General features: G+C 38.3%; 4 protein-coding genes and 2 non-coding genes across 11 annotated transcripts; 5 read left to right on the plus strand and 1 right to left on the minus strand.

The window, feature by feature from the left end:
• Positions 1 to 13,739: 13,739 nt before the first annotated feature.
• On the plus strand, positions 13,740 to 36,470 carry Plin2 (perilipin 2). Of its 3 annotated transcripts, none has more exons than XM_047524990.1 (9): positions 13,740 to 13,842; positions 15,331 to 15,389; positions 15,476 to 15,671; positions 17,275 to 17,357; positions 22,099 to 22,384; positions 23,474 to 23,655; positions 24,613 to 24,747; positions 25,602 to 25,892; positions 36,091 to 36,470. In XM_047524990.1, exons 2-9 carry the CDS (start codon positions 15,360 to 15,362, stop codon positions 36,217 to 36,219), a joined length of 1,332 nt encoding a protein of 443 aa, XP_047380946.1. In that variant the 5' UTR covers positions 13,740 to 13,842; positions 15,331 to 15,359; the 3' UTR covers positions 36,220 to 36,470. The 3 variants fall into 3 exon arrangements, with proteins under 3 accessions (XP_047380946.1, XP_047380948.1, XP_047380947.1); XM_047524991.1 differs by having other exon boundaries at positions 13,798 to 13,846; XM_047524992.1 differs by lacking the exon at positions 36,091 to 36,470 and having other exon boundaries at positions 25,602 to 27,394.
• A 2,158-nt stretch (positions 36,471 to 38,628) lies between these two features.
• Positions 38,629 to 83,086, plus strand: Haus6 (HAUS augmin like complex subunit 6). 4 transcript variants are annotated; one of them, XR_007105010.1, is made up of 18 exons: positions 38,629 to 39,001; positions 42,343 to 42,438; positions 44,414 to 44,492; positions 45,487 to 45,619; positions 51,655 to 51,802; positions 52,978 to 53,043; positions 53,381 to 53,429; positions 56,124 to 56,294; positions 58,219 to 58,412; positions 59,572 to 59,698; positions 60,826 to 60,928; positions 65,079 to 65,160; positions 71,643 to 71,709; positions 72,058 to 72,243; positions 74,712 to 74,847; positions 76,170 to 77,189; positions 79,200 to 80,514; positions 81,281 to 83,086. XR_007105010.1 is itself a non-coding variant. In XM_047525147.1 (17 exons), exons 1-17 carry the CDS (start codon positions 38,874 to 38,876, stop codon positions 81,310 to 81,312), a joined length of 2,817 nt encoding a protein of 938 aa, XP_047381103.1. In that variant the 5' UTR covers positions 38,629 to 38,873; the 3' UTR covers positions 81,313 to 83,086. The 4 variants fall into 4 exon arrangements, 2 of the variants coding, with proteins under 2 accessions (XP_047381103.1, XP_047381102.1); XR_007105011.1 differs by having other exon boundaries at positions 79,200 to 80,510; XM_047525147.1 differs by lacking the exon at positions 79,200 to 80,514.
• Positions 43,849 to 43,921, plus strand: Trnad-guc (transfer RNA aspartic acid (anticodon GUC)). The gene has a single exon. It is a non-coding gene; the product is annotated as a tRNA-Asp (tRNA).
• Positions 71,434 to 71,564, plus strand: LOC124965051 (small Cajal body-specific RNA 8). The gene has a single exon (XR_007105064.1). It is a non-coding gene; the product is annotated as a small Cajal body-specific RNA 8 (non-coding RNA).
• Positions 83,087 to 84,639: 1,553 nt separating the features above from the next.
• On the minus strand, positions 84,640 to 86,226 carry Rraga (Ras related GTP binding A). Its single transcript, XM_047524839.1, has one exon. It carries the CDS (start codon positions 85,950 to 85,952, stop codon positions 85,011 to 85,013), a length of 942 nt encoding a protein of 313 aa, XP_047380795.1. The 5' UTR covers positions 85,953 to 86,226; the 3' UTR covers positions 84,640 to 85,010.
• Positions 86,227 to 112,277: 26,051 nt separating this feature from the next.
• Positions 112,278 to 112,760, plus strand: LOC124964119 (60S ribosomal protein L29-like). The gene has a single exon (XM_047524013.1). It carries the CDS (start codon positions 112,278 to 112,280, stop codon positions 112,758 to 112,760), a length of 483 nt encoding a protein of 160 aa, XP_047379969.1.
• The last annotated feature ends 1,168 nt before the right edge of the window (positions 112,761 to 113,928 follow it).

Raw genomic sequence — 113,928 nt, forward strand, 5'->3', positions numbered from 1 at the left:
GGTATAGGGCTGCATATGGTCCGTACTGGGCACTGCTAATATTGATCTCCCCCTTAAAGGAGAGGTTTTGGAAACCTATAGGGTCACTATAAGCCTATGGGGGAAACTTCAATACCCCAGATCCACACTGCTAGAGGGGAATATACATGAACAACATAAAAAATCAAGGGAAGAAAATAATCCAAACAAACCTAGATTCTATATTAATAGAATCCAGTGACAGAATGGTAGAAGAAATGTCAGAAAAGGACTTCAGATTATACATGATTAAAATGATTCGAGAAGTAAAGAATGAGATAAGAGAGCAAATGCAGGTAATGAATGATCACTCCAATAAGCAGTTGAAAGAGCAACTGCAGAAGCAAAAGATCATTTCTACAAAGAGATAGAGAGTCTCAAACAAAAACTAAATGGAAATCCTTGAAATGAACGAAACAGTAAACCAAATAAAAAACTCAATGGAAAGCATCCACAACAGACTAGATCACTTGGAGACAGAACCTCAGACAATGAAGACAAAATATTTAATCTTGAAAACAGAGTTGCCCAAACAGAGAAGATGGTAAGAAATCATGAAGAGAATCTCCAAGAACTATGGGACATCATGAAAAGACCAAATTTAAGAATTATTAGGGTTGAGGAAGGGACAGAGACACAAACCAAAGGAATAAACAACCTATTCAATGCAATAAGATCAGAAAATTTCCCAAGCCTGAAGAATGAAATGGAAAATCAAATACAAAAGGCTCAAAGAACACCAAATGCACAGAATCACAACAGATCCACACCAAGGCACATTATAATAAAAATGCCTAACATACAAAATAAAGATAGGATTTTGAAGACTGCGAGAGAAAAGCATCAGATTACATATAGGGGGAAGTCAATACGTAACGTATATCAGCAGATTTCTCAACCCAGACTCTAAAAGCTAGAAGGGCCTGGAATAACATATTTCAGACTCTGAAAGAACATGGTTTCCAAGCAAGAATCCTATACCCAGCAAAACTAACTTTGAGATTTGAAGATGAAATAAAATCCTTCCATGATAAACAAAAGTCATAGGAATTTACAAATAGAAAGCCTGTGCTACAGAATATTCTCAACAAAATATTCCATGAGGAGGAAATGAAAAACAACAATGGAGGTCAGCAAAGGGAGAAACTACCTTAAAGGAAAAACCAATCTAAGGAGAAACCAAGTCAAGTTTAAATAAAAAATAAGTCCAAATGACTGGGAATACAAATCATATCTCAATAATAACCCTGAATGTTAATGGCCTAAACTCATCAATCAAAAGACACAGACTGGCAGATTGCATTAAAAAGAAAGACCCAACAATATGCTGCCTTCAAGAGACTCATCTCATAGAAAAAGACATCCACAGACTAAAGGTAAAAGGATAGGAAAAAACCTGCCATGCTCTCAGACTCAGTAAAAAAGCCATGCTCTCAGACTTAGTAAAAAAGTGGGGATTTCCATTCTTATTTCAGATAAAGTGGACTTCAAGCCAAAGTTAGTCAGAAGGGATAAAGAAGGACATTTCATACTGCTTAAGGGAACCATAAATCAGGAAGACATAACCATCATAAATATTTATGCCCCAAACAGTGCATCCCTGTACATCAAACAAATCCTTCTCAATTTCAGGAATTAAATAGACCACAACACAATAATTCTGGATGACTTTAACACACCACTGTCACCACTGAATACATCTGCCAAACAAAAACTAAACAAAGAAACCATACAACTCAATAACACAATCAATAACTTAGACTTAACAGACATACATAGAATATTCCATCCATCAACAAGCAAATTCACTTTTTTGAAAGGGTAATGAGAAAAACAACTCCATTCACAATAGCCTCAAAAAAAAAAAAAAAAAAAAATTCTTGGGAATCAATCTAACCAAAGAGGTGAAAGATCTCTACAATGAAAACTACAGACTATTAAAGAAAGAAATTGAAGAAAACTTAGAAGATGGAAAGATCTCCCATGTTCTTGGATAGGAAGAATTAATATTATCAAAATGGCCATACTTCCAAAGGTGCTATATAGATTTAACACAATTTCAATTAAAATCCCTATGACATTTCTCATAAAAACAGAAAAAGAAATCATGAAATTCATCTGGAAGAACAAAAGATGCAGAATAGCCAAGGCAATCCTGCGCAGGAAAAGTGATGCAGAAGGTATCACAATACCAGACCTTAAACTCTACTATAGAGAAATAGTAACAAAAACGGCATGGTAATGGCACCAAAATAGACAGGTAGATCAATGGTACAGCATAGAAGACACAGAGACATACCCACATAAGTACAGTAACCTCATACTAGACCAAGGTGCCAAAAACTTAGAATGGAGAAAAGATAGCCTCTTCAACAAATGGTGCTGGGAAAACTGGAAATCATATGCAGTAAAATGAAATTAAACCCCTCTCTCTCACACTGTACAAAACTCAACTCAAAATGGATCAAGGATCTAGGAATTAGACCCAAGACCCTTCACGGAACAGAAGAAAAAGTAGACCCAACTCTCCATCACATTGGCTTAGGACCCAGACTTCCTTAACAAGACCCACATAATGCAAGAAATAAAAGCAAGAATCAATAAATGGGATAGATTCAAACTAAAAAGTTTTTTCTCAGCACAGGAAACAATCAATAATGTGGAAAGAGAGCCTACAGAGTGGGAGAAAATCTTTTCCACCCACACTTCAGACAGAGCACTCATCTCCAAAGTTTATAAAGAACTTAAAAAACTTTACACCAAAAGTGCAAAGAACCCAATCAATAAATGGGCTAAGGAAATGGGCAGACACTTCACAGAAGAAGATATACAGGTGATCAACAAATATAAGAAAAAGTGCTCATCATCCCTGGTAATTAGAGAAATGCAAATTAAAACCACCCTAAGATTTCATCTAACTCCAATTAGAATGGCTGTTATCAAGAACACAAGCAATAATAAGTGTTGGTGTGGATGTGGGGAAAAAAAGGCACACTCATACAATGTTGGTGGAGTTGCAAATTGGTACAGCCACTCTGGAAAGCAGTATGGTGATTCCTCAGAAAGCTTGGAATGGACCCACCATTTGACCCAGCTATCCCACTCCTCCGTTTATACCCAAAGGACTTAAAATCAGCATACTACAGTGATGCAGCCACATCAATGTTCATAGCGGCTCAATTCACAATAGCTAGATTGTGGAATCAACCTAGATGCCCTTCAATTGACGAATGGATAAAGAAACTGTGGTATATATACACAATGGAATATTACTCAACCATAAAGAAGAATAAAATTATAGCATTTGCTGGTAAATGGATGAAGTTGGAAAATAACATGCTAAGTGAAATAAACCAAGCCCAAAAAACCAAAAAACCAAATGCGGGGTTTTCACATGGGAGAAACATTTCTTATATGAAATGGAGTCTCAGGGTAAAATGGAGTTTGTTTGGTCAAGGCACATATAGTTTGGTCCATAACAAAAGTAATCCTTCAGTATAAGCTTCCTGAGAAGCTGGAACTACAGGCACATACCACCACATCCAGCTTTATTATTTATATGTTCTCTTTTTCCTTTGAGGTCAAGAAAGTTCTCTAAATTCTTCGTTCTTGTAACCCATCACACACAAGATGGCAATACGAAACAGGTGTTCAATAAATGGTAGTTGAATTAAATTTAAGTTTGCGCATGATCAATATTTCATTAATACCATTCTATTATTTCTTAGAAGTTACTTTTTTTTTTTCCTTTGCAGTGCTGGGGATTGAACCCAAGGCCTTGCTCATGCTAGGAAGGCGCTCTACCACTGAACTATACTCCCACCCCCGAAAGTCACTCTGAACCAAAAATTTTATGGATTATCAAGATGGACAGTAGTACTCATACTTAACATTTGTAAATGCTTTTCATCTGTGGTTCTCAAAGTGGGGTTCCTGATGACCGGTGTTAGCATTACAAAGGAATTTTTCAGATCCCACCCTAAGTCTAGTAAATCAGAAATTCTGGGAATAACCCTAGCATAATAATCGGTGGTTTAAGAAATCATCCAGGTAATTCTCTAGTTAGTCTCTAAAATTTGAGAACCATTTTTTTTTTTTTAAGAAAAAGTGATTTCTCATGGTGTGATCTGGAGACTGACTGGTGCATCAGAATCACTGACAGTGTGAGAGATTGTCTCCCATCCCAGACCTACTGAATCTACCTGGGGTGTTGTTTTGTTTGGAGGGAATTTTTTTTTTTTTTTTTTTGGTACTCGGGATTAAACCCAGGAGTACTTTACTTTACCACTGAACCACGTTCCCAGCCCTTTTTATTTTGAGAGGGCCTCCCTAAATTGCTGAGGCTTATGAGAAATAGAAAGCGGTCCACTTTCAGAATACAGTATTTAGCTTTAAATGTAAAATGACTTGGGATGTAAGAAAAGAAGCTGGAGGGAGAACAAAATGAAAAGTTAGAAGCAGTTAACATTAGAGTGTAAAAATTCAAAGCCCTTTGCTAAACAGAAGGTGAGAAGGAAGGGCCTCCCCACCCCATACCTAACCAACAGAGTTAAACTGCATATGCCAAAAGGCACTCAGTCCAAGGGGATGTTCCCACCAGAAGAGGAGAAAGGGAGGTGGGGACAACAAAAGGTATACTTCTTTAAATAACCCATTAAGAGCCCATAAAACCTAGGTAACCTTTGGGAAGATTGTGCACCTCAGAGCACTCAGCCATTGAGGAACCCGGAGGTGGGATCTTGCACTCTAGAGGATTAAAATGTGGTTGCATTCAATCTGTGTGTCCTAACCACCAGGCACCCAATCTTGCAAGACCGTCATTCAAGTAAAGTCTTGCATTTTGCTGGACCTTGTGTCTCATAGTCCATTCTTTGGGCTTGGACAGGTGAGTGTGTTGATCACAGGCTTGACTTGAACTTGCAATCCTTCTGCCTCAGTCTCCTGAGTCACCAGGATTACAGGAATGTACCACCTTGCCCAGCCCTTTTTTGGTTTTGTTTTGTTTTTTGAGTCAGATTTGGCAGACAAATGCTTCCCCCAGCATTTCTTCTCCTTCCCCTATTAGCACCATGTACATCAGTTCCATTCCAGAATCTTCTTCAAATCTCTTCCTTTGTGCAGATTGCCCTCCCTCTATTCCACAATCTTTGGACATACTGTTCCTTCTGTCTGGAACAACCTACCCCTTTGGCAAACTCTATTTTGCATGACTCAACTCTTTACCTCTTCGAGATGTCTCCTGAAAGCACCCAGAAACCAATCCAGATGCGGGAACTCACGCAAGAGATTTTATTAAGTGGACAGGCAGAGTGTCTGCCTGCGGGGAGGGAGAGAGGGAGAGAGAGAGAGAAAATGTGGAATTTCAGGGGCTAATAGCAATTGAACCAATGACTCGTGAGGAAGTTCACAGGCTAACAATGTGAACAAATGACTGACTAGGAAGTTCGTGGGCTAGCGATCTAGGTTATGAAATGGTGCTGGGGGGGCAGAATACTGGTGGCAATAAAATGGCAGATCTGATGCCAATTTCCCCCAAACCTAAGACATAAACTAGTAAGAGGCAGCACTGGGCTTCAAACAGGGTATGCCTGACTTTCCAATGTACACTGCTTAGTTCGAATTAGTGTGTGTTCTTGAACAATAAATACTTTTGACCAGTATAGTCCTCAGTAAGATAAAGAAATTAGATGAGATTACACCTACAGTTCCTTTCAGTTGTATTATCTCTTTTTAAAAATTTTTTAGTTGTAGATAGACACAATACCTTTATTTATTTATGTTTATGTGGTACTGAGGATCAAACCCAGAGCCTCACACGTGCTAGGCAAGCACTCTACCACTGAGCCACATCCCCAGCCCCCAGCTGTATTATCTCATTCGAAGCAGGAACAACAACATTTTTAAAAAATAACGTTTATTTAATCATTTATTATCTTTCTACCCCACTACGATATAATCTGTGTATGGTGTCCTGGGGTTTGAACTCAGGGCCTTATGCGTACTGGAGAATGCTCTACCACTGAGCCACACCCCCAGGCCAACAACAAAAATGTACCTTACATTGTATGTGACTTTATAGTGTCCATTCCTCAAAGATTATCTCACGTCAGACAGGTAACTTTTTAAAAATTTCCCTTATCCTAAGGCAGTTCTATTCAAATACAGGGGAGATAATCCTCTATTCGTTTCTTCTTTTCATCTGCGTTAGATGAAACTGCCTTTCTCAGGGATCAGAGAACAAAATAATGTCACAAGTAAGAAGTCATGAGGCCAGATGATTTCTGTCTTAACCAATTCCAACTGCATACAGCTTGGTCACCAGGAGAAACAGCTTCTTGCATAAACCAGTTACTCTATATTTCTAGTCATTCCTGAACTTGATCTTCTTTTCTCCTTCTTTTGTTCCCACTCCAAATACCATGGAGAGCCAGGCACAGTGGTGTAGGTCTGTAATCCCAGCAGCGTGGGAGGCTAGGCAGGAGGATTGAGTTCAAAGCCAGCCTCCGGAATTTAGCAAAGTCCTAAGCAACTTAGTAAGACCCTGTTTCCTGGGGATATGGTTCAGTGGTTAAGTGCCCGTGTTTCAATCCCTAGTACCAATAAATAAATAAATAAATAATTAATTAATTAAAATTGATTATGTTATTGCTGTCTGTCTCTCTCAATCACTCTGGGGGAAGACTGCTTATGCAGCATGGATATGCTGGGCAAAGAGATGACTCATATCTAGGATGGGACAGAGCAACAGGACAGAGAGTTCATCTTGTACAACTTTAAACTTAAAAGTTATTTTTTTCTGGAATTTTTCTTTAGCATTTTCATATCACAGTTGACTGTGGGTAACTGAAACCAAAGAAAACAAAAGGCTGGGTACAGGGGAACTACTGTAAGCAGATAAGATGCTACACTGGAGCTTATCAATTGCTATAAGCTCTTTTGCAGTTTATGGAGCATCAGTACAGAGGGAAAATCATTACCTTTGAAATCAGAGCTCCATCTTTGAATATGTATACCTCCAAGAATAAGAAAATGTATACAGGGGTCCAAACAGTGCCAGGCAAACAGTAGGATCTTAACCTTTCTTATTTTCTTTCTTGCTTGGATCACACAAAAATAGAGTTAACTAAATTTGGATTATGATAATTACAGAATTTCAAGTAGGAAGAGAACCTGGGGGGTCCTCATCAGGGAGTCTCTGTGTACTTGTGTGTGCTTGACAGTGCCCACAGCGTGTGCTGAAAAATGCAGATTCTGGGGTTCATTTTCAGAGGTTCTGATTCACTTGACTTACGACAAATCCAGAAATGCTTAAAGGTTGCCCAGGTCATTCTGATGCAATATTTCCACATTGAGAAACACTGCACTCAAGCCAGACTCTTCCTTTACAGAGAGAAAAAGCAGTTATTTGTCTACGGCACCACAGCTGGCAGAATCTGAGTTGCCTAACTCACAGCCTTTCCACAATGTTGCATTGTTTCTACAGTGCTACAAAAAATAGCTCACACTATTTTGTACACTATTTTGTGTACAAAAATTCAGCTCAACACTCAGTCTCTATTTCATTCACACCCGGCAGATTAGTGAGAAATCTTTAGAGTAGGGGTGAAGTGATAATAGATAGGTTGACTATTTGCTTAGAGTGTTATCTGATTTTACTATTATCACAGGAAAGCAGGGAACTGAAACTCCAACCTTGGTTCTTATGCTCTAATGAAAGAAAATTTAAAGTCAAGACACCAAAAATCATGCAAGTGAATTTTATTAAAAGTGACAGAAGAGTGGAAGTGAGGTGAAAATAAAGTAAAAGTGAAGTCAGGCTCAAGCAGAGAGCACATTCAAGAGGGAGTAGGTCTTTCCCAAGCAGATAACAACAAAGGAAACAATGCTGTCTCCAAATTTATTGCTGTTTGATGTTTACCAGGAGAACCGAGGACCACCTTCTGTACTCTTTGCCAGTTAGGTCTTTAACTCCTCCTTCACATCTGGAAGTGGAGTTTTTGACCTTGGCTGGTCCTCTCCAGAACTGTCATGGTGGCCATCCTATCTCTAAGGGGGCTTCCTCTGCAAGTCAATCCCATGTTAATGGGGGCATTGGGCTCAGTAGCTAGTCAGAGGTTATCTTACTGCCTCTGTGACACTAAAGAAACCCCATTCTGAGCTAGCAGTATAACAGTGGTCCACTTTATACTTTGAATAAAACCCTTGCTGCTGGCCACTGCAACTTAATTTTTAAAATGGACATGTTTCTTTCTCTTCCTCTCTCCCAGCTGCTCCCTAATCTCAGGGGAAACAGGATTACCTTTTGTAATGTATAAAGCTGCTCTCCCGCCCATCAGGTACAACTATTTCCTCCACCTCCCAACCACTTGTCAATCTGTGAACATCCTGGCAAGCTGTTCATCAGTCAGCTTGCAAGTATCCCTCTCCGATATTGGTACCCTGTTAGCCCTGCAGAATTCAACTGTTTTACTGTAGCTTCCCCACCATCTTTTCCCTTCCTTCTGTCTGTCCTACACACTTTTCTCTATCCTCCTGGCTTTCCACTCTCTCTAGCGCGCCCTTTCTTTTCCTTTCTCTTTTCCTCTCATTTTCTCTCTTACCCTGCAGGGAGACACTGTTTGCTTAATAAATTCCCTTATGTGATTTCCCATGTCTGGCGTGGTTCCGTGGAAATTCCTTACATTGGTGCCGAAACCCGGGAAGGGATCTTCCACTGTCTCTTAAGGGAGTGGAACCCCATCTAACGACCCGGGCCCCGGATACGGCTCCACCTTCCATTCTGCCCGGTCGCTCTGCTCTGCATTTATCACCAGACTTCAGGTTGGTGAGTATGCCGGTTTATCTGCTGGGTGGAGATGTGAATTTCCGATTTTATGGTGGAGATGTGAATTTCCCGTGTCTGGCATGGTTTCGTGGGATTTCCTTACACCTTTCTTCCCTATCCTGGGCAGAGTTATCTGTCCTTGAGTACACCCTCACCACAGGAACAAAGTAATCCAGACTTTGGGGATGGCACCAGAAGATCTCAGAAATGACTGTCTCCCAAATTAACAAATGAATTATGACCCCAACAGAGAATGCATGGAGTGTAGCCTTTGAGTCGTCTCTTTAAAAGCCCCTGATGCTGCTGATGGGCAGAATCACAACCTTGCCATACATTTCACTGCTCATTGCCAGCTACTTCCTACCTAAAACCCGACAGATTACTGAGAAATATTTATAGAGTAAGGGTAGAGTGATAATAGAATATTACTTGGAGTGTTACTGTAACAGTGGTCCATTTTAGCCCCTACTGCTGTGTCACTGTGATTTATTTTCAAAAGGGACCATGTTTCTTTCTCTTCCTTCTCCTCCTTAATCTCAGGAGAAACAGGATTGCCTTTCCTCCCCATCCTAGGCAGAGTTATCTGTCCTTGAGCACACACCCACCACAGGAACAAAGTAATTCAGACTTGGGGATGGCACCAGAAGATCCAGAAATGACTATCTTCCAAATTAACAAGTGAATTACAACTCTGACAGAGAACATGTGGAATGCAGTCTTTGATTCACTTCTTTAAAAGTCTCCTTTTCCCCCCTGAAGGGCCGAATCACAGCCTCTGGGACAGGAGTCCCCTGTGCTTCTTCATTGCTAGCACAGCAATAAAACTTCTTTTTCCTTTTTCTCAAAACTGTGTCCTCATTATTGGATTGGCATCAGGAACAAGAACCGAGCTTTCAGTAACATTATCTAATGATGCTATTGCTGCTTGGAGAGGCTAGGCTACACCTCTCGTTATTTCACAAATATTCAGAGTCAAGTTAGCAGGAAAATAGATTTTATTCAAAGTCAACTTGAGGAAAATTTTTGTTTCAAAATTTCCATTTTGTCTGGGTGTGGTGGCATATGACTGCAATCCTAGTCACTCAGGAGGCTGAGGCAGGAGGATCACAAGTTCAAGGCCAGTCTCAGCAATTAGGGAGGTCTTAAGCAATTTAGCAAGACCCAGTCTCAAAAAAACAAAGGATTGTCTTGGGGATATGACTCAATGGTAAAAAGCCTCTGGGTTCAATTCCTGGTACCAAAAACAAACAAAACACAAGAATCAGTTTCCACCTTTGTTGGCTGTGTGGCTCTATTAAGAAAACTTTTAATAGAGAAGAGGTGGCAATTGGAGAAAAAATGCAGGAAATAAACATGCAGATTTAGTTAACCTGTGCTGGACAGGTGAGGCAGGGGGAAATCTCCACTCTTAGTCTCCTTGGTGCTCCTCAGGATGGGTGGTGCCCCGCCCTCTTAGCTCTTTTGTCTTTACTTTCAGCTTGAGGAAGTTGTCCTCAATTTCAAAAATACCAAAAAATCATTCCATTTTTCAGTAAATTTCAAAAATACCAAAAAATCTAGAATGCTGAAAAGGGGTTCTAGATATTAATTCAATTCAATTAAATAGAAATTTGGGGGGGTATTGAGGATTTAACCCAGGGGTGCTTACGCACTGAGTTACATCCCCAGCCTTTTTAATTTTTTGAGACAGGGTGTTGCTAAATTGCTGAGGTTGGCTTTGAACTTGTGATCCTCCTGTTCCCCAGCTGTTAGGATTACAGGGGTGCACCACTGAGTCTGGCTAAATAAAGGGATTTTTATTTTATTTTTATTTTTTGAGACAGGGCCCTTGCTATGTTGCCAGGCTGGTCCCAAATTCCTGGACTCAAGGACTCTACCCACTTCAGCCTCCCTGGGTGGTAGGACTACAGGTGAACCCCATCACATCCAGTTAGGGATATATTTTATGGGTCAATCTGGAGCTTTGAATATGATAAACAGTATTCATTTGCATACCACGTTGCTTAAGTAATTGATGTGAATGCCTTTTAGGCTTCTCACAGTTTAAGACCCATTAGATATTAGACCCATTAGACAAACAGCTTGTCACTGGAGTTCCAGCAGCTATCGCCTCTCCTCTTGCCTCTACTCTAAAGGTGGGAAAGTAGCTGGTACCTTCCAACTACTCTCCCCAAGTGGCTGGAGGCCAAAGCCAGTGGCAATCTCACCTGGAGATCCCTTTCCTCTTTCCAGGGAAGAAATCCATTGAACCTACACTTGGCCTCAGGTGGCTGTGAAGCCAGAATTAAGGACAGGCAGTTAGTGTAAAAATAGGGGATCAGGTCAAACCCAGGAAATGAAGCCATGAAGCCATCTGCCTCTGGAAGAATGGAATGTCAAGGATCTCCGGGGTTCACTGATTACCAAATTTACCTGCCTTTATCAAGGACTACAAGCATGGAGCTGCTAATTAATGCCCCTGGGCCCTCCCCCTGCCCATGGCTTTTCACTTTATGCAAAACTAGGCCTAGTCAAGTAGGCAGGAAGGAGAGATAGTGGGGAGAGAACTGGAGAACAAAAGAGACCTTAACCTATAAAAGATGTAGGGTGCGCTCACTTCTGGGGACTTTAGAACATCAGCCATGGCCCTCTTCTCCCTCCCAGGAAAAGTCTGTATTATTACTTTTAAATAAAACCTGCTTAATATGCCTGCCTTGGCGTGCTTCTCTAGTGTTCAATCTTCAACATTATAGGGAGCAGAACTCGTCACCGGTCAACGGCTGTATCAGCTGCAAAACTTGTGTGCTAAAATAAACTGATTCAAGCCCCTGAATTTTATACAAAAAAAAAAAAAAAAAAAGCTGAGACTCAGAAATTGACAATTTAGATTTCTTACCAAAAAAAAAAAAAAAAAAAAAAAAAAAAAAAAGCAGTACTGGCCATGGTGGTTCAAACCTGTAATTCTTCTGGGAAGACTGAGGTAGGAGTTTCACAAGTTCAAGGCTAGCCTGGGCAATTAAGGGATACCCTGTTTCAAAATCAAATTTAAGAAGGACTGGAGGCTGGATGTGGTGGTGCACACCTGTAATCTCAGAAGCTTGGGAGGCTGAGACCGGAGGATCGCAAGTTCAAGTCCAGCCTCAGCAACTTCACAAGGCCCTAAGCAACTTAGTGAGACCCTGTCTCTCACACACACAAAAAAAGCCTGAGGGTGTGACTCAGTTGTTAAAGTGCCTCAGGTTAAATCTCCAGGAGGGGTTGGGGCGGGGGAGAAGAAATAAAAAGACTGGGGAATGTAGTTCAGTGGCAAAGACAAATGAGAATAGTGGGAACATGAGGTTAAGAGAATAATTCTATAAAATGGGCCCATGTGCCGACCCCCACATGCTTCTTTACCAGGAAGCAATTTACCTGCAGCCCTGCCTAGCCTAAATGGATGGAATATGTCACAGTATTCCCGCAAACTACCTGTTAACTGCAGGAGAAAGGAAGGCCCAAAATAATATTGGTAAGTTACTCTGAAGGGAGAGACTTTTGTGAGCACATCCTGAAAGTCTGGGAGATACAGATGGTTCCAACTAACCATAAAATCTGTAAGACTGTATGGTTAAGAATCCAATTAGAATGGATCAGCATAGGCCATGGTGACTTAGAGTTGCCATGGCAGTGGGTACTTGGAAGTCTGTCATCTTGCTGTCAGTCAAAAGCAAAGACTGGGCAGGACTTTTGGGAAATGTCTCTGGGATATCCAATAAAACTGGAGTGCAGGAGAGGCACACTGTTCCTCTGTTCTCTGAGAGAGTGTCTCCTTTCTCTTTTCTCTATCTCTTCAATAAATTCATTCCTGTTACTCTGAATGGCATGTATGAAATCTGACTTCATCACAAAAATGCAGGTTTGAAGGGTGGGTTTTCACACTGCCTCACTTTCTCAGAAGGCCCCAGCTCTGTAACAGTACCAGGAGAAAAAAAAAAAATTAAAACTATGAATTTAAAAAAAAAGTTGGCCATCTTGCATAAGTACAGGACATATCATTCCATAGTGATTTGGAATTAAGTTTTTTGGGAAAAAGGAAGACGAGGAAGAGGAGGAAAGACAACAGAAGGCGACCCAAGGCCCTTTTGGAAAATTCCTACTCACCTTTAATTTAGAAAAATGTTTGACAAATTTTCTTAATAATCAAAAGAGCAGAGAAAGAACTTTCCACAAGTACATGGTTGGTTAGAATTTCATACAACTTTATAAGTTACTTGTTTGCTAAAAATATCGGCCAAAAAGCAGCCAAGGATGCCATTTTTTAAGAAGTCTATTCTGAGGATTCACGCTAATCAAGTAAGTGTTAATTATCCTCCTGGGCTGGGGATTGAACCCAGGGCCTAGCGCGTGCGTGCTCTATCACTTAGTGTTCATTTGCGTTTTTCCAAAACCATCTGGCACCTTCCGCCATTCCACTTGCCACTGACTTCTCAGAACCTCTAATCCAGGCAAACGCCTGCCCCAAACCGACCGAGAGACCTCGGCAAAGAGGGAGGAGACCGGGGAGCCCAGAGACCGTACAGTACAGCAACCCCGACTTGCTCACAGTGGGGCGCCACTATATACACACCCTCTTCGTTCTCCCCTCCACAGTCCCGCACCAGGTTGAGATCCCTTAACCCAGGCAGGTGTCCCCGCCCCTCCCGGCAGGCCCCTCTCCTCCAGGCAGGGCCCTTGAACCTGGTGGAGGTCCCTACCCACTGGCAGTCCTTCTCACCCCTCTCTCAGATTGGAACCCCCACTCCTCTTGGCTGGCCTGCGGCGGACGGGGAGGCGCCGGGGCGCAACCGAGGGCGACACTCGATCTTTGACCCGAGGTGTTCCGTGTCCCAGGCCGCCGTCACGTGTTGCGAAGGCGCGGGGAGGGGCGGGCGAGGTGTGGCATATATAGCGGGGGCGCCTGGGAGCCGCGCTGTGAGCGTGTCGAGGTTGCCGTGCGGCCTGTGGGACTCGCCTGCTTCGCCCCTCTTCGCTGCGGTCTGTAGGTCGGTCCGTGCGCGCCCCCTCCTCGGGTTGCACCCGCGAGCTGCCCCGAGCGCCCCTCAGCGCCGAGATAGGGGCGCTCCTTGGGTGTGGGGGGCCGCTGTAGTGCTCCGATTGGAGCTCTGAGCTGGACCGCTGGGGATGGTGGTCCCCGGGCCTGGCTGGGAAGGGGCGGGCTCTGGGACCCATGCTCTGCGCGACCCGTGCTCTCCCCCTGCGCTTTTGTTGATAGAGCCTTTTCTCCTAGTAGTTTCTGTGTGATTATCAAGTAGCCCTTGGTCTGCATGGATGGTTGTTGGGAAACAACTTCCATTTGTTCTGAAGGGACATTATTTAACAGAGAAACGCATTAGGAGTTGTAAGGCAAGAGTTTTATGGGGTACACAGTGACAGTAGGGCTATCGAAACTGCTCCAGGCTTCTGCTTTTCTTTCTCTTTTTCTTTTTTGGTACCAGGGATTGACCCGGGGGCGCTTTACCGCTGAACCCTTTTTTATATTTTATTTAGAAACAGGGTCTCACTGAGTTGCTTAGGGTCTCGTTAAATGTGTAAATCTGGCCTTGAACTCACGATCTTCCTCCTGCAGCCTCCCAAGCCCCTGGGATTATAGTGGTGCGCCACCGTGCCTGACGTTTTTTCTTGTAGAGTTGGGACCTTTGGTGGTGGGAGGCTGGGCTGACTCGTCCGGAAGTGTGGGCAGCCGGCCGGGCTGGTTCTTTGCTTCTAGGTCTGCTGATGGTCAGAGAGCCAGTTTTGTGTGGGTATGGGTCACTGGGGATGCGAAAATACACACGTAACACATCCTGACGTGTTTCTCAATTCCTCAGAGCACCTCCTTCCTCTTCAGCTTGGTTGCTCATAAAGTAGTTTCAGGCTTTTTACAAGGGAGTTAAAATAAGTCCCCATAAAATGCTTCAACTTGATTGTCCTGATTATGTGGTTCCCAAAAGAGTGCTGACTAAAATATCTTCTTTTGAATCTTTTCTTTAGTCTCAACATGGATTTTAATCTGGTTAGCAATTTGTGAGCAGAAAAAGGCATTTGTGAAATTGGGCATGGTGGGTCTCACCTGTAATCCCAGGGATTCAGGAGGTTGAGGCAGGAGGATAGCAAGTTTGGGGCCAGCCTCAACAATTTAGGGAGACCCTGCCTCAAAAAGGTTTGTGGTGTACCTTGGTAGATCTTAGTGTAATATGTGGAACCCCTTCAATCTGCAGTTAAGGAGAGGCATTTCTAGCTTGTTGGTGGAGAAACAAGACAACTGTGTCAACAACTTTGCCTTTTCCTGCTGAGCCTCTTTTCTGTTGAAAGTTTACACATAAGCTCCCAAACCTTTCTTGTCCAGGGGAGGACTCAGAGGATGGGAAGAGGTGTGGGAGACCACACTGAGTGCCTCTTGAATTTTCTTCTCTTGAAACAAGCTTTTGCTTGGGTTGAGGAACCAATGTGGGAGTCATCCCAGCGTCCTGAAATAAGTTTCTCTTCCACAGGTTTTTTTTCCCCCTCCTCCAGGAAGAAAATGGCATCTGTTGCAGTTGATCCTCAACCGGTATGAATTTTAAATAGCCATTTTCTTGATTCCTTCCTCTCCTGACATGTTTCTATAACTTAATATCCACCCCTCTTTGGTTGCAGAGTGTGGTGACTAGGGTGGCCAACCTGCCCTTGGTGAGCTCCACATATGACCTGGTGTCCTCGGCTTATGTCAGTACAAAGGATCAGTATCCCTACTTGAAGTCTGTGTGTGAGATGGCAGAGAAGGGTGTGAAGACCATGACCTCTGTAGCGGTGACAGGTGCTCTGCCCATCATCCAGAAGCTAGAACCACAGAGTGAGTTCTGATTGACTTTATTTTCCCTCAAGATTAAACTCATGGAACCACACACCTGGGGCATGCCTATAATCCCAGTGACTCAGGAGGCTGAGGTAGGAGGATCCTGAGTTTAAAACCAGCCTGGATAATTTAGTGAGACCCTGTCTTCAAAATAAAAATATAGAAAGGGCCCAGTGGTAAAATGCCCCAGGGTTTAATCACCAGAACTGGAAAAACAAAATCAAAATGTTGGTCACCTAGCATATTTTTTTTTTTCCTCATGGTACTGGGGATTAAACCCAGAGGTGCTTTATGACTGAACCACATCCCCAGTCATTATTATTATTATTATTATTATTTTGTTTGTTTGTTTGTTTGTTTTGAGACAGTGTCTTACTAAATTGCTGTGAGGCTGACCTTGAGTTTGTGATTTTCCTCATCCTCCTGAGTTGCTGGGATATCAGGTATGCGCCACCATGCCTGGCTAACTGTGTATGTTTTCACAGTTTATCCATTTTATTGGATCATATCAGCCCTTTTTATTGTGGAAAAATACTCCATTGTGTAGTTAGACTTAATTTTGTTTATTCATTCATCAGTTGATGGACACTTGGGTTACTTCTACATTTTGGAGATGATATTTCTGTGAACATCTGTGTACAAGTTTTTGTATGGACCTGTTTTCAGTTTTCTTGGATACATACTTAAGAGTGGAATTCCTGAATCATATAATAATTGTATTTAAGCTTTTTGTGTGTGTGATGCTGGGGATTGAATTCAGGACCTTGTACATGCAAGGCAAGCACTCTCCCAACTAAGCTATGTCCCCAGCCCTGTGTTTAAGCTTTTGAGGAACAACCAGAATGTTTTCCAAAGTGGCCATACCACTTTACATTCCCACCATCAGGGTGGGAGGTTTTCTGTTTTCTCCACAGCATGCATGAATTTCTTTTAATAAAAATTTAAATCATTCTCCCAAAGGGGGTTAAGTCATGAATTTGCAGGATTGTAAGGAACCTTTAAATGCCAGTTTCCAAATGAATTTGATATGAGTACTTGGCTCAGTCATCCTTAGGGGGAGCCTTGGACTGAAATCTGAACCTTGTTAGAGAACTCCAAGGTGCTGTTAGCATACTGTTTCCTGGTGAGAACCCAAAATGTACTGCCATGTACTAAAGTAGGTATATGAATTAAATAGGGATTAAACTAAAATGGAAACACTTAATTTTGAGAGAGTTTCTGCACACTTTATTCCTTGAATGAGAATTCAGGGAAAGCCTTGCTACTCTTAGGATTAACATTAGGGGGTCAGTTGATGAGGAAGAAGCTTCTTAGCCAACTTCCTGCCTGACCTGTTGCTGCTTTTGCCTACTCCTCTTTCACACCCTCTTATTTCCCTGCTGGTGGAAAAAAAGCTGCTAGCACCCTGCCAAGCCTCTTCCTGTCTGATCTAGAGCAGCTGATAACGCATATTGTGGTGAAACTTTAAATATTTTGGCTGTCTTGTAAAAAGGCTAAAGGTATAAGATACAGTAGTGTGTTCATTCTGTAACATTGTTACATTGACATTGTTTGGTTTCACTATATATAATCTCAGCAACATTTCTTGTGATTTTTCCAGTTGCAGTTGCCAATACCTATGCCTGCAAGGGGCTGGACAGGATTGAGGAGAAATTGCCTATTTTGAATCAGCCAACAGCGCAGGTGAGCTTGGGACAAAAGTGATGAGGTCTGCCACCTCGAGTGTTTTCATGTTTAGCACAGGCTGTTCATGCCATAAACAGGAAAATACTTATTTGTTCCCTTACTCTGGAACTAGATCTATTTTTGAAAGACAGTGGCCACTCCCTTGCTTTCTGAACTTTTGTCTGGTTGTGTTCAGGAAGCAGAGAACTAGCCACCTTTGGGTAGAATACTTTTAGTCTATTGGTTTGTGACTTTGCCCCTGCAGATGATGAAATGAGTCTCAGATAACTGATTCCAATGTGGTGCTGGATACATTCAGAAGTGGTACATGGAAGATTTTCTTGGTGTATGGAAGACTGGCTTGGTGCATTGCTGTTAGAGACTTCCATGCATAAGGGACAGCTAGCCCATGTTGACAGAAATGATAGGCTTATCCATCCCAGTGATACTTTGGTTCAGATAAGGTGCTGCAGCTTTCTTTCAGATTAAGAATACAGCATGGCACAATGATACCAATTAAGGAAAATTTGGCTCTGTGTCTTTCATGATTAATTCCCCGCCCCCCCATGCTATAGGCCAGTGCTGTACCACTGAGCTAAATCTCCAGCCCTTATCTTTCATGATTTAAGTACATAAGTTTAGTGTACAACCTTTAGAATTATGTGTGTGTATCTGTTTAAAAATTTCAATTATGTTGCTTTGTACTCTTCTGTCAATGAATTATTTTCCATTTTGGGTATTTAAATATTGGCGATTTGTGTATATTAGAAATCAATTGACCTTATTTAAAAGAAGTTAGATTGGATTATTAGAAGCCCAAAGCTCTAGTAAATCAAGATATTCCCCTGATGACTGGAGATGTATCTCAGTGGTGGATCACTTGCCTTGCACGTATGAGGCCCTGGGTTCCATCTGCAGCACTGGGGAAAAAATAAATTAAAAAATAAAAATAAAATTAAAAAGACCTTCCCCTGAGATAGTAACAAGTAACAAATAATTTAGGGAAGGTTTTCATGCCAGTTTTCCTGTGGCTGTATACCCACTCTCCATCTCTCCTGTATCTTTCCATGTGTCTTCTTAAATTAGTCAGGTCTGTATGCTAGTACCTTGAGTGTCAAGTTTAACTTGATATTTAGTTTCCTTGCTGGATTTATGTGACTTGAGCTATATAACCTCACCAACAGGTAACAAGTTACAACCTTCACTCTGTGGCCTTTTTTCCCCTGTCACTATATTCCTCTTGCAGAAGTGACATTTGAAGCGTGAACTGGATGTTTAGTGTGTTTGGTTTTGTTTGGGGGGGTAGATTGTTAGCGATTGAACCCAGGTCCTTGCACATGCAAACCACATGCGCTACCATAGAACTACATCTCCAGCCCTGTGGATGTCTAGTTTTTTGTTTGCTTTTTGTCATGCTGGGGATTAGACTCAGGGTCTCAAACATGGCTAGGCAAGCATACGGCCACTGAGTAAAACCCCCCAGTCAAAGGCACCTAGTTTTTTTTTTTTTTTTTTTTTTTTTAATGATAAACTGTTAGTGGATGAATCTTCTAAAGATTCTAAAAGATTTATAAATCTTTTGAAATTATTGAATTTGATGAGTAACTACAGACTTTTTTCTTTTTGTGTGCTTTGATTAAAAGAGATATTTGTGTGCGTTTTACTTAAAAGAGATATTTTGCACATCTCAATAAGTTTGCACTAAAATGGGCAAAGCAGTAGAATCAATGGGGTTAGTTATTTCTAGTATAATTATTAGAGCAGATAACTACTGTTTATAGAACTAGGAGTTCACACTTATCTTGGGTAGGGACCCTTAATAGCAAGCCCATGTAATTAAGTTCCAAGTGGACTTACTAGTGAAATCTATCTTATTTTAACTTCTAAATTTTTAAATTTTTTTGTGGTACTGGGAATGGGACACAGAGCCTTGTGCAGACCAGACAAGTGCTCTATTACTGAGCTATATCCCTAGCCCTATTTTTTTAAAAAAATGCATGTTTTTATTTTATTTATCTTATTTTTTAAGAGATGAAGTCAGGAGTGGGAGTTGTGGCTCAGTGGTAGAGCACTTGCCTGGCATGTGTGAGGCCTTGGGTTCAACACTCAGCACCACATATAAATAAATAAAAGATTCATTGACAACTGAAAATAAAAATGTTAAAAAGAAAAAAAGAGATGAAGTCAGGCTGTGTTTCCCAGGTTAATCTCACACTCCTCAAGTGATCCTCCTGCCTCAGCCTGTGGCCTAATTAGGACTATAGGTGTGTACTAGTGTACCCAGCTAAATCCAATGTATCTCAAATTACCATATCTGTTCTATTGTGTATATAATACAGATGCCCCTTGACTTTCAACAGTTACATCATAATAAATTCATTATAAGTGGAAAATATCTTAAAATCAAATAGTATATTTAAAGACCTGGAATGTAACTCAGAGTTAGAATGTTTGCTTTAGCATGCTTGAAGCCCAGTTTTGAGAAAATAAAGTTTTGTTTCCTCCCATTTAGTCACATAACTATAATTATAGAGCTACAAATATTCTTATAATTCTATTTTCAGGTGGAAGGGTTGTGGTGCTGTGATCTCTGCCTCAATTATAGCCTTTCCCACTTTCATGATATTTCTCATATTTAACCCTTCTCACATTAAAAGTCTCCCTGGGGGCTGGGGAGATAGCTCAGTCGGTAGAGTGCTTGCCTTGCAAGCACAAGGCCCTGGGTTCGATCCCCAGCACTCAAAAAAAAAAAAAAAAAAAGTCACCCTGGAGTTGGGTATGGTGACACATGTCTGTAATCCCAGCAACTCAGAAGACTGAGGCAGAAGGATTGCAAGTTAAAGACCAATGTCTGCAACTTAGTGTCTCAAATTAAAAAAATAAAAAGGACTTGGGAAATAACTCAGTGTGGTAAAGCACCCCTGGGTTCAATCCCCAGTTTAAAAAAAGAAAAAAAAGTGGCACTGGACTAAGCCAGGATCTAGATTTTTAGTCCACCTTTTTTGTATGATCATGAACAAGTCTCGAGTTTATGAAATGACTTTGGAACTTTATGTTCTATGCCTGGGATATGCCTGAGGAAATCTTTTCTGTTCACTCCCTTTCCTCCCCCAACTCCAACTTAGAAAGCTACATTAGTAGAGTTGGATTGGGAGTCTGGACCCTTCTCTCCCAATCAACTTCTGCTTTGTTTTCCTTGTAGCAACTCAGAACTCACTAATAGTTGGCTTATTTCTCTAGTCTATACCTGTCTTCAGTGTAAAAATACTCATGTAGTATTTGAAGGGAGCTCAATCCAATCACCTATGCAAATGTTATGGCAAGATTGCAATAAATCACCTAGTCGATATTAAAGCAGGAGACGGAACCATCTTTATTCACCAGTGGGCAGAACAGAGGGGTAGGTTGCAAGTCTTTACCCTTCAACTGACTTCAAGTGTTAGAGTACACCTTTTATATCATAAGTAAAGCATGTCAGTACATTAATCATAAGGGGCTGTTGCTATGCTTCAGAACTAACAAACATGATGAGATCTAAAGTCATGAGCAGAAGGGAAAGTAGGTCAAAACGACCCTAGTTAAGTACAAGTTAAAGACCGGTTACTAATGTCTAGACAATCATTCTCTGATAGAGTACATTGTCCAAGAAAAATGGGAACAAAAAGAGAACAATTTTACATTGTATAAGAAGAACAGAAACATTTGCCTTTCTAAGCAAGGTGTGCTGAGCAGGATGAGTATTGGTTGAGACGGAGTTTTCTCATGGGAGAAGCATTTCTTACATGATGAGTCTCAGGGTAAAATGGAGTCTGTTTGGTCATTGCCTGGCCCATAACATAAAGATAAAATTGTGTTGTTGCTTAGGCACAAAGAAAAGAATCCTATGTTCTTGTATGCATCTTTTTTTTTTTTTTTTTTTCTCTCAGTACCAGGAATTGAACCCAGTGGCTTAACCACTGAGCCACACCCCCAGCCCTTTTTATATTATTATTTAGAGATGGGGTCTCTCTGAGTTGCTTAGGGCCATACTAAGCTGCTGAGGCTGGCTTTGACTTTTGATTCTTCTGCCTTAGCCTCCCAAGCCACTGGGAGGCCTGCACCACCACACCTGGCTGTATCTTCTTCACAGTTAAACAAAATGAGATAGTGAGTCAGCCTTTCCCATGGGTTACCTTTAGGTATCATGAGTGGAGCATAGGAAGGCTGGTGATTTAGAGGAGCCTGTATGAATGATAGCTATCTGAAAGCACTGTTAGCAGGATGGAGAACTGCCGTGTTGTGTATTGGCCTTCTGGGACTGTGTGCAAAGGGCTGTGTGTGCATGGTACATATTGCTATGTACCATGTATGAGCATGAGCTGCTCTCAGTGTAAGCATACCATTGTGGGAAGTGCCAGTCTTCTCTAGAGTAGTCCTTGTACTAAAGGTTTATCTAGTTAAAAACAGAAACAACTCTCCCCGCCGAAATAAAACAGAAAGACCCCCACAACAACTTGCCTTGACAAATTGACAACTTTCATATTTTTTCCCTCATTTGCACCTATAACAATCCTTGAGGAGTGGCACAGGTAGGGCAAGTGGACCTGACAAAGAAATGAAGGCTCATTAAATGTTAGTGACTTAGCCAAGACTTAAAATTAGACAGTGAAAGGGCCAGAATCCTTTTTAACTCTTCAGTGATGCTTCCTTTGCAAGACCTTAAATGTTTAATTATGCCCATATTCCTTGTTTGCCAATTTATCTGCTTTTCCATGGGTAGGTTGTTGCCAGTGCCAAAGGGGCTGTGACTGGGGCGAGAGATGCTGTGACAACTACCGTGACTGGGGCCAAGGATTCTGTAGCCAGCACGATCACAGGGGTGATGGACAAGACCAAAGGAGCGGTGACTGGCGGCGTGGAGAAGACCAAGTCTGTGGTCAATGGCGGCATCAACACGGTTTTGGGAAGTCGGATGGCGCAGTTTGTGAGCAGTGGAGTAGAAAATGCCATCAGCAAATCCGAGCTGCTGGTGGACCAGTACCTTCCTCTCACTGAGGAAGAAATAGGTAATGGGAATTTTGTCTTGAAATGTTTTACATCTTAAACTAGTCTTTTAAAAAGGATTAAAAAGATTATCTTCATTGAGGTAGACTTTATATACCAAAAACGTTCACCTGTTTCCAGTCTAAATTTAGAGTTGTACAGCCGTCATCACTGTCCAGTTTAAGAACTTTTTTTGTTTGTTTGTTTTATTTCTGGGGATTGAACCCAGGTGGCTTTACTACAGAGCTAAATCTCCAGTGCTTTTTATGTCTTTATTTTGAGACAGGATCTCACTCAGTTTCTTAGAACAGACTTATGTCCCCAAAAGATACTTCATGCCTATTTGTGGTCAGTTCTCACTCCCTTCCCAGAACCACTAATCTTTCTTTATAAATTTCCTACTTAAAGCAATCTGAAGTTTCATATTAAATTCTACATAGTAAGGATCTTTAAAAAATTTTTTTAATGATAATCGTCCCCCTCCCCTCCAAACATAGTAAGTTTTAAAGCTCAGGAGAAATTTGCCTTGAAAAAAATTTTCTGTAAATGGGTTGTCTTTTTTTTTTTTTTTTGGTACTGGGGTTTAACCCAGGGGCAATTTACCACTGAGCTATATCCCTGGTTCTTTTTAAATTTTTTATTTTGAGACAGGGTCTCACTAATTTGCTTAGGTCCTTGCTAAGTTGCTGAGGCTACCATTGAACTTGGGATCCTCTTGCCTCAGTCTCCCAAGGCACTGGGATTACTGGCACGCACCACTGTGTCTGTCTTAAATGGGTTGTCTTTAGTGGGCTGCTTTACAGAATCATTATTAGAATGAATCATCACTAATGTAGGCACATTAGTACCTATGGTGTGCCAGATACTTTGTTACTCAAGTTCTCTCTGGTGGGAGGAAGCATGTGTAGATACGTAACATGTTTCAGATACAGTGATAGGTTCAGGCAGTCAAGCCCAGCTGGAGGCTTGAGCAGTTTTGGGAAAATGAAGAGTATACTTGCTAGGTGGGTGGGTGAGCAGAATCAACAAAATGAAGAGCCAGGTTAGAGCTTAGGCATTAGCACTAATACCTGTGATCTCATAAGTTGTTTTTTATTCCTTTCTAACTTTAGAAAAAGAAGCAAAAAAAGTTGAAGGATTTGATATAGTTCAGAAACCCAGTTATTATGTGAGACTGGGATCCCTGTCTACTAAGCTCCGCTCTCGTGCCTACCAGCAGGCGCTCAGCAGGGTTAAAGAAGCTAAGCAAATGAGCCAAGAGACCATTTCTCAGCTCCATTCTACTGTTCACCTGGTGAGTAAAGCTTCATTTGTGATATCTCAAGGGATAAGAGTAGATATAGTCATGAAATTCAAGAATTTTAATCTTACCTTGCGAAAAACTAATTTTAAAAAGTGGGCAAAAGGGTGTACAGACAATTCACAGAAAAGGAAATATAAATAATTGAAAATATAAAATGGTAATTTTACCCAGATGTCAAGTATCCTTCTTGATATCCTTCTTGGTTGTGATGTAGAGAAATAACAATAGTGTGCACTTCTGGAACATTCAAGAATGGGATGGATTCAAAGAATTGTTAAGGAAAAGTTCTAAATGCACCTGTACCAGTATTAGGAATTTATCTTCAGATAAATCCTATATATATTTGTTTAGAGTTGTAAGAGATTGTAACAGTAACATCAAGCATAGGGGACTAACTAAATTAGTACTCCATAATAGACTGTTGTGTAACTATTAAGGACTGCCGGGCTGGGGATATAGCTCAGTTGGTAGAGTGCTTGCCTTGCAAGCACAAGGCCCTGGGTTCAATCCCCAGCACCGCAAAAAAAAAAAAAAAAAAAAAAAGGACTGCCAAATTACAGGACATTATGTACTGTATAGTTGTAAAAAAAATTTTCTTCTTAGAAGAGGAAGTAGGTAGCTGGCAAAAGAGGAGAGGAAGGTTGGTTTTCTTTTTACAGTTCTAACTTAGCCTTAACACATACAAATTAGTTTAGTTGTCTTACGTGTACTAAACTAGAGGTGTATTTGGAGTCAGTGGTTTAGTAGTTAATAGGGGCAGTAAAGAGCTACTTCTGCTTGGTTGACTAACACACATTAATAATAAATAACAGTGATATCAGGATAGCTCTCATTAGAGTCGAATGGTTCTTGGTTTATATGTTGCCAGATTTACATCACGGAGCTGCAAACAGACTGACAGGAATGTTTAACCAGTATGTTCACTTGTCTTATTTTGTTGTATTCCAGATTGAATTAGCCAGAAAGAATGTGCATAGTGCCAACCAGAAAATTCAGGATGCTCAAGATAAACTCTATCTCTCATGGGTAGACTGGAAGAGGAGCATCGGCTACGATGATACGGATGAATCCCACTGTGCTGAGGTAAGTGGACCCAGATAGAGTTATTTACTACTGTTTGTGAAGTTCTTATCAGACTTCTCATTTCAGTGTTCCCATAACTCCTCTTAGAATACTCTTTTTTGTCAAAAGTTTGAACAATATTGTATACGTAGGTTGTTGGTTTTGTGACAGAAAAACTAAACTGGGGAGGCAGTGACTTTATCTTACAACCTGCAGATTGACATGTTACCCCAAATGAGAAACATGGGTGCAGAATGCTGGGGAATACAGGCATAGTGGTTTTTGGCAGGATAAACAGGTGTTATGAAAGTATATAGGAAGACTTCCTAAACACAGTGCTCTGGAGTGGGGTGGGTGAGTCAGAGATGAATGCAAAGCTGAGAGCTAAAGGTTGAATAAACTAGGTAAAAGGCTGGAAAGGGGACTGATGTTCCAGACAGAAGAAATAGCATGTTGTAGTCCTAGAAAGTGGTTCTTTGTATCTCAAAAGCTAGTGTGTATTTGCCTTGAAATCAGTATTGACGGTTCATATCATGTCATCTTATTTGAGGAGGGCTATTTAAATTACACTACTAGCATGGAATTTGTTTTTACTATCTGGTCTCCCCTGCCTGTTATATTTCTTCAGTTAAAGATGATGAGGTTTGGAGACTCAGGCACTAGTTCCAATGCCCCACTCAACTATTTTCTAGCTGTTAACTAGGCAAGTTACCTAAACCCTAAGTTGATGTTCATAGCTATTATTACAAGGATTTTTAAAATGTCAAGTTGTCTGCATTTATGGTGGAAACATAACTAGCTTACTGTGATTGAACTAGTTTCACACATACCACTGTTGGATTCACTGCTAATTCTTAAGTTTGTCTTATTTTTAGCACATCGAGTCACGTACTCTTGCTGTTGCCCGAAACCTGACCCAGCAGCTCCAGACCACGTGCCACACCCTCCTGTCCAACGTCCAAGGGTTACCACAGAACATTCAAGATCAGGCCAAGCACTTGGGGGTGATGGCAGGTGACATCTATTCAGTGTTCCGCAGTGCTGCCTCCTTTAAAGAAGTGTCTGATGGCTTCCTCACTTCTAGCAAGGGGCAATTGCAGAAAATGAAGGAATCTTTAGATGATGTGATGGATTATCTTGTTAACAACACACCCCTCAACTGGCTGGTAGGTCCCTTTTATCCTCAGCTGACTGAGTCTCAGAATGCTCAGGACCAAAGTGCAGATATGGACAAGTCCAGCCAGGAGGTCTTGCATTCTCAGCACAAAATTAATTAAACCTTGCTTGTCACCAGTGCATGTTGTAGCCATCCAGATGACATCATTTGTCATGTTGAAATTAACCTGCTAGATGACTCTAAACTGGAAAAGCAGCCAACTAGGAAAAAGGCCTTCAGCTGTAATCATTTCCAGCTGGTAAGAGCCTTAAGATTTCTGGCATTAGCAGATGAGTTCTGTTTACCTGGCTGGTAAGAAAAGAATGATAGACATGACAGAGCTTCACCAGAACTCAGAAAGTTTATGTGCACTTAGGGTCTCATACTATGGCCATTGTGTCGCTACTGTTAATGTCTGTCTGTATTGCATGAAAACACCTTCGTGTGGGCTCTGGTATAAACTGGTGTCTGCTCCAGTGTAGTCTGAGCAGGCCTTATCATTGCTTTAACTCTCGTGCTTGTACAACTTGATTTTTTTTTTTTTTTAATTAAAGGAATGCCACCTTTGAATTCAATAAAATTCATAGCAGATTAGATCAGTGTTTTGCTGTTTGTTCCATGTGCTTTGTGTGTTGCTTTCATAGAGCTGCTCGATCTGCATGACAGTGTTAGTAACATACATACAGGAATTCCAATTGGCCTGTTTGGGAATTTGGTAGGGTGATAGCATATTACAAATGGAATTTGATAACAGACTTCAAACAAATTAAAAGCTAATGTGAGGCCAATCACACAGAGGTACCCCTGTAGTCCCAACTGCTAGGGAGGCTGAGGTGGGATCATTTGAGACCAGCCTAGGCAACATAGTGAAACCCCATTTCCAAGAAAGAAATGAAGTAAAAAACTGATATGCACATTAGAATTTTTCTAGGTGATAGTTGTTCCCTTCATTTGCCAATTAACTGGACTCCTGAGAGTATATTTTTAAGCTAGTAGAAAGACCTAGTCATGCTGGGCATGTTGGTGCACCTGTAATCCCAAAAGCTCAGGAGGCTGAGGCAGGAGGATCGTGAATTCAAAGCCAGTTGCTCAGCAACTCAGCAAGACCCTGTCTCTAAATAAAATATAAAAGGTCTGGGGACATGGTTCAGAGGTTAAGCAACCTTGGGTTCAGTTCCTTGTATCAAAAAACAAATCATTCATGACTGCCTTGCTGAAAAGGAATCAAAACTGAAAAAATACGAGTGACTGTATTTGCAAAAGTTTTACAAAAACAGGTTTTTCTTGCTGAGGGTCCAAAGTGTGAGCCATAAAGTGTGGTAGTTTAAGTGTCCAATCTCAGATTTAATTTACTGTGTTCTAACTTTGAGAGAATGTCACTAACTGCAGTTGTTGGTGAGTTGCCTGTAGAAAATCATGTGACAGGGGGCTGGGGAGATAGCTCAGTCAGTAGAGTGCTTGCCTTGTAAGCTCAAGGTCCTGGGTTCGATCCCCAGCACCCCCCCCCCCCCCGCAAAAAAAAATCATGTGACAATAATTAGAAGTAAAAAGACTTTGGACTCGATGGAGAAAGGAATCTTTTTAAAAATTTATTTATAAAATATATTTTATTTTTATTTTTTTGGGGGGTACAACTTTTTATTTCTATGGTTGGAGAAAGGAATCTTAATGACACTTTTTTGGTGGTGGTGGGGGTTTACTGCAGATTGAACTCAGGGGCACTTGGCGACTGAGCCACATCCTCAGCCCTATTTTCTATTTTATTTAAAGACAAGGTCTCACTAAGTTGCTTAGCACCTTGCTTTTGCTGAGGCTGGTTTTGAACTCGAGATCATCCTGCCTCAGCCTCCCTAGCTGGGATTGTAGGCATGCGCCACCACATCTGGCTAGAGAAAGGAATCTTTATACCTCCTGACTAGGGTTTCCAAACTTCTAGCCCTTTAGTGCTGGTTAGTGATTTAGGACCAATCGTGAATCTCCTAACACAAAAGATCACATAAGCAAAATTATGGAACTTGTGAAACAAAGTCCCTGCTAAAAGCTGAGTGGAGCTGACTTTCAGTAGAACTGAGTTTAAGTCAAATTTATCTCATTTTTACCTTGGCTTACCTGTTTCTTCCCATGGAAGCAAGGAAGAAGCTATAATTTATAAGTTGCTTTGTTAATGAGTCTATCAAAACTTTTTTTTAATATATTTTTTAGTTGTTGATGGACCTTTATTTTATTTATTTCTATATATGCTGTGCTGAAAATCAAACCCAGTGCCTCATATATGCCAGGCAAGCACTTTACCACTGAGCTATTTATACTTGGGCCTATCAAAGCTTTTTATCCAGTTACAAATGTTTTCTCCACATAACTCCAGGAATCAATAAATAGGTGAGTTGAGATGGAGAGCAGGGACTCTTTCTTTTTCTTTTTTTTCCTAGCACTGGGGATTGAGGCCGGGGGTGTTGTTCCACTGAGCTATACCCTAACCCATTTTAATTTTTATTTTGAATGCCCAGATGGGCCTCAAACTTTCCATCCTCCTGCTTTAGCCTATGTATGTACCACCACACCCTGCTACTTTCATCTTTCAAAACACCAAGAGTCCCTGCTTTTACCATGAGCTATGCGTAGGTTGTGGCTCTGTCTTTGTATCTCAAGTTTGTGTAAGCATGCACTTCATTCACTTGTCACTGTGTGTTGCAAAATGTGTGGTGTCCTTGAGTCTTGAAGCTTCATTGTTGCATAAAGTAGCCGAAAATTTAGTTTAACAATTTGTCCAAGGAGGCCAACTCTTGGGGAAAAAAACTGACAAAGGCTAGCACAGTATCTAACGATGGGGTTAATAAATCCTTGGCTACATGAAGTCTGGCATGGTGTGCCTGAATGTGGATGGTTTTTTTCCTTTGTATGCAATAATGATGTGGCAAAAACTCAGGAATATGGTGTACTGTTAACCTTAGTCTTATTTTTTACAGGTTTTACTTTAGATAAGATTAATGATTTCTCCATGATTGGAAGTGAAATGTTAAGGATAGAGTGTTTTTTTTTTTTTTTTTTTAGTATATTTTTAGTTGTTGATGGACAACAACTGTTGTTATTTTACTTATTTATTTATATGTGGTGCTGAGAATCGAACCCAGTGCTTCACACACGTGAGGCAAGTGCTCTACCACTGAGCCACAACTCCAGCCCAAGGATAAAGTGTGTGTTTTTTTTTCTTCTTTTCTTTTCTTTTTTTTTTTTTTTTTTTGTCTTTTTGGTATTGGGGACTGTCCTGTGCTTAACCGCTGAGCCACATCCCCAGCCCTTTTTATTTTTATTTTGAGACAGGATCCTGCTAAGTTGCTGAGGCTGGCTTTGAACTTGCAATCCTCCTGCCTTAGCCTCTTGAGTCACTGGGAATACAGGCATTTACCACTGGGCCTGGCTTCTTTTTGTTTTTAAGAGTCAGGGTCTTGTTATGTTGCCCAGGTTGACCTCAAACTCTTGGCTCAAGCAGTCTTCCAGCCTCACCCTCTCAAGTAGCTGGGACTATAGGTATGTGCCTCCACACCCAGCTCTAAGATATCTTTCTGTTTTGTGCTAGAGGGTGCAAATCATTTGTAGGACAGTGATATATAGTACCTTTAACTTGCCAGTTCAGGTGTGAGTACATAATACCCAGGTCATGTTAGGAAAATAAGTCTTTTTTTTTTTTTTTTTTTTTTTTTTGCGGTGCTGGGGATTGAACCCAGGGCCTTGTACCTTGCAAGGCAAGCACTCTACAAACTGAGCTATCTCCCCAGCCCGGAAAATATGTCTTTGATAAAGCATTGAAAGTGTCAAAGAACCAATGAAATAAAAAGGAAAAAAGTCAGGCTGGGTTTGTGGTTCAGTGGTAGAGCACTTGCCTAGCATGGGTGAGGCATTGGGTTCGATTCTCAGCACCACATATAAATAAGTAAATGAAATAAAAGTCCATTAACAACTGCTAAAAATATTTTTTAAGAAAAGGAAAAAAGTCGGGTATGGTGGCACATCACTTTTATCCCATTATCCCAGGGACTCTGGAGGTTGAGACAGGAGGATCAAAGTTCGAGGCCAGTCTCAGCAACTTGTTAGGCCCTAAGCAATTTACTGAGACCCTGCCTCAAAAATACAAAAAGAAGGACTGGAGATGTGGCTCAGTGGTAAAGCACCACTGGATTAAATCCTTGGTACCAAAACAATAACAACAACAAAAGTTTTATCAAAGATACCTCTACTCTTCTGGAGTAGCACTTAGCTCAAAAAGGAAAAAGCCAGAGGACAGGTATAGGTACAAATCTTTAAGAAACTGGGTCTGATGCTTTGGGAGAGCAAGATTAGAAGGAGGGAAAAGAGGGCTTCTTGCTAGCCTGAATGTTCCTGGCTCTTGTGGGTTTGGGATCAGGCCAGTTAGGCCTCTGATCTAATTGAGCTGCAGGGGTTAGCCAGCCTTGAGGCTTGCATGTGTGATGGTCCTGTGAGACATCCTTGTCCTGGAAGTTAAGTTATTTATTTGTATCTTAAGGTATAATACCTTTGTGCTGTATGTGTCCCACCTGTCCAACAGGTATCCTATACTAAAGGGTATCCTATTTTATATATCTATACACACACATACACATTGTTACCAGGGATTGAACTCAGGGGGGCTTAACCACTGAGCCACGTCCCCAGCACTTTTTAAAATATTTTATTTAGAGAGGGTCTCACTAAGTTGCTGAGGCTGGCTTTGAGTTCATGATCCTCCTGCCTCAGCCTCCTGAGCTGCTGGGATTGCAGGTGGGCACCACCATGCCCAGCTCTCACCTTGTACTTTTGAAGTTACTGACTGAACCCTCACTGGGGTGGACCCAGGCCATATCTTAAGTGGGTTGAGGCCTTTTAATTCACTGTCCACTCTGAGCTAAGTTGGCAGAAAGGGGCAAGAGATAGAAGGAAAAGGCTGAACTGGAAAAATCTCACCCTCAGTTGGTGATGGCGTGTTGAGAGGCAGGCAGACTATATGCCCTGTTAAATTTATCAGATGAGATTGATGATTCACACAATGCATCTTTTGTTAAGGTTGGCCATGAGATGACAATGTGGTGACCTGAAGGTAGAGTGAAAGGAAAGCGGTTGGGAACAGGGCGGACTGAATTACCTGAGAGTCTGCTCACAAGCTTAGTTTGCTTAAACTGAGTCTTTTTCATTGTCTACACAACCTAGGACACAGGAACACTTGACTAAGGAGATAACTAATATATCTGTCGGTCTAACACCCTTGTGTAAAATGGCCCAAATTAGAGCTCAGTATGTATAAAACAACTTCATCTGTCAGCAAGTCTTCCCCTGCCCTCTCTGCATATGCCAGGGATTATCAACTGGGGAGACCGCAGATTCCTGGATCCTGCCCTCTGAGAATCTGGTTAGTAGGTCTGGAGGTAGAACCAAGTTTCTGCACTTTTTTTTTTCTTTTTCCTGGCATCTTCTGGGCAGGGGATTTGAACCGCGGTCCTTTGGCATGCTAGGTGAGCGCTCTCCACAAGGAGCCATTTCTTCAGCTCCAAGCTTCTGCACTTTTAAAAAGCATCCTGAGCTAGGTATGGTGGCACTTGCCTATAATCCCAGCAACTCTGGAGGCTGAGGCAGGAGGATTACAAGTTTGAGGTCAACCTCAGCAATTTAGTGAGGCCCTCAACTTGGTAAGACGCTCTTTCAAAGTAAAAAGTAAAAAGGGTTGGGATGTAGCTCGGTGGTAAAGCACTTTTGCCGTGCATGTGTGAGGTTCTGGGTTCCATGTCCAGCACTACCAAAAAAAAAAACCCCAAACAAACCCTGCTCAAATGAATCAAATACACAGAGATTAATGTTGATTAGTTGAACCTGTACAATAGGTAATTTTGTTATCAGTGCTAACTTGTACCTAGTCTGAGTTTGAATTATCCTCAGACTCATTAGACAAAATCTAAACATTTATGTACAAAGCATCCTACTTTAGGACAGGAGATGTGCACCAGCCCACTCAGTTCTTCCAAATTGTTCTGTAAAGGGTAAATAGAGTTGAGCAGAACTAAGATGCTCCTGCCTCTAACTTGCAAGTATACAATCAAGCTGCATAAACAGTTTTATGATGGTAAGAGGTTTCTGTAAAAATGGAGCTCTGAATGAGGTTAGTCTTCACATATTTGGGGTTACATAGCTCACCATTGCCGCTTGCTCAATCCTTTTTTAGCCTAAAACATTAAAATTAGTTTTCTATAACAAAGTGAAATTTAGGGCCTTTCCCAATTTATTATTTGTATTTCAAAATAAATTATATATCCTGATCCTGTCCTGTGGCACATTTATCAGCATTGTATGCATCCCTACCTTTACCTGCAAGTTAAATCCCTAGAGGTGGTGATTCTATTCCTGTAGTCTCACCTATCCAGGGCCACCACTAGCCCAGCTTCATGAAAATTAGAAAAAAGTCTCCCCATCCTCAAAGTGTTTAGTGCCATCTAATGAAAATTTGTCATAGTGAACATGTAAATCTATGAAGTTTATGATGTGAGAGATGCCCCCTACAGGTTGCATGGTGAACAACCTTTTTTTTTTTTTTTAAAGAATGTATTACTGGGGCTGGGGCTGGGGCTCAGTGGCAGAGCACTTGCCTCTCATGTATGAGGCACTGGGTTTGATCTTCAGCACTACATAAAAATAAACAAAATAAAGACATGCTGTCCGTCTACAGTTATAAAAAAAAATAAAAGAAACAGAATTTAAAAAATGTATTACTGGCTTTCTGTTCTTACAGAGAGTCTGGTTACCTCACTACTGTCACATTTGTATCTGATTTTGATTTTGGCTTTTGTCCTTGATAGGTATTCAGAGCAAGACACTGTTTACATTCCTGCTTTGATAGTCCATAACTATACTGTTCATGTCAATGAAACAGGGATTTTTAAAAAATCTATGAAATGATTTCTTATGTGCCAAATTTTTAAAAACTCTGTGAAAATGGTCAGGCAAAACCACCACATTGTAAATTAAACTTACCATGAAAACTTGACAACCTTTTAGCTTCCCACCCTTTCCTATTTCCTTTACAGTCCATAGCTTCACAGTAGGGTTTGGTGACAACCTGACATTGGTGATATTCTAATTGAAATTGGACACTGAATCATTCTGGATATGTGGAAAACAAATTATTCATATGGTTCTCTTAAGCCATCGTGGGGACTGTAGGTACTTTTTGGGTTGTGGTTGTGGGGACTAAAACTCTGAATGTGGAACCTGCACCGTTTTGCAAAGAAATCTATTTTAGCACAACAGTTACTTGTCCATAGGTGATCTCCTGTATATGTGCGTGTGTATGTGTGCATGTGCACACATGCACATTACTATGTTACTATTTAAGAAACTAAACAGAATAAAAATTATCATTTATTGAGCACCTTTCAAAAGTAAGGCTCATACTACTTTTATTTCTCACAACCAAATCAATTAGGTATTTTCCTCACTTGAGAGATGAGGAAAGTGAGGTTGAAAGGGGCTAAGTGGGAGGGAGGGGGTTAAGTGAAAGGAAGGAAGCTTTGCCATTGTCTACTGATGTCCAAGTGCATATTTTTTTCCATTCTAGCCCTCTAGTCCTCTGATAGGAGGAAGCTGCAACTTGCTTAGAAAATCTCTCAGCCTAAGTCCTCTGTGTTGCAACTTCCTATGTCATTGTTTTAATAAAAACAAAGTGATTAAGTAGATAAAATTTAATAATATGATAGTAAAATAGATAGAAATTAATACATATTGAAAACAAGTATTTTATTGGATGTTAAAATATACAAGAAACAGAAATAATTTGGATAAAAATCTAAACAAGTATATCTTAAACTAAAAAGGCTAAAATTATAATAGTTTTCTGACTGATGACCTGAACCAAGTTGTATAGGCATTACTGACATTTTTTTTTTCTTTTTACTGCACTTGAGATTAAACTTAGGGGCTTGTGCATGGTGGGCAAATATTCTACCTCTGAGTTACATCCTCGGACATTTTTTACTTTTTGTTTTGCAACAGAGTCTTGCCAAGTTGACAAGGCTGGCTTCAAACTTGTGATCCTCCTGCCTCAGCCACCTGAATAGCTGGGATTATGGGTGTGCACAGCATAGGACCCCATTGCTGGCTTTTGAGGATGTCAGGTTGGACATAACTTTGCAATGTGAACATGCATGGAGAGCTATAATAAAATTTGATTTCCCCAAATAGAAAGCCTCAGTACAAAATGGTGAAAGTATTAGATCACACAGTTCTCCAAGCACCTGAGTTGTTAGGGAAAATTACAGTGGGGACCACAACCAACCAGATAAAGATCCTAATGAACAAATCAAGATTCTTTATTCTTGTCTTTTTAAAAACTTATTTTGTTGTGGTGATGGTAAAATCTATACAACATCAAATTTACCATTTTAGCAATTTTTAAGTGAACAGTTCACTGGCATTAAGTATTCTGCATGCATAAGTCCTAGGTTTCATTCCCAGCACCACACAAAAAGTATATTTACAACATTATATAGACAAAGTTACTATTTATTTACACAACTTTATATCATTCAAGCATAAATTATGTACCTTTTTACTTATGCTATAAAGTTAAATATTAACTTTAAATATAAATAGTAGTTTATAAATCCCTTTCTTCTCTTGTGTGGTTTTTTTTTTTTTTTTTGGTACCAGGCATTGAACCCAGAGGTGCTGAACCAGGAGGCATTCTCCAGCCCTTTTTTGATTTTGAGACAGGGTCTCACTAAATTGCTTAGGGTCTTGATAAGTTGCTGAGACCGCTTTGAACCCAAGCCTCTGGGATTACAGGTGTGCTCCACTGTGCCCTGTTCGTTTTTAAAAAATTCTCTATTTATTTAGTAGTTGGGTTCATCCTGACAAACAAATACATGCATGAAAATTGATTTCAGTTCATGATTCCCCTTTCTTCTGTATTTTTTGAGATACTTACCACTCCCTGCCCCCCGTACTGGAGATTAAACCCAGCAGTACTTAACCACTGAGCCATATACCCAGCCCTTTTTATTTATTTTTTGGTACTAGGGATTGAACCCAGGGGCACTTAATCACTGAGACACATCCCCAGTCCTTTTTAAATATTTTATTTAGAGACAGGATCTTACTGAGTTGCTTAGGGCCTCACTAAAGTGCTGAGACTGGCTTTGAATTTGAGATCCTCTTGCCTCAGCCTCCGGAGTTGCTGGGATTATAGGCATGTGCTATAGTGCCTGGTGAGAGATTTTTTTTTTTTTTCCATGATGCTGGGGATTGAACCCAGGGCTTTGTGCATGCAGGGCAAGCACTCTACCAACTGAGCTATATCCCCAGCCCAAGAGATATTTTTTGTTAGTCGTTTTACCTCTTTTAGGCACAGACATTTCTCTCTGTGCTATCAAGACTGCAGTCTAAGGGCTGGGGAGATAGCTCAGCTGGTAGAGTGCTCGCCTCGCAAGCACAAGGCCCTGAGTTCAATCCCCAGTACCGCAAAAAAAAAAAAAAAAAGACTGCAGTCTATTATAGTAATATTATATTTTACTAATCTTCTCCTCCGCCTTCTTTCTTTTTTCATTTTTCCTTTCAGTGCTAGGGATGGAATTCAGGGCCTTGGGCATACTAAGCATGCTTTCTGCCACTGAGCTCCCAGGGGATTATGGGAATAACTACAGACATCTTTTTTAAAAGTACAGCTTTGGACAAATCAAAGTTGGCCTACATGGGATCTTTAATGTCTTTAGGAGTTGGGCATGGTAGTGCATGCCTGTGTTCCCAGTTATTTGGGAGGGTGAAGCAGGACGATCACTTGAGCCCAGGAGTTTGAGGCCATCCTGGGCAACAGAGTGAGACCGCATCTCAAAACAAACAAACAAAACCAAACTAGGCATGATGGTGCATGCCTGTAATCCCAGTGACTGGGGAGGCTAAGGCAGGAGCATCACAAATTCAAAGACAGCCTCAGTAATTTAGCAAGATTTTCAGCAACTTGGTGAGAACTTGTCTCAAAATAAAAAATAAAAAGAGGACTGGGGTTGTAGCTCAGTGATAAAGTACCACTTGGTTCAATCCCCATTATGAAACAACAAACAAACAAAAAACCAAAAAAACAACCCATAACCATAATGTTTCTAAGAACTCATGTGGGCCCAACAGTTCACTTCATTAATGATCATTTTAATACCCAAGATTCTTCTTTACAGGTGATTGATTTCACTATCATAGACTTGACATCAGAGACTGATGAAATTCCAGATATTATAGCTTTAGAAGAGGAGTATGGAGCAAATCATTCACATGCTAATGGTCCTGAACTCTCAGGGAATAATTAACCAAAAAGTAAAAATTTTGGCTGAATATGCAATTTGTATCACAGTAAAATTCGTCTTTGCTCATGTGTTCATTCCTGTGGTTTTTGAAGGGTGTTAATGTAGTTTTTGGTTGCTTGCTCTTAATTGCAATAATATTTTGATTGATCTAAACTTTTGTAAGAGATCTTGTGTGCCATATATCATTTTATATAACTCTTCAAAGTTTAATTGCTGAAATGCCTGTAATAAAAATTGGGCTGTGTAAGCTTGGATCAGTGTTTCCTTTCTTTTTCTTTTTCTTCTTTTTTTTTGGGGGTGGGGGGTGGAATTGAACCCTGGGGGTCCTCTACCACTGAGCTACATTCCCAGTGTTTAAAAAAAAAAAAAAATATATATATATATATATATATATTTAATTTTAAGACAGAGTCTCACTAAGTTGCAGAAATTGATCTCAAATTTGTGATCCTGTCTCAGCCTCCCAAGTCACTGGGATTGCAGGTGTGCACCATTGTACCCATTTTTTTTTTTAACTGGACACTTGTTTTCCTGAACTGTCAGGATTCATTTCTGCTTCTTTTGGTCCAGTGAGTACGCTTGTTAAGGTTTCTTGCTTTCCCTTAACTGAGAGATGGATATATGAACAAAAGCAGGTCAACTGGGAGCAAGAAAAGCATGATGGATAAAGGCTCAGACTCCAGTTTTTAAACTTACTCTGCCACTTAATGTGTGACCTGAGCAAATTACTTCACTTTTCTGTGCCTCAATTTTCTCACCTATAAGATCAGATTAAGTAGTTAACATTTGTTACAAGTGTAGAGCAATCCCTGGCACAAATCAGCATTAAATACATACTAGTTTATTCTGTAAATGGTAGAAACATTGGCCAACCCAGTAGCTAAGAACATCCCTAATGCCTGGTTATAGTCACAAAATACCATTTTCCACTAAAAGGAGTTAGGTTTTCTTGGAAAAATGACTAATTCTAGGTCTGAGGCAAGAAAAGTATAAAATAAGCATTGCACTTTTTTTTAGATGGATATCTTTACTTTATTTTTATGGGTCTCACGTGTGAGGCAAGCACTCTACCACTGAGCCACAGCCCCAACCCCAGCCTCCAACTTCTTGAAAACCAATTTGAAGAGTTTCCAGTTGGCCAAATATAAGACAATTTGAATCTCTACGTGGGTAATAAATATTATAGATTGAACTCCTTAAGTTTAAATCTGTGAGTTCATAATTAAGTGTGCATGCAAGTGCATGTGTATGTGTAAGCTTTGGGAAAAAAAGTAGTGGTCAGTGGGTAGGCTTACAGGCTCACCTGAGTTATGAATTTTGAATGAGAACCGATAAAATAAGTTTATCTGCTGAAGTGCAGGTGCACAGTAGGCAGAGAACTGGATTTAATAGGGATTAGGGTTTTGCTAAATAAATCTGGCAAAGATGTCAGAGAACTGATGATGTCTTCAAGTTAATGATTACAATGTTATGAGCGGAGTAAGAGACAAGGTAGAGACAAAAGGATTAGAAATTCTAGTGATCTGAGGACTGTTGGAATAAGATTTGGAGGGATTGTGCTGGAAAGTTAGAAGATGGAGGTTGAAATTGAATTTATGGAGGTGTTGCAGTAGTTGATAATTACAGATTTTACAGTTATGTTCCAAGAGAAAAGGTTATTGGAAAGCAGGCCTATTAACTGAGAGGCTAGGTATTGAAAAGGTCACCTACGTGGATATTGATATCACCCAAAACGCTCACGAACAACATTGCAGAGACAGGATTAAGCTGTAAATCTCAGACTGAGGTCCATTGATCCTAAGAGCATACAGATGACCTCTACAAGGAAGAGCATAAATTTCAAAGGAGCTGGTTTTAGTGAGGCAGGAGGCAATAGTTGCCAGGGAAAGCAACGTGACATAAGTAGAAGAGCCATCCCAGTTCCAGGCCTGTTTTAAATGTGGTCTACCGAAGAAAACAGTCAAAAATTGAGAATGCTACAGGGGATACAGTATGCTTAGGAGAGAGCCAGATATCAGTTACAGCAGTAAGATGAAGGGAAGATTCAGCATTTGATGGTAAAGATTTTGCTGATAGAACTCAGCTTAGAAGTTAGGGGACTTGTTCTGGTTCACATGCCTGGTGCTTTTCTCACTACATGGAGCCGCAGTACTCCTTCTATGGCTTTTTGTCTATTTAACAATCACACAACAGTAGTGGGAATCGCAAACATTAAGGACTGAAATGCGCGGGAACAGGGATCTATAATACAGAGCCGGCAGAGTAGGTGACTTCCGAGATGCAGTTCCCTGCTGGGAGTGACCGGAAGGACCGGGAAGAGGGCGCATTGCATGGCGGGAGCTACCGTCCTCTGAGGAAGTCCCTCCTCTCCCGGAAGTTAGGCGGCGCCAGTGCACTCTGCTCTTCCTGTAGCGCGGGAGTCTTGGTTTGTGGTGGCTTCGGTTAGGTATCTGTGGCCGCCGTGTCCTTTGACGCTCCGTTTTTCAGAGTCCTTTCGGCCGTTTGAGGCGAAATGCCTCCGGGCTAGAGAGCGGCAGGCGATGGCAGTGGAGGGGTCCCCGCGACCTCAGGCTGCCGGTGGGGAGGGATATTGAGGGGCCTCACAGTCGCTTGAGCCGGCGCTTTCTTCCTTTGAAGTCACCCAGCCTACCGTGAGGATGAGCTCTGCTTGGGGCGCTTCTTTTGAGAGGCAGCATCTCTGGATGTATCTGCAGGCGCTCGGCTTCGAGCCGGGCCCCGCTACCATCGCCTGCGGAAAGATCGTGTCACACACGCACCTCGGAGTGTAAGGAGGCGGGGGCCGGCGGGGCTGAGGCATACTGCGCAGGGAGACTGCTGGGTGGCCCGCCGATTCCCAGACCCCCGGCTCCATGAATCAGAGGCGGTTGAGCGGTTACTATGTGCCGGGCACTTGCTACAAAGCCCCTGCCCCCGATTGCTGCTGGTTGGTGGCAGAGACTGACAGTATAAGTTACCCACCAGTGGCTTTGTAGGGAAGTTGTCTGAAGTTGGGGTAAAACAGTAGAGACAATTTAACCCTGCCTTATGGTGGAAGCGGGTGGTCTGAGAAGTGGTGGGAAGAGCGGCGAGTTGGTAGTGGAAGGGTGTGGGAAGTGGGCACGCAGAGGTCTCTAGAACTCAAGGGAGTCTTTGACGGGAGTTAACTTTAGTTTGTAAATTTTGCTTTTTGAATCAGGAAGCTAAGGCATGCCACAGTTGGCAGAAAACCGTAGAGAGATTATTAAATGAACAGAAGGTCCTTTTTACTTTTGCCACTTCTGATATGGTTGTGACCATGAAAGTAAATACTTTGTTTATAGTTCTGTGGCTTAGTAATTTTAGACAGTATCTGTTATCTTCCCTGCTAAAGGCCAGGAATTTAGGATACATTGGCCATCTCCTGTCCTCCACAATCTATTTGATTTTTGTAAATTATATCATTTCTGTTCATCTAGTTTTAGTGTTTTCAAAATGTGATTAGACTTGATTCATCAGTCTCTCAAATCTGAGTCTCAACTATGTAATTTCACAATGAATGTAGCTATTATTTATAAAATAATTAGTTCATTTACCCTCCATCCTCTTGACTTTTTTTGCCTTTCCCCTCTTGACTTTTTTTTCAGTTGTATTTTAACTTTTGCTATCAAAGTTTAGATCTGTAATTAAGTTTTGTTTGGTGACTGTTTAGAACTTAATGCTATTAACATAGATGAAATGCTTTGAATAGAAATCTATTCTAAAAACTGACTACTAGTAGGTAGCATTTATCAGGTTATGATGATGTTTTTATTAATAAATTATTTATTTCATTTGATTTGATGCCTCACAACACAGTTTCATTTTCTCTGTACTGGCAGAGAAGCTTGAAGCTTCTTTAAGGGTTTCATCACTGATAACGGCGTTTGTGCATCCTTCTTTTCAGTGTTTTGGCCATCTTAATTTTCTCTTCTCTGGTTTATCCATTAATGCAATTGCATTGTGCCTTTGAAAGTTTTGCAAAATATGTCAGGTTCTGGTCCAGTGATGACATTTTTTTTCCCCTGTCCAACACTCATAGATGTCTTTCCCCCTTATGTTTTTAGAGTTGTTTTTGTCTGTTATTGGAGGGATCTATCTCATGCAGCAGATGTCCCCTGTAAAATAGTTTAAACACGAATGTAGCATCATCACATTTACTTTAAAAGTATTTTAATTTTTTCCATTTGCTTATGTGGCAAAATTCTTTTTAGTTTGCAATAATTCTGTAAGATTCTAGTTGGGTGAGCATCTAAATGCTGAAACTATTTTTCTTATAAAGTTAAACATACTATTAATATATGACCCAGCAGTTTCAGTCCACAGTATTTGCATTTGGAAAAATCATGCTGGTTGCTTTACAGACAATATGTTAGAGGGGGAAGTAGGGCGTCACAGTTACCTATCTAGGCCTGAACTAAAGTGACAGTGGTAATGGAAAGAAGAGAGATAATTAATTTGTTCATTCAACAGATATTTATTTTCCTGGGGAACAAACCCAGGGGCTCCTTCAGGCTATCTGTGTTCTCTACCACTGAGTTACATCCTCAGCCATCCTAAAAAAAAAAAAAAAAGACAAAAAATTGAGACAGCATCTTGGTAAGTTGCCAGGACTGGCCTTGAACTTGGAAACTTCCTACCTCAGGCTCCAGAGTGGCCAAGATCACAGGCATGAGCCACCATGATATTTATTGAAATCAACTCATGATATTTATTGGCTCAACAGATATTTTTTGAACATGATTTTGGATCTGGTGTACAGTATGAAGAGAATAGATGTGAATTTTCCCTTAATAGAATTTAAGTCTAGTGAGTGAATAAATCTACAACAAATGTTTTATTATAGATTATGATAAATGTCACAGACAAGAACAGTGTCCTTTGTGAGAAAAATAACAGATTTCAGAGATGGTAAGAAAGTAGGATAGATGGAACTTCATTTGTATTGCTTGAGGAATTAAGATATTCTAAGGACAGAAGGGTTTGACATATGGATAAGAATGGGCACTTAAGTAAGAGAATAGTAATACTAAGTTAAAAATTCACTTGATTTGATTCCTTTGAAATACATGATGTTTTGCTTTTCATATTAACTTTTTTGTGTGCTGCTTTAGATAAAACCTGGAGCCTTGTGTATATTGAGCTCTATCACTGAACTATATCTATAGTCCCCATATTAACTCTTGATTTCTTACAGCTGTGTGACATTTCTTAAGGGGTTTAGTAGATCTTTTGTTTTTGTTTTTTCAAATTTTGTGTGTATGTATGTATGTGTGTGTGTGTGTATGTGTATGTGTTTTAGGTTTTGTTTTGATTAGGGAAATTGGAACAATAAAAACTTTAATGGATTTGCTAGCGTTATGTCATAAAGATGGTTGTGGGAGTAAAATCTAGTTGTAAAGACCCTGGACTTGGGTCATGGACATATTTCAAGTCGGTACTTTTCTAATGCTTAGACATATCTATATATACAGGTATATATAGATATATATCTACATATATGTATGTGGGGGGGATTACAGGAGTGCACCACTCATAGTTTTTTGAACAAATATTCTAACTTCTAAATTTTAGTTTCCTCATTTGTGTAATGAAGTTAATTAAACTACTATTACCATTAGGATTAAATAAAATAATACATGTTAAAGCTAACAGCACAGGATTTAACCTTATAGTCTAGTGAAAATTAGGTGAATTACTGCCTGTAAGAGATTTAAGGTAATGCCTGACAAAAAGGAAACATTCAAAAAATATTAACTATTTTTGTTGTTATTTAGTAAATGTTGATTGGTGTTGTCTTCATATCATAGGGCATATTCACTCTCTGTCTGATTAGGTTTTCCTTCCCTTTCTGTAGTGTTTTCACTGCAATAAAATAAGCCCAGTTTTCTTCTGTTGGATCTATATTTTCAGAACCAGGACTAAAAACTTGTATGTTGTTCTTAATTGGTTATAAAATGTACATGACTGAGAAATTAATTTGCCTTGACCTCTTGAAGAGAATGAAAAATATTAATTTACCTCAGACTCTTACATAGCCTTTGATGCTGTTATGTTTTATTAATCATTTCCTTTTTCTTTTCCTACTTCTTTTTCATTTTAAACCTCTAGGAATATGTTTGATAAGCTGAACCGTGATGCCTTTCAAATAGTTTCTTATTTTTTGTTTCAAACCCTGGATCAGTCACTCACCAAAGAAGTTTTTAAGTAAGGAAAAATTATTTATTTCATTTTCTTTTGTAGTCATTCTCAAATGTAAAAATGGACTATGTCTTGATGTAAGCCCAGAATTTTAACTTGGAGATTAACTATTGTTTTGAAGGTATTACAAAATTCAAGTTTGAGTTTTAGAAATTTAGTGCTTAACATTTTTTTTTTTTGTGATACTGAGGGTTGAACCTAGAAATACTTTACCACTTAGTTATATCCCCAGCTGTTTTTATTTCTTACAACATACAATATTTTCTATATTCATAGAAAAATTAAGTGTGCTTGGGAAAAAAGACAAAGGAGGAAATGTCAACAGTGATAATCTCAGGTTGGTGAGTTTAGGATGAGACTTACTTCCTCACCATTTTCAGTGTTTCCTGAAATGTTTAAAACAAGCCATAAATGGTTTAAATCAGGGGAAAATTTCTGAAAACTTATTTTTATTTGGTGAAGCCCTATACCTTAATGATGGGGATTTCAAGAAAGTGTTTCAAATATACCTGCTCTTCTAGGCACTTAAAACTTATAAATGAAGGTAAAATGTTAAGACTAAATTATCAAAAATGAATATAATGCCTGAACAATGGATTTATTTCTTTATCAAACGTTCCTTATGTTTATTTTTTATAAGTTGCTTCCTACCTTCACCTCCCGAGTTGCTGGGACTACAGGCATATGCCATCATCTCCAGCAATGCTTAATTTTTATATATATGGGTGATTGTTTTTGGTATAATCATTACGTGTTTCATAGATAATATAGGTTTATTTCATAAAATTAGTTTCTAACAATCTTCTTGGTCTTAATTAAGCAAAAGAATTAACTGATACCAATCTGTTTATATATTTAGTTTTGGCCCACTGGCCCCCCTCCCCTTTTTGTTACAGAGAATTGAAACCAGGGGCTCTTAACCACTGAGCCACATCCCCAGCCGTTTTATTTTTATTTAGAGACAGGGTGTCACTGAGTTGCTTAGGGCCTCGCTAAGTTGCTGAGGCTGGATTTGAACTCACGATCCTCCTACCTCAGCCTCTCCTGTTGCTGGGATTATAGGTGTGCCCCACTGTGGCTTGCCCTATTTTTTATGTTGATTTCCCCAAGCCTTACTACTTTTATGGGTAGTATTATTTGTTTTGTCTATTTTAACTTTCCATTTCTTTGGAAATACTTACTCTTTTGTTCAGTAATATGTATTAAAGTGTCAGCTATTACAGGCAAAAAGCATTCCTATTAAATTTAGCCTGTTCTAAGTTTAAGATGATTGTAAAAATGTAAACTCCTAGTAGTCTAGGTTCTATGTCATTTTGTATGTGATTTGGGTTTTTTCTTTCTGAAATAATGTTCAAAGTGTGTTAATATTTATATTGTACTGTCAAACTTCTTATATAGAAAAGCAACAATTAAGCCTGGGGTATAGCTCAGTTGGTAGAGTGCTTGCCTGTCAAGCACAAGGCCCTGGGTTCAATCCCCAGCACTGCAAAAAGAAAAGCAACAAATAAATTATAACAAATAAATTTCTAGTAGTCATACTCTCATGCGTTCCTTCTCCTTTGCTTATCATGTTGGATACATTAAAATTTTTTCCAGCAATGTCCTCCTCTGCTCCGAGGCTTAATATATTAATTATTTTATACCATCTTTATGCTTGGTCAAGTGGATCTGTTGAGAGCATTATCTTTATTTTCAGTACTTTTAATAGCTGTTTATTAATTATTTGCACCTATATGTTTTATATTTATTTATTAGTTATTCATGTATATTCATTAATTGCGCTAAACTCAACCCTATAGATACTTATATAAAAAAAGACCCAATTTCTCACAGATTGGTCTAGCTGAAATGTAAGAATGTTACATTTAATCTGTTTTGCTTTAATGTTCCCAATATAGGAAATAAATTTGATGTAATTTTAAATTTTGCTGAGTTTGATTTTTTTGAGGATATGAGTCTAATGCTATTATTATTTTTAAAGATTTTGCTGGCCTCCATTTGACCAAAAAAGTGACACTGAATTCCGGAAACACTGCTGTGAATGGTTAAAAAAGATTTCTGTAAGTATTCTCCTTTTGAAAGATGCAGACTTTAAGAAGTTAAAAGGTGTTAAAAACTATGTTAATTTTTTAGATGTAAACCTTTTTTATTTTATTTATTGATATTGAGTATTATACCACTGAGCTTCTTCCCTAGTTCTTTTTCTTGGCCAGAAATTGAACCCAGAGGCACTTAACCACTAAGCCACATTCCCAGCCCTTTTTATATTTTATTTTGAGACAGGGTCTTGCTAAGTTGCTAAGACTGGCTTTGAATTCAGTCTTATTTTTTATTTTGAGATAAGGTCTCACAAAGTTGCCATGACTGTCCTGGGACTTAAGTTCATCCTGTCTTAGCTCCTGAGTCACTGGGATTATATGTGTACATCACCATGCCTGGAACAGAAATACACACACACATATATGTGTGTATTTAAATATTTTTTAGTTACAGATGAACACAATACCTTTATTTTATTTATTTTTTTATGTGGTGCTGAGGATTGAACCAAGTGCCTCACATGTGCTAGGCAGGCACTCTGCCACTAAGCTACAACCCCAACCACTACACAGAATATTTTTTAGCTAAGATTATTTCAGTATGTTTCTCCAAATAGCATCAACAGTTATGGTTTATTTAATTATAATTATCTTTTTGACCAAATACATGTAGGGTTTAGAAAAACCAAACAATTTGTGGTTCAAACAGAATAATTCTTGCAAATTTTTTTATTCTTCAAAAATAGTATGCTGTGAGGAGGGAGTGGGTTGGGGTGGTGACTGACCCTTTCTGCCCATTTTCCACTCTGCAATGGACTTGAGCTTATTCAAGCAGTTGTGCTATGAGGAGGGTGTGCTAATGATCAGTACGGATGGTTGAGTTTTATTTCCCTTAAAGTATAGTGCTCCTGGTGTACAGCCTGACTACAAGATTGTCATTCTTTAAAAAAATAGTTGATATAAATATGAGTATTCTTGATAAGATTTTTAACTCATCTTATCTTTTTCTCCATAGGCTGAATGTGGAAATAACTTTCCTCAAGTTGTTGGTTCACTGTTTCTGTCTCCTGGTGGTCCTAAGTTTATTCATCTGATGTATCATTTTGCAAGATTTGTTGCTTTAAAGTATATTAAAACCAATTCTAAAAGTAAGTTAAGCTTATAGTAGGAATTTATTTGGTTTTGATTCTTAAAATTTTTTTTCCTTTTTTTTTGTGGTACTGGGAATTTAATCTAGGGGTGCTTTACCATTAAGCTAAGTTGTTGAGGCTATCCTTGAACTTGTGAGCCTCCTGTCTCAGCCTTTCTAGTTGTTGGGATTACAGGCTTGTGCCAATGTGTCCAGCTTGATTCTTAAATTGTTACTCTTCTTTACAATTTTAAAATCAAGAGATTGTTAATAAAGCAAGATAAGTTAAAACATTAATCTATGTCAAAAAGTAAATAGTTAATGTTGTACTGGAATTGTAGGTTGAAATCTCAGAGTGAATCTTCGTTACTATTTACATTATTTTATTTATGTTACTTTATTATGTCTTAATACAGGAGTTTGGAAACACTTTTCATATGTAGAAAGCCAGATAATAAATATTTTAGGCTTCATGAGCCTAAATTTTATTTATTTATTTATTTATTTCTCTTTGGTTTGTTTTTACAACCCTTAAAAAATGCAGAAACCATTCCTGCCTTATTGGACTATCAGAAATAGCCGGTGGGCCAAATTAGGCTTGCAGGTTATAATTGACCTCTAATACATGGTGTTAAATATGTGTTGAATGAGTTAGATTTATTTTGGTTCCTGGTGATGTGTTGGAAATTTCTTCTTTCAAGGAATTTGATTAATTTACAAGTTTATTGAGACAAAAAATTGGATTTTTAAAGCTAATATAAGAACGTTATTTCTAGTTTATTAACTCTGCTGCTCTGTTTAATTGATGTTTGCTTATAAAGCATAGAAAGGAATATGACAGAAAAGTTGTACTCTAAAACCCTGTCTTCCAATTTCCTGAGACAACTATTTCTGCTTGGTTTATATCTTTTTTTTTTTTGCGGTGCTGGGGATTGAACCCAGGGCCTTGTGCTTGCGAGGCAGGCACTCTACCAACTGAGCTATATCCCCAGCCCTGGTTTATATCCTTTTACTGTTTTTTTAAAAATATATATGTATACGTACTATATCTACAGGTTTCATTTACTTTAAATAGACAATATATTCTTTTAGATGAAAACTCAAAAGTCTGTCTTCCACTTCCGTTCTCTAACTACATTATTCCTTTTCTTTTTTAAAAGTATTATTTAGTTGTAGATGTATAATGTCTTTCTTTACTTATTTATTTTTATGTGGTGCTGAGGATTGAACCCAGTGCCTTACACATTTAAGGCAAGTGCTCCACCACTGAGCTGCAATCCCAGCCCTTGTTTACTTTTCTAGAAGTAACAGTGTAATCAGTAACCTGAGCAAATATGTATATATTCCCTTTTTTTAAAATAACATTTTTAGTTGTAGGTGGACACAATACCTTTATTTTATTTATTTTTATGTGTTGCTGAGGATGGAACTCAGTGCCTCACATATACCCCTCTTTATCTTTATAAAACAAATGGTAACTTAAACTTGGTTTTTGATCTTTTTCTACCTAACTGTATCTTGGAAATCATCTTTTATCAATTCAAAGAGCTTCCTTATTCTTTTCCTCTCCTTTTAGAACTGCTAAGTATTACACTGAATGAATAGGATGTACTGTAATTTATGTAGTCAGTCTTCTACTCACAGACATTTGCCTTTTTTCCTCAAATCTTTTGCTATTAAAAAAGTTACAGTGCAAACATTATACATGTATTGTCAATGTTCAAATATGTGTATATACATACAGCATACATAAAAGATGATTTGTTTAGTCATAAGAGCTTTGCATTTGTAACTTGATAGTTATTTATTACCAGATTAGTTTCTGTAGAGTTTACTCAGTTTATACTTCTGTCACCAGTGTATGAAAGTGCCTGTTTTCCCAAAGGCTTTTTTTTCCCTTTTGGTATTGGGTATTGGATTCAGGGCCCTGTGCATGCTAAGTAAGTGCTTTACCACTGAGTCATATTGCCAACCCTTTTTAAATTTTAAATTTTGAGACAGTGTCTTGCAAAGTTGCCTAGACTGGCCTGTGATCAGATATTATCTTTTCAATTTGATAGGCTAAAATGGAATTTCAGTTAAGTTTTAATTTGTATTTCTTTTATTATTAGTGAAGTTAAAATTGTTTAATGTGTTTAAGAGCAGTTCATACTTTTTTCATATCTATGTTCATGTCCTTTGTCCATTTTTCTCTTATTAGTCATTTTCTCTTTCATTTATAAAAACTTATTGCCCCTTCTCTGTGATGTGACATAAAATCTTTTTTCCCCAGTGTATCTTTTATGTGTGATTTTTGAGAACATATGATTCTGCTGTATAAACATTTATATTTTCAGATTTAATATAGCATAAGCATTTTGCCAATTTCTTTTATTAGTAGGTGACCAACTCCAATTGCATGTAAACCAAATTTTTATATGAAACATATGTTTGAATTTAATTAGGATTTGTTGTTCATAAGGCCTCTAAGCATTGGTTACCCTATTTTTGATTTAAAGTGACTCCAGTCAGCATTTTTGATCTCTTGATGACGACTAAATTTGTTGAACTCATTTCCTGTTAAATATTTGGGAGTCGCATGGGTTTCTTTAGGGTATGCTAGAATGTAGATAAGTAATGTTAAGTGTAGTATGGAATCCCTCATTTCCAGAATATTTATGATAAAAACCTGAACTTTGAAATGTTTGCATGGGTTGTTCTTAGGCTCTACATTTGTCATTAGTAACAACGGAGAAAGGCTTGAGAAGTGGAGAATGGTTTTATGTGGTTGTTTTGTTGTGTTGGTCTTACTAAGAGGAAAAGTAAGCTGATAGTGCAGTGGAGGGGATGTGATCCCACCTCATCTCTTCTATTTTTCTTGTACTGGGATTTGAACTCTGGTGCTACACCACTGAGCTACATCCTCAGCCCTTTTTTTTTTTTTAAAGTTCAGTGGCATTTATTACATTATTACATTTACATTGTTGTGCAACTCCTCCTCTATCTTGTTCCAGAACATTTACATCACCCCCAAAATAAACTATACACATGAGTCCATCACTCCTATATCTCCCTCCCCCATTCCCTGGTAACCAGCAGTTGACTTTTTTTTTTTTTTTTTTTGGTGCTGGGGCAGCAGTCTGCTTTTGGTCTCAGTGGCTTTATCTGTTCTGGAAGCTTTGAACAAATGGCATCATACAACATGTGATCCTTTGAGTCTGGTTTCTCTCACTTAACATTGAATTTTCAAGGTTCATCCATATTGTACCACATTTTGGTGCTTTATTCCTGCTCTCTTTGCTTTTATGTGTACATGCTTCACATATACTAGGCAAGAGCTCTGCCTTTAAGCTCCATCCCCAGCCTTTTTTTTTTTTTTCCAGTTTGATTTTGAAATAGGACCTCAAGAAGTTTTTGAGACTGTCCTCAAACTTGAATCCTCCAGCCTCAGCCTCCCAAGTAGCTGGGATGGCAAGTATCTGCCACTACACCCAGCTATTTCATTCCTTTTTATGACTGAATAACATTCTGTTGTACGGGTAGACCACATTTTGTTTTGATATTCATCTATCCATTTAAATTTGGGCTGTTTCTACTCGGGGCCTGTTATGAATAATGCTGCTATAAATATTCATGTACAAGAATCTATTTGGGTCTCCATTTTTAGGTCTTCTAGGTTTATATCTAGGAGTGAAATTTCTGGGGAACTTTGCTAATTCTTTAACATTTTTTTAAACTTTTATTAATTTTTTTCATTATCTTTTTTTGACAGTGATAAATATTAAAACAACTTTTTTTCATATATGTATATAGGGTAATAATGCCTGTCTCATTCTACCATACTTCCTATCCCTACCTGTCCCATCCCTTCCTCACTACCCTCTATAATCCAGCATTCCTCTATTCTTCCCTTACCCCCTCTTCCAGTGCCCCCGTTATGTATTAGCATCCACTTATCAGAGAAAACATTCAGCTTCTGGTGTTTTGGGATTGACTTATTTCACTTAGCATGATATTTTCCAGCTCCATTCATTTACCTGCAAATGCCATAATTTTATTCTTTATGACTGAGTAATATTCCATTGTGTATAAATACCACAGTTTCTTTATCCATTTATTTGTTGAAGGGCATCTAGCTATTGTGAATTAAGCTGCTATAAACATTGATGTGGCTGCATCACTACAGTATGCTATAGTAGTCCTTTGGGTATAAACCGAGAAGTGGCATAGCTGGGTCCAATGATGGGTCCTTTCCGATTTTCTGAGGAATCTCCATACTGTTTTCCAAAGTGGTTGCACCAATCTGCAATCCTACCAACAATGTATGAGTGTATCTTTTCCCCCACATCCCTGCCAACACTTGTTATTGATTATATTCTTGATAATTGCCATTCTAACTGGAGTGAAATGAAATCTTAGAGCAGTTTTGGTTTGCATTTCTCTAATTGCAAACTGTCCCAAAATGGTGGCAACCATATGTAACCAAATCTGTGGGTACTGTGACAGTGGATTTCCAGGTTAACAGTGGGCAGCAGGTGATCTGCTGGTGGTCTTTGTTTGGTCTGCAGGCTAATGGTGGACAATCGGCTGTTGGACGTTTGGCAGTGGGTGATAGGTGACAGGCAGGCAAACGGAAATGGCGGATGATAGGCAGCAGTCAGTGAGCAGTCTGCACTCAAACAGGCAAGGGGCTAGAGTTATAGCTCAGTGGGTAGAGTGCTTGCCTTGCAAGCATAAGACCCTGGGTTCAATCCCCAGCACCACCAAAAAAAAAAAAAAAAAAAAAAGGCAGGCAATAGGCTGGCAGTTGGTGGGTGATTGGGGTGGATGAATGGGGTAATCAGCAGGGGTTTAGGGGGCAGCAATGACTGCCTCATAGAGAAACAGTATTTCCTCCGCCTAGCCCTTTTCATTTATATTTTATTTTGAGACAGGGTCTCGCTAAGTTATGGTTGGTTTCACTGAATTGCTGATGCTGGCCTGGAATTTGTGACCTTACTATTTCAGACTCCTAAATTGCTGGGTTTATAGGTGTGTGCCACCACCCCTGGCTTTACCTCATTTCTCCTGTTTTGGTATTAGGGATTGAACCCAGGGTTGCTTAACCACTGAGACACATCCTAGCCCTTTTTAAAATTGTTTTTAAATTTATTTTTTGTAATTTTCATACCAGGGATCGAACCCAGAGGTGCTTCAACCCTGAGCCACACCCCAGCCCTTTTTATATTTTATTTAGAGACAGGGTCTTGTTAAGTTGCTTAGGGCTTCACTAAATTGTTGAGGCTAGTTTTGAATTTGCGATCCTCCTGCCTCAAGTCTCATGAGTTGTTGGGAGTATAGGCATATGCTATCCTCCTGGCCCTTTTTTTTTGTTTTATTTTGAGACAGAATCTCGCTAAGTCCTTAGGGTGTTCCTAAATGACTGAGGTTGGTCTCGAATTTACAGTCCTCCTGCCTCAACTTCCTGAGTCACTGATACTATAGGGGTGGGGCATTGTGCCTGGCTCTTCATCTCTCTTTATCTCTTTCTCTTTGTTTTTTTGCCATGCTGGGGATTAAACCCTGGGACTTGAGCATGCTAGTTAAATACTGTGATCTGACCTACATCCCTAGCCTTACCTTATCTCTTTTAGTTAACTTTCTTCCTTTGCTGTTAAAGGATCCTGTTAGAAAGCCTAGTAGCTTACATATATAACAATGTGTTCGTTCAGAGAATCTCTGCTAGATAATTATACAAAAACTGAACTTCAGATATTCTTTTTAGTTAGCTAGTTTTTAAAAAGGTCATCTTGGTTTCATTAACATTAGTTTTGTCTTTTTATGTATGTGGTATAATAGCCTTTAAGGAATTGTTAGTTACATGATGTTTATTTCTTAAAATTAAATTTTTTATTTTTTTGAGAAGGGTTTTTGCTATGTTGCCCAGACTGGCCTTGAACTCCTGGGCTTAAGTGATTCTTCCTCAATCTTCTGAGTGCTGAAACTACACGTGTGCACCACTGCACCTGGTAAAAATGGACACTTTTGATATTTATTAGCTTCTAAGTCTGTTTTCTGATATTGTCTTCCATGTAGATTCTTCTCTACATTTTACAGAAACATTTAATGTAAAACCACAAGATATGCACAAGTGCATTGCCAGATGGCATGTTTCACGTAACAGATTTTTACAAATTTTGCAAAGAGAAGATTGTGTTATCCAACAATATCAGGAAAATGCACAGTAAGTAGTTTCTTGATAGAAAGCAATTTCTTTCTTTGTGAACATATGTCATCAAATGTGACTTCAATAGAAATATGAAATATGCCTATTTCAAAACCCTGGCTATTATGTTCTCATTTTACTGTTTATTTTGTAGTGCTGAGGATTAATCTCAGGGCCTCACACATGGTAGGCAAGAGCTCTGCCACTGAGCTACAGTGAGCTACATTCCCAATCCTGTGTTTACATTTTGAAATCAGATAACTTGTGAATAAAATTTTTTAAACTCTAGGCATATTATAACTGAAAGTTTACAAAAAAGGATAAAGGTCACTTTAGTTTAAAAAATTCAGTTTCTTTTTTATATGGAAATATATTTTGAAGCTGAAACTGTGGTCATCCTATTTCGTATCCTTTTTGGTCTTGATAGTTCATTGTGTAAATTTTTACATATTATCATAATGTATTATTATGATTTTTTTTTTTTTTTTTTGGTACCAGGGATTGAACCCAGGGGTGCTTAACCACTGAGTCACATCTCCAGCCTTTTAACAAATATTTTATTTAGAGATAGGGCCTCACTAAGTTGCCAAGGCTGGCTTTGAACTTGTAATCTTCCTGCCTTAGCCTCCCAAGTCCCTGGGATTCCACCATGTTCACTAATGTATTACTTTTAATGTGTATTTATTAGTTTGTTCAGTAGATATTTCATTAAGTAGATATTTCTTCAAGTAGATATTCCGTACTTTTTCCTTTTTTTTTGCAGTGCTCGGAATTAAACATAGGGCCTTGTGCATGTGAGGCAAGCATTCTACCACTGACCTACATCCCCAGCTCCCTTAGGATAATTTTTCAAACAATTATTGTTACTAATGCTACAGAAACCTTTTGAATTAAAATGGAAATGTTGCCTGTGTTATATAATATTTAAGTTTACTCTCTAGATATGTGATATAAGGATAAGAGAGCAGAGTAATCCACTATTCTACTCAATGAGGTCAGCATACTGGCCTACAAATTGTGGTCTATCTCAGTCATACCTTATATATTAGATCCTCATGTCATTACTGAAGGCAGTAAAGAGTCTTAGTTGACTATTGGTTGTCTCCAGAAGCGAAGATATAAAAAGAGAATATATTTAAATAGGCTATGTGGGCTAATTGTAATGGAATTATAGTTGTTATTTTGTTTTCCAGATTATCAGTTAAGCAAATACGCAATTTGAGATCAGAATGTATAGGACTGCAAAACCAAATAAAAAAGTAAGTGACTTTTAGAGCTGGAATTGGTTTATATATTAATTTAGCTCTTGCATGTTATAGCACTTATATTTTATCTGTTTGAAGAAACAGATTCCCAGAAACATTAATTAAAATAATATGTCAGTAGCTAGATGATGATGGGATTATAGCATTGTTCTTATTCACAATTCAGTCTTAAAAATTATTGCTTTGAGCTTAAATTTTGTTTTTATTATTTTTTAATTGGAATGACTGGTTAGTGGGTGGGTTTGTGGACCAATTAGCTTTTGGAATTTTTTGGATATCAAATTACCTTGTGATTTTCTTACAACTAATCAGATTATTTAATTTTTACTAGAATGGAGCCCTGTGATGATGACAGTAACATACAAGAGAAAATTAAAAAGGTGAGACAACTTTGAAAGGGACAAATTGAGTCTTTTTCACTTTTGTGATATGCAATATTTGCTTATTAGACTCTTTTAATATATATCTACATACATATATACATATATATATATTTTTTTCTTCAAGAGACAGGGAGGGTCTTGCTATGTTACCCTGGGTGGCCCTGAACTCCTGGAATTAAGTGATCCTCCTGCCTCAGTCTCCAGAGTAGGTGGGAGTACAGGCATGTGCCACCATGCCTGGCAACTGGATTCTTCTATTTTCTTTTTGCAATTTCTTTTGGTAGTAATACTATTTTTTTTTTTGCTCATTATAGATGATATATGAAATAATATCAACATGATGCTTATAAAACACTTGAATATAATCAGAAAAGTGGCTTATAATTTTTACAATTAAGACACACAGAAGGGTTGGGGATATAGCTCAGTTGGTAGAGTGCTTGCCTTGCAAGCATAAGGTCCTGGGTTCGATCCCCAGCACCGCAAAAAAAAAAAAAAAAAGACACACAGAAATTGTTTTAAATAATGAATTTAAAGTCTTCATTCCAGCAAGAAAAGTTCTGCTTGATTATAACTTAATCCCTGATATTAATTTAACTAAATAAAATAAGTTAACTGAAGGAAGATGGTCAGTTTAGGAAAAATGAGAAGTCAAACTGAGGACAACTTGGCAGGAGGGAGGAATCTGGAAAATGCAAAGTATCTGAGGCAACCAGAAGTTGGCTTTAATGTGGGCTCAGGGTGTTTTCTTTTTGCTTGGACGAATCTCTCTCAAGCTCTATTTTGATTCCATGATTTTCAAGCTGCTTTGGGTATTAATTTGGCTTCCTAGGTACTTTGTCAGCAGAAAAGGTTAGTGCCCTCCTCAGGAAATAATCATTCAGTGAGTGCTTCTTTATTTACTTATTTATTTTTTGGTACTGGGGCTCTTTACTACTGAGCCACAACCCCAACCATTTTTATTTATTTTGAATCAGGGTCTCACTAAGTTGTGGAAAGCCTTGCTAAATTGCCTCTTGAACTTGTGATCCTTCTGCCTTAGCCTCCTGAGTTGCTGGGATTATAGGTAATGTGCAGTCGAGCAGGCCAGTGAGTGTTTATTGGTCACCTGCTATATACCAGGCATCTTCTAGATATTAGGGCTAGGACATTGAAGAATGCGGGCAAAGTCACTTTCTTCATAGATCTTTCAGTTTAGTGAATAGGAACGTTCTTATTACTGAATGCAGTATATCTGATTGTAAATTTAATAGGTCGGTATGAAGCATAATATTTTACATCATTGTGTCCTGAATGTGGTTAATGTTCATTTTCCCTGAGTCCATCAACTTGGACTTTGATAAGACAAAATTCTAGACTTGAAAAAATTGAAAACCAGTTACTGGATGATTATGAATTAGGAGGGAAACCCATCCTGTGAGACCACCAGGCCACCAACCAAGTCTTTGTTTGGGGCCAACTTTACCTTGTTATGCAGCACTTTAATTCGAGATATTCATTATCTTATTTGAATCATGGGAAGACACACATTAATATGGGTGTAGTCATCATGTCTTACCATATCCTTCTTACTTTGGAAAATTCTGTTGAAATTTAACAAATACAAAGAAATGTGCAAATCATAGGTATCTAGTTTGTCAAATCTTCACTCTCGATGAACCTCTGTTTCCAGTTTTAACTATTACAAATTAAAGTTCTGTGAATATTCTTTTGTTATTTTAATTGATACGAATAATGATAGTGCTTTTCTATGGGGTACAAGGTGATACGTTGATCTTTGGGTACATTATAGAAAGAGTCAGTCAAGTGACTAACGTGTTCATTACCTTACCAATTTATCATTTTTTTTTGTCATGGGAATGTTGAAATCTATTAGCAATTTTGAAATATATGATATATTATTAATAACTGGTCACCACTGCAGTGCAATAAACCATTAAAACTTTTTCCTCTAGTCTGAAACTTTGATAAATCTCCTATGAAAATTCTTCTACATGTGTTTTAGTCAACCAAGGTTAATATAGGTCTAAGAATTTTTCCTTTAACAGAAGCATATTTCTATTTTAACTTTTCTGAAATCTGAATGGCTTAAGATAATGTTTAGCAGTTTTTTTTTTCTCTTGAAAAGCTTTTTATTATTTTTTCCTGAAAAATCTCCATTAAGATTGATGACATGTCAGAATACAGGAAATGCTAATTTTATCTTGGTGTAACAATTTCTTAGATTTGTTTGAAAATTATAATGAGCTAGATTCTTCTGAAAAATTCTTTAGTTTTCAAGCCCCTTTGAAAGTAATATCAATGCTTTTAAACTATTAGAATTTAGTAATTTAATTTTGTCACCAGAAATCATCCTAGGAAATTTGCTTGTTAACTAGGAGTGAGCAAATATTTACGATTACATTTCTTTAATATAATTTTTTTTTTTTTTTTTTTGGTACCGATAATTGAACCCAGGGGCACTTAACCACTGAACTGCATCCCCAACCCTTTTTATTTTTTATTTGGAGACAGAATCTCACTAAACTGCTTAGGGCCTTGCTGAGTTGCTGAGGCTAGCTTTGAACCTGGGATCCTCCTGCTTCAGCTTCCTGAGCCACTGGGATTATAGGTGTGAATCACCATGTCTGGCTTACTATATTTATAAATTATGTGTAGACTTTCATATTTCATTTATGTCTCTTTTTATAGGTTCGGTCTTTGTGGACTTCAGTGAATGAAACACTCCTAGTTTTGGAAAAAGAGAGAGAAGTTGTCAGTTCAGTCCTTAGTCTTGTTAATCAATATGCTTTAGATGGAACTAACGTCATTATTAATATTCCAAGGCTCTTGCTTGACAAAATAGAGAAACAAGTGTGTCAGGTAAGCCTTTAATATTATGGACTTTTGGAAAAACTCCATGTCATTATTTTATATATTGTTTGGTTTTCTAGAAATATTTTTCTACTGTTTTCAAATTTTAATTTTGTAAAATTAAATTAAAATTAAAAATCTAGTAAAACCTTCATAAAGAGGGTACTTTTAAAAGTGTATATATTTATAACCATCAGCTTATTTTTCTGTACTTTGTACAGTCCTGCATCACACAGTGTAGAGAGGACAGGATTACTTAGTAGGTAAATGGTGCTATACTAGTTTCTTTATAAATTCTCTTAAAGAGAACAATGATCTCTTAAGTCTTCATCTTTTTTCTCTTTTATCTATTAAGCATTCCTCCCCTCCACCCCCATGGTACTGGGGATGAACCCAGGGGTGTCCTACCTCTGAGCTACATCCCTTGCCCTTTTTGTTGTTTATTTTGATAGGATCTCACTAAGTTGCAGAGGCTGGCCTTGAACTTGTGATTCTCCTATCTCAGCCTCCCATGTAGTACACTGCTGCACCCAGCTAAGCATTTCTCTTTCTTTAGTGTTGTGATGTCAGTGTCTCTGTTTTCCTGTTTTTTTTTTTTTCACCTGCTGATCTTAGTGTTTTTCCATTGGTTCCTTTTTCTCTGTCTAGCTTGCTTTCTTGTTATTTATTTCTTCATTCATTTACTCTGGAGATTGAACCCAAGAGCTCTTTACCACTGAACTACATTTCCAGTCCTTTTTATTTTGAGACAGGGTCTCCCTAAGTTGCTGAGGGCCTTGCTTAATTGGTGAGGTTGATCTAGAAGTTGTGATCTTCCTGCCTCAGCCTCCTGCATTGCTGGGAATACAGGTGTGCACATCTCTACGTAGCTTTTAAATGAAAACGTTTTCCATGGTTCCTTTAATGCCTGTTTTTTTTCCCTCCTCAATATAGATTTATTTGTATTTTCTTAACAATGCCATGGTTTCCCCATACAATAATATTACCAAATTGATATTTCTAGTTTCTCCCCTTTAGCCTAAAGTCCATTTGGACAGTTTATTTTCTTATAGTATGCACAACTTATTTAGCATCTACTGCATGCATATTGATTATAACACAGGGATTACAAAGATTAAATATTGTTGTAACTCTGAAAAGCTTTACTCTAGGTTACGTGATAGGACCATCAAATTCAAAGTACATAAAAATCAAGATGTGTAAACTCAGATTTCTGTAAAGGCAGTAGATGTGGAGCACTTTAATTGTGTACAATAGGGAGAAGGTAGGAAGTATTGAGGTCTTTGGAGAAAATTACTGTAATATTCCGGTGAAATTTATGATTTAAAAAGAACTGTTAAATAGGGACTGGGGGTGTAGTTCAGTGATAGAATACTTCATAGCATGCATGAGACCCTGGGTTCAATCTCTAGTAATGTTAAAAAAAGGGCATACACTAGAGCTGTGCAGGCCAAATGAACATGACCCAAGTTTTTAAGTAGCTTTTAGGAGTCATCAGTTTGTAACTTTTTTTTTTTTTTTTAACTTTTTATTTAGTACTGGGGATTGAACCCAGAGCTTTGCACATGCTAGGCAAGTGCTCTACCCACTGAGCTACACCCCCAGGCCAGATTTTAACTTTTGATAAAAAATGAATTCCTGATTTCTTTGCCAAACCTGCTCTTTCTACTCAGTCTTTATTTTTCTTTCCATCTGTTTGATTTCTTTTACTCTGGTTTTCAACCTTTGCATGATATAAAAATGTAGCATGATAGCATGTTTGTTAGATTAAAATTATGTATATAGTTTTATGTTTGGATGTGTTTAATTTTTTCACTCATATTTAAGGTGAGATTTTTATGTATCAGTAAAAAACATAAATGTATTTATGTAACAGTTTATTTTCTAAAGAACCTATAGTTTTCTACTTCTTTTCCCACCTTTGCATCTTTAGTTGCATATAGGAAATGTTTATGAGGCTGGAAATTTGAACCTCTTAACAGTAATTCAGTTGTTAAATGAAGTCTTGAAAATAATGAAATATGAACGTTGTCAGACTGACCAAGCAAGATTGACAATAGACCTTCACTACCTTGAAAAAGAGACCAAGTTGCAGAGGGAAAGATTGTCAGATCTGAAGCATATGAGGTACACTAGAAAGATCTTTTTTTTATTTTACTGTGGGAGGAATAGAGTGGCTTTCTCAGCAAAATTCTTGTATAGATAATACTCTTCAGCTTTGACAAACAAGTGTGAAATTTTTGTTTTTACATATGTAATCAACTCACAGAGACAGATGAAGTAGAAAGTTAATGTAGTGTTTTCTTTATGGAATATATTATTTTCCCTGAGTGATAATTTATGAAATAATTTTTCTCCCCTGTGTGTGTGTGTGTATGTGTGTATGTGTATGTGTATGTGTGTATGTCATATAATAATAAACTGAGCTTCAGAAAAGTTTTTTGGTACTGGAGATTTAACCCAAAGGCACTTTACCACTAAGCTATATCCTCAGCCCCTCCCCCTTTTTTTAAAAAATTTTTAAATGAATTTATTTTTTTGTAGTTGTAGATGGACAGCAAGTCTTCATTTTATTTGCTTATTTTTTTATGTGGTGCTAAGGATCTAACCCAGTGCCTCACACATGCTAGGCAAGCACTCTGTCCCTGAACCACAGCCCCAGCCCCATCCCTAACCATTTTTATTTTTTATTTTGAGATAAGATCTCACTAAGTTGCTTAAGTTCTCACTGAATTGCTAAGGATGGCCTGGAACTTAGAATCCTCTTGCCTAAGCCTTCAGAGCCACTGGTATTATAGGTGTGCATCACTGTGCTTGGCAAGAATTTCTTTTTTTTTAAGTTGTAGATGAACACAATACCTTTATTTATTTTCATGTGGTGTTGAGGATCAGACCCAGTGCCTCACACGTGCTAGGCAAGCACTGTACCACTGAACTACAAATGTAGCCTGAAAAATTTTTGTCTTTGAGAAGACTGGTAGTTATAGACTGCCTTAAAGAACAGAATGTGGGAGGAGAATTCCCACTGAAGTTTTGAGCTAAGAAAAAAAATTGTATTTTTAAGATAAATGGAGATGTTTGATTGCTTTTTGGTTTCAAAAGGAGAAAAGGTATTTTAAGTTCTGAATATTCACTTGAGAGCTTATTTGATTTATATGTGTTGTATTGGTTGACCATTCAGTTATGTTTTTTTCTCCTTACCTACTACTGTTGCTCTTTTCTGAAATTTTACTCCATGTTTTGTGTATTCATGTTTTGAATAAAGTTTTTTTTTATGCTATCATAGGTATAAAATAAAAGATGATCTCACAACTATAAGACATTCTGTTATTAAAAAGCAAGGAGAATGGTGTAAAAAATGGGAAGAATTTCTTGGTTTGTCTCCTTTCAGTCTAATTAAAGATTCAACACCAGTAAGTAATGTCCATTTGCCTTTTGGAGAGTAGTTTAATTTTGGTAACTTTTGATTTACTATGTTACAAACCTTGGAACACTGTGTTATCATCTCTGAATCTGAGTCTAAAGTTCAAGTTTTGATTTCTGTGATTTTTCTAAATATGTAATAGAATTTTCATTAAGCTACTATTGTCATTTATAGTGTTATGGGGTGCAACTTAAGAACAGACCGATCACCACTGAGAAGTCCAAATTTGAGTGTCTTTATTAAGCCGGCCGGCTGACTGTCTCACACAATGCCCCCAAAAATGGCTGTTGGGAGAACAGCCCTGACCACAGGGTTGTAGGGGTTCTTAGACCAAAAATTACATTAATCATAAGTGTCTATTGTTATGATTCGAAATTACACATTAACATTATGAGATCAATGACAGAGGGGGCAGTGGGGAGTGGGTCACCTAGGTACAAACTAAAGAATGGTTACTAACAACCACACAATTACTGCTTACATGGTACACTGGTTAGGAGCAATAGAGATCAAAAGAGAACAATTTTTCATTACATAGGAATTGTCATTTTATATTGTTAAACACGTCACACCAAGTAACTGATGATGGGCACAGAGGTGTGGTGTTCCCATGGGAGAAACTTATTTCCTACATAACATGGAGTCTCAGAGCAAAATGGAGTCTCTTTACTCATTTCCCTTATAGTCTGGCCTATAACATTCTCATGGAGCCAGATCTGTCAGCCCATCACAATAGTTAATATTTTTTTTAAATTCAGAGGGCTATATTAAAAAGAAAATCAAGGTGGGTGGGGTGGTGTATGCCTGTAAACCCAGCTACTTGGGAGGCTGAGGCAAGAGGATTACAAGTTCAAGGCCAGCCTGGGTTACCTGCTTCAGAAAAACCAATACCAAAACAAAAACCCAGAAAAACTGCATGTGAGATACTATGATATCTGCGACATAGCTGGAGTACAAAGTAATTGCCTTGTTTCTAATATTATACTCTTTGGTTTAAAAACAGTATGGAATATATACTTTGTAATTTGATTTTTGTTGAGAAAAGAATCATTTGTATATCATCATTTTTATTGTGGTAGTATGTTTACTTCAAAATTGTGAATTCTGTGTTTAAAGGCTGTGGATCTTTTACCACCTATGACTCCCCTTTCATTTGATCCTGTGTCAGAGGAAGTATATACAAGGAGTATTCTTTTTCAGTATCCTGCTTCACTTCCAGGTTGGTTATTTATCTTTTTCTCTTTTAAACCCTGCTTCACTTCCAGGTTGGTTATTTATCTTTTTCTCTTTTAAACCTCCTTCATTATTGTCATTATTATAAAGTTCTTTATATTTATTGCTTTTTTCCTCCAATTATTTTTTATTGGGTGGTAATGTACATAACATAAAATTCACCATTTAGTCATTGCAAAGTGTCCAGCAGAGTGACATTTAGTCAGTTCACAGTTGTGCAATCATCACCATCATCTAGTTCCAGAACATTTTCATCATCTTAAAAGGAAACTTCCTATCCATTAAGCAATCACTCCCCATTTCCTCCTCTTCCACTCTATGGCAACCAGTAATATACTTCCTATTGCTGTGAATTTTCCTTCTGAATATTTCACATAAATAAAATCATACAATATGAGGTTTTTTGGTGTCTCTTTGTTGCTTACACAGTTTTTCACTTTGTTTACAAGGTTTATCCATGTTGATGAATGTGGATATCAGTCCTTATTTTCTTTTTGTTTTTTGAGATAGGTTCTTATTGTGTTGCCCAGGCTGCCCTTTGATTTCTGAGCTCAGGTGATCCTGCCTCAGTCTCCCAGATTGCTAGGCATGTTCCACTGTGCTTGGCCTTAAAAATTTCTTGTATAGTTCACTAATTATCTTTTAGTTATATGTGATTTGCCTTTTTTTTTTTTTTTTTTTGGTATGAGGGATGAAACCCAGAGGCATTTGACCACTGAGTCACATCCCCACAGCCCTTTTTATGTTTTGAGACAGGGTCTTACTAAGTTGCTGAGGCTGGCTTTAAATTCCCATTGAGTTGCTAGGGTTATAGCATGCTTCACTGTGCCTGGCTTGATCTGCCTTTTGACCTATTTTTGGTATTTAATGTTCATGAATATTTAATCTAGATGCCTTATTATGCTTATTTTTCAAAATTTTTAATGGTCTTCTTTCATTATGGTTTCTTTTGTTTCTTTTTTTGCTAATTTTTTTTTTGTTACTGGAGCTTGAACCCAGGGGTGCTTTACTTTACCATTGAGCTACATCCCCAGTTCATTTTATTTTTTTATTTTGAGACAGTTTCACTAAGTTGTTAAGACTTTCACTAAGTTTCTGAGGCTCACTTCAAACTTGAGATAGTCCTGCCTCAGTCTCCTGAGTTGGCTGGGATTACAGTTGAATACCCTAGCACCTGCCTGCTTAACCATTTTAAATACACTGATTTTGTCTTTTTAATTTTTCTGTCTTCAGTCTCACTTATTTCTGCTTCTATATGTTCTGCTTGCCAGTTATCTAGTAGATTTTTTGCTTTCTACTAGAACACTTGATCATGATTTCAACTTTATTGGACCTCCTTACATCTGAAGGAGTCTTGGGAGCTCTGGGTTATAAAATAGCCTCTGTAGATTATTGTAGAGATCTAGATATTTCCTTTGAATTACACCAGTTAATGTCTTTGGGATTCCTATAAGTAACCATTATAATTTTGGATTTTGTATTCTTTTTGAGTAGGAAAGCTTTTAAATTTCTTTCATTTCCCCCCTCTACTTAGGTAGATAGCAAGAACCTTGCTACCTCTCCGATCCACTTGGCAGAATTTGTATAATCCCTTTTGAAGGTTAGAGCAGCTTTTGCAGTATCCTGGCTTTATGGCAGTCTCTCATTTCAGATCCAAGCCTGAATGGCCTGAGATAAAGTTTCCTGTTAGCCCAATAGGCATATATTCTTCAGTGTCCAGCCCCTAGAGCCTGCCTGCCTGCCTAATCAGACCCCCCTTTCTTAGTTTGACCTTTACATTCTGATCAGACTTTCTGTCTTTTACTGATATTTGTTTGTTGTTTTGGTTGTTCCTTTCTTTTTCTTATACTGTATTCAGCAGTTCTAGTGTATTTATGGTAGAGTAAGAATTAGTGTCTGGTTTGCTCTGTTGTGAGTTCAGTTTATTTTTATCTTTCAAATGTCTTGTTTTGTCTATTCTCTCATTTTCTATTTTCACATGTAGTTCTCATTTTCTTCTTTCTTTCTTTTTTTTTTTTTTAATTTCTGTGCTAGGGATTAAACCTAGGACCTCATGCATGTTAGGCCAACAGTTCTACCACTGAACTATGAACTACATCCCCAACACATCATTTCTTACTTGAAGTTGTATTCAAGCTAACTATCTTTTCTAATTTTTTGACTTTTAAAAAATTTTTTATTTAAAAAATTTTTTTACATGTATACAGGGTAATAATGTCTGTCTCATTCTACTATACTTCCCATCCCCACCCCTCCCCTCACTCCCCTCTATACAATAAAGTTCCTTCATTCTTCCCTACCTACCTGTCCCTTCCCTACCTTTCAGCATCCACTTATCAGAGAAAACATTCGGCCTTTGGTTTTTTGGAATTGGCTTATTTCATTTAGCATGATATTCTCCAGTTCCATCCATTTGCCTGCAAATGCCATAATTTCATTCTTCTTTAAGGCTGAGTAATATTCCATTGTGGATATGTTCCACATTTTATTTATATCCATTCATCTGTTGGGCATCTTGGTTGGTTCCATAGTTTTGTCAAGCTACCTATTCTGCCTCCAATATTCAACTTGTTCCATATTCACAATGACTATCAGTGATCTTTCTTTAATGTAAATATGATCCCTTTCATTTTTTGATATAAAACACATTAATGGCTTCTTATATTCAGGGGAGAAAAGTTTGAAATGCTTACCAGCTTTTACCTTTCAAACTTTCTTACATGCTAGAGTAAATGTTTCAACTCTGGCTCCCTATAATGGTGTTTATAGTGGTGTGCAACAATTTTTGTTTATGATTTTTCTACTCGTTTTGTAGCAGAGTTGTATTTGTGCTTATTTTGGGGATGTTGTATAAGCATTTAGCAGTTCATTACAATTAGTAGGTGCCTGAAGGTATTGAAAATATTTTAAGAAATGGCATACTAGCTGGGGATATAGCTCAACTGGTAGAGTGCTTGCCTCATATGCACAAGGCCCTGGGTTCAGTCCCCAGCACTGCAAACAAAACAGAAACAAGAAATGACATACTAATAATGATGAATTGAAAGGAAAACTTCACATAAGTATTTACACTGACTTCTGATACAGTGATACTTGGGACAAACGTACAAATAGGGAAGTGTTTTGGAAGCTAACATGTTGAAAGAGGAGTAGTCCCTGCAGTTTCAAATCCTATGTAACATAGCCCTGACTTTCTCATTTCCCTCCATGCCTCCATGGTATATACCCCCTACCCAGTACCATAGGGTATAATCCCCATGCTACAGTACCATATTCTCACAATCCCTTCATACCTTCTTCCCTCTCCCCAGTTTGGGCTAGGTGTCTCTCCTGACTTACTGCATTTTGTACATACTTCTGTATAATAATACTTCAGCAGTATATTACTTCACTTATTACTTGACTGACTCTCTGGAAGCATGGTCTCCATCTTTTCTTTCTTTCTCCCATTGTTAGTACAGTAGTGGCACATAGTTATTCAGTGATAAGATGATGAGTAGATATATAGATTGCTGCATAAATGCTGTGCTGAAATATGCTAAACACTAGCTTTTTGGCCTTGCTAGTTGCATGTGCTAATTGCATGATTTGTGTACTTAAACAGGAAACATGGTTATATTGTTTTAGTATGAATTTCAGTTCAGTCGTCTGTTTTTTTTTGCATTGGTGGGTATCAAAGTCATGGCCTTGCACATGTAGCAGTCATTTTTAAATATTTTTTTAGTAGTAGACAGATGCAATATCTTTATTTATTTATTTTTATGTGGTGCTGAGGATCAAACCCAGTGCCTCACGTTTGAGGCAAGCACTCTAGCACTGAGCTACAACCCCAGCCCTGTAGCAGTCTTTTTATGAAAGCTTACTATTTAGATTTTCTCTATTACTTTTTTTGCCTATCACTTTACCTTAACAATTGGATGAGTCTTTTTTTATTGGGGTTTATGTTATTTTCTGATTTCTTGTGTTTAGAAGTTGTTCTGGGGCTAGTGGTGTAGTTTAGTAATAGACTACTTGTCTAATGTGTGAAGACCTGAGTTTAATCCCCAACACTGCTAAAAAAAGGTTCTAGTATTTCAAGAAATATTTGAATATTAAAATGTATGAACATAAGAGTAAACTATTTTTTTATACTTTAGATATGCCTAAGCAACATAATGAAGAAAAGGATTGCAAAGCAGACATTGATACCTTGGTAGCTGTGTGTGATCTAGCCAACAGGTAAAACAAATTTGATATTTATATTGACTTCCTGTTTTTCTTTCTTTTTTTTAAAATTTCTTTTAAATCTACATGACAGTAGAGTATATTTTGACATATTATACGTACACACAGAGTATACTTATTCTAATTAGGATTCCATTCTGTGGTTTACATGATGTGGAGTTATACTGGTTGTATATTCATATATGAATATAGGAAAGTTATATCCCATTCATTCTACTGTCTTTCCTATTGCCTTCCTTCCCCTCTTCCCTTCATTCCCCTTTGTCTAATCCACTGAACTTCATTTTCCCCTTCCCCCTCTTTTTGTGTGTTATCATCCAAATATCAAAGAGAACATTGGCCTTTGTTTTTTTTGGGATTGACTTATTTCGCTTAGCATGATAATTCTCCAGTTCCATCCATTTCCCTGCAAATGCCATAATTTCATTCTTCTTTAAGGCTAATATTCCATTGTGCATATATGCACCACATTTTCTTTATCCATTCATCTGTTGAAGGGCACCTGGGTTGGTTCCATAACTTAGCTATTGTGAATTGAGCTGCAGTAAACATTGATGTGGCAACGTCACTGTAGTATGCTGATTTTTAAGTCCGTTGGGTATATACCAGGGGAATGAGATAACTGGGTCAAATGGTGGTTCCATTCCAAGTTTTCTGAGGAATCTCTGTACTGCTTTCCAGAGTAGTTGCACCAATTTGCAGACCAACCATCAATGTATGAGTGTACCTTTTCCTCACAACCTCACCAATATTTATTGCTACTTGTATTTTTGATAATTGCCCTTTTGATTGAAGTGAGATTAAATCTCATTGTAGTTTTAATTTGCATTTCTCTAATGTTGGTGATGTTGAACATTTTTTCATATATTTGTTTACCAATTTTCTTTTTTCTGTGAAGTGCCTGTTCAGTTCCTTAACCCATTTATTGATTGTGTTATTCGGGTTTTGGTGTTTTTTGAGTTCTTTATATCCTGGAGTTTTAATGCTTTAGCTGAGGGGCAGGTAGCAAAGATTTTCTATATTACTTTTCGTCCCCATGTTAAGCTAATTTCCAAACTTTTCTACATAATTTCCTATCTTAACCAGGCAGTATTTTTCTATTGTAGACCCACATTTTCAGAAAAGATTCAACATTTATGATGCTTGGACTTTTTTTTTTTCCATCTGTACTTTAAATATTGTGTTTCATGGGGATTATCTAATATTGAAGAAAAATAAATTTGGAAATTATCTAATGTAAGTTTGGGCATTTTTGCCTTTTTGTGCATGTGTGAACTTTTTTGGAAACCTTTCTGTAAATAGTTTCTAAACTCAAGAATTTGGGGACCTTTGAGGTCATCTCCTTTGTTAGATATCAGGCTATTCTGCTGAGACTTCTCTTGCTGTGGCTGAATCTAATTTAGACTTTGGTTGGTTCACCTGTTTGCCATTTCAGTGTGAGTGGCTTGTTCACTTATCTGTATTATATACTGAGGCTTTTGACAAACCACTTGATAAAAATTTTTCCATGCTTTGAAAAAATATTGGGAGACTTCTGATTTACTCTAACCCCCAAATTTAACATACAAAAAACCTGAACCTATTACAGTTTCCTTCAGGAGTAGTCCTGTTTCTTTATTGCCCATTTTCTCTGTTTTCTCATTTTGGCTCTTAAAACTGATGCCAGGTTGTATAAGGGAGAAAAACAAAATCCCTAAATGTATATAATTCACTTGGGGAATATATTTGATCTTTATTGAGATTAAGCATTATAAGGAGCAGTAAAACAAAGACATACTGAACAGATTCCTCTGTTTGTTTATTTAATTATTTTTTTTTTGATTGCCATTTGACTGTTTTTGTTTGTTTGTTTGTTTGCATCAGGGGTTGAATCCAGGGGTGCTTAACCACCTAACCACATCCCTAACCCTTTTTATATTTTGTTTTTAGACAGGATCTTGCTAAGTTGCTTAGGTATTCCTAAGTTTCAGAGACTGGTCTCAAAATTGCAATCCTCCTGCTTCAGCCTCTTGATTTACTGGGACTAATGGCATGTGCCATGACACGTGGCCGTTTGACTTTAATGGGTGTCTTTCAGTTCACCTTCCCTGAGTAGATGAGGGACAGATATGAAAATAAAATGATGAGGAAAGTTAAACCAGAAATCTCTTTAAGCTGGGTGTGGTGGCACATACCTATAATTCCGGTGACTTCAGTCAGCTTGGGAACTTAGTGAGACCCTGTCTCAAAATAACTTAACAAGGACTTGAGGTGGTGCTCAGGGGTAGAGCATCCGTGGGCTCAATTTCCGATACTACAGGAAAAAAAAAAGAATTCTAAATTTCACATGAAGTAGATTTCATTTTAAATGTTATTAGTAAGTTGGATGTTATAACTAGAGTCAAAACTTTTGTGTGAAATTGAGCCATTTGCATTTGCTTTGTAATAATTTTCTTGTTCACAGGAGGTCAAGGTTATGAAAAATTTATGTCTTTATTGTTAAGTTTGGATTTGTTGTTATTTTCTGAATACCTAAGTAAAAAATAATAAAATCTCTGAAGACCTAGTGTTGAAGAAATAGTAAAGCATTAGCTTGCCCATTTTATCCTTATGTTCTTATAGCATGCCAGAGTGGTGTATTTGGTGCTTACCAGTCTCAGTTACTTTCTTGGTCTTCTTTCCTTGAGAGAGCAAATTAAATATTTCAACTAAGGTCTCTTGTTGAACTATAAATTGATGGAGATACTAGATTAATATATAAATTGATTTTGTTCCTGAATGCCATTGAACCTTTATTCCTTTTTGAAAAATTGTGTAGTAAGCTGTACTATCAATTCTATATAGGAGATAGACATTCAGCCCCTAACATTTTAGTTCAAATGCAGTCTCTTTAAAAAAAAAAATTTTTTTTTATAGATGGACACAATACCTTTATTTATTTATTTTTATGTGGTGCCGAGGATTGAACCCGGTGCCTCACATATGCTAAGCGAGCGCTTCACCACTGAGCCACAATCCTAGCCTCCAAATGTAGTATCTTAATATAGGAAAAAGTTGTCATTAAATATTCTTTAATGCTCACATTTGTCCTCTTTTAATCTCCTAGATCTTTTAATTATCTTGTGATACTTTTTAAAATTATAGGTTTGTGACTGAGGATAAGGCTCAGTGGTATAGTGCTTGCCTAGAAGGTGTGAGGCCCCAACACTGGGGGAAAAAATTATAGGTTTGGGATATTGAAGAGTATTTAGGCAAAGGATTTTTTTTTTTTTTTTTTGATGGTACTGGTGATTGAACCCAGAGCTATAGTACCACTGAGCTACACCCCTCACCCTTTTTTATTTATTTATTTATTTATTTATTTATTTATTTATTTATTTTTTATTTTGAGACAGGGTCTTGCTGAGTTGCTCAGGGCCTTGCTTAGTTGCTGAGGCTATCTTTGAACTTGCAGTCCTCCTGCCTCAGCTTCCCAAGTCCCTGGGTTTACAGGCATATACCCCCAAGCTCTGCTAGGGAAGACTTTTCATGAGAGGGGTAAAATGCTTAATAGGATGTGAAAGGTTATTATTGTTAGATTGCAGAACAGAAGACCTGTGAGGAGTTGAGTTACTAGGATGTGGAAGTAATCATATTGCTCAGAATTCTTTACTGTTAAAGGTATTTTCGAGACTGGCAAGGTGGCTCACGCCTGTAATCCCAGTGGCTTCATAGGCTAAGGAAGGAGGATTGCAAGTTCTTTGCCAGCCTCAGCAACTTAGTGATGCTTAACTAAGCAATTCATTGAGACCCTGTCTTTAAATAAAATATAGAAAAGGGGCTGGGGATGTAGCTTAGAAGTTGATCACTCCTGGGTTCAATCTCTGTACTTTGTTCATATGTAACATGGATAGACTGCTTGATGAATGAAAAGAAAACCCCTTCTTCTATATAGTTCAGCATTTACTCAAAATTTTATATTTGTAATGCTGTCATCTTACATTATTAGGAAATTTATATGTGAATACAGTTGATATAACTATTCAATTAAAAACCTGGAATAATGTAGATTTTAGAGTGTATTATTGGCCCTTTCATATGCAGTTATCATTTACAAATATCAAAACAGTCTTTACAAATGTCATTGCTGGTTTTGACAAAGTAAGCTGATGGAGTCTGCAACATACTAAAACTGGAATTCAAGGATTGGTGATTTCTTCTCTATACAATGTAGGCACTGTTTTTCTTTACAGTGATTTTTGGGAGGTTTCCATGTTATTTCTAGTGGTGATCATACTGTAGTTCTTTACCCTTAATGTCTATATTTTCTCCTTTAGTGAACTTTGAAGAGAGGGTAGTGTGATCTTAAGTGTATGTCAGCTAAACATTGTTAGTGTTTGAATCAAATTCCAATCTCATCTTTCTTTTTTTAAATTTCTATTTCTGACTTCTCAGCTGTGTATGTATAGTGTAACAACAATGGTAAATTACAATGAAAAAAAATTGCTTAAAATTTCTATGAAATCACTTGTCACATTTTTTCTCTCAATTTCTAGGATTTGTAGAGAATCACGTAAATTTAGTTCTAATCAAAGAATGGATACTGTCATGTTCTAAAATACAAAGTTTTTACATGAGTAATGTGAACAGTTTTGTGTATGTCTGCATCTGTTTAATGTTCATTTATTAACCAATTTCCACTTAATGCTTTGTACCATTATATTTGTTTTTAGACATTTAGATTTCTTCCTTAAAAAAAAAAAAGAACTCTTATAAAAAGCATGCCACATTTTTTCTTTTGGAATTGCTCTTTTGGCATAAATGCCATGGTGGGATCAATACCCTTTCTTTTGCTCTGTTACAGTGCTGATTTTATGGGCCTTGCTTAGCATGACAAGTAGATAGCGAGTTAGGACTGAGTTTTGGCTGCTTTAACATTGTCTTTGGTTGTGATGTTAGTGGGTCTAATAGCATAATGCCAGTTCAGAAATGAGAGAGAGAGGAGGGTGTAAAATACGGATCTATTGTACTCTATTACAAGATTCCACAAGAATGATTTAAATAGAAACATTTGTTGTCACCTACAGAAGAACCCTATTCTCAAATGATATTTACTCATTGATTTGGTCAACGCATCAATTAATGCATATGTATTACACTATCTTGCACTCTACTATCTGAGTGTTGCTTTTGGGAAGGATGTAAACCTTTGTCTCCTTGTCTTCCTGCCCCTAACCAATCTGGCATCTTAATGGCATTGGTCCATAGATTATTGGCCCTGTTTCAGAGAGCTTTTTGATAATTTTAATGTATAATTTATGGAAACATTATAGCCCTTTACCTTTGATATCTGGATTATATCCTGTTAATGCTAAATTGAACCTTCAACAATTGTAGTCACTTTGAATTGTGTTTGGAATATAAGTGAAGATTCCAAGAGTGCATATTTGAAAATCTTTGAAAAATTAATCTGGGTGTGGCATTATATACCTGTAATTCCAGCAACTGGGGAAGCTAAGGTAGGAGAATCTCAAGTGTGAGGCCAACCTGGGCAACTTAGTGAGACTGTTTCAAAATAAAAAATAAAAATGGTTGGGCTAGGGTCATAATTCAGGTAGTGCACCCCTGGGTTTAATCTGTAGCACCACAAAAGTTTGAGTGCACACACACATACACACATACACAAACATATTTGCTACTATAGAATCTATTTGCAAAAGCTCTTAATTTTGTACTTATGGCCATGAAAAGGCACAGTACCTACATGCTTACTGTTGACAGTGGTCTCTGGTAATTCTATTTTTTAAATTACCTAGGGTAAAAAACTTTTGGCCTTTCAAATTAAAAGATCTTTTGAGATCAAAATCAAATGGTTAGTTTAAAGTTACAATTTCCTTTAAGATTTTAAAATTAGTAAGTTATTTTATAATTAGCATGAAGATATACATGAGTTTTTAATATTCTTCCAACTAGGCAAGGAATCTAAAAGATTAAGGAATAAACATACAGATTGCAGGGAGCAAAAACTTTGAATTAAACTCATGACTTTATATTTACATATTTGCAGTAAAGCAATATTGAGCATATGAGAAATTGATTTTAGAGACATGAAATATCAAAAGAATCTTAAATACTCTACTAAAATGAAATTCTATGATCTGGACCCTGGAAACCTTGTAATAATGCAATTCTAGTAAATTGAATCTGTTTTAAGCCTTTTTCAAGTTTTTAAGCTTTTTTCAGGTCATTTTGCCCTTTAAAAAATGCTATTGACTTAAAAAATATATAGCAAGTATGTAAAATGTTAATTGGGAGGCTGATACACAAATTGGGCTGAAATACTGCTCTGCTTGTCACCATACCTCCCTAGAATAAATTGCCTTTTGATGACCGGGACGAATTGAGTGAAATCGTAACGGACAGATACGGGGCATACAGTTTCTTTAAAATATTAAGACACATCAGGTGAATGGAATTCTTTTTACTTGTAACTTGAATTTGTTGTTTTTTCCTTTTAGCCCTGCCTCTTTCCTATTACAACCAACTTCATCATCAGATAGAAACAGTAGCACATTACTTGAAAAGGTATATTCTAAAACAATTTTCAATTGATTCTGACTGTAGTAAATTATATTGTTTTTGTTGCTATAACAGTTTTATTAAATTTAATTTCTGTTTTCTAATTTCTCAGTGTTTGTATATTTTATACTATTTGTGTTTAAACATTCTTTTGCCAAATGGGACTGTTGGAATTATTTAACTTTGCTAGTGCACATGTAATTTTATAACAATATTAACAGCCTTTTTTAGGTTCATGATTATGCATGAACCTTTAATGAAAAAAACTTCAATATATCTAAAAAGAACAAATTAAAAAAAAAAACTTCAATATCAGCCATGATTTTTTTAATATTACATGTCTCTTTTCTTTAGGATATGGAGATGAGAATTCCCAAAGAGAAAAATGAAACAGTATCTAAGAAAATACCAGAATTTGAAGTGAAAGATTCTTCATTATTAGATACTGCGAAGACTACAGAGACTAGGGCACTTGAAGTGTCTCTGGCCCCCCCAAAAAGTGATCCTTTCCAAAAAGAGCAAGATCATCTGGTAGAAGAGGTTAGAAAGAGGCTGTTGATAAGTATACTTAAATATCTTTTTTCCCCTCAGTGATGTTGGGATTAGTTAATTATTGAGTAACTGGGGAAAGTTGGGGGAAGGGAGGTCACAGATAATAAAAATCTTGGTTAATGAAAAATTGACACCATCATTAAGTAGAAATAGATTACTTATAAATGTACTAAGATTACATCCATGTTTTAGAACTTTCCATTCTATAAATATTATCCAAAAATATAAAAATGCCAGGGCGGTGATTCACACCTGTAATTCTAGTGATTTGGGAGGCTGAGGCAGGAGGATCCCAAGTTCAAAGCCAGCGTCAGCATCTTAGTGAGGCCTTAAGCAACTTAGCAATGCCCTGTCTCAAAAAATAAAAAGGGCTGGGGCTGTCTTGCTCAGTGGTTGATTGCTCCTGGGTTCAATCTGCAGTACAAACCAAACCAAACCAAAAGATCCCCAAAAGTCTAAAAATAATACTTCTTTTGTATTTTAGGGATTAACCATTACATAAATTGATATTTAAATATTTTATTGATGTTGTCTATTTCTTGACTTCCTCTTTTTTTTGAATATTAAAACAAAGAATATTTAGAGTTTTTTTCTGTGTGTTTCCTAAAGCTTTTGAAAGTGATTATGTGAATTGCTGTTCATGAACTCAGTTTTCCTAGCTAACCCTATCCCTTAATGCTATTCAGCTTTTCACTAGTAATTGAACACATTATACCTCCATTGCTCAGTACTACAGAACTCAGCTTACACCAGCTACTTGCCATTCATTCATTAATGTTATTTTTTTTAAAATGTTTTTTGGTTGTAAGATGGACACAGTGTCTTTATAATTACTTATTTTTTTTAATGTGGTGCTGAGGATTGAACCCAGTGCCTCACACGTGAGAGGCAAACACTCTATTGCTGAGCCACAACCCCAGCCCACGTTAATGATATTTTTTAGTACATGTTTTCCATAACATATCTTAGCATTATTTGAATTTGGTTAAGCAACTAGAAAATAATCAGGTGCTTTTTATTCCTTTGCAATTTAAAAAAAACAATTGACTTAGTATATATTAATTTAGGTATCAGAGTTACCTCCTTTATCCTAATCCTGATCAGACTAAATGAGCATTGATTGTTTCAAATAAGAGAACTAGATGCCAGGCATTTTTTTTGTTTGTAACATGAGTACCAGTTTAGTAGTGTATAAATACTTTAAAGCACCTGAAGTTGTTTCTTTTTATTGACTTTACACTAAAGAAAATATAGACAGATTTATTTTGTATTTCTTTCCTAATTGTGTAAGGAAAACACATTTTCTGGTTACTAGAGTTTAGATTGGCAGTAGTATGACTAGATAGGCAGTGTAATAGAACAGGAAAGCCTTAAAATTTTATAAAAATCTGCAAGTACAGTGAAATTAATTTTTTTAATGGTATTTGTGATAAGGGATATTTAGTGTTTTATTTCCAAGAAGCCTTCTGTTTTATTGAGCTAGTTTGGTTATGGTTTCAGGAAGTTATTTTGTAGTGATCTCAAGGGGTAGAGATTTTAATTTGCATGCTTTTTGTTTTTTAGTTTTATTGATATTTAGTTAATAAAGAGTGCTGTTTCATATACTTTATTTTCTTTATTTTAGAATGTATCCCTATTGTCCACTAATTTGGATATGATAATGAGGTTTTTGGCAAGGAAGTATATTGTCAGAATGTATTTTTTGTTAATAGAGATATTATTGTGCAAATGGACTATAAGAAGTGTCTGTTTGCTTTAAAATAGTCATTTGAGTGGATATAGAGTAGTCAAGTCCAAAGATGTGGCAGATAGTAGCTCTGATTACTGTCCACACTACTAATAAATCTTCCCAAGTATAAATCTCTTTACCTACACTTTTTTATATTGGGTTATTTATTTAAGATGTTGAAAAATTGTTTTGTGTTTTATTTCACTCTAGATGATCTATACAGAGTACCTTGAAGTTTCATTGTTGCTTTTTGTGTGTAGTACCTGGAATTAAACCCAGGGGTTCTCTACCACTGAGCTAACTCCCCAGCCCTTTTAATTTAATGTAATTTTTATTTTGAGACAATCTCCCTGAGTTGCTGGTAGGCTTGAATTACAGTCCTTCCGTCAGACTCCCGAGTAGCTGGGATTACAGGTGTGTGTGACTGCACCTGCTTCATCGTTACTTATTTTTGTGCCATCTGCTTTGGAGGGAGCTGCTGACTGTGAAGTGCTTATTTTTTAAATTTTTGTTTATTTTTCAGTACTGAGGATTGAACCCAGTGGTACTTTACCACTGATAGACAACCCCAGTTCTTTTTTTTGTCCAGGATGGCCTGGAACTTGAAATCCTTCTGCCTCAGTTTCTCTAGAGGAGTAGCAGGGATTGCACTTATCTTTTACTATTCTTAAGAAGTTTTTGTTGTTTTGACCAGTGGACTTGGCTATTTTTTCTTTTTCTGTTTTAGGTTGCCCGAGCAGTTTTATCTGATTCACCACAGCTCTCTGAAGGAAAAGAAGTAAAATTAGAGGAACTAATTGATTCTCTAGTTTCTAACCCCTTCTTAACACGGAAACAAATTCCCCGAACTCCAGAAAACTTAAGTAAGTTGATAATGCTTCCTATCCCATTTCCTCTGTCTTATGTATTACAACTCTTAGACCTATGGTCTCTGTTCTGTATGTTTCAACTTAGTTGTCAATGACTGTTTATTTGTTGTAATGTAAGGGAATTTTATTGAGATATTCAGTGTGGGTACTTGTACAGCAGTCTTTCATCAGTATTATTTTGTGATGTTAATGTACTTATATAGAGGTCTAATTTGCCATGATAATATCACAGTTTTGTTTTTGTTGTGTTACTTGGATTTTTTTCCTGGAAAGTATTTTACTTAACCACTTTTTAAAATGTCTCCTGCATTCAGATATGACTACATTTTTAGAAAGTATAGAGGCTGTTTTTTCCCAGTCAGCAACCATGCACATTAGCCAAAAACTGTACAGATCTTTACCTCTCCCCAAACATTACCAGATCCTTTTTTCCCCTATAATCTATAATTTGTAGGCAGAGTTTTTCATTAATTAATTAATTAATTTATTTATTTATTGTTGAGACAGTATCTTGCTGTCTTGCCTAAGCTGGCCTCAAACTTGTGATCCTCCAGTCTCAGCCTTTTGAGTAGCTGGAGGGATTACAGATATGTGCCATTACACCCAGCTGACAAAGTTCTGATACTGGTTTTCCTCGAGGAAAGTCATCTTGGTTAAATAATTAAATCCGATTTAGTTCAGGTTCAGCTGAACCACAGCCTAGATTTGTTGTTAGCAAACTACATTCTGTGAGTCAAATCTGGTCCTGCACTGTGTTCTGTTAAAAAAAAAAAAAAAAAATTATGAACACAACTTGCTCAGTAGTTGACCTTTTTTTTTTTAAAAAAAAGATTCACTGTGGTAATTCATATGTGAACATACGAAGATTCATTCCACTATCTTTCCTTTTCCTCTCCCCCTTCCCTTGACACATTGTTTATAGCTACTTTTAGTTGCAGAGTTGAACTTTTTTGACTGATCAGATGAATGCAAAACTTAAAATGTTACTATTTGACCCTTTATAGAAAAAGTTTACACCTTGGCCTAGATGGACTAGAAAATGTCTTTTTAATGCATGTTAATAATATATATTGTAAAAACTATATTCACAGTTAAGGAACGTCTTTTCTTATATGTTTTTACTTGTGTTTCATCAGTTGGATATGGAGTTATTTGTTGTTGGAGTTTGGTATTTTGTGGAATCTTGGCATCCAGCCAGCATATTTATGGAACATATACTGAATCAGCTTTATTTTTATCACTAGAAATAAAGTGTTTAATTGCATGCTCTGTGTTTGGGAATATTAGTAAATTGTGTTTTTCTCTCTGCTAATTAGTAACTGAAATTAGGAGCTCATGGAGAAAAGCAATTGAAGTGGAAGAGAATAGAAGTACAGAACCAATTCAAGTGGATACTGAACATGGAGAAGTATTGTCAGGATCTTTACCTGTGTTGCATAATCAAGAATTTAGCATGGCTAGTTTTTTCTCAGATTTTGACCATTCTCATTTGGCTGAAGAGAAAGTGTCATGTTGCCTTAAGGATATGCCTCAGAAACATGTGACCAGCCATAAAGCTGAATCCCCAGTAGAAGATCAGTCAGATTTGTTAAATAAGAAAATAATTTGTAAGCAAGATTTAGAATGTACAGCTTTACCAACCAAGCTTTCAAAAACCAGCCAAATAGAGATATTCTCCCCTACTGTGGGCAATAGAATAGAAGTGAAAGGTAGAAATGAAGAGGAGTATATTAAAATACTGGACTGCTCACAAGCTTCTTATAATGAACCTTCCACACATAAAACTATGTTATGGAACTCTTTTCAGCTGTCAAGTGGAATTAGTTCTAAGAGTCTTAAGGATGCAGATTTTGGCATATTACATGAAACTCTTCCAGAAGAAGTTGGTCACCTAAGTCTTAATAGTTCTAGTAGTTCAGAGGCCAATTTTAAACTGGAACCGAATAGTCCTGTGTACAGTGACATTTTTCCAGATGATGTGGGAAGACAGACTACTTCAGAATCAGACTTCAATTTACAGGCTAGTAGTAGTAGTTATGGGACTCTGAAGAAATATCTTTCCAAGAAAAGGGAAGAATCTTACCTCTTTAATCCTGAAGCTCTTGAAAGACACAAACCAGAATCGAGCCCTTCACCCAAAAATATGGAAGCAGATGATATGCTTAACTTTTTGGATACTGACGATTTGCTCATTGACTATACAAAACCATCTTTACGCATATCCCTTGGTGAAAGAAAACGGTCTCTATCACCACTAATTAAGTTTTCTCCTGTGGAGCAAAAATTGAAGAGCACAGTACCATATAGTCTTGGAGAACTTCTACCTAATATAAAAGGTAAGATTTAACTAGACCTTTGTATCACTTACTGGTTTTCTTTCAACTTTTTATAAAAATCATACATAGCGAATGCTGCAATATCTTGGTTGTTAAAGTGATAAAATATGCTGTTTTCTTTAATTTGGAGTTTAAGGAGTGAACCCTCACTTTAGGTACTTTCAGAATCCCTTTCAATGTGTATATAGTTTACAACTGGTTTGGGTCAAAGATATAAAAAAATTCCCAAGTCTCAAAACTTAACTGTTTTTGTAATATAAACTACTGAAAGTAAATCTGTTTGAAATCTTCTTGTCTAATGGAAAATGGTTTTATTTAATTAATTTATTTGTTTGTTTTGTGGTGCTCAGGATTAAACCCAGGGCATTATGCATGTGAGGCAAGTGCTCTACCAACTGAGCTGTATTTTTTTGTGACCAGATTTGAACCTAGGAGTTCTTAACTTCTGAACCACATACGCAGCCCTTTTTTATTTTGAGACAGGGTTTACCTAAGTTACTTAAGGACCTCACTGATTTGCTGAGGCTGCCTTTAAACTTGCGATCCTCCTGCTTTAGCCTCCTGAGCTACAGGGATTACAGGCATATGCCATTGCACCCAGCTTGAAAGTGGTTTTAAAAATACTGAGAAACACTTTTTTTTTTTTTTTTTTTCATTTTGGTATGGGGATTGAACCTAGGAGCATTTAACTGCTGAGTCACATCCCCAACCCCTTTTTATATTATTTAGAGACATCTTTTAAGTATCACTATGTAATAGTATAATATTTGGGATTTGCTGTGAAATAAATTTGGTGATGGGAATGGGAAGTGGAAACAAAAAAGGTTGGTCAGTATATTAATTTTCTAGGAATGCTGGGGATGTAGCTGAGTAGTAGAGTGCTTGCCTAACATATGAGATCTGGGTTCAATCCTCAGTACCCAGGTCTCACTAAGTTGGTGAGGCTGGCTTTGATCTCATGATCTTCCTGTCTCAGCTTCCCTAGCCACTGGCATTATAGGCATGCACCACCACACCCAGCTTATTTTTTGAGACAGGGTGTCACCAAGATCCTTATTGGAGTTCGTTAAATTGCTGAGGCTGGCCTTGAACTTGCAATCCTCTTGCCTCAGCCTCCCGAGTTGCTTGGATTATAGGCTTGTGCCATTGCGTCTGGCTCTCCATCATTTTCATAACTTTCTTCCCTTATGTGTCTGTCTCTTCTTATATGGACATAGTAATTTCGGTTAATTTATGGCCCACCCTACTCCAGTATAAACTCACCTTAGCTAATTATACCTCTAAAGACCTTTTTTTCCAAATGTCACATTCTAAAGGTTACTTAGGTTAGAATTTTCACATACCTTCACAGTTCACCCATAATGATTAGCATGAATCATTATTGAAACCTGGTAGATAATATATTGGATTAATCATAATTGTCTTCACTTGAGTATATTTGAAAAGTTTCATCATAAAGTTTTAAAATAACTCTGTTAGGACAGTTTTGAATCTGGTGATAAAGATTAATTTACACATCTCTTCCATTTGCTCCTGATAATTAAACACTGGTAATTTTGAAAAGTATCCTAGGAGAAATGTATTGCTTTCTGGAGGTGAGGTGCTTCAGTGGAAAAAAAAAAAAAACCAGTAATTTTATCGTAGTTTGAGTATTTTTCATAAATGTGAACCTTTGTTAAATTAAGAAATTTGCAAGCCATGCATAGCGACACACGCCTATAATCCCAGAGGTTCGGGAGGCTGAGGCTGGAGGATTTTGAGTTCAAAGCCAGCCTCAGCAATTTAGTGAGGCCCTAAGCAACTTCCAAGACACTGTCTCAAAACAGAAAGGGCTGAGGATGTGGCTCAGTGGGTGCCCTGGGTTCAATCCCTGGTACCAAAAAAAAAAGAAAGAAAGAAAGAAAGACAAATAATAACAAAAAAAGGAATTTGTTACTACTTGAAATCTTTCCAATTTCTTTTTCTTTGTAATGTTTGTTTATCCCTTTCTTTTTAAAAATCATTTTGCAGAAAAAGAAATCTTGAATCAGAGCCTTGATGTGAAGGAATCTGACTTGTCAAAATGAAGCAGTATCCAGATAATTATAACAATGATGCACTTAAATTGAAGCTGTGTCACAAAATAGAAACTGATATATAACTTAAGTACAGGTTGGAAATGTAACACTCTTTTTCAAGGTCTAAAAAATCCTAAATGCCTTTTAGCCTCTTAAGTGTTTTTAGGTAAGGAAAGTATGTTTGAATTTCTTTGTAGGAATTAAGATGAAATGTGAAGTGTTTGGCAAGCAAATGTCAAGTTATGGAAAGCCATTTTGATTGCCTGAATAATCTTGTAAGCATTAAGTGAATGACAAAAGTAGTAATTGAACTTATTGTTATAATTTTGTTAATTAACATAAGGAGTAGTTTTTGATGTATTTGCATTAGGTGGTTAATATAATAGCTACTGAATATACTCATCTCCCTTTTTATAGAAGTGAACCACTTTTATTGGTTCTTTATGGAACATTCTGGTACTCCCCCCCCCCAAAAAAAAAAAAAAAAAGTGATAAAGGTAGTACCATGAGATGTGTAGTGGAGATAACAAGTTTTAAGATTTTGAAAGCTCTAAACAGGCTTCATAATTATTCAAATAGCTTGATCCTGAGAAATGATGTGTGATGGAATCAGGTACATATGATAAGTGAAGAATGGGTAGAATACATTTAGGAAAAAGGGAAAAGATGGAAGAAAATGTCTGGACACTTAAGGAACACTTAAGTGGATTATAAATCCATTCACTGGGTTGTATTTACATTTAGTCTAATTTATATTTTAGTCTAATTTAGACTGAGAATTTAGTGTTAGTTTATATTTTAACAAAAATATAAATTAAAAAATTTATTAGTTTTATTGTTGGTTTTTCTGGGGGGAGGGGAGGGAGAACTGTTTTTGTGCTAGTTTTGAGTATTTTACTTTTCTGCTCAAAAATCATAAAAGTTCCCCAGTGCCTGCAAAATAGTTCAAAAATAACCTGAGAAACAGTACCTACAAAATAGTTCCAAAATAACCCGAGAAAACTGAACTTGTCTTTAAGTAACTGGTAACTCCATTCAGTCTTCTGCCTCATTGTATCAGGTCACATGACCTAGAAATGAGCTTGTCTCTAGCCTCCAAGTGAATAAATGCCATCAACTCATGAACTAGAAGGAATGGAACAGATACTGGAAGGGTGATCATCTTCAGTACTATCTGTAGAGTCCTTGCTCATAACCATCAAAATTTTGTCCACCAGCTCCCAAGAAACTGACAGAAGAAAAGTTGGAGGGAAGAGTTCTGGAAGTAGGTGGGCTATTTAATAGTTGATCTCCATTTATCTTGGATTGCTCTTCTCTTTGTCTTCTCTCAATTTGAAGAACAGTCTTTTTGTGTGAATAGACAGGAAAAAGCATTTATAAAATTACCTTCTTTGCAGTGGACAAGGAAAAGAAAAGCTCCTCTAAGGTGCTCTCTTTATTAATACACCAAATTAGGAACTCTGCAGATCTAATGGGAGATCACAGTGGAAAAGGGGACTAAAGGAAATCTATGTAGGAGATCTTCTATGCCTTTAAATTTGAACTTTGTTCAAGAATAACAAGTGAACTGTTGATTAGTTTTTATTTTTGCTATTGGGGATTGAACCCAGGGGCGCTTAACCACTGAGCCACATGCCTGGCCCATTTTTATCTTTTGAAACAGGATCTCTCTAAGTTCCTTAGGGCCTCATTAAGTTGCTGAGGCTGGCTTTGAACTTTCAATCCTCCTGCTTCAGCCTCCTGAGCTGCTGGGATTATAGATGTGTGCCACCATGCCTGGCTTGATGTTTTTTGTTTGTTTTGGGTACTGAGGATTGACCTCAGGGGCACTCAACCACTGAGCCACATCCCCAGCCCTCTTTTGTATTTTATTTAGAGGCTTAGCACCTCACTTTTTTGCTGAGGCTGGCTTTGAACTTGAGATCCTCCTGCCTCAGCCTCCTAAGCTGTTGGGATTACAGGAGTGCTTCACTGCACCTGGCTTTATTTAATTTTTAGAACTGTATTAGATAACAATTATTGCCTGTTTTACAGATAATGGTACTGAAGCCAGGGAGCTTAAATGACTTGTCTGAGATGGAACTTGAAGACCAGCTGTGTTGGAATCATCTGAGATACATCTTAAATAATTCAGGTCTAAGATAGGAATTAGAAACTGCGATTTAAATATGCTCCTGGTAATTCACAGGTTCAGTAAAAAACTTGAGAACTTCTGCTAAGAGATAGTATTGTATTTATCTCTGAGGTACCTTTAAGAATCAGGCACGCTTTTGTGTATATACTGCTGTAAAGAGAGCTAACTGATCAGAAAGGTCCAGTTCAATGAAGTGCAGGAGGTCCTTAGTTACTGATAATCAAAAGATCAAATGGTTCTGGATGTTGTGAACTTCTAAAAAAAACATTGAGTTTTACCTGTGATAGGCTGAAAATTTTTGACATTCTTGTCCTTGCTGTGCCAATACCATAACAAAATCTCAAATCTTTCATTTCTTTAAAATCACTGTATTTGCTTGCAACTTTTTGCCTTCAGCTTCTTCCCTAACTAGTTTCTCCTTTTGATCATGAGGAACTACTTTGGTTATGTCATTTCCTTGCTTAAGAGCCCATTAATATTTCATTGCTAATTCTATAAGAGTTTAAATTTAAGGGCATATAAGATTTCTTACATAAATTTCTTCTAGTTCTTGTTCCACTGTGATTTCCCATTCTTTACTGAAATGCCTCAGTGAGCATGGGTCTTTAGAAATCTTGACTCAATTCTGCGGCTGGAGTACCTACCTTCCCCTTCTACAGCTATGTTGTAGCTATTACAGCTATACAGCTTAAGGTTCAGAACAAATTTTCCACCTTGAAGGCTTAATTTGTCCTTTCCATATCCACATGCCTATCCCTTCTCTGAAATCTATGGTTTATCTTGTTATTGGTTTAATATTTCATTTAATTGTATATTACCTTTTTCATGGTTGTATGTGCTCTCATTATAGCAATTATATATACACGTACATACCTATATGTATGTGTGTGGGGTGTATTCATCCACAGGCATACATATACCCCAAGGACCATGTGTCATCATTAGTAAATGTTAAGTATTAAAATTGTTTGCCTATTACACAAAGAAATAAAAGTAATGGTAAAGAGGGCTTATGGCTATAGTTGTATTTTTTCTCATTATCAGTTTATAGAATGTGCCTGTTCACTTTTTGCAAGATATAAAGGTATGTAAACTGACTTCACCAAGTTTAAACTTTAGATAATGTGATATGATCTAATTATTATTATTATTTTGTTTTGTGTGTGGAACTGGGGTTCAAACCCAGGGACTTGCACATTGCTAACAAGCACTGTACCACTGAGCTAAACAATTAGCCCCTAACTACTTTAAATGTTTAAAGAGGACAAACATGTAAAGTTGCTGAACATGAAAAAGTTATCACAGAATAAAGAAAAATTGAAGAGGGATTTAGCTGAAAACAAAAACAAAGTATTTTGAAACTTTTTCCTTATCTATAAAATATGAAGTCAGTTTTATCTGAAGAAAAAAACAGGAATTCTTCACTTAAATGAAAACCTATTTTTTCCTTACTCTGAATGTACTAAAATTAAAAAAAATTACAGATGTTTTCTTTAATGTAGAAGTATTTGCTAAAGTCAAATCCTTTTGCACAAAATTCAGCTACATAGTTGCTCTAAAGATAACCTTTTTCCTTATGCACTGTAAACTGGCAAATCCATACCCTAAGAGTATTTGTGAGTCTTGTATGGGACTACTTGTAAATATATCTATACGTTGTTGTCTTTTAATAAATATTCAGTATTATACCATCTGTCTGGAATTTCCTATATAATATCAAAAAGAACCATGCCTTGCAAACTGTAAAATGATCACAAAAAAGTAACATTAATAACTTGATCAACAAAATAGAGGTATAGTGACTCAGGTTAAGAATATTTGTTACTGCCATTTTAACTACCAGATTTACTGCATAAAGGTTTTTTGTTTTGGTACCAGGGATTGAACCCAGGAGTGCTTACCATTGAGCCACAGCCCCAGCCCTTTTAATGTTTTTATTATGAGACGGTCTAAGTTGCTGAGGCTGGCTTTAAATTTTTGATCCTCTTGCTTCAGCCTCCTAAGCTGCTGGTATTACAGGCGTGTGCCACCCTGCCTGTAATCTCAGCAGTATTTAAAAATAATTTTTAAAAGTGTATCTACACCATTAGTTTTCTCATGTGCTCTTTGTTATTACAAATGACTGTAATTAGGTGATTTTTATATCCTAGATCTTAACTTCTTGCTCTTCATGGGTAGGAACTCTGTCATCACATCTGGTGCGGTTTGATACATGTTAAGTAACTTTATAAAAAGTCTTGGAAATTCTAAAGCCCTATCCCTTATATTTTTTCTTTATGAAGCTATTGCCTCATGTAAAATGAAGAAGCTTTATTAGTAGCCTCTTAGCTCTAAAATACTTAAGATTTCATATAAAATCTATAGAACAAGCCATTACTGAACTGGAATGGGACATTTTAGGTCTGTTTTCTGATTCTAGTAGAACACATTGCCTATCCAATTAGGAATCTCTATCTTTCCCTGAAAGCAGGCAATCTAAGAATCTTTGACTATTACCCAATTTCTAGAAAAATTCAAATAGGAATGTGATTTTGCTCATGACTGAAACTATTCCTTGAGAGAAGTCACTTAACTTCAGCATGTAAATTGAGAATTTATATGAAGTAATAATCACCTAAGAAGCAAGGATGTTTAACTTCTGTCAGTGAAAGTGGTGGGGTATAATGGTTGGGGTGGGGAAAGAGTCTCAAGACCTTGGTTAAGGTCATGCCAACTTTATCTGCTAAAATTGAGATAACAGTAATACCTCATAGGCTGTGAGGATAAAATAAGGTAAATGGCCATCAAATATTAATACCTGGCATTTAGGCTCAAATAATTAGCTAGACTTCATAGTAATTTGGGGAGGAATGGCTCGTAGGTAGTAATGGTAGCTAATACAATAGTACCGAGTATGTTAGGTACCATTTTGAATGTTTTCTGTTAATTTAACCCTTTCCTGTAGAAGTGATATCATCCACATTTCATAAGTGAGGAAACAAGCTCGGTGAAATTATGGATTTTGCCTAAGTTCCTAGAGCTAGTATGTGAAAGGACCCGAATAACTAATTTAGGTGGTTTAGCTCCAGAATCCATATTCTACCCTTGCTAACAAATATCAGCAAAATAATGGGGGCTAATCTCACAAAATTAAGTTTTCCAGTTAAGCAATACTTATGGGCAGTCAGAATCTTTAGTTACTAAGCACCTTCAAATTATTTCAAATAAGACCATGTTTTAAATTGCTAAATTAATGTTTATTCATGATTGAAGCCAAGAAGAATTTATAAATGCATTTTAATACCTTGCTGATAAAATAGGAGCATTCCATCTTTGCAATCTGATAATACAGGAGGATATTGGTAAAGGCTTTGATGCGCTTATCTATTATAACCAGGTATCAGAACATACACAAACCACCTACTTTAGTGTTACACTGTACCAACTTTTCGTAAAGGCCAGCTTGAAGCTCTACTGGATAGCTGAGTAAATAGCGTCCAATGTTTAAAGACTAGGGAACAGGGAAGAGATGGAGTAGTAAGCAGCACACATTTCAAAGCCCACTTTCAAGCACACGACATTATGAATATTAAAAACAAAGGATGCAAAAAAAAAGTAATCAGCATTTTCATAAAGAGCATTTGGCAATATTCAACGCATGAGGAGACTGTGCTTGGGGCCATCCACTCTCTCTAGCTTCTCAAAGTGTTTCCTGGCATTGCGAATGTTGATCAGTGTAGCTGCAGAGGGGATGGATGGATCCGACATCACCACCATCACATATGTGTTTGATGTGAAGATGTCGATGAAAGCAGCGAAGTTAGAATTCCTAACTTCCATGCTCTGGAAAGACGCGGCCAATTTACTGCAGCTCAGCTTGAACTGCTTAATGATGTTGCTGATCTTCTCAAACCGATGGACGTCACGCTGCTCTTTGCACTGGTAATGGGAAATCACCAAGAACGTAGCTCTCTCGAACAGCAGAACTTCATCAGCCTCAATAATTTGGGCAAAATTCCTTAGGTTCATTTCCAGCTGCTGAACGTTGGGAATAAGCTGATAGACGATACTGGACCAGGCTTTGTAGAGCGTTTCATCCCAGATGGATGTTCGAAAACAAGCGCACTCCAGTGGGCGAGATAAACGCCTCAGGTCTTCTTCTCGCTCTTTAAAAATCAGGTCACGCTGATCCTCCTGAACTAGATCCATTTTGTGCACCAGGCAGAAGATTTTGGCATCAGGTGAGTTCTGGAGGATGGCCTCCAGACATGACTGATAATAATGCATGTCCTTTTCCAGTTCGCGGCTCTCTACATCAAACACGTAAATCAAAACTTCCACATTACGAAAGATGTTATCTCGCTGGCTGGTGAAGTAATTTTCCATAAAGGTGTCCTGACCGCCACAGTCCCACAGGTTCAGCACCAGGTTTCCCAAGAATCGGACGTGAGAGTGCTCCACATCAATGGTGGCACCCAGGCGCCTGGTATCGCGAGCGATATAATTTGCAAAGATAATGGACCTCATGCTGGTCTTTCCCGACCCGCTTTTCCCCATCAACAGCACCTTTTTCTTCATGGCTGTATTTGGCATCACCCGCCGGAGCCGCCGCGGACTGGGCCTGAGGGCGCGGCCTAACTGCAGCACCGAGGAAGGGCTGGGGAGGGGGTTCCGCAGGCTGGGCTACCGCTCGCACCGATGTGCAGCTGTGCAGTCGGGGAAGCCAAGAGCGCGAGCTAAGGGTTGGAAAGATTGCAGCAGGGTTACCTCTTCCTTAGAGGAGAGCGCCTGGGGCGAGCAGCTGCAATCGCAGGAGAGAAGCGCTCGTCTTCCAGAGAGGAGACGCTGCGTCCCTGCCACCACCCACTTCCCGCCGAGATATCGCGAGAGTTCCGCTCCTGCCACCACCCACTTCCGGTGTCGGTATCGCGAGAACACTGCGCTCCGCGGATTCTCCTAGTGGAAATGTTCTATAAAATGAAACCCAACAAGGGCGACGGGAGAGATAAAATGGAAGAAAAAAACTAAGGCTTCCGTTTTGTTCTGTTTAAGCTGGGCTTAGAGTTGCAAGAAGTACGTTTGTGATGATCTGTGGAAAGAATGCTGCCCCCTGGTGGCTTAAAATTCCCTCAACCCCACTCACAGTCACCTCGCTTTAAAGCGAGATGTGCTGTGGGCATTGGCAGCAGACAGGTGAAGTGGAGGGAGGGCCTAACTTCTCAGATCACCTGGGCAGGGCAAGTAGGAACTGTATAGTTGAGGAAGGCGATTTCGAGAAATTATACGAATTTCTCGTATATGTGCTAACTGCTAGATGGTAGTACATACCTACTGGGAGACATCCTAACTCCTAGTTAGTGCTTTGTCCACTTCCAGGCAAGTTTCTTTCTCACATCTAATTTTCCTGTAATCTCAGACTTTTTAATCAGAATTCCAAAGCTTGAGAAAACTGTCATTTGGAACACCATGTATTACCTCCAACCTCACAATAACCATGTGAATAAATAACTGTTTTCAAGTTGGAAAATCAAAGCTTAGAGAGGTCAAATAACTCCAAGTTACACAGATATTAAATGAAATGGAATTTGGATTCATATAGTCCGGCTGCAGAGTTTGCTTGCCTAACAATAGGCCACATTGCCTTCCTATAAATGAAATTCTGGTTTTGGTCTTTATATAGATAAATGGATTAGTGTCATTCAGTATTATTCAAGGAATGAATCAGTACCATCATTAGAATATTGAAGCCTCTTAAATTAGCATACTCCATACGTACCATAAAGTCCTTTTCAGATTGTATGCTATACTGTGCAAGTGTCGGCATCCCATTCTTCCTGTCATTCAAAAAATATCTGAGTGCCTACTATGTGTAGGGCACGTAGTTAATGTGAGAAGGAAAAGAAGTTGGAAATCGTTCTTGATATTTTGTGTAAATAAAACCTGCAGGTGATGCAAAAATGGTGTGTGACAAATCTCCTCTAAATACATTTAAATTCAATTTCACCTCCTGGGTGACAGTTCTTCCAGAGCTTTTGAATCTACTGCCTAGATGCTCTGAATTTTCTCTGTCATTCTGGGGTTTCTCTTCTGTTCTTCTAAGTTGGATGCCCATGTCTACCTCACTTTTGGCTCATTAACTCATTTGGTGGGACACATTTTCCAGTAGTTTCCTGATAAGAAGTATGAGGGCAGGCTGGGCACGGTGGTGCATGCTTGTAATCTCTGCCACTCCGGAGGCTGAAGCAGGAGAATTGCAAGTTTGAGATCAGCCTCTGCAACTTAGCAAGATCCTGTCTCAAAAAAACACAAAAAGAGCTGGGAATAAAGCTCAGTAGTAGAGTATTCATAAACTCAACCCCCAGTTCCAAGGAGGGGCACATGAGGGCAGTACAAATTTCAAGACATTGCCTGTCTGAAAATGTCTTTGCTCTTACCCTCACACTTGATTGGACATAATTTTCCCCCAGTGTCTTGGAAGTAATACTCCAATGTTTTTCAGCTTCTAAGTCTGATGCCTGCTTGTTTGTATTTGAACTGTTTTTTGTTTTCCTCTCTAAAAATTTGTTCAGTTTTCTCATTATTTGGTGTCCTGAAAATGACAGTTGTAATTGTGAAGCCCTAATTTTCAATCGTGTTGGCCCTCGAATGTGTGGAGCTGGGGAGGGAATCCAATTTGTCTTATCAGTTGTCTTGTTTATAGTGCAAGTTTCACCCCACTAAGGTTGTCAATTCTTGAATTGTTAGGAGATTCTGCGGTAAAACTCTTTTACTTTTTCCACTAATGGCTAAAGATTCAGCTTTCTTAAGTTGATAAGTCAGTTATTCTTCCTTGTGTTTTTCTGCTTCTAAAAATTTTGATTATTTCAAAATTCCATCTTTGTATTTGCCCTCTTATCCCATTATTCTTATTTGAGTGGGATGTGTATTTACTCTACCACTTTATTTGAAAATAAGAGAGAAATCTTGAGCTAAAATACTCAAAACAATAATTTTATAATGATATTGAAAAGGATTTTATGCCAGGATTTTTTTTCAGTACTGGGCATGGAAACCAGGCTCTCATGCATGCTAGGCAAGTGTTCTACCACTTTCTATATCCCCAGGCCAAGGAAGTTTTAAAGAAAAAGCTTAATTGAGTACAATTTACATAAGTGTAGAATTCCACCATCACAATTAGGTTTTAGGATATTTCTATCCCTTCAAAAATTCCCCTTTCCCAATTTGCATTCAATTTCTGCTCTGATCCCAAGACTCAGGGAGCTGCTAATCTGCTTTCTGTCTCTATAGATGTGCCTCTTCAAGAAATTTTATACAAATGATTGTATTTTGGCTTCTTTATCTTAGCATGAAGTTTCTGAGGTGCATCCATACTGCAGCATGTATTAATTCCTTTTTATTGTTGAATAATATTCCACTGTATAACTATACAAATACCATGTTTTGTCCATTCACCAGATTATGGAAATTAGGATTGTTTCAACTTTTAGGCTATTATGAATAATGCTGCTATGTAACATTCATATTCAAATTTTTGTGTGGATATAATGCTCATTTTTCTTTGATAAATACCTGAGAGTGAGTGGGTCATATGGTAAATATATGTTTAATTTTTTTAGGAAATAGCTGAAGTGTTTTCTAAAATGACTGTATCATTGTACACTTCTACTAGCAATCTATGAGGACTCCACTTTTTCATATTCTGGGCAAAAAGTTAGGATTATAATCATTTTGGTTACAATTTGCATATCTCTAGTGATTATTGAGTTATACATTGTGTTGGGGTCTCGAAGACCACCCACAGGTTTGATGAATTGCTAGCAGGACTCACACAACTCAGCATATAGACATACTTACAGCTAAAATTTACAATAGTAAAAGGACTCACAGTGAAATTAGCAAAGGGAAAAAGCACATGGGGAAATGTTTGGAGGAAACCAGGTGCTAGCTCCCAAGGTTCTTCCAGTGGAGTCCTACAAGAGGTGCTTAATTCATCCAATGAATGAAATGTGCAATCTTATCTGCTAAGAAATCTCATCAGTTCCCAGGGGTTTTACTTGGGGACAGTTATAAAGGCACACTATGTCTGTCGTGTACCTAAATTCCAGATTCCTAGAAGGAAAGCACGAGTTCAACATGAACCACAATGTTTGTACAAACATTGCAGGTACAGTGAGCTCTTCCTGTAGAGAAAGAACTCTCCCCAAATCCAAGTTCTTAGCTGAGGGACAATCTTGTAAGCAGGTGTTCCAAGTATAGCAGTTTCAGGATTGCTATGTTAAATCTTTTTTGCACAAGTATTTTTTCATGTGCTTATTAGGCATCCATCTGTTTTTCTTTGATGAAGTATCCATTAAAACCTTTTGCACTTAGGTTGTGTTATTATTATGAGTTGTAAGAGTTCTTTATATATTCTGGATATGTGTCCTTTATCAAATAGCTGAGTGGCAAGTATATTTTTTAAACTGTACTTGACTTCTCATACTCTAAACAGTATCTTTTAAAGAGTAAATTATGAGTTTAATTGAGACTGATATATTTATTTTTATGGATCTTGATTTTGGTGTACAGTTAAGATATCTTTGTTTAACTTAGTGTCACAAAGTTTTTATTAAATGCTTTTTTTCAGAAAGCAGTTTTAGTTTTGGGCTTTATATTTAAGTCTATGACACATATGAGTTAATTTGTGTATGATGTGATATCAAGGTATAAATTCTTTTTAATTTTTGTGAATCAAAAATTGTGAATAAAATTTGTTATTTAACTCTTTTGGATTGTTTCTTGCTAGTATACACAAATACAATTATTTTTGTATATTTTTTTTTGTATATTGATCTTGCATCCTGCAACCTTGCTTAACTCATATGTTGTAGTATTTTTTCAAAAATAGATTTCTTAGAAACTTCTACATAAAGAATCATGTCATATGCAAATAAAGATAGTTGTTTCCAACCTGGGTGCCTTTAATTTCTTTTTTTTTTTTTAATTCCACTGTTGAGAATCTTCAATGGGATGTTGAATATAAGGAGGAAGAGTTAGTCTTTGTTTTTCATTCATACCAAGAGGAAAAGTATTCATTCTTTTACTTCTAAACATGATAGTTGTAACTTTTTTGATTAGCAAGTTATGGAAATTCCCTTTTCCTAATTTGTTGAGATTTTTATGAAGAATAAGTACTAGATTTTGTAAAGTGTTATTTCTGAATCTATTGAGATTCAGTAGTCCTTATTGTTTAGTCTCATGATGCAGCATATTACATTAATTGGTTTGCCTATGTTAAAATGACTTTGTATTCTTGGGATAAACCTCTTTTGGTCATCATGTATAATCCTTTTTATATGTTGCTGGCTTGAGTTTGCTAACTTTTATTTATTCTTTTTTTCCCCTACTTTTTAAAAATTGGGTCTTTATGGTTATACATAGTAGTTGGGTTCATCCCAACAAACTCAGACATGCATGGGAGTTTGCTAACTTTTCAAAAAGGATTTTTACATTTATATTCATGAAAAATATCAGTCTATAGTTTTCATGTAATAATACTTTTTAGCTTTGAAATCAGAGTATTAGTGTCTTCATAGAATGAATTAGGAAGTGTTTTTCTTTGCTTTCTCAGAGATTATGTGTAGTATTGGTATTTCTTTTTTAAATGTTTGATCTAATTTAGCAAGCCCCCCTACTTTTCCCTTCTTGACACTTATCATTTATTAATGATACACTTGGGCACTATTTTTGTTTTCTGATCCTCTCTATAGACATGGTTCCATGTGGGCATTGACTTTTGTCTCTATTAGCACAGTGCCTAGTTCATCATGGGTGATCTAATATGTAGAATGAATGAATGATGGAGTGGTAGAAGCATCACTTGTGTGTGATGGTGGGCTAGATTTCTATTGATGCCAGTGAAGTTTAGCTATTCTAAATAGTTAGGGATGCTAGAAACACAATATTTTGCTAAAATGCTTTGTGCCTAAAGGAATAACTAAAAATTTTTAAAAACAATCTTCTAAAAAGAGCAGGTTTTTATATGGCATACAATAATGAATTTGGGGTTTATGGGTTACAAGGTCACAGAAAAAAATTGTTCAGCTCCACTGAAAAATTTACTGAAAAAAATTTTTTGGAAAGTATTAAATAAACAAAGATGGCCATATTAAGATATGATTTTTTTTTTTTTTTTTTTTTTTTTTTTTTGGAGCTGAGGATTGAATCCAGGGTCTTGCACATGCTAGGCAAGTGCTGTAGCACTGAATCAAATCCCCAGACAAAAGTTAAATAAAAAAAAAAAAAATACTGCTCGTAATGATCACAAAGATCTCCAATTTACCCATTCATTCTTTTTGTCCTTTTGTTGGGAGAAGTTTGCAAAGGAAGACCAGTGTATGTATTAATCTAAGATCTAGTTAACTGTGTGATTTTTAGTTTACCTCCCAGGTTCAGTGTTTTGATTTGTAACTTGGGCATGATAGGTTTATGCAGTTTTAAGAGATAGATGATATAGTTTATAGGAAAGAGTCCAGAAGGGTTTGTTGGACTAAAAACTGACCATAGTTTATAGGCTGGGAAATTTGGGGAATAAGGTTAAGGAGGTGTTTAGATGGGTTAGTGTAGTGTTGGCTGGAAAGTAACAAAACTTGGGCAGTAAGTGTAACAAGAGGGAGTAGATTGTCCTACTGTCTAGCGCTAGTTCTGTAGATATGACATTGTTGGAGCCATCTTCATCTTTGAAGATCTCCATCAACTGTAGAGGGCATTTTTTTTTAATTAAAAAAACTTTAAAAAATTTTTATTGAGGGCATGGTTGTTGACAAGGCAACATCCACTAGGGTGGTTTGAATGCAAGGAGGCATAAGTGGGCTTCCTTCTGCTGGAAGATTTGTTGATAATATTTAGGCGGCTGTCAAGAGAAGGCTACCATCCAGTATGGTAGTTCCTCTGTGAAGATCTCATAATGTTCCTGTCCATGGAAATGGACAGCATGAAGGCTTTACTTTGGCTTTCAGTAGCTCTCACCTCTCTGTCTGACTCCCCCCTCCCCACTCCCCACTTTCTCTACTTGCCTTTAGAGCTCTTGTCGCCTACCAGGAAGACAAAGAGCAGCTCCACTATTCTTACAAATGATCAGTAAGCTTTGCTCCTGTCTGGATCTACCTTTTTGACTTTTCTAGAGCTGGGGTTGGAAAACTTTTTCTGTAAAAAGTCAGATAGTAAATCATTTAGCTTTTATAAATAATTTGACCAAGAGAGAAAATTAGGAATGTTTCCATAGAATTTTTTTAAAAATTCAAGAATTTTTATAGACACTGAAATATGAATTTTATATAAGTGTCATGTAATGTTAATGTTTCCACCATTTAAAAAATGTAAAAACCATTCTGAGCTCAAGAGGCCATACAAAAACAGGTGATCAGCTGAATTTTTCTGGTAGGCATTAGTTTGCTAACCTCTGTTATAGAGTCTACTGTGGAAGAAAAAGCAAAACCACCACCACCACAACAAAACCCTCTTCAAATTCTTTTGAATATTAAGTGTTTCTGCAGTCCAAGATGTTTCACTTACTTATAAAACAAACGGAAAGAATTAGAAAGTGTGGCAAAGAAAATCAAGCATAAAGATTGTCAATACTTTAAGCTTCCATTTCCTTAAGCAAGAAACTTCAGTGTTTAAATCCAAACATCCTACCAGAGCATGTCTCTAGGGTCTCTTGAACTTGTACAATCATAATCACCTGGCTTCTTGTCATAACTAGATTCCCAGACTGGAGTTTGTATGCAGATCATTTCTGGAGAGAAATCTGTAGTCATTCTCAGGACCAGGTAACCTGAAAAACACTGTGCTAGGAGAAGGCAGGTCAGAGAGGGCAAACAACCGCTAGAGTAGTAGCTAGTGTAGTCTCTGGTTCAGCAGTATCAACATTATTTGTATACTTGTAAGAAATGAAAATGATCCCCAGCCCTATCAAAGCAGAAACTTTGAGGGTGGAGCAGGTGATCTGGTTTTTATCAAGGCAGGTGGTTCTGATGCTCACTAAAATTTGAGAAGCACTGCTCCAAGGCATCATTATTAGCACCTGTAGAAGTGATTGTGCACGCCACCCCCCCCCCCCCCCCCCCCCCCCCAATAAGCAATAAAGGCCTGGCACTCTTCAACTGCTTTGTTCTCAAGAGAGAGCAATCCTAATCCACACCTCCGTGGGAAGGCATAGATTTCCACAGGAAGATCCAGGAATGGTATTCAAAGCTTGACCTCTGACAGTCCAGTCCAGGGGTGTGTTTCCACCAGAAGGGACACCACGCATCCTAGAGGTAGGAAAGTGTCACCCAGTGTGCTGGCGTGATTTTCAGCCTTCTTTGCACATGTGATCATGGCACCTGTTGACTTTGGAATCCACGAGCTTTCCAAATAATTAGTCGTGTCCTCTATCTGTCTTCTAAGGTCCAGAGGGGAACCCCGTCTTGAACCTGTGAGGGGAGGCACTGGGGACTTCCAGAGCTCACAAGCGGCTCCTGTGACGTCATTGCTACCCCAGGGTACTCCGCTTCTGTCCCTGCACACGTCACAGAGGACTCTGGGTCCTGGGTCCTGCGGCTTCCATGGGGCCCGGCCGGCCGCTGCCAGGTGCGTGGGTGGGTCCGGGAGGCAGAGGCAGGAGCGGCAGCCCACAGGAGGTCTCCCAGGCTGGCGCACTGTCCATGCTCGGTGCTGCTCACTCGCCCAAAGCCAGCTTCAGGAAGGGAACAGACGACAGAACTTTGCAAAAGGCCCGCTTAAGTCTTCTTTTGAGCAAAGTTTTAGAACGTCTGCGAAAGCCCTGGAAACTTGGCCCGAACCCCGCCACCGGGTTGGGGTCCACCAGAAGGCTGCAGCTGGGCATGCTCTGAGGGGACATAAGGGCATCCGGGATGGCCCCTATGACGAGGAAGTGCATCTGTGACCTGTGCTGCTGCGGGTAAGGTAGTTCTGCCCTGGGCAAGGCTGGGGGCGCCTAGAATTTCCAAGCGAGGCCCCTTTCCTGGGTATGCACTGTGATAGGGCCTCACCTAAGCAGCGGTGTGAGGCCCTATCACAGTGTATTCGTCCACTCGTCCCCTTGATCAGGCCGCCCTGTTGTTAACAAGCATTTAATACACTGAGTTGAATCAATTCGTGTGGCTGTTTTCCGGGTCTTTTTCATACGTTCCTTCACTTTAGAACTTACAGAAGGTCAAGAGCAGGCTACACCCCTGAACAGTTTGTACTCCCTTCCGCCAGTCCAGAAAGTGTTAGACAAGAATAGAAAACACCTGGTCAGGTTGGAACCGGTAGCCTTCTTGTAAATTTTTTTTTTTTTTTTTTTTCTCTTTTTGTGGGACTAGGTCAATTGAACCCAGGGGCTGTTCACTACTGAGTTACAGCCCCAACCAACCTTTTAATTTTTTTATTTTGAAACAGGTTCTGGCTAAGTGGCTGAGGCTGGCTTTGAATTTGGGATCCTCCTCCTTCAGCCTCTCAAGTCCCAGCTTGTAATTCTTTAAGAGATGGGTTGGAGAAGAGAATTCCTTTCATGTAACTAAATTTCTCAGAGCAATTGTTACTTTGGCAGAGAAGTTTAAGATATTTGTAAAACTTGTTTCTACATTGTGTCAAACTGAACAAGAATAATGAAGGGAAATTATTGTTGCATAGTTTTGTCCTTGACCACTCCGGTCTCCCTGACAGTTTCCATTGAGGACCACGTGGAGATGAAACATGGCAGAAGCAGATGGTCCCAGGGAGAAATGGTGGGCTTTAGTGAAAGCTCTGTGTTTGACTAGTTTTCTGTATTTCACACAATCTGAGATGTTTCTCCTACTTTCCAGGGCAACTGGGGAGCTGCTGGGTTGGTACAGCAGAGGAAATAGATGTGTGGGCTCTGGGTGGGCCAGTCTCATGGGCTGTCACTAACTGGAATCTTGGGCAGGCAACTGAGTTTCTCCAGGTCATAATTTCCTTATCTGTATCCATAGCCTACCGTGTTAGGACTATGGTAAGAAGTAAATGAGATAATGTATGTTACTACAGGCACGTGGATTGTGCTTAACATGCTAGTATCCCAAAATTTGCAAAAAGGGCTTACCAATTGTAACATGTTACAGAAAAAGGTATTAGTAGGGGTATTTAAAGGGCATTCTAAAAACTGGGTTTGGGGTCTCTGGCATCAATGAATGGTTCTTATATTGGTCAACTTTGTGTTGCTGTGACCAAAATTATAAGACAAGAACAACTTATAGGAGGAAAAGTCCCCCCCCCCCGCCCCCCCCCCCCCCCCCCCCCAGTTTCAGAGATTCTGGGCCCAGGGCAAGGCAGAAGGGCGTGGTGAGTGAGAGGGGTAAGGAGAAAAGCCAATGACAAAATATCACCGTTGAGGCAGACGCTCAGAGACTAACTTCCTCCAGCCTCATCCCACCTGCCTACAGTTACCACCTCGTACAGTAGTTCTTTCAAATGATTAATTTGCTGATTAGGTTACAGCTCTCATAATCTAGTAATTTCATCTCTGCACACTCCTACATTGTCTCACTTTTGGGGGACACCTGGTATCCAAACCATAGCAGTTCTCAACCCTGCTAATGGGTGCTCATTAGAATCTCTTGGGGAAACTTCAAAGGTGTATCAGTTTCTCAGGCTGTTAAATCGATGATCTCTGAGGACAGCCCCATGAGCAGCCTGACCATTTTCTAAGGTTGGAAACTACTGATTTCTATCATGTTCAAACATAGGTCTTGCTTTTAAGCTTTGTTAGGTGGAACCACACAGTGTCTAGTCTAGGGCTGATTTTTCGAACTACTGAGATCCGCTTCCTATCCTGGCCCTTTATATTCCTCCTGTTCATCTTTGCACAGTATACCATTTAGGTAGGAAGGTAGGAACACTCTCTGAAGAGGTGCAAAGAGCATACAATGAGAAGGCTCTTCCAACCCCTGTCACGGGGGTACGACTTGTCTGGATGTTCTTTCTCTGATTCTGATCCCCCTTTATCCCTGCAAAGGGGTCATTTTCCATCAGATGTGAATTCTGTCTTGAGTTTCTTCACCTTTTCTCCTCCTCCTGTATCTACCCCTTTACCTTATGGTTCCTTTACCTTATGTGTGTGTGTGTGTTTTACTGGGATTAAACCCAGGGACACTCTACCCTTGAGCTACGTCCCCAGTGCTTTTTATTTTGAGACAGAATCTGGCTAAATTGCTGATATTGGCTTTAACTGTAATCTTCCTGCCTCAGCCTTGCTGGGATTACAGAAGTAGATCACCATGCCCAGCACAGAGAATTTTTGTTTTGTTTTTTCGTTTTTGTTGTACTTCCGATTGTAGCTGTTTCCCCTGGTGTTGGGGGTCAACTTTAGCTTTTTTTTTTTTTTTTTTTTTTTTTGCAAGCATATTAAATTTAAAGGTAATAATACAGACTTCTCCTGGCAGGAAGAAGGGGGCCATGGCTGATGTTCTAAAGTCCCAAGAAGTGAGCACACCCTCCATCTTTTATAGGTTAGGGTCTCTTTTGTTCTTCAGTTCTTTTCCCCTTATCTCTCTTTCCTGCCTAGTGACTAGGCCTGGTTTTGCATAAAGTGAGAAGCCATGGGCAGGGGGAGGGAGGGCCAAGGTGATTGGGCAGGCAAGGGCCCAGGGGGCATTAATTAGCAGCTCCATGCTTGCAGTCCTTGATAAAGGCAGGTAAATTTGGTAATCAATGAGCTCTGGAGCTCCTTGACATTCCATTCTTCCAGGGGCAGTCTCCAACTTCCAGAGGCAGATGACTTCATGGCTTCATTTCCTCGAATTGACACGATTCCCTATTTCTACACTAACTACCTGTCCTTAATTCTGGCTTCATTCCCCCCTTTAGCTTTAGGAACTCCTAACTGCTGTAAGGAAAAGGGGGTGCCAATCGTTCTGGCTGCTTTGAAGCTGAAAGGGGGCAGCAAGGGGCAAGCAGTTTGGAGTTCCTTTTTTTTAAAAAAATCGGGTCAGTCGAGGGGTCCAAGGTAGAAGTCTGGTTGGGGAAGAGCAGGTTGTAAAGTCATCTGGGGGTGGGTGCTTCTATGATAGAAGAACAAAAAGACATGAGTACTGAAATGAGATTAGTACAAAGTAAATGTTGCAGCATCTGGAACATGCCACTGAGTATCATGAAAATGACAGAAGTCAATCTCTCACCAGGAGGTGGAAGAACTGAGAAATTGTTCCCATAACTAGGCCTAGCAAAGGCTGGAGAGGACAAGGCCTTTAACATTGTCCAGGTTATCAGAAATGTAAACACAACATTTAACTCTTAATGCCATAGATGTCCCCAGAAAATATAGTTAAGCTACTTAATGTCATCTGATTTTTGTAAAATATCCCTTTATTGGTATAACCTGTGTTTAGTAGAGATCTCTATACTTCTGTTACTTAGGGATAGATAATGATATGAGCAAACATAGACTAACAACTTTAGCTTTTGAGGACATTGTACTTTTTCGTGAAGATGCTGGGAGGACTGGATAGGAAGGCTTCCATTAGCCAGATCTGTGGGACAAGCCACCAGAGGGCAGCTATCTAGGAGCAAGTTCTTATGTGACCACAAGATGGCAGTCTTCTCCTAACCAACTCAATGCTGGTTCAATCAGACTAAGGGGAAAACAAAACCTCTGGGGTTCTGGGTTTTGAGTTTTATTTAAAAATTTTTTTCTTAAATATAGATTTTAAGTTTTCTAAAGTGAGAAATTAGAGTTTAGGACCTAGCGAAATTCAGGAAGGTGGTATTCCTTCAGGAGTAGATCAAAGATTACAAAGTGTGGGTGTTTCAAACATTTGAACCTAAAGATTCTAACCACTCATAAAACTTCTTAGTGAGCTTTACTGGTTTAAGAAAACCGGACTTATTTCACTGTATCAAGGTCCAGGCTCTCCCTGTACAACATTCTCCACTCCTTTCCTTGACAATCAAAATCTGGCAACTGGAATATTTCACAAAATGCCATAATATTCTGTTTTCAATACAATCATCAAATAAGCAAAAATATTCATAAATTGTACAATATAGTAAAGTCAGTATTTTGTTTAAATCAACCTAAAGTTTAATTATCTTGATAACAGAGAACCCCACCTTTATTTAGAAGAGGATAAAGTTTCCAATTTCATCTGAATATCCCTAGTGTTTCTGGTTATTGAAAGAAGTGCCATTCTTCACAGTTTTACAGGATTAACACCACCTTACATTTGAAAATTTAAAAAAGTATTTTCTCATACGTTATTATCATTCTGGGGGATCCTTCAACGTGGGAAGTGTTGCTTAGTTTGGAAATTCAATTCCTTGATCTTAGCCTGTTTTTCTTGAGGATGTTTTTAGTTGATTGAGCTGTTCTTTCAAATTGCTAAATCTGAAACTTGGGTGGGGGTGGCAGTAGAAGATAAAGTAAAATGTTAACTTTTTAAAGGTGTAAGGGATCCTAGTGTTCTCTATCTCTTCAATCTTGTGGATAAGGAAACTGAAGCACTGGGTTTAATTTTAATATATGAGAACACATTTTGTTAAGCTTTATGTAAAATTTAGGTCAATTAAAATTTTATTCATCTTTTACAGTGTATCAGACACAGCTAGATGTTATAATTCAGTCTGGTCTATTTTCAAGTCACACTGGGACATTTTTGACTACAGATTATAATATGAAGGCTCCTGTCCTATTGAGAAATATTATCTGATATAAAAAAATAGGTGTAATTCTAAAAGACTTTTAGTAAAGTAATATAAATATCAAATCTCTCTCCTGAGAGTAAAATGTAGTAACACTACTTTTTCTAAACTTCTGGTAAAAAATGGTTGTTAATGAGGGTATTGACATAGTTTGCTTTTATATCTGATGATTTTATGGCTTCCAGTGAACCATTTAAAAGATTTTGTCCAATCTTGCAGGAAATTCCAGGACTGGGTAATGTATCATGAAATATTTATGTAGCATTGGTAGTATGTGCAGCATTTCATAAAAGAGGTAGTCCCAGAGAGGACTCGCAAATTACTGCAAAGGATGTGGACTCGGCCCTTTCACAGAGCTTGGGGAGGAAGGTGATCTCTGGGGCAGTCATGTATCTGCAACTTAAATCAGTTATGTTAACCAGGGAGGAACTTGTTATTTTAATTTTGGAAAATATTTTCTTCACATTGATGGAAATTTCCTTAACCTTAGATTTTATTTTCTTTGAGTTTCTGTTGCAAATTAAGAGGAAGGAAAAAAAAATTGAGAACTTGGTTTGATATTACATGTTTCAAGGAGAATTCTTGTTTTTAATTTAAATAAAATCGACTTCATAAATTCTGATTAAGAACAACAAAAAAGGACAAAGAACAGTCTTTCACAGATATTTGCTGGTGACTTTTTATCCTTAGCAGAATTCAGATTGAGATGCTAAGAAAAAAACACAAAACTCTTTCACTTTAACATTGAATTATTTTTACTGTACAGTTTACATTTTTTCATACTAAGCTAAGTTATATACTCTTGAATTATATCAAATTTTTAAGATTTAATTGTTCATCTATGCCTTTCATCTTAGAAAATGAGTAAATCTGTATAAATTGTCAAACTTCAGACTGAAATTATGAAGTACAATTTTGTAGTAATTCAAATCACAGCAGTTAAAATGATCTCTTCAACCTTGTAGTCTGAAATAGATCAATTTAGAGTATCCTCAGTCTAATTCCATTCTGAGTAGGTAGTTTTAAATACCATTTCCTCCATTGATTATTAAAATATTAGACTGACCTTCAGGTGATTTATAGTATCTTTGGGAAGATGACACATCTCATTGGGAAAAAACAACTTTCTAATGAGACCATAAAATAGCAGAAGATTTCAGGGTTGGGAGAGGTCACTTGGGGATGAGAGAACAGGGAGGCCAGGGGAAAAGGAAGTGATTTGCTGGGATTATTAGGAAAGCAAAGCTGGAACCAGGATTTCAAATCCCAGTTTCAAATACTGGCTCTGCCTACCTGTGTGAGCTTATGCCAGTCACTCACTATTTCTGACCAACAGGGTCGCCATACCTTATTCTTAGGTGGGGTGTGGATTAAGGTTGGGAGGAGCACAGACCTAGAGGTACAGGTATCCACATGAGCACTGAATCCTGCAGAGGGGAGACCAGAGGTTCCATGGAGGCAAATTGCAAAGGGGCCTAAGTGCTTCAGTGTGAACTCAGGCAGCAAAGAGTCACTGGTGGGTTTTGAGCAGAGTAGTAACATGAATTTAAAAAGCATGGTCTTGCTGGGCATGGTGGACATGCCTGTAATCCCAGCCACTAAGGAGGCTGAGGCAGGAGGATCAAGAGTTCAAAGCCAGCCTCAGTAAGTTAGTGAGGGCCTAAGCAACTCAGATACCCTATCTCTAAGATATGTGTATATATGTATATGTATGTGTGTGTGTGTGTATGTGTGTGTGTATGTATATATATATATATATATATATATATATATTTTTTTTTTTTTTTTTTTTTTTTAAGGGGCTGGGGATGTGGCTCAGTGGTTAAGTGCTCCTGGGTTCAATCCCTGATTTTAAAAAAAAGTCTTCTCCCTAAAAGTCCTAAAAGAGTGGCATTTCCTTTTTTTTTTTCCCTCCTATTGAAATAAATACCGAATGTGTGAATTGGGCCAACTTTAAATCTTATTTATTCATTTTTATGTGGTGCTGCTGATGGAACCCAGTGCCTCACACATGTAGGCAAGTGCTCTACCATTGAGCCACAACCACAGCCCAGAATCTTATTTTTTAGATCATCATCATATTTTTTTTTTTTTTTTTTTTTTTTTTTTTTTTTTGTTCCAGGGATTGAACCCAGGGGCTCTTGACCACATCCCAGCCCTTTTTATTTCTTATTTTGTGACAGGGCCTCACTGAGTTTTTTAGGACCTCACTAAGTTGCTGAGGCTGGCTTTGAACTTGTGATCCTCCTGTCTCAGCTTTCTGAGCAGCTGGGATTGCAGGCGTGTGCCTCAGCACCCAGCTTAGATCTTCTACGTGGATTTGTATTAGCAAATATTTCTGTGAAGACATTTCAGCTGCAATCCATTTTGTATTTTTCTTACTTCATTCAACAAGTAATGGAGTGTGACTTCCTACAGGAGGCAGCAGAGCATAGAGTGATGAACAGATGCGGGAGCAAGACCGCCTGGGTTCAAACTCCGGCCTTCCCACGGCCCCACTACGTCATGTTGACTTGTTAGTGCAGTCTTCCACCTGCCTTGGTGCCCTTCTCTGTAAAATAGAGACAGTAGTGGAGTCTACCTCTTAGAGTTTTTGTGAGGGTTGAGTCAGTATTAAGTACACAAATAGAACAATGCCTGGCATACATCGTGAGGCACAGGAAAGTGTTGTATAAATAGAAGCAAAGGTGTCAGGCTGTTCTGGGCAAGGAAGCCCCAGGAGAGTTGAGTGAATAAGGCCTCTGTTCTCTGGGGAACTTGTGCTCTAGGGAAGAGAGTTAAGTTTAACAGGCAGGTAATGCAAGATGCTCCACAGAGAATTAAATCGGGGGATGTGCTTGTGCTTGGGGAGCTGGATTAGATTTGCAGGCTAGGGATGGTTTACAAAGATTTAACCTGCTCTTTATGCACCACCGGCAGGCCTGCTGCCTTCCCTGGGATGCCTCTATGCGAGTCCAATGATCACAGGTTCAGACTGACATTCACAAACATTACATGTTTGTTCAGGTTATAGCTTTCGCACTTAAAAACAATGAGGAACAAAGACATCCTTACTGCATGGCGCAATCTGTCGTTCTGTTTTATCACCTTTTTTACTAGCTTGTTCAAAATAACTTTATGATTGCTTCTCTAAAAGGAAAGGATAGTGTTTCTAAATGGCTGTCAAGTTAACCACTTAGCCAAATACATTCATATATCTAAAGGCCCCTCATTCTAATGTTAACAAATTGAGTTTGTAATGTAAGGGATCAGTTAAGTTTCTGTGTGTGCTGGTCAATTACTTAATTTTAGAAACATTATCCTTTACAGATGATTATTTTTAAAAAATTACAATCTAACTATCCACTTTATTTTTCAAGTATGATGCATTTCATCTCTGTTCTCCAAGTAAAAATCCACATAACACCTGTGAACAAGAGCTCAAAATGAAAAACAAAGAACTAATTGGAAAAATTTCATTCTTCTATTCTGCTTTAATTGGGAGGGCAGCAAAAGGGTTCGGGAAAGAACTGGAGGGTAGTGAGTTGGAGCATCTGGATTTCAGTCCTGTGTTTGATGACTTTTAAACCTTGTGAACTGAAGAGGTCCTTTAACATCTCTGTGCTTTTAAAATGATGATCCTCAGACAATGAGTAGCTCCTATTCTCTAGTGATGTTTTTCTAGGCTCAGAATTTCCATATTAGGGCTATAAATGTGTCTGCATAGGTCTTCTGGACTTTCTGTCGATGATTTTAAAGAGTACAAAGGAATGATACTTCACTGAGTTCAAGATGGACAGATTTTTTCCTGACTTTCCCGGAAACTACTGAATAGCTGGTAAGATGTGAATCTTTGAGCCTTATGAACTTTAGGGGCACATTTGACATGTTTTCATCAGAGCATTCTGGTCTTCTCTTATCTGTCATCTGTGGGCACCCCAACCCAAGCCTCACACTTATTGCAGTTAACCCAAGAGGTGAATTGGATTTTAGTGTACTGTTTCCAGATTCCAAGAGAAAGAAGGGCCAGTTGGCTCAGCCTCTGATGTTGTTCCTCTGGTATTCAGGGTCCTTCCTGTTGTCCAATTAGCTAAGCTTTGAGAGGAATGGGGTTACATAAGACAAGCCAGGTCACTGGAGGAGGGGACTGTTTTGTGAAATAGGGGTATGGATAGGGAGAGGAAAGTGATTAGAAGAGGAAGCAATTGGCCTTCTGAGGACTCTTGCCAAGATATTCTTGTAGATAAAGTTAGTGAAAGATGGGTTGGATAATAGTCTAATTAGGTGGATTCCCAGCTCATTGAACTACAGGCCCAGAGAGTGTTGATTGACAGTTTTTTGCCTACTTGGAACAATATCTTCAGAACTCTGCCTTAGACCTCTTTCATTAGCCCTGTCTTATTCAACATTTTTTATCAAAACTTGGATGAGGACATAGAAATAGTCCTTATCAAATGTACTTAAACACCAAATGGGAAGAACATAGCAAGTATGATAGATGACAGAATCAAGATTCGAAATTATCTTGACAGGTTGGAATGCTGGGTCAAAACCAAGCTGAGCCTTAACAAGAGTGAACATGAAATTTTATGTTTGGGATGAAAAATCAATTATACATATTCATAATGGGGGAGGTTTGTCTTGGCCATAGTTTGTGAAAAGGTCTTTGGGTTTTTACTTAACCACAAGTTAATATGATCCAATGGTATGATGTGGCTAAGAAGAAGCATTAACTTAGTATCAGGCTAAATGGACATAGGGGGCCAGTTCAGCAGATGTAATTATTTTATTAACTTTGGCCTGGTCAGACAATATTTTTTAAGGATACCCGCAGGTGACCTGGATGGCCAAGTTACAGGAAACACATTCTGGAATTGAAAAAACTTGAGTAGATCAGGGCATGGATGGATGGCCAACTAGTGTTTGAAGGTTGTATTCTGCAGAGAAGGGCTTGAGCTTGTCCTGGTGGTTCAGGGGGTAGAATGAAGACCAGTGAGTGGTCACTTCAGGAACACTGATTTGGGGTCAATACTAATGAAGAATTTTCAACAGAAGTATAAGGACTCAAAGTAGACTTTCTGTGACCCTTAAGCTGGGCGTATGTCTGTTAGGATGCTGTGAAACAGATTCCTGTGTTGGGCAGGAGGTTTGACAAAATGATCTCTAGGGTCCCTTTCAACACTGGAACACAGATTTCTGGAAAGAGAGAAGAGCATTTATTTTAATATGATGATTGAACTTGAAAGGCTACTACAGAGTAAAGAATGGTGGGTGCATGTGCTATGAAGAATAAGCTGAGATCCATATGTGCCTGAAAAAACAAGTCAATTCAGAGGGTTTGTAAGCATCTATCTTTAAAGTTGAAAAGCACATGTTCAGACTTTAGCCTCCTGTCTCTAGCCACTATGGCATGTGCCTTTTCACTTGATGGTCTTGTTTTTCTGAGAGCCTTCAATGACCTTTGGGTGGCATAACCAAAAAGAAAAACTTCACTCATTGCTTCCACAACTTTCTCTGATTTTTGTCTACATGTGGCAGTTCATGTTAAGGAGGTTCTTATAGGCCAGCCTGGGACTCTAACCACTATGTGAATTGCTACTTCAGTAGGCAATGTATTCCATTGCAAAGCTACAATAACCCATGTTATGGTTTGGATGTGAGGTATCCCCCAAAAGCTCACATGTGAGACAATGCAGGAGGGTTCAGAGGAGAAATGATTGGGTTGTAAGAGTCTTAACCAATCAGTGAATTGATCCCTGATGGGATTAATTGAAGTGGTAGGGTGTGGCTGGAAGAGGTGGGAATTGGGGTGTGACTATGGGGCATATATTTTGTATCTGGAAAGTGGAATCTCTCTCTGCTTCCTGATCACCATGATGTGAGCTGCTTTCCTCAGCCACCCTCACCTACCATGATGTTCAGCCTCGCCTTGAACCCCGAGGAATGGAGCCCGCCTTCTATGGTCTAAGACCTCTGAAACCATGAGCCCTCAAATAAACCTTTCCTCCTCTATAATTGCGTTAGTCAGATCATTTAGTCACAGCAGTGAAAAAGCTGACTAAAACACCCATATTTCTCTTTCCTTTTGAAGTCCCATTTCACATCCACCATGCAGCATTTTCTCAATTGGGCTCTGGTCTTGGAAGCCTTCCGTGTTCCTTGCTGTCCTGAAATTGACACCTCCATGAATCAAGCCTTTCTGTTTCTCTTTCATTACTCTATCTAGCAATGGCTTTTATTAAGAGGCTTTCTTCCCCAAAGGAATTTGAAGCATCATAAATAACTTTAAATGATATAGTACAAAAACCAAGCCAAAACAACAACAAAAAAATCATGGTGAGTATTCCATGGCAGCTATTGCAATAGGGCAATGTATGCATGCTTCGGCTCATAGTATGTATAAACGGAGTTTGATTTGGTGTTCTTCTTGAGCTTGGGAGCTAAGTGGGGTGTTTTAAACAAATGATGCTGGTGCTAACAAAAACTCCTGGAATGGTTATATTATTCAGGATTCTTGGTTGAAGGCACTGAAATGAACAAAGGGCGGTTCAAGCAGGGTTAAACAAATGGAAGGTGATAGGGCGATTTGTAGATTTGCAGGGAGGTCTGGAGAACCACAGTTGGGAGATGGGTGAGTAGGGAAGAAGTCAGGAGGCAAGAGCCATAGCCCAGATGCTTTAGAGACTGCCTGGTGAGTACGTTGCTGGTGCCTGCTCTAGACTGGACATTCCGTGCTGCAGCCACCACTGCAACAGTGTCAGTGCACCCCTGCCTGTGTAATGAACTCTTCACTGTTACCTCTCTTCTTTATTTTCTTATTCCACTTGTTCGACCTTAAAATTTCCAGAATTGAACTTCTGATTGACCAGGACTTGGTCACCTGCTTAAGCCTCACTACAGGAAGTGGGGTCTAGAGGGGTATCTCATTTTTGTTTTCTGTAGTGGGAGGTGGGCCCTGTTTCCCACAAGATTTGATAGGAATTTTCCAAACATAGGAAGGATCTCAGATATAAGGCAACTAAATATGGCTAGATAAATGTTAATAATTCATGTTTACATTTCTGTATTTATGAAAATAAAAGGTTCAACTTAGGATAGAGAGGGATTCTTATCTGTGCCACACATGGACATTTTTGTCCTGGGCCACCTGTCCTTCCTGTGCATTATAGGATGTTTGGCAGTGCCCCTGGCCTCTGTCCACTAGATTCTAGTGATTTCCATCTGCCTGTGACAACCAAAAACATTTACTGACATTGTCAGACGTCCTTTGAGGGGCAAATTTGTCCCAGATTGAGAGTCATGGGGCTAGAGGAACCCCTAAGCCATAGATTATGGTTTAATAATGGTTTTTATCACAGGAATGGAACTCATTCTACTGTCTTTGGAGTGAGGCAAAGCTTTTTCTCATGAGAGCACCTGCATATGAATTTCTGAAACTCCAGTATGCTCAACCTAACTGTACCTGAAAATCAAATGAAGAGTTATTTGAAAGGTGCAAATTTTTGGGTCCTGTCTCCATCTACTTTGATTTTGTGGGTCTGAGACTCAGGAATCTTCAAGTTTGAAAAATTAACATGGGTGATTGCAAAACTAGCCACAATGGACACTATTTTAAGAAACATTGTAGCTCAGTGGTAGAGCTCTCTCCTTGCAAGTGTAAGGCACTGGGTTTGATCCTCAGCACCACTCTGGAAAGCCGTGTGGAGAATCCTCAGAAACTTGGAATGGAGATACCTTTCAACCCAGTTATCCCACTCCTCAGTTCATACCTGAAGGTCTTAAAAATGGCATACTGAAATAACACAGCCACATCAATGTTTATAGCAGCTCTATTCCCAATAACTAGATTGTGGAACCAACCTAGATGCCCTTCAACAGATGAATGGATAAAGAAACTATGGTATATATACACAATGGAATATTACTCGGCCATAAAGAAGAATAAAATTATGGCATTTGCTGGTAAATGGATGAAGTTGGAAAATATGCTAAGTGAAATAGGCCAAGCCCAAAAAACCAAAGGCCGAATGTTTTCCCTGATAAGTGGATGATGATATATAATGGGGGAGGAGGGGTGGAGGGTGAGAGAAGAATGGAGGAACTTTAGATTATGTAAAGGGAAATCAGAGGGAGAGGGTATGAAAAATGGTGGAATAAGACAGAGATCATTACCCTATGTACATGTATGATTACACAAATGGTATGAGTCTACATCGTGTACAACAATAGAAATGAAATGATGTGCCCCATTTGTGTACAATGAATCAAAATGCAGTCTGTAAAAAAATGAATAAAGGCATTGTGTCCATCTACAACTCAAAATATTAAAGAAACATGGTTACTTCATTGAGTGAAGTAATAAAGAAATCTCAAGAACAAAAGGCATATGTTTCAGAGTAGAGGTACAGTCTTAAGACTTATCTTTCCAACCAATGGTTAAAAAGAAACAAGGTAAAGATGTTATCAGTTCTTAGAGTGCCGTCAGCACAGGAGGTTTGGAACTGGCTTCTACAAGTGATACCAGTGTTCATTGCCCTCCGTCACCACTAGCATGAAGTGTTTTCTCTTATTTTGAGCTCTGACTTTCACTTGTCAGGCCTTGAGAGGAAATTTTTACTTCTCCACTCCCCAACAGCATTACCTCTCAGGGAGCTTTTAATGCTCAGAGACTCACTGGCCTATTTTATGGTCTCACTGACTTCCCAACCCCTGCAGGAGCACAGAAAAGTGTCTGTCAGCTTCGCTGACTTTTCTCCTGTGGGGCATCGATAGTGGGAGGTCTCACAATGCATGGGAGGAAGGAGATGTTTGGTGATACCAGTGAAATCTGTGCTCCTTCTGAGTCTCTAAATGTCTCTCGGAGGTGGCCTTCCATATAAGCAAGGTGATTCCATCCACCCACAAAGCTGCTTGTGATTTGTAAACACACCTGGGGTGTTACCTGAGCTACTTGGTTCTATGTTCATTCTTTCTGCTCTAGCTGGGACTAGTCACAGGGTTATTTATGCCAGCAATTTCCCTAACATTCAGATTATGTGAGTTTGTCAATTTTTAAATAGTCATTTACCTTTGATAGTTCATTGATTATAAATTTGAGCCTTATGCAAGCCCTTGCCATCCCACACCCTCTGTTTTAGGTTCACCAAATTATGTTGCCCACAGTAACACCCTGTCTACTAACTACAACTCCCTGACACCCTGTATATTAATTATACAGACAAGCTAGATTCCAGATTCACCAAAATATACTGCAGATTAGCACACCCAGTTTACTTTTCCCCCCAAAACTGGAATTGATTGCTAACATTGTGTAAAATCTCCTGAGTTTGAATCCTCTAAACTTTCAGAAGACTTTTTTTTTTTTTTTTTTTTTTTTTTTTTTTTTGAGGTACTGGGGATCGAACTCGGGGCCTTGTTCTTGCGAGGCAAGCACTCTACCTGTTGAGCTATCTCCCCAGCCCCTCAGAAGACTTTCTTGATAGATCTAAAGATGTACTGGGCATGGTGGCCTGTGCTTGGAATCCCAGTGGTTTAGGAGGTTGAGGCAGGAGGATTGCAAATACAAAACCAGCCTCAGCAACTTAGTGAGGCCCTGTCTCAAAATAAAAAAAGGGCTGAGGATGTTAAGTACCAAAAAATCAAAAGATGTGGCAGTGCTGTGACCACGTTCCTGAATGGTAGTGGCCAGCTCTTGCCTAGAGATGGGTCCTGTTCTCAAAACTGTTTATGAAGTTAAGCGGAGATACCATGAAACTTCATCCTCCTCTTTTCCACAAGAGGGCAATCTAATCTCTTAAAAAAATAAAGTAAAAGGGACTTGCATAAACTGCTAGCTTGGCTTTGTCACCCAAGTGTAAAGACCTGGTTAGATGCACACCTGCATTTTGCACCTGGATCAGAGTACATGTGCTGTGTGCTCTTCTTGGTCACACTTTTGTAAACACTTTCCCTTTGGCCTGGTCCCCTCCAAAAGATCTGAAAACCAGTTTGATGGAACTGCATGCCATTGGTTTTCTACTTCTGGAGCTGTATTCTGGTGTTCTGCTATGGTGCTTCTTGTTGGTATAGAACTTTTTAAACTTTTTGGTTTTTTTTTTTTAGTTGTAGATGGACAGAATGCCTTTATTTTGTTATATGGTGCTAAGGATAGAATGCCTTTATTTTGTTATGTGATGCTAAGGATCAAACCCAGTGCCTCACATGTGCTAGGCAAGCTGCTCTGCCACTGAGCCATGTCCCCAGCACCATTTATATATATATATATATATATATATATATATATATATATATATATATTTATATATATATATATATATATATATATAAAGTTGTAGATGGACACGCTATCTTTATTATCTTTATTTATCTTAATTTATTTTAATGTGCTGAGGATCAAACCCACTGCTTCACACGTACAAGGCAAGCACTCTACCACTGATACAACTCCAGCCCTAGAATCTTGATTTTTGTCACCACCCTTAGAATAGTTACCCCAGGACATGGCTTAATGCCAGTCAGGCCTATGGAGACTGCTGTGTAAACCAAGATACCTATTGGTTAATTTAGAATAGGAAATATCTGCTGAGGGGGCCTAGAAACTCATATGTGCTAACCAGAGTATACTTTCCTTTTAGAAAAATTAACAACAGAAGCTGAAATATAATGGGTTTGCTTGTCTAAGCCCTGAACGAGGGGCATGCTACGATTTGTATTTTGGAAGGTCCCTTTGTGATGTTCTGAAGTCCTTCTGCATCATGGGAATGAATGCGTGGAATGCCTCTGCTAAGTCTCTTCCCAACAGTGCTGTGGGTGCCTTGCTAAAGCTGCCTCTGTGCTCCCCTCCCCACACCTGCCCCATATGTCTAAACCAGAGTGTATGCTGACAGCAAAAATGAGATATTTGCATTTCCCTGATGAGACTTTTGTATCTCATCTATTACAAATTATTTTAATAATTTAGTCCTAATTTGGGAAGGTTAGGAGTGAAGCCCCTTAACAAGTCTTAAGTATACCAAAAGAGATCTCAAAGATTCAAGAAAATAAAACTATTTCCTCTGTAATCTAAATAACTCAGAAGGTTGGACAGGAGGATCTCAAGTTCAAGCCTAGGCTAGGTAACTTGGACCCTGTCTCAAAATAAAAAGGGCTACAGCTCAGTGGTCGAGCACTTGTCTAGCATATGTGAGCCCTGGGATTCAATCCCTAGTACTGCAAAATAAAACTAGTTCTCAACTCCTACTAGATGGTGACTAAGTATAGATGAATGAAAACAAAGACCCCAGATTTCACTTTCTTTAGAACTCTTTTCTTTCTTGACTTTGGTCAAAACAAACATCTCTTTGCTTCATTTTTTTTCTGTTATTAAAAAAAAATCCATCCTTAATTCTAGAATGATTCAAAATGGTTTAATCAGAATGTGGAAATATGGGAAAGAAGTAAGAGGAGGAAGAAAAGGACCTGTAATGGTTCCTAAATGGAATGCACGAATCTTGGGTTATTTAACTGGTTTTGGTTGTTAAAAACTTGCAGTTTTTTTTTTTTTTTTCTTGTATCCATTTGGGTTGAATAACCATCCATATTCCATTAAATAAAGCAAATACTGAATTGGACACACACTTCCCCCCTCCCCCTCACACACTTATGAATCTTGATTTTTGACCCTAGTTTCCACTAATTTGCCTGTAATCAGAAAGGATGTTGACTCAGCCTTGGTCTTACAATTTAGGACTTAGCTCTTGGGCCCACAAGGAACTTGAGTGCTTATTAAAAAAATTTAATAAATACTTATTCATGTGCCCCAGGTGTGTCTCCTTCATTCATGTTTCGTTAAGTTCATCCATGACCCTGTGGTTCCCAGTGTAAGAGCCAAAGTGGGACCTGAGTGTTTTGTGACATTTGGGCTGTGCCCATCTCTCCCTCTCCATCAGAAAGAGTGGCCGTGGACTCAAATGCCTCATTAGGTAGTTTGATAGGATTTGGAGAAATGGGGTAGTTAGAAAATGAGTTATTTGGTACTAAAGTGCAGTCAAGCGTGTATTTAAAGGCCTTTTTAGTGCTCTGAACCTGGCTTAGGTTCATGGTGCTATTAGGATAAGTAGAAGACTTCTTATTTTTAGGGAGTTTAAAATCTGGGCAACTGAAACTTTACTTTAAACGATTGGCAAAGCAGATGCCTTAGTGTAGTGAAGAGGTTAGAGACATGGGTTAGACAGACCTGATTTTTAAAAATCTTTCTGAGCCTTATATTTAAATTGGAGATATTATAAAGATTATATGAGGTAATATATGTAAAGTACTTAGCTTAGAGTCTGGCATGTGGTTGAATGTTCAATATTTGGTAATAATAATAGTAATTGGGTCTAATAAAAGGTTTCCTTTATGCAGTCTTATGGAGAAAGGAAGTGTTTCCATGATCACTCTTCCTGTTAATCATGTTGAAAGAAAATTTTCTAAAATACCATTATATATCTTCCTGATTTCTCTTAAAAAAAATTTTTTTTTGTAGTTGTAGATGGACAACATGCCTTTATTTTATTTGTTTTTGTTTTTATGCGATGCTAAGGATAGAATCTAGTACCTCACACGTGATAGATAAGCATTCTACAACTGAGCCACAACCCCAGCCCCCCTGATTTCTTTTTAAAAAAATTTTTTAAAAAATGAACACAATACCTTTATTTACTTTTATGCAGTGCTGAGGAGTGAAACCAATGCCTCACTTGTGCTAGGCAAGTACCCTCCCACAGAGCTACAACCCCAGCCCCCTGATTTCTTTGATAAGCATTCTTTTTCTGATAATAGAAACATGGACCAATTGATCCTATCTTCTTAAAAATGGTGTTTTTCTCACCATTAATGTGCTATCTGTAATTCCTTTTTAAACTCCAGTCTTGCAAGGGGCAGTGGTGCATACCTACAATCCCAGCGACTCAGGAGGCTGAGGCAGGAGAATTGCAAGTTCAAGGCCAGACTGGGCAACTCAGAGAGCCCATGTCTCAAAAAAACAAACAAACAAACAAACAAAAAAACCCAAACAGCTGGGTTGTATCTCAGTGGTAAAAGCATCCCTGGCTTCATTCCTCAGTATAAAAAACAAACACCCGGAGAGAAAAAAATAGACAACTCCTGTCTTTTATAAGATGTTTCTATCTGGGGAGCTAGCCAATCACAGAATATATTTTTATACAAAGGAGTAAAGAATTCAAAAAGGCTCTTCTGGTCTAAACCGCTCTGGGGGCAACGGCTTATGGTGCAGACATGGCCAAGTCCAAGAACACACCACGCACAACCAATCCCCGAAAATGGCACAGAAATGGCACCAAGAAACCCCCATCACAGAGATATGAATCTCTTAAGGGGGTAGACCCCAAGTTCCTGAGAAATATGCGTTTTGCCAAGAAGCACAACAAGAAGGGCCTGAAAAAGATGCAGGCAAACAACGCCAAGGCCATGAGTGCACGTGCTGAGGCTGTCAAGGCCCTGGTAAGGCCTAAGGAGGTGAAGCCCAAGATGCCAAAGGGTGCCAGCTGCAAACTTAATCACCTTGCCTTGCTTGTCCATCCCAAGCAAGGGAAGCGTGCTCGTGCCCACGTGGCCAGGGAGCGCAGGCTGTGCCGGCCAAAGGCCAAAGCCCAAGCCAAGACCCAGGCTACAACTCCAGCTCCAGTAACAGCATCGGCTCTGGCTCCAGCTCCGGTTCCCGCCCCCAAGGGTGCCCAGGTCCCTGTGAAGGCTCCATAGTAAAACCTCTGTGAATGTGAGGACAGAAGGACTGGTGTGACCCCCTGATCCCCTGTCTATGGGGACTGGTGTCCTCCTGTGCTCTTTGTATAAATAAATCCAGAGGCAGGATCTATTAAAAAAAAAAAACAAAAAAACACAGACTTGTAGGAGGTCTAATTAACAAGGGCTTTGGGACAACTTCATTGTTTTGGGAGCTCAGATCTCTTGCTGTTGACCTTCTTGCCATGCTCTAAAAGACTGGGGTTCCTAGAAGTGTGGAGCTGGTTAAATATGCTGTTTGTCTAGTAGGATCAGAGGTATACAGAACGAGCGAGTAGCCCCTGGATCACCTTTATTTCCCATCAGAAAGTGAACTTGGTGGAAAAACTGATTCAGAAGCAGGAAGTGGTGTTCCAGCCCTAATTATGCAACCATGACACTGTGCCAGGGCTGCCCCTCTACAGCACAGACACTGGCTGCCTGGGGAGGCTTAGCTCTCCTGGGAAGAGTAAGGTGCAGGATGAGTGAAAATGAACTTACTAGGTCTTAAGTTTATAGGGTTGTGGTTTATTCTGGGGGTGGGGGGCCGGTTAAAATGTTTGTTAAAAAAAACTTTAATGGACTTCACCTTTTTAGAGGGTGAATATTCTCTTTGAGGTGATGGAAATTGCATGAGTAAAGGAAAATCTGAGTGGCTTTGGTAATGAAAGAGTGCAGGAATGTCAGGATTCTCGCAGCTGTTTTAGTAGGCAGAGTGCTTGCACTTGGGGAATAGCACCACGAGAAGTCTCAATTTTCCCTGATGTTTGTTCCTTTCGCTCTGTGTACTCCTCGCCTCACAGATTTAAATACCAAATTGCTTCTATTACTTCACAGTTTCCACCTGGGGTCTCGGGAGTTTGCACAGAGCCAAAAAAGCATCTGCAGTTCCCCCCTTTTTGCCACATCTTATAACTCGGGGGCTTCTTTCTGAGCTGTTTATGTCATCAGCACTCTATCTCTGGTATTCCTGGTCGAGTTTTTAGTTTCAACTGAAGCCGTAACCCCAGAAGTGGCGGGACTCCCCGTGCTTAAAATCCAACACCAGCTTGAGGGTTTTCTGCAGTGATGCAGAAGGTGACTTAATTTTTGAATCTGCCTTTTTACCTTTGTGAGCTCTGCTGAGATTTTTTTAATAATTTTTAAA

This window comes from Sciurus carolinensis, chromosome 14 (genome assembly GCF_902686445.1).
Source record: "Sciurus carolinensis chromosome 14, mSciCar1.2, whole genome shotgun sequence".
Classification (NCBI taxonomy): Eukaryota; Metazoa; Chordata; class Mammalia; order Rodentia; family Sciuridae; genus Sciurus; species Sciurus carolinensis.

Bases quoted from the DNA above. Each gene is read 5' to 3' on its own strand.
- Haus6 (XM_047525146.1), top strand. From the start codon at position 38,874: ATGAGCTCTGCTTGGGGCGCTTCTTTTGAGAGGCAGCATCTCTGGATG. The intron at 42,439-44,413 runs GTAAGGAAAAAT...TTATTTTTAAAG, and splicing joins CTCACCAAAGAAGTTTTTAA to ATTTTGCTGGCCTCCATTTG. The intron at 56,295-58,218 runs GTAAGCCTTTAA...TTGCATCTTTAG, and splicing joins TAGAGAAACAAGTGTGTCAG to TTGCATATAGGAAATGTTTA.
- Rraga (XM_047524839.1), bottom strand. From the start codon at position 85,952: ATGCCAAATACAGCCATGAAGAAAAAGGTGCTGTTGATGGGGAAAAGC.
- LOC124964119 (XM_047524013.1), top strand. From the start codon at position 112,278: ATGGCCAAGTCCAAGAACACACCACGCACAACCAATCCCCGAAAATGG.
- Plin2 (XM_047524990.1), top strand. From the start codon at position 15,360: ATGGCATCTGTTGCAGTTGATCCTCAACCG. The intron at 15,672-17,274 runs GTGAGTTCTGAT...TGATTTTTCCAG, and splicing joins CCAGAAGCTAGAACCACAGA to TTGCAGTTGCCAATACCTAT. The intron at 17,358-22,098 runs GTGAGCTTGGGA...TTCCATGGGTAG, and splicing joins TGAATCAGCCAACAGCGCAG to GTTGTTGCCAGTGCCAAAGG.